The 144,179-nt window shown below is 32.7% G+C and overlaps 6 protein-coding genes, 2 long non-coding RNA genes and 3 pseudogenes across 15 annotated transcripts in view; 9 read left to right on the forward strand and 2 right to left on the reverse strand.

Annotated features, from left to right (window-relative positions):
- Positions 1-205, reverse strand: part of LOC117912418 (indole-3-pyruvate monooxygenase YUCCA6-like) — a 3,346-nt gene extending 3,141 nt beyond the window's left edge. Inside the window, exon 1 of the mRNA XM_034826989.1 lies at positions 1-205. This exon is cut by the window's left edge and continues 878 nt beyond it. The gene's annotated coding sequence lies outside the window, so the exon portion shown is untranslated.
- A 24,288-nt stretch (positions 206-24,493) lies between these two features.
- LOC117913200 (BURP domain protein RD22-like) lies at positions 24,494-26,183 on the forward strand. Its single transcript, XM_034828165.1, has 3 exons — positions 24,494-24,607; positions 24,717-24,822; positions 25,074-26,183. The coding sequence occupies exons 1-3, from the start codon at positions 24,569-24,571 to the stop codon at positions 26,018-26,020; spliced, it is 1,092 nt and encodes a 363-aa protein (XP_034684056.1). The 5' UTR covers positions 24,494-24,568; the 3' UTR covers positions 26,021-26,183.
- A 3,394-nt stretch (positions 26,184-29,577) lies between these two features.
- LOC117913695 lies at positions 29,578-30,747 on the forward strand. The gene is made up of 3 exons (XR_004651142.1): positions 29,578-29,662; positions 29,798-29,903; positions 30,345-30,747. It is a non-coding gene; the product is annotated as an uncharacterized LOC117913695 (long non-coding RNA).
- Positions 30,748-36,064: 5,317 nt separating this feature from the next.
- LOC117913692 (helicase and polymerase-containing protein TEBICHI) lies at positions 36,065-79,448 on the reverse strand. 8 transcript variants are annotated; one of them, XR_004651137.1, is made up of 32 exons: positions 79,312-79,447; positions 78,648-79,057; positions 78,221-78,461; positions 77,268-78,140; positions 75,711-75,775; positions 74,462-74,567; positions 74,158-74,358; positions 73,750-73,950; positions 73,356-73,517; positions 73,033-73,272; positions 72,577-72,789; positions 72,000-72,350; positions 71,630-71,782; positions 66,708-66,929; positions 61,075-61,293; positions 60,787-60,904; positions 58,665-59,851; positions 58,240-58,437; positions 57,246-57,505; positions 55,677-55,866; positions 55,470-55,580; positions 54,985-55,337; positions 50,389-50,497; positions 50,174-50,314; positions 48,055-48,151; positions 47,823-47,969; positions 47,336-47,710; positions 46,697-46,802; positions 46,213-46,312; positions 42,141-42,201; positions 36,853-36,935; positions 36,065-36,690 (listed from the first exon to the last, which is right to left on the reverse strand). XR_004651137.1 is itself a non-coding variant. In XM_034828747.1 (26 exons), exons 1-26 carry the CDS (start codon positions 79,345-79,347, stop codon positions 47,863-47,865), a joined length of 6,564 nt encoding a protein of 2,187 aa, XP_034684638.1. In that variant the 5' UTR covers positions 79,348-79,447; the 3' UTR covers positions 47,738-47,862. The 8 variants fall into 8 exon arrangements, 2 of the variants coding, with proteins under 2 accessions (XP_034684638.1, XP_034684639.1); XR_004651136.1 differs by lacking the exon at positions 42,141-42,201; XR_004651141.1 differs by lacking the exons at positions 42,141-42,201; positions 77,268-78,140.
- LOC117913694 (BURP domain protein RD22-like) lies at positions 36,351-38,252 on the forward strand. Its single transcript, XM_034828749.1, has 3 exons — positions 36,351-36,438; positions 36,537-36,639; positions 37,172-38,252. The coding sequence occupies exons 1-3, from the start codon at positions 36,400-36,402 to the stop codon at positions 38,041-38,043; spliced, it is 1,014 nt and encodes a 337-aa protein (XP_034684640.1). The 5' UTR covers positions 36,351-36,399; the 3' UTR covers positions 38,044-38,252.
- A 17,078-nt stretch (positions 79,449-96,526) lies between the features above and the next one.
- On the forward strand, positions 96,527-97,911 carry LOC117912104 (annotated as a pseudogene).
- Positions 97,912-104,362: 6,451 nt separating this feature from the next.
- On the forward strand, positions 104,363-105,023 carry LOC117912106. The gene is made up of 3 exons (XR_004650979.1): positions 104,363-104,412; positions 104,656-104,761; positions 104,950-105,023. It is a non-coding gene; the product is annotated as an uncharacterized LOC117912106 (long non-coding RNA).
- Positions 105,024-108,387: 3,364 nt separating this feature from the next.
- Positions 108,388-109,201, forward strand: LOC117912105 (BURP domain protein RD22-like). The gene has a single exon (XM_034826572.1). The coding sequence runs from the start codon at positions 108,445-108,447 to the stop codon at positions 109,036-109,038; it is 594 nt and encodes a 197-aa protein (XP_034682463.1). The 5' UTR covers positions 108,388-108,444; the 3' UTR covers positions 109,039-109,201.
- Positions 109,202-119,408: 10,207 nt separating this feature from the next.
- LOC117912707 lies at positions 119,409-120,082 on the forward strand (annotated as a pseudogene).
- Positions 120,083-122,694: 2,612 nt separating this feature from the next.
- On the forward strand, positions 122,695-124,201 carry LOC117912382 (annotated as a pseudogene).
- Positions 124,202-139,886: 15,685 nt separating this feature from the next.
- On the forward strand, positions 139,887-140,684 carry LOC117913378 (BURP domain protein RD22-like). The gene has a single exon (XM_034828338.1). The coding sequence runs from the start codon at positions 139,908-139,910 to the stop codon at positions 140,595-140,597; it is 690 nt and encodes a 229-aa protein (XP_034684229.1). The 5' UTR covers positions 139,887-139,907; the 3' UTR covers positions 140,598-140,684.
- Positions 140,685-144,179: the final 3,495 nt, after the last annotated feature.

Raw genomic sequence — 144,179 nt, forward strand, 5'->3', positions numbered from 1 at the left:
TCCTCTCTTATCTGAAGAGAGATTAGGCGCCAGGACAAAAAATACAAATAAACTTTCCTTAATTTGTGGAGTGGATTAAGAAGTTCTTATCCACTTGTAAGAGAGTGTTTTTTTGAATCTATGTGTGTAGTTCTCCATGGAGAAGAAAGCGGAGGAGCGAGAGCTACGGGGCAAAATCAGAGGGGAGAGGAGAGAGAGAGATGGTGATATGTCTATATATATTCCTTTTGCTCATACAGGAAGTAATTCAGTTGAATTCTTTATATATGAGGCTCAGTGGTAAAAGAGAAGTAATGGAAGTGGGGTCGCTAAATATATAGTTTAAACGACCATATATTATATATATGTTTATATAAGCTATTCATCTCAGTCATTGAACACTGAGTCATGGGGGGTTTGATTATTTTTGCTTAATTTATCTTTTTATCTTCAGTGCTTAATCTCAATTAGGAGAATGGATTTAAGTTGAGAAGCCATTAACTTAACTTGGATTTTAGCTGGTCTCATTCTCATTGGATGAAGGCTTTGGTTGTGGTCGCAGATGAATTGGATTCGGCCTCACCTCCACTTAATTTTTTTTGATAAATTAATTCATTTCTTTCTCAATGTTTGTTATATGAGGAGAATTAATTCATGGTCAATATTATTTCAAAATCATATACAAATGATACAAACTAATTTCAAAAATTAAATTAAGATATGGATGGCAAAATTTTTGATGGCTATTCAGATTTTAGTCAGAATTGAGAATTTCATGCAGGTACGTTATTGGAAGTTTAATTAAGGGATGAGAATTCTCCGAGGATGACCATTTGTCTCATTTCCCCCTTTAAAGAGGACTTGAAGGAATTTTGGTGGTATGAATAAAAATATTGGAAAAGTCAAATTGACTTAAAAGGTGGGTCACACAACACATATAAGGTTTTTATTTATTTATTGGTAAATTAATCTTATTTATTTTCTTTTATTTGCTAATAATAAAGACTTAATTTGTCAAATTAGAGTTTATATCATTAAAAATCATTATATAAATTTTTCATAATTTAGAAAAGAAGATTCAATCAAATTCTTAATTAATTAATTTAATACTTTAGACATTGATACTATATTTAGTTCCATTAAAGTATTAAGAAAAAAATAAAATTAAAGGAAATTATTTTAATTTTTAATTTATAAAAAATCAAAGAATAAAATTAAAATTAATTAGAAACTTTCTATATTTAAAATATTTATTTTTATATAAAAATAAATAAAATAATTTATTAATTTGATCTCTTTCATTTTTTTTTTCCTTTTCTCTATGTAGGCTAAAATTTTTGAATTGAAAACGTGGGAATGCGGGAAAGCACAATTTGTGTGTGACAATTATGGTATCGACCCATGATTGTGGGTACCGAAAATAGTGAATTTTTTTTATGATTCTTCTTTTTTTTTTTTTTTTCTTTCCTTCAAAATTAAGTGAAAAAGAAATTAAATAAATAAAAAAAATAAAACTCAGAAATTATTTAGGATCTGTTTGATAACTATTTTCGGAAACAATTTCGAAAAATAGTTTTTAAAAACAATTTTTTAAAACTGTTTTCTGATTTTTGTAAAATAAAAGTCTGTTTGAGAATATAAAATATTTTTAATATTTTTAAATATGTTTTAAAAATAATTTTTGTATCTTTATTTTTAATTATTCTATATGTTAGTATAATTATTTTTTAGAACAAACTTTAAAAAAATAAGTAAAAAATAACGTAAAAAAATTAAAAGATATTTTCTAAAAATATATTATTTCCTATTTTTAAAAATAGAAAAGAAAAAATGGTTATTAATTACTAAATCAACTTTTTAAGTTTTTTGTTCCGAAAAATAGAAAACTGTTTTTTTAAAAAAAAATTCTAAATATGCCTGTAAAACCTTAAAATAATTTAATATTTTGGATTTTACTAAAAGTTGAAGTCAGTCATTTTTAAAAAATAATTCTAATACTGTAAAAATTTATTAAACAAAAAAAAGAAACCTTTTTTCATAAGCTTAATAGATTTTATATAAGCAATAATATTTTTCTTGACTTTCATATTAATTCTTTTAAAGGATAAAATTTTCAAATAAAATTAATCAAACAAATATAAAAACTTTTATTAAATTATTTTTTATTAAGGTTTTAATTTCCTCACCTTTTATTTATTTCGTCAAAATTTTAAAATTACTAATTTCTGAATTGCTTTTTTTTTTTTTTTTTTTTAATTCTTACACAATTTTTTATTAGAACTCTTTATTTTGGGTTATATTTTCTTTTTTTCTTCAATGGATTATTTTTCTTTCTTAATAATATTTTAGTTTCGTTTTCTTGATATGGTAGAAAATATGTATATATAGAATTTTCTTTTTCATTGTGATAAAGAATATGCATGGATATAAAAGTTTCAAACAAAGATATAATGGAAAGAGTATTAAAAAACCCCTTCAATTTTATTTATTTATTTATTTATATATATCATGGTATGCCCATGGTTATGCAAATGTGTTTGGGGGGTTAGATGGAAAAGAGGCCACCGCGACAGATCGATGTGAGTGTAGGTGGTTATTAACTACCTCTGCACACAATTATTTCTTCACTCATTAGCGACATGACAACCTACCCCACCATATATTTATGGCTTCTTATAATCAATTTTATTTATTTTTACTTTTTTGCCCCCTTTTTTTCTTGTTTTTGCAAAAAATTAGGGCTATTATGAGAGAACCCTCTTTATGGTTGCTATTGATGCCTTCTTTAAATGGATGGTTGCTATGAATTCATGGAAAGATTTATTTTATTTTACTTTTTGCTCTCTATTTCCCCCAACAAACTAGTGTAGAGAAAGAGTTTTCTTGAATATGATTTTATTTTCTTTAGGAATTAGATTCTCTTTTTTATTGGTGAAAAATCTATCTTGTTAAAATGATAATCCATGTAATAAGTCATAAAAAAATATCTACTTTTAGTGGTTCAAGATATCTTATGAGAATTAAGTCTTTATTTGAGACCCATTTTAATGAACTGTGTTAGTACAATTGGTATATATATACTATTGGAATTTACCTAGGTGAATGAAAATTAGGATTTTTTTTCCTTGGAATACATGGTGTTTTTTAATAGACAATTTGTTTTAAATGATGTGTCTTGTATTTAAAAGACAGTGTCTTAAGACATAACCTTTTAAAGGATATGTTTAGTATTTTAAAGACATATTTATTCTAATAAGTCACCATCAAATCTATAAATAGGAGCCCGACATTTTTATTCATTTATTCATGCTTTCTACTATTTCTTTTTTTGTTGTCATTGAAGTCATTTTTTAACTTCAAGTCTAGTCATTTCTCTTTTTTATCAAATATTTGGTATACAAGAGAGTACAAATCACTAAGTAATTCATCCTTTTTTTGTGATTTGAAATGTTACTATTACAAGAAAGTGATTGTTGTATCATGAGAGACGATTGTCAATAAACAGTAAGCACCTAAGCGGGGCAAATTCGTCTTTAGGATATAAAGCCAAATTTTAGCTTTGATCAACCTTATTTGTAAGTTCTAATTTTCTATTTACTTTATTTTATTTGTGTATTTATTATACACACTTATTATTCATATATTTTTAGTGATTTAGATAACATATACCGTGCAACCAAAGATTCGTAAGTGGGAGATCTTATTTTCTAAATACAAGTTGTAAAAAAAAGTATTTATGGTAAGTTGGAATTCGAATGCAATTAAAGTCACAACATGCGTAACAACATATTTTTGAGGTAAAAGTAGGTAATTTAGATTTTATTAGTAAGAGTCAAACAATCAATTAGTGACATTTGATGAGAGATTTAACCTAACCATTATAAGTATGAGTGTGAGCAATAAAAAGCTTACTACCAATCCTAATTAATATAAAATAGTAAATAAATGTTTTGGATGTGAATTTACTAGTAGTATCAAGATGTTTGGTAATTAAGCTCGTAATAAGATTATTGGACTAGTGAGTCTACTAAATGCAACATTGTGAGCGTAATGTAGACAAATATGTGATCACTTAATTGAGACATCTATTAAAACCATGAAATATTGAAATGACATATAAGGTGTATGGATAGACTCATATATGTCCCCTTGAGTTTGCTCTAAAAGGGTTGGTGACTTAGAGACTACTTTGATAAAAGATGATTTAATATTCAATATATCAAGTAAATAGACAATATAATAGAAATAATTGGGTTAAAGTATCTTTTAGTTCTTTGAGAGATGCCTATGAGAATTGACTCTAATACAATGCATTGTGGAGGAGTCTAAATGACCGAGTCAAGTCCTAACATAAACATTTTTGGGTTAGAGAACTTCTAGGTTATGAATATATAGGTTTCAATACGTGCAATAATTGTATGATATAACAAAGAGGATGTAGAAAGAAGTATTTGTAAGATTGTTTTAAACTAAAAGTAGATTTCTAGATATTTTTAATGCTAAGTAGATTTCTTCTAGATATACTAGAATATAAAGTATCATGAATATAAAATTTCCATTCCATTAGTTACACGATAATTGTTTTTCGATATCTCTTAATTAGTTTTGTAGAGTATGATATTAAATTAATGTTTGTTTTAGCTAAGGTTAAGTTCAAAAAATATCTTTGATGTTGAAGAATTGTATATGTTGTTGAACAATTTATGAGATATTCATTAACTAGTTTCATCTTGCAAACTACCAATAGGTTAAAAAGATTCATATATTTTCATGTAAACAAGAAAAGGAAGTCATTTAAAAAAAATCAAGTATATAATACATATTAGAAATATTAATTTTTCAAAGATAATATAAAAAATGGAGAACATACTAAAAGCAATATCATAACTTTTAATCTAGATAAACATTTCTTGCACCAATCAAATGTCAATTTTTCTAGTAAGGTCTTCAAAGAAATCCTCAACAACTAGACGAATTCTATGTCTTAAGTTTATTTGCACCACTAAAATTCATCTTTATGTTAATTTCTTTTTATTTTTATTGAATCTTTGTAAAGTTCAACTTAATGTCTAATATACAATGGGCCTGACATACTCGTGGGCTTGACATACAACGAGTATGTGCTTAATATCCTTTCATTGCTACATCTATAATATTTATTATTATAAGCCTTGGAGGACTTATCTATTTTTTTTTCTTTTGTTGCCTTTCTATTATTCGACTTTTGATAGTGAACTTTTTTATTTTGAAACTTTGAGAAAGAATGATTATGACTACCATGATGCTATGAGCTATGTTTTCCATAACGCACGCATCTACTTCAACATCTGAGATCATAAAATAAGGTGACATTCACTTTAGGCAATAACACAAAACCAATTGGATTAAAGTAATTATTTTTTGAACAAAAGCTCTTTGTTTTGCTTATAAACAACAATTAAGATATGAGATAAATCCAAAGTATTATGCAAATCTATGTTTTTAGTAATACAAGAGCACATTTAGGTTCTAAAAAGTATTGTGTTTATTTTTGACAAGTCTTCTTTAGAAACTTTTTCTCTACATAATTTCAATTAAAAACTAATATTGAATAATGTGGAATTATGTTCACTAACAATTTTGAAATCTTCCAATCTCACATATATCCAAACATAAAAAGTCTTTGGAAAGATTACTGTCTTTTGGTGTTCATATTATTATTTTAAATTAGTGTAGAGAGTGAAAGGGTCTTTTAACAATAAAGTTTGCATGATTTGGCAAGAATTTTCTATTGTCTTCTTTATGTGTTGTCTTAAGATTCCTTACATCAAAATGAATTTCGACATCAAGTATTTATGACAGATAATTGTTTCCAAAAATGCCCAAAACAATAAACGCAAGTTTTGTAAGATTTGACATAGTTTGAGACCAATGTTAAATAAATAATTTAATTAGAAAACATATATGTTCAAACAAACTTACTGGGACAAAAATTACAAGTGAATATGATAATATTAATTTCTACTTAATTTTGCAAATTGAGAACATATAAAATAGTTTTACATAGATTCGCATTATAAAAAAATATGAATTTAATTATAAGGCTTCTGGCTTATAAAGTTTATAATTAAAAAAAATTTAAATATAAGATAAATGAAACATAATGTAATAATAATAATAATAATAATAATAATAATAATAATAATAATTGAATTTTATAATATATTTTCTAAAAGACAAATAATTATTCAAAAAAAGGAAAATTTTCATTTATTGGTCATGAGGTTCTCTTACTTACGTATTATAAAAGGAATGATAAATAATATATAATTTAATAAGTTACGTACAAAGAAAATATGACAAATAAGTAGAGAAATATAGAAAAGAGTATTCTCTAAATACATGGATAATGCTTTTATATATATATATATGCTTATAAAAATGAAGTTTAGACTTTAATTTATAGTGAAAGCAATAAGGTTGTATGAAAAATTTTCTTGGTTATTATGAAAGGAGCGGTTAAGATATGGTGACCATCCACCGTAGTATATCTATAACCATCAAGACCTTTCCTTTTACATATTTTTATGATATAAGTTGTATTATTAAAAAATAATGTTAAGTATTTTCATTCTTTAAAAAAAAAAAATACACAAACATCTTAAATTCAAAACATAATGTGATATTACTTAGGGTACATTAACCTTGTCTCATTTTGATTATCATACAAATCAATGTGAACTAGAAGGTTTAGAGAACCATTCATTTACGAAGTCTTATAAATTAATTACTAAATACAATCACTGATTCAAAGAAAACAATAAAGTTACATATCCCAATTACAAATACTCTAGCATGAATTAATATATCTACATGTATGGATGTAAATTTCAAAATATTGCATCAAAAGATTGACCAATATTTCGGTATTAGAAAGTAAAATTTGTAATGACCATTTGTTTTAATTGGGTGATACTATTAATTTTAGCCAATATTTCAACACCTTTCATGCGAGAATTTGCAAAAGACTAGTAAATGCGATGTGATAAGATCAAACTTGAGTCTCCAAAAAAAAAAAAGAAAACAATGCATGACCCCTTGGCCAAGTTCTTAATAATATATTAACTTTTATTATGTTATTCTTTCCCAAAGCTAATAAACAAACAAATAAATTTTAATTATTGTTATTCATATTCAAATTTTATCTAATTAGATATCGTAAATATAAAAATCACCACAATAATATTTGAAAAAATATCTCATTTATGTTTTAAATTCCAATAAAGTATAAATTTATAGACATAATTTCAAATATTTTTTAGAAACTACTAAGACAAAAAATAACAACATATTTAATTATCATTTTTAAAATTTTAAAATATATTTGAACATCATAGATAATCTTTTTGATATTAAATGTAATTTTGTGTTTGAAATTATTAAAATTTAATGAAATAATATTTTTATTTCCACATTAATAGTTAATATTCATTTTATTTGTTATCAACACAGATTCTATTATTGGTCAATTTCATTAATTTTATCATATATATATATATATATAAATTTTTAATAGTATGCAAATTTATACTAATATTTTATACATTTAATGAAATCAAATATTTATCCTACATTTATGTTAAGTGTTTAATTTCAAAATTCATATTTCTTATCATCTCAAATTATATTATTATAGAATATTACAAATTTTATCATAGATATATTGTTTTCTTCAATAAAACAATTTTAATATTTGCATTATTATTTTTTTATTATTTCTTTGATTTTTTCCAAACATTTCTATAAGTTTTGATCCCCATATTTTTGATAAAATTAATTTAACAATTGATGTTTCAATGTTTAATTGCAAAAAAAAAAAATTAATAAATGAATTTAAGACACTTGAAAGTTGAAACACAGTAAACCTATAGGCTTAAAAGGTACATTTCTTTAGACAAAGAAAACACATGAGTGAACATATGAAAAATTGAAATTTTTGAATAGTTTAGAATCACAAAAGGGTCAATGTTAATGATTAATCGGTCTTAAGTTGGAATGACCATTACTAAAATGGATTTTTTTTTTTTAAAAAAAACAAGTAACACTAAAAATACACAAATTAAAAGGTTATCCTTAAAAAAGCACTACAAAAATACTAGATATATATTATGACTAACACTATTATTGATTATGTTTTCTCATTTCAAGGGATCATTGACATTATTACCAATAATAAAGATTTAGGACCATAAAATGTGACAGATAAATGATTAGATAAAATAAAAAGAAGTTATCCAGATAGAGCTAAACTTAATAGTGAAACAAAAAGTATTAAGACCTTTAGTCCAAACATATGTAGATATAAAGCTTATCATATATAAATGGATATTTGTGGGAAAACGAAATGAGAAAAATGAGGTTACAAGATATAAAAGGTAACTTGTTGTGCAAAGTTTCTCATAGAGAATTGGTATTAACAATGAGAAAAAATATTTTACCGTGGTGGATACAATTACATTTTGGTGTCTAATAAGTTTAGTAGTCTTAGAAGGGCTAAATATGCATGCCATGGAATATGAAAATCCTTAGGGGTTTAAAATATTTGAAACATTTATCTAAAAATCTTGTATTAAAAGAAAGATATGAAAATAATTTGATTTGTCCATACATGTTCATTAAAAAATAAAAAAGTATACATGTTAATTTTATTGGTACTCTTAAAAAACTCATAAAAACAATAACTTATTTAAAAAAGAAATTTGAAATAAAATATTTTGGAAGGACAAAATTTTATCTTGGCCTAAAACTTGAGGACGTTTTAAATAGAATATTTGTCTATCAATCAACATATATAAAGAAAGTTCTAAAACCGGTTTGAGATGGAAAAAATACATGCATTAAACTTACCAATGGTTGTCAATTCACTCAAGAGCGATGAAGAAAAATTCATTTCATCCTCATGAAGATGGTGAAGATTTACTTAGTTATGAAGTTGTTGGGATTGAGCCTTAGAAAACATGACATGATGTAACAAATTGATATATATTTATAAATTTTATTTATTTTTGTTTCTTGGTTTCCTTTTATCCCATTTATATTAATTGGTTATTTGAGTATATACACTCACATTACTTATAATGTACATGACTTGAGTGTATTAAGAGTTACACAAAAGATCTAAGTCATGAGTGGTCCATAGTCGGTTCATGGATTTAGGCAATCCATTTGATACTATAGTGCACTCCCTCTTAATTGGAGGTATGACTTGTCTTGACTGTCAAGATGATTTTTTCATTGTGAGTGCATTAGTATAGATGATGCACATTGGATAGAACCTATGATGAATCATGATATAAGATTATCAATTTATTATGATTCACCAAACTACCATTTTGCATGAAATCTCAACTTTGAGAGGATATTGAGTCTGCGCTAAAGTCAACAAGAGACTTTAACCTATGAGTGAGACCTTAAGGTAGTCATATATCCACATATATTAGGTCACTATTAATGGATGTTGGTGGTAATATGTATTTTTAATATAGACATCATAATATCTCATGGATTGAGACTATGTGTTCCATTTGGTGATGTAAAGGATATGTGATCTAGAAGATTATGACCAAAACATTTCCTTTAATGGAAATTTGACATATGCTCATTGGAACTAAAGCATGTCAATTGATCACATAATAAGTGAAATTTGTAAATTTTGATAGGTGATACCACTATCTTGTCAAATTACAGACATCAATTCATGAAAATCTGCATGTAGTGGATAGTAAGTTATGGACCCGAGTTTCGTTTCGTTTTTATTTATATAGGGTATTGGAGTGTAGTTGATTTTGTTTAGTGAAATGTCAACTCAACTTTAGAATTGGATTTTGAGAAAGCTAGTAGTCTTATGAGTCCTAGTGGTCTCTACTCTAAGCTCATATACCATGATAACATAACTTATGAGGGTTGAATCAACTCTATGTTCACTTTTGTGTATAAGGGTATTTTGGTAATTACATATGGTTGAATGAGGATAGTGAACATGGTATTTAGATTGGACTAATTGATTAATTAAATAACTATGTGTGGTTAATTAATCAATTAAGATCTATTTTGAATTAGATTAAGCGACACAAAGTTTGTCGGGCTTTTGTTAATTAAGCCTAGTAGGGGAACCCTGTAAATACCCCTTAAGGGTTAATGCTTTTTAATAGTTGTCTTCCACCTTTATAGAGTGAGAGAAAGAGCTTAGGAATCCTTTTCTCTAAAGCCTACACTTTAGAGTATTAAGATCATAGTTTAAGTCATCAGACAGAAGATCTTTAAGTGTACGAGACCTCTATAGTGTTCTTCAAGCTTTTTTTTCACCATAGGAAACTAATCTAGGAACATTTAGATCCAGGTATGAATGTTTCTTCTTTAGTTTTATTAATCTAAATGGTTTTTAAAAATCATATTTTTGCTTAAATTAGTTTTTAAAGAAGCTTAGGGTAGATTTGCATGTACTAATACGATCCAAGGTATGGGATAGTGTGATCTAGGGTTCCCATAAGAAGTATCATATATTTTGTAAATTGTATATGACTAGACATTGCATTCTCTATCAATTTATTAGTAAAGTATAGTTTTGGTTTGACTAGAAGACGTTAGAATGATTTTAAACATATATTGTGTTATATTTACTAAATAATTGATACAAAATTGTTTTATTCAAGAAATTCAAAATCACAATTATTTAAATACGTTGATGCAAGTTGTTGTTTAGACCCTAATTTGACTCAATTTTAAACTAAATATGTATTTATGTGTAGTGATATTGTTGTATTGTGGTTTGTAAAATAAACAATAGTTGCCATTTTTAAAAATAATTTGAAGTTGCTTGCAATCCATGAAATAAGTCATGACGATATATGAATGAGATTAATGATCAACATATATAAGAATCATGTGGAGCATGTTTGATTAAGGATGATGCAACTACATTAAATGAAGTTAATATTATATGTCTCGCACATCTTATCAAATTTCTTTTATACATATGAGTTCACAAAAAGTAATAAAATTGATGTTTAGAAAGTGCATTCGAGTTATAATTTAGCAAGTTTATTCACAAACACGTTGTTAACTACAACATTCAATAAATTAATATATAAGATTAGAATACGTTAGTTCAAAGATCTTTTATGATGAATTAGTACAAAAATCATGCTCATATCATAATGAAGGGGAGCATATTCATAAAAGATGTTAGTGTATTGTATTATTTTCCTTTCATCTAGGTATTATCCTAATAAGTTTTACTGACAAGGTTTTTAGTCAAACATTCCTAGTAATTCGATATCATTCCAATATTTAGGAGAGTATTATATTCTTTTTTCTTTGTTAGATTTTTTTTTTTTTTGCACAAAGTGTTTTTGGACAATGTTTAAATGAAGCATATTTTCCAATATAGTGAAATCAAAGGCAAAATGTTATAAATGTTATATCAACCAATCGTGGATTGATACCATGTGTTAACTAGTTCATTTCACATTAATTATGCAATTACTTAATGCAACTTTACTATTTTCGTTATGAATTAATGTAAACTCCCCTTTCATAATCCTTTTCAAAGCATTTTCCACATATGAATAAAATCAACTCAAATAGTCTTTCTTTTACAACTTATTAAATGATAAATTATTTATCATTCATTTTATAACATCGACAAGCTACTTAAGTTTTTATATTTTATAAAGTAATCACAATATTTCAATTTAAATGAGTCAAACACTTGGGTAAACATGTATGACTTAGTTTTTGAAATAAACATATGATTATTGAGAGGATCAACTTGTTAGCAATTTTTTGTTGCATTGATACCACATGCATACGTTCGGATAATCCAAAAGGTCGAGAGTGCAAAACAACCACGTTCATGATATGTGTCTAACATTGAATGTTTACATTAACCGACCTTAAGATTGTCAATTATACTCATTTTAAGGTTTCGCATTTGATAGCATGGACAACCATCATTGACTATGTTGATATCGGTTATAATAATAGAGTGATCACATATAAAATAAAGTGATTGCTTTGGACCATTTTTAAAAATAAATTTTATGAAAATAATTTTTTTTTCTCAAGAAATAATAAACTAATATAATTAATTTTATAAAAAATTATAAATATTCCCCGGTAAGAACTTGTTGCTTAAACAATTGATATAGTAGGTTGCCATTCCAAAAACGGGTGGCATATGATTCGATCACATGAAGTGGTTAATCCAATTATACATTCCCCATTATCATAAATTATCTAATACACCGCAAGCATCTATACTTGGTTGGACCCCACCATCCAAATCAAGGAATTAACCCATTGAAGTCGATCACAACCGTCTGATCTGAAGACTTGTGGGGCCATCCAGTGATCATGGGGAGAGAATTAAATTAATACATAGAGTACAATGAGATACAAAAGAGTGCAGTGATTGTACTAGAATTAATAAATTTCAATAAATATTAGTAGGTGAGAGATGGAGTTGGAGCATCTATATAGGGTTTAGGGTTTGTTTGGCTGCCTTCAAGTATTAATCATGCACACAGTTGTTGCTGGAATTTAGGGCTTGTTTGGCTGCCTTCAAATTCATACCTGAAGGTGTTTGGCTGAGTCATTCAAGTTTGAAATTGAGAATAGAAACACATTCAAAATATTGATGAGTACTGTCAACATTTAAATCAGTGCTCATGATATTCCTGTGGTGTTCTGGCAATTTTGCAGGTGTTTGGCTGAGTTGCAACTTGTAATGGAAAGTTGTTGTGTAAGGAAGAACTTATTAAATATCTAAAAATATAAATTTTGATTTTTTTTTTGAAGTTCCTGGAAAAGCATTTAAATTTAAATTTTATTGAAAAAAGATGTTTATTTTTTATTTTTTATTTTGAAATACTCTAATGTGTCATTAAATGCTTTATAAAACTTTTTAATAATTAAAAATTCATTGTTGGAGAATTTTTTAACTGGTGAAATTATCATCCAAAGATATTTCGTGATATTGAAAATTTTGTAAAACACTATTCTAAATAGCGCTCTAATAAATAACTTAATATTATTATAAACTTTTCCCCGAAAGGTTTTCTATAAAATTACCTTTATGTTATGTTTGGTTTTCAAAAATTTTGAAAAAAAATATAAGGAAAAGAAAATATCAAGAAAAGTAAAAAAAAAGTAAAAATGAAAAATAATTTAAATCTAATAATTTTTTCTTAATGCTTATTCAAATTCATTTAACTTATATAACTTTTTGACGTAAAGATTAAATAATTTAAAAATAGGTAAGTTTTTAACTAATTTTAATTATATTTGATTTTTTTTTATATTTTTCATAACACAATCAAATATGAAAAAATGATTTTCCTTCATATTTCTTTTTGTTTTATTTTCTTAATACTTTTCAGAACCAAATGTAAACTTTGGAAGGGAGAAATGGACACTTTTTTTGAAGAATGAAATTAATTATAGCCTTGACTGATGTGAATAATATCTCTCCTTTGCCCATATGAGGAGATGAAAAAAAATTACATATTGTTCATGGAATTAGGATAAGGACTTCGGTGTCTACCGCCAAGAAATATGAATCCAATTCATCAAAAAATTTAAAAGTCATCCTTTTGGGTACAATGTCTTTATTACTATATGAATGTGGAAGGTTAGGTTAGGAACTAGAAAAGAAATATTCTTTCTATGTTAGGTTAGGAAAATTTACTTACTTGGAATCAATCTAATTTGATTTACTATTAATATGGCATTTTTTTACCAAAAAGAATAAGCGTTTAAATGCTCTCTTCAATCCCAAGTTATCTAAATTTTGGAGGTTGATTAGAGTAATGCTTTCATTTTAACAATGATTTATTTGAATCATAGTCATAAAGGGTTTTTTTTTAAGAATAGTTTTTTTGTTTTCCAAAACAAAAAAACATATTTGATAATCAAAAATTGTTTTTTATTCAAAAATTAAAGTGTTTTCAAAGAATATTTTTTAGTTGTTTTTTTTTTTTTGTAAGGACTATTTTAACAAATAATTATAGTAGAATGATTAAAAATAAAATATTAAATATAAAAATTATTTTAAATATATATCTAAAAATATTAAAAACATGTTAAAAATATTTTAGGTTTCTAAATAGTTTTTTGTTCTACAAAATTCAAAGAATAATTTTTAAAAATTGTTTTAAAAAATAGTTACCAAATAGGCCAAAAAAATTTTCATTTAGCCTTTATTTGGTTTTGCTTTTTTATTTTTTGTATAGAAATTGTAAGGGAAAAATCAAAGAATAAAAAAGAAAAGAAGAGATCTTTTATTTTTTAAGCTTACTACTACATTTTTTTTTCTCTTTTCATATTTCTTTCTTTCTTTCTTTCTTTCTTTCTTTCTTTCTTTCTTACACATTCCTTTACTATTTTCAAAATCTAATTAGGGTTTATCAAATTTATTTATTATTTTAAAATTTCATTAAAAATATAGAGACCATACATCAATAAAGTGCAGGAAGAGATCCCAAATATCAATTAAAATATTCCAAAAATTTAAACAAAACATTATGCAATGGTGGATTTGCATAAACATACACAATATTTTTAACAATTTTGAGTAATTTTAACAATTTTTAGTAAGTGAAAACTAGATTTTAGGTGATGTTTATTTTTTAATTGAATAAAAAAAATAAAATATTTTGGTTTTTTCTATTCAACTAAAAATAACAAAATGATATTAACTAATATAACTAAAATAAACTCGTTATCAATAAGTTCAATTTAATTATCTTGTTTGATATCAATAAATTACTTTTAGCTGTTCAATAAAAAAACAAACACCACCTTAATTAAATGATTAAAAAGTTATTTTATTTGGGATAACACATAATGCAAGTAATCATTTTCTTCAATCAAAAAATACAATACAGATAAATCTCATTTATTCGACATAATACGTAATGCAAACGTGATTTTTAGTAGTCAAAAGATGTGATACACACAAATCTTATTCATACGAAAGAGAAGATATCTCCTTCTGTCAAACTTAGCCAAATGAAAAATTTATATATAAATGTATGAACATAACGATAATTGATGAGGACTTTGCTTCCATTTATGATCAAGTAGTCGCTTCTACTCCAATCAATAATTAGATGATGTTTTGGTGAAGGAGCTACACCCTGAGAACATGTCCCAATCTTGAAAGATGTTTGTAAAATTTTCTAGACCACGTAGCAAATACAAAGGACACATGTGTGGAGGTCTAGCACTTGGAGATCATTGCAATATCCACCTAGTTTTTAAAACTGCCTAATTGTTTGGTGAGAGACAGCCATATATATATATCTTTTGAGAGGCTTCAAGATATGAACTTGTGCTCTCTGCAATTTGCATCACGCCTTTAATTTCCAAAGTTGATATCTTTATTCATTGAACTCTCCTTAATTTAGTACCTAAAATTAGATTAATTACTTCCTTCTGTTCTATGAAATGGAGATGTAAATAAAAAAAAATTTTGATTAATTTATTCAAAAGCTTCTTCCAATATGCTCTTTTTAATTTATGAAAATTAATAATATGGAGTATTTTCAAAGAGTAAATAAATGCATTTCAAGCCCTCGACATGTAAAATTTTTTAACACACAGTTCCATCTTTCCTTGTATCCTTGAAAAAGTACATTCCTTCAAAGACGTATATGTCAAATACAGATGGGTCAAAATCAATATCACATGGCTATGCCAAGATATAACCCGATATAGTAATTAAGCTATTGAAAATATTAAAGTATCAAATTGGTGCCTACCAAACTCCTCATTTAGACCATGGATATGTATAATGAAATCTAGATTTAAATCATTAAACGATGGTACAAATAAATAAGTTAAAAACATAAGGGTGTAAGCAAATGAGATCCGAAAGTTTACATATTGTCTAATTGGTGATGTCTTTTTAGTATTTATCAAAAAGTACCTTTTGAAACCTACCGAAATATATTATAATATAACCTTTAAGTTATTCTATTTTAATCAAAATTTACAATAAACTCATAGAAATATAATTTTTTATTATAAAATATTCATTACGTTATATAAGGGTAAAAATGAATCAAATCGGAAGGTATACATATGGTATCGGTTGATTTGTGATACATTTTTGATACATACTGAAAAAATATCTTTTAATAACTACTGAAAAAGTACCGTTTGATATTATAATAAGACCTTTCAATTATTTTATTTTAATAAGAATTTATAATAAACTCATAAATACATAAATATTCTTTTTAGAATACATAAAATAAAATATGTAAAAACAAGTAAAAAAATTAATGAAAAATTCAGAAAACCCAAGAGAAAGAAAAAGAAAAAGAAAAAGAAAAAGGAAACTAAAAGAGCAATAGATGGGGCCAATCCTCCCAAATATTTTCATCATATTACTATATTTAGCATCTCAAATTTTGTGTTCATTAATCATTATCCCTCGTCGATGGGAACTCTACCCGTTACCCACTGCCCTAATTCCTAAGAATGTGGGCCACGGTATTAAGTTGAGATGGGCCCCATAAAAAGGAGCCCCAAAGCCCAAACCAACCAATGGCTTCGCCGTCCACAACCATGAGGATCATGTAAATCTTAGGCCCATTTGTGGGGGCTACAATCAAATTCATGACATGCCAATGCCCACACAAACTTCAAGCGCGTGTCCTACACGCCCCAGAAAAAATAATGTTATATGACATATGCCATGACACACCTTCATTACTCCTTGAGCTTACTTTATACAACAACATTATATTAATATTATTGAAAAAAAAAATTACTTTTTCAGATGTTGTGATTTTGAAAAATCAAAATTTAAAATTTATTCTAGGGTTACAATCATAAGAAACATTCATGCATATGGTTTTTAATATCTCTTCATGTTATCAAAATATTTTTTTTATTTTTTTTTCTCTTTTAATATTTATGTAATCATAAACCCCACATAAACCTCACATGAGACCTAATAATGGCCATGCTACCCATGTATCATAATCATCTTAAAAAGTTTCACTAATTTGTCCCTAGTACCCAAACAGGGCCTTACCACTAGCCTTTCTAATATACTTTTTCACTTAATCAATTTTTTGATTTATTTAAAACTACAATCTACAAGATATTTTTTTTGATATAGATGATGCTAATGAGAGTAGTAGGGCCTTAAATTAAAGATGAGGGTCTCATTATGTGAATAATAGTAATAATGTTTCTTTGATTCATAATCTTTATTGAAACAACCAAAGAAGATTATCCCTAACCCCACAAAATTAACTTTCACAATGGGTCATCCAACTCTGCCACTAACACTATTCTAGGCCTTATTTATTATCTTCCATGTCCCCCAATCTTTCCTAACTTCACTTAAGTCATCAAATCCATGATATTTATCGATAAATATTTGGACCCCACATAAAATTATGTTAAGTGATCAAATTTAAGTAATTGGATTACCCATCATTCGAGTTCTAATAGTTTAAAATTAGAAAGTTTGTTACAATCATGATTTTAGTCTAAAAAAATTGAAATAAATTCATCAATCAGTTCTAAAGATTGGCTTATAAGAGAAAACGATATGCTTAAAATTGTTCATAGAAAATCATAACTCGCGTGCACATGAGAATACTTTAACCAAGTGAAGTACTCTTGCTGCTTGAGTTGACAAAGTGTCATGTTATATGCATATTAAATCGAAAGCATTATGAAACTCACATATAAGATTCTCTTATATGCCATATAGTTTTTAAATGTACTCTAAGATATAGTAATCAAATTATTCTAATCATGATGGAATTAAGTGGGTCGAATAAAACGAAAAAAAAAAGGGAAGGTAAAGCAATACTCTTTGGAAGTATTTAAAAAAGCTTATGCACTCAAAATGCATTAGTTTATCATAATGGAGAAAGAAAGAGATAAGTAACTCAATGAAAAGTCAAAAAATGAAACTATAACTTCATTGTGAAGTTTCCAACCACTAACAACGCTAGTGTGAATACCTACAAAAAAATTTTTAGGTAAGAGGATTGCATTATTAGAAAGTTTTTTAAACAAACTATTTTTTTACTTTTGCTTTCTCAAAGTGCTTTCACAAGGAATATTTAATATTTATATCGAGTAAGTTAAAAGAGGCAATCTAGGAAAGCATAATTTTATCACTTGTTGACTTGTAGATTGTAAAGAAATGGTTAATATATATACAACTTCCTGTCGGCTTTCCCTACTAACCTATTTTATTCCTTGCATGATGGTTGATTTTACTAAAGGGGCTTAATAAAAAACTACCTCCTCAAAGCCACACACTCAAATTTAAATTTAAATATGAAAAGAAAAGCTTCTTATTTCCATCAATATAAAAATTAATCTTTTATGCTAACTAGTTAGGGTCTTCTTTTGGGCAAACTAGAGGTTCAACTTAATTTATCATCTTATTGGAGGCATGGGAAAGTATTAGCAAAATAAATAAGGTCTCACTTTGTACTTTGTTTTATTCCATAGAATGGAGAGAATCATTTTTGATTTAGATGTTCCCTAATTTCATAGTTTATTTTTTTTATATAAACTTACATTTCCATGCAATAACTAATCAAATTATATTTTGATTGCTTATTACGTTATGCCAACTATATCAAAACCACCCTAAACTTATTACTATTGAATGGGAAAAAAGAAAAAATAAAAAAAATAAATAGAAGAAACTCTAGAAACTAACTAGGGTTTCTTAATTTTCATATATATTGAGCGTGATATGATATTAGGATTGTGAAAAATTAAAGGTTTATACTCTTCAGTATGGGCATGTAGTTGCACCCTCGTTTAAAAGTTTAAACTTTTAGATCAAATTAATAATTTAACATCAAATACAACTTATACGGATTCATTTCACCTATAACTCTAAATGATTCAATTTTTAATGAAGCACGATTGTTAATTTTCCTACTAAAAAAAATGATTATGGAAGTTCACAACAAGGTGTTGTAGCTCAAAAAGAATCTACTACAGTGTGCCATTATATATTCATATGCCTTTTGTTCATGTGGGAAGCTTTATCTACATGGAAAGCTTTGTGGGTTCTTCATTCTCACCCTGATGATTGCAAGTCTTGTATTAAATAAGTTCAAACAAGAGCTTTTTATAGCTTTTAATACAAAAACACTTTGTATTCCATCAAGAATCATTGTGCAAAAATGATGAATCTATTTGATAAAGACATTTTGATGTGGGAATAATGCAAAAAATTAAAAAAAGAAAAAGAAAAAAAAGAAAGTTGTATCTCAATACTAGCAGCCTCTTTTATGAGCTTTGATGCAGCATTCCATAAAGTCATGGTTAAATTATGTATAGTAAAGAAAATTCTAAGTTTATGAGAATCATTTCTTCCACTCCCTCCATCAAGCCATAGATGGATTAAATATTTATGAGACACAAAATCAGTGAGGGCATCATGTCTTCCACTCTTCTAAACTTTATTTTTTTCCTCATTGAGCTCTATATGATATTGGGTTAATTTGTTTTTTTTTAGTTAACTTAAGTTCAAAGTTTGATTAGACCTTCGTGGGGACGAAACTTTTTCGTGATTTAAAGTCGCATTCGTCCAAAATCCTTTTCATGATTCGACTACAACAAATGAAAATATATAATATTAATTAGTTTAATCACCGCTATTATTAAAATGTTATAAGTTGTAATTCTTCCTCACTATTCCTATTATTATATTTTTTGCCGACTATCTAAGATTGAACTAGAGTACTTGATCACCTCTTGAATATGAAGATTAAAAGATAGATCATATTTGAACTTTAGCTCCAAAAAATATTGATATTAAATAAACGGTTTTAAAACATTGTTTTTTTTGTCTAAAATTTGGATCAAAATTAATATAAAATTGCTATTTAGACTTTAGATTTTGGATATTAACCTTTTGTATTGAGAAAAGACATTTAAAATAAAATTTAACTTCAAAAAAAACATCTGAAAGACAAAGCCCAAGTTGTTGATTGATTTAGGGGCCAGTGTTCATTTCTCAGCATGCAAAACAACCGGACTGTTTTAGTTTTTTTCACATGGGTGTTCTTTCCAAATATGAAAAGACAATCCTACTAGCAAAAAGAGGCAAAGCATTAGCCTTTGTCCAAAGTGATTGAACCTTTGTATAGGAAAATGATTGGAAGTTTAATTTGACAGTACCTTGAAATATGTGGAAAACCTGTCATGAATTGATGTGGGTTTGCCACAAAAAAGCCTAAACAAAATCCCCATAATGCATCCACAAACAATAACAAGAGGGTGCCCATGAAAATGTACATATCACCCATCATTTCCATAGTCTCTTCTATCTACTTTCCATTAATTTTCATACCTAAGATCCCATCCAATTCTTATTTCCACAATTAGGAAAAATTGTTTTTCTAGTACTCCCTTGGAACTATTTTCGAGTAATATTTATTGAAATCCAAATTATATTGGAATTTACTATTACTAGTCACTAAAATTAAGAAGACTATACTAATTGATCGAGTCAATCTATAGAAAGAAAACCAAATTTTTTTTAGTGAGTGGATGATACAATCCCCACCAAATATTTGGAACACAACATCAATATCAATAGGAGGGTCTTAATAAAAGACTTGAAAAAGAGGCATTAGTGCACAAAAGGAGATTTTTAGATACACTTAGAAATGGCTCACATGTGAAGGGCCAAACTTAAAAAACTAAAGATAGTGGAGTACCTAGCCCACCAAAGGATAGGATTGGGGCTAGGTCGGTTCATAAAGCTATAAAGATGACCAAACTTTCCCTCCTAAATTTAAGTAGGGTGGCTCGCCAAACCATGGTTCATCACCCTATCTCATTTGAGGCTTCAAAAAAGAACAAGAATTGCTTCACTAAATAAAAAATAAAAAATAAAAAATAATGCTACAAGAGTTTAGAGTGGGCAAAATTTGGATGCTATATTCATTTAGGCTTCAATTAGGGTTGGTTGTTGATAGTTTCTTCTAATTTTCTTAAATATTAATTTTATAATTATAAAAAGGCTATTGCTAAATGACACCCTATTTTTAGGTATATCAAACTTGAAATCTTATCAACATTATTGTTAAGAAGGTTGAACAAACTTTTGATTCCATCTTTATTATTCATTCAATGAACTTTAAAAAATATCGGAGTTAAATGAAGAAAGTAGTAAAACAAAGTTTTCATTAAGTTAAAATGATTCAAATAATATGATTGATCAGAAAAATTGACCTCGAATACTAATATATGTACTTAGTTATTAGAATTAACAAAGAAAATTAATGACTTCTACACCGAGCCTTTTACAGAGAGGGGATTAGCAAGTCAAAACCATTCTCTCCAAAAGGCTCCGTTTAAAGTCATTTTCTTTGTTAATTATAGGTCATCATATTTTTTCTAATGATCTTGGCATGTGTTCCTTAATGAATGACGAATCTAAAGGCCTAGTGAGAAAAAACAAAAAAAAAAAATAGTGATGGGCTGAGGCCTGTAATCAATTTGTAACTTAGCTCGTTCAATATCTAAGAGTTTAGAAAAAAAAAAGCCCGGGCCCAGGCCTATAAACAACTATTTCATTTTTATTTTATTTTAAAGAAGATAAAAAGGACGGGGCTTGTTGGGTGTAATGGCGTTGAGGCCTATCTGAATCCAGGTTTGATCCTGTGTGTACGGACCTGTTAATAATGGGATGGGATAGGCCTTCTGACAAATGGCTGAGCCCAATCTTAACCAAACTGGAGAGGCAAATTCCTAGAATGGTGTTCTAAAGTTGGGCTTTATACAAAAGGTGTTTTTGGGGCAAAGATATTGGACTGAAAGCATAGCAGAAGCCCAGCCCAAAAAGGTATTTATGAATCGTTGAGGTTCATGGGAGAACAAATGTCAAAGAGGAAGAAATGTGTTACAGGTATATATTTTTTAAAAATTTAGTAACCATGTGCAAATAATTCAAATTTCATGCTCTTTTTTGGCTATGTTTGGTTCCCAAAAAATACAAAGAAAAGAAAAAAAATGCTAAGAAAAATGATTTTCTCATGTTTGATTGCCCTATGAAAAATATAAAAGAAAATCAAATATAATTAAAACTAATTAAAAACTTATGTTCTTTTAAATTATTTAATCTTTATATTGATGAGTTAAAATAAATAAAATGAGTTTGAAGTAACAAAAAAAATAATTTATTAATTTTTAATCTATTTTTTTATTTTCCTTCACTTTTTCTTTCCCTCGCATTTTTCTTCAAATTTTCCGGGAACCAAACATAGCCTTTTTTAGGTTCAAGGATGTAAACGGGTTGGGATGGAATGGAGGAAGGTTTCCCATTCCCATCTTTGCTTGTAAATTTATTCTCTATGAGATCAAATAGACACCGGATTGAACCCCCAAGGAAAAATGAAAATTGTTCACTTGAAGAGATCAGACCGACAACTTAATTGGCAAAAACCAAAGTCAAACAGATCATTAAATCGTTACAGTTACAGAAGCAAAACCTTGGCCAGAGACATTTAAGGGCAGTAGCAGTAGAGCTTCCTTCCTCCCACCCAAAATAGAGGAAAAAGGCAAAAATAAAAAATAAAAAAATGGTGATTTTTATTAAATATATGCTCCTATTAAATATTAATAACAAAAATTAAAAAGGGGGGATTTTTTCTGGCTCTAACAAGCCACATAGAATTAGATTTGACGTGTACCCATAAAGGGCCTCTTTAATACAATGTGTTAAGAGTCATTGTTATTATTTAATTCCCATATATCTTCTTATAAGCTCTTACGTACACAACCATCTTTCCTTAACTTCATTTGAAAAATTAAAAACCTTTTTAAAAAAGCTCTCTCTTCGATCCTTCAAAGCAAGATATGAGTGTAACTTAGGCATATTGATCCCACCCAATATGATGATTGAACGGATTTGAGTCATTTTGGGTTGGGCTTGACTAATATTTAAGTAATTCGAGTTTAATCTATACTCAATTCAATGTTTTTATGATATTTATGATATATATTATTCTATATAATAATATTTATTTATTTTTAAATATAAAATTATATTATATCATCTATTTTTTCATTATTTTAAAAAGATTTATAAATTTTTTTTTACTTTTTTATTATTATTTTAAAATTTTATCCCATTTATTATTTACATTTTTATAAATATACATTTTTTTTTATAAAAAAACATCATAGATGAATTTTAAATTTTACGGTTGAATCAACCTAATTGACTTTAGTATAATCCTATCAATCTAAGCTTAAAGAAATGGGATTGAGTTGTGTACTTTAGGTTAGAAGTTGGATTAGATTAGACTTGGATAGAATGTTTTTTAATTTCGATTAAATTTGGGTTAATTAACTACTATTGTTACATTGAATTTTCACTTAGGTACTTCTAGAACGTTTTTTAATTTTTATATTTCACTATATGTTTTCGTGTCATCTATTCATTGGTTAAAGTTGTAGTTGTTCCTATCAGAAGAATATTCTCTAAAACTATATTACTGTATTCATAATCATCTATTCATTGGTTAAAGTTGTAGTTGTTCCTATTAGAAGAATATTCTCTAAAACTATATTACTATATTCATAAGAGTACGATCATGTATCCATATTCTTATGAATACGATTTAACAGTCGTATTCTTAAGAACACAATTAGAAGTTCGTGTTCTTCATAACATGACCTATTAGTTGTGTTCAACATGGTTAGTATACGTTTACTCGTAGTGGTATTTCAAGACACAGCTTTTAGCTGGTTCATATTCACTGTAGTGCCCACTTCAACTTCAACTCCATCAATTTGCCAATTAATGTTCCATAGAGAGACCCTTCAGCGAGAAACCGCCTGACCTCACTCCTCATCAATTTCAAAGGACTGGGACTTCTCCAGTACTATCACAATGAATATTGTTCTGGAAGGTGTTTGCCCAATCCCATGCATCTCTTTTCAAGATATACATGTGCGATTAAAAAAACCCAAAAAGCCAAGGCCTAACGATGCTAAACGTGGGATGGCTTAATCAATAAAGAGACATGCCTCCTATCTTCTCAACTGCCCACTAAAAACTCCAATAAATTTGGGTGGTTGTTAGTTTAGATTGGTCCAAAAGTCTAAGCAATTATGATTTTATGAACCGCCCTTTCTGATCCCTTTTTCCTTCATTCAGTGAACAAACCCAAAGACAAAGCAGAAGGTGTAATCACTGACTCACATACCCTTTTGTTTCTTCATGGTACTTCCATTACAGAAATAACTTAGTATTATTATTAATTTGATGAAATCTCTCACCTTCTATCTTTCACACCATTTCTGCCATTTGGCCCAATTGCTTCCAGAGCATTCAATGGGTTTAAATGTGTGGTAGTTGGAAGCAATTAAACTGGTCTTGAATGTAGGTGGTGTGTTACTTTCTATTTTCCTTTTACACTCAGCAATTCTCTTATAAATGTTGCAATCCACTTGGCAGATTCCCATTCTAGCCTAGCTTGCTATCAGTCCTTGTATCCCTCCTAGTATTATAGTTTTCTGTCCTAGTTTCAGAGCTTTAATGGAGTTTCATCTCCTACCCATCCTTGCTCTTATCTCTGTAAGCTTTTCAAAATAAGCATTTTTTTTTTGTTTTTAGTTCATGTTTCTTTTAATCTACATATGTTTAAGCAGGTAATGAATTAATTTCTCTAACCTTTTTTATACAGCTAGTAGTGGCAGCAGGCCATGCTGCTCTACCTACTGAAGTCTACTGGAATTCAGTTCTGCCAAACACTGCCATGCCAAAAGCTATCAGGGATATTCTTCGGCCAGGTTCTCACAGAATCCGGCAATTCCTCTATCAGTTTTGACACTGTTTGTTAGTCAAGAATATATATATATATATATATGTATATGCATGGAAGCACTTCTAATCTTTTTAGTACTTAAAATTTTGATCAAAAGAGTTGTTTTCAAGTGCCAGAAAAGCTAGAAATGCTCAGTGGAAACGCTTTGTAGAGTCAGTAACCTGTAAGACAAAATTAAGCACTCACCATGTATTCTTGAATTCAATGGATTTGCAGATCTTATGGAAGAAAAAGGCACTTCCGTAAGTGTAGGGAAGGGCGGGGTAAATGTCCATGCAGGAAAAGGCAAATCCGGAGGCGGTACCACTGTCGGGGTGGGCAAAGGCACTGGGGTAAATGTTCACGCAGGAAAAGGAAAACCTGGAGGTGGCACCACTGTTGGCGTCGGCAAAGGAGGAGTATCTGTTAACGCAGGCCACAAGGGAAAGCATGTATATGTTGGTGTTGGTAAAGGGAAAAAATCACCCTTCGATTACAACTATGCTGCTACTGAGGATCAGCTCCATGATGATCCGAATGTAGCTCTTTTCTTCTTTGAGAAGAACATGCAACCTGGGACAAAGATGGAGTTGCACTTCATTAGGGATGCAAATCTAGCCACCTTCTTGCCTCGTCAAGTTGCCAACTCCATACCTTTTTCATCCAAAAAATTCCCAGAAATTCTGAACGAGTTCTCCATAAAACCAGAATCAGAAGAAGCTGAGACAATCAAGAACACAATCAGAGAGTGTGAGGAGCCTGGGATTAAAGGAGAGGAAAAGTATTGTGCAACTTCACTAGAATCCATGGTTGATTTCAGCACCTCAAAGCTTGGAAAAGGTGTTCAGGTGATTTCAACAGAGGTGGAGAATGAAACCCAGAAGCAGCAGTACACAATTACAACTGGGGTGAAGAAGCTGGCAGGTGACAAAGCTGTGGTGTGTCACAAGCAGAGCTATCCCTATGCAGTGTTTTACTGCCACAAGACTCAGACCACAAGGGCTTATATGGTTCCCTTGGTGGGTGCTGATGGGTCCAAAGTTAAAGCAGTAGCTGTGTGCCATACAGACACATCGGCATGGAACCCCAAGCATTTGGCTTTTCAAGTGCTCAAAGTTAAGCCAGGAACTGTTCCAATCTGCCATTTCCTTCCTGAGGATCACGTTGTCTGGGTTCCAAAATAGAAATCTGCAGAAAGGACTTGAGATTTGTTAGTTCCGCACATCATTCGGTGTATCGTACTAGTTTGAAATTCTGTATGTTTGGTATTTACGTCTGTAGTACTTCAAACCCCATTGCCATATGATTATATATAAATATATATGAGTCATATTATTCCCTAGTAGACATTCTCTGCTTGTTTGTTAGTGCTATTTTTAACTAGCCTTAATGGGAGTGAAAATTACCTAGTTGACTACATTCCGTTGATTACTATCACGTAACGAAAATTGCCTAGCTGAGTAAAAATTATGATTTTAAAACTTTTTGTAACGAGTATGAGATTGAACACTTATAAAATACTTATAAAAGAAAACTAAAACTTTGTAAGCAATGATCGAAACAGTGCTAAATAAAAACAATTTACTTAAATATTTTCAAGTTGAACAATTAATACGTGTTTTTTTAAATATATATAGAATTTTAATACAATCTATTTTAAAGAGAATATATACCCTATGAACTTGGAAAAATGAGAAACTATTAATTATTTTAAAGGTTTTGGATGCATTTGTTTTATTATCGATCTTAAAGAAAATTTGACAAAATTCCATTCAAAATATGTTGAAATTTATTATTATTATTATTATTATTATTTATCTTCAACAAGGCTTATATAATTTTCAGCAAATTAAAAGAACCTTTGTAGTGGAGGAGTCCATTCATGCTTTCGTTGATGAGTCTAACCCATCTCTTTTGGATGGTGCAAAAGTTGATGATCTGCTAGACTTTGATTAAGAGATCATGAAAAGATTAAAAATTGATGAATCTCAATTACAATAAGTAGATAAGATAGAAGTAAAGGAAGAACAATGACCTCTTGCACTATCATTATCACAAGGAGAAATAAGCCCAAGCTAAGATCTTATGGGAGTTGAAGTTTGTTACTCATCATCTATTAAGATTGAATAGTAGGTAATCTATTTAATAGGGTAAGAACCAGACGATTCCTTAGAAAAATTTGTAATAATATTTTTGTTTTGTCTCAAATTTGAACAAAATGAGTCTTTATAAATCAAATGTATAAAAATAACATCATTATTATAAGCAAAAGCTAGATTACTAGTATAAGATTTAACCAAGAAGAAGAAATTGATTATGAGGAAACATTTTCTCCAATTGCTAGATTAAAAGTTATTAGGATGTTATTGGATTTTGCATGCTATAAAAATTTTATCTTATACCCAATGGATGTAAAAAGTGATTTCTTAAATGATTATACTATGGAAGAAGTTTATGTATAACAACCTCATAGTTTTAAAAATATTGAATTTTTAACCCATGTTTTTAAATTTAAAAATACACTTCATGGTTCAAAACAAGCTCTTATAACATAATATTAAAGATTAAACAAGTTTTTACAAGAAAATGGTTTTAAAATGACAATATTGATAGTACTACAGTCTTCGTTAAAACCAAAGAAGATGATATACTCTTAGTTCAATTTTGTATAAATGATATTATATTTGGAATACTAAACACTATTCTTAGTAAAAAAAATTCTAAATGTATACATTGTGAGTTTGAAATAATCAACATGATGGAGCTTAACTTCCTTCTCGAACTTCAAATCAAATAATCAAAGGAGATGATTTTCATAAACTAATCAAAATATATATATAAAAGACCTCCAAGAGATGAAAAGATCATGGTTACTCCATTGAATTTATCCATCAAGCTTGATAAGGTTAAGTCATTGACCCTACATGTCATAGAGAAATGATTGATTCATTATTTTACCTTGTCGCTAGTAAATTAGATCGATGTTATGTTTAATGCTTGTTAGGGTGCTAGATTTCAATCATGTTATAAAGAATTACATCTTTTATTACTGTTAGAAGAATACTTACCTAAGTGAACTTTTTTTTTTTTTTTGTCTAATTAGCTATTTGGATGCAAATTTTATTGATTGTAAAATTGATAGAAAAACCATTAGTGATAGTTTTTTTACTTCTTAAGTCATTCACTTGTTGTCACTTATTTAGAAAGCTGAATTTACCGGTGTTAGTTTCTATTATGCTCAAATTTTATGGATAAAACAAACCTTGCATGAATGCTCATGTACCTATTAAATATGATAACATTGTGCTATAAGCATCTCTAAAATTTCTCAATACTCTAAAACAAAGCATGTTGAAATTAGGTGTCACTTCCTTAGAGATTATGCATAAAAAGGTGACATTATATATACTTGAATTGGTTGGACAAATGATGAATTAATAGATATCTTCACTAAACCATTAAATGAGGATATGTATATATATATATATATATATATATATATATATATATATATATATATATATATATATATTAACCATTAGAAGAGAATTAAGTTTCATTGAAGTTTAAAAAGTATTCATGTTTACTCAACCAAATACGTGTTTCATAAATTTTGAAAATTGAACATCTATATAATTGTTGATTACACCAATTTTGAAGGCATGATTGTTTGCATGCTGTATTTTGATTCAAACCTCAAATTTGAAAATTTCTTATTGGATTAAAACACTCATCTATGGTCAATTTAACCTCATAACAATATCCCCACAACATATTTTCAACATATTTAAGAAATGAACCATCATTCTCACTTGATTTTATGGAGCCATTATCACTTACGGGTTTATGATGGTTGGAGAAGACTATTGCATGCATGTTAATCGATATAAGGATAAGTTTCCCCATCTTATCTTTCTATAATGATGTTATTTTATTGGATGAAAATAACAAAACGACGAGTTTCACCAATTATCATTCACTTTTGAGAAGAAGTAGATGAGTGAAGAAAACTATGTCATAGAGTTAAGGTCTTAAGGAATTGTTCAAAAAGACTTCTTAGTTCGTCTCAACCAAACTTATATAAAGAAAATTTTGGAACAATTTTAGATGGAAATTTGCAAACCTATAGACTCACTTATTGAGAGAGGGGAGGGTCTTAATCCTGAATATGTGTCCTAAGATTGCCAATAAAAAGGAAAAAGATGGTCTAAATTTCCTATCCTGGTGCCATTGACAGCTTAATGTACATCCTATGATCAATGTATACCCATATTGACATTTGTTATTAAGTTAATAAATTTTAATTAGATCTTAGTACTCTTAGAAGACGATGAAGCATATGCTTCAACATTTAGAAGTACAAAAGACCGTATACTTTGTTATTAGGGATCAATTTTTGTGCTTGATTGGTTATAGTTACATTATTGGATAAGTGACCTGGATGACCGCAGATTGACACCTGGATGATATCATATCTTGGAGCAGCAGGAAATAATCCTGAATTACACCATCTCGGATGGAAACAATGTAATACATCCCTCAGATGTCATGAAATCATCACTAAATTATTTTGCTTCAACACGGCACTCTAAATACTCAATCTCTCACCACCCACCCCCCTCTCAGTCTCCATCCCATCAGTGCCATTTATCTAACAGCATTTAATTCATGTAAGCAAGGGTAGTTGAAGAAATTAAAGTAGTCATCGATACAGGTGATGTGTTGCATTACATCCCTTGTACTTCTCTTCATGAAAATTAAGCGTTCAGATTCTTGGCCCCTCTTGGTAGTATTGCTTTCTTCTGTAGTTGCAAAGAGCAGTAAATGTATGTGGGATTTAGTTTTTCTCTGGATATAGTTCTTAAGATAAGAAGATAGCTGGTTATAATTTTATGGTTGGTCTTTTATCCTCTACCTCCATATGAGAATCTGACAAGAATTTGTCTTATATTTTGATGCAGATAGCAGTGCAAGCAAGCCATGCAGCTCTACCTTCTGAAGTCTACTGGAGCTCAGTGCTGCCAAACACTCCAGTGCCAAAAGCTTTCCGGGATATTCACCAGCCAGGTTCTCACAGAATATGTTATGTTTGTTAGCCTAGAATAGATAGGAAAATGAAGAGCTAGAAAAGATAAACATGAAATATTCTTATGACAGAAAGGAGTTAAAGAGAAGAAAAGGAAATTTAACAAGAATCAAAGTTTGGAATGAATGTTTTATCAGCACCCATACAGAGCATTTGGGTGCATGGGAACACTAGTTACACCACCACCATCAGATTAATTTATACATAGCAGTGTAGTGTTGATGGACTTTAATTTCCAAAGAATGGCAATCATAATTTGTCATGTTCAGTGGTTTTGTTGAGTTGAAAAGAGAACAGATTTTATTCCAAACTCAGGAATGAAAAGGCCCTACCAAATTTTGAGCTAATTTGCAAGACAAATATATTTCTCCTTTGTTTGAGCAGGTCACTCACCTTGTATTATCCAATTCACTGATTTGCAGACTTCATGGAAGACAAAAGCACTTCTGCAAGTGGAGGCCGGGATGAGTTGGGTAAATGTTGATGCAGCGAAAGGAAAACCGGGGGGTGTTTCTGTGAGTAAAGCGCACAAGGGAAAGATCCATTGTGTTAACTCAACCACACATGAACAGAAATTAAAAAGGATGAGATTTTAACGTATTTTGGGGGGATGATCCTTAAGTCCGTTGAATGCACCAATGCTTAAAAATCCACTGGTCAAACGAAGACAAAAAATTATAATGGTTGTAGTCCACACAATTCTCTCTTAGACTAAACCTTCAAGCTCATCATTCAATAAAAAGAAGAAATTTACTCCTGTCATAAAATTTATTAGGCTTCATTATCCATCATATTGGAGTTAAGTAAGGGAATAAAACTTGAATATTTTTAAATTATTGAATCTTTTATAAAAATAATTTATTAATTTTTTTTTTCATTTTACTTTTCCAATTTATTTTCCTTATATTTTCTCTGGAATTTTCTGACATAACCTATATGTTTGATATTTATATGACCACCATATGATTACATATAAACAAGATGTGCATTGTATACTTTTGAGTAGGCTTTCTCTTCTTGTTCTTGGTGCTATGCATGTTTAACTTAACCCTGATGGCTGTGTGTAAATTCTTTAGGAGTTCCCTTTTCTTAGTAAGAATCTTACAAGGACTATATAAGCAATTCTAGAAAAATAATAGCTATCATTAACAGGATATACCAATACAAACAAACACCAAAGTTTCTTTTACATCAAATCATGTTCCTGAATATCATTAACCTTCTCTCAGCTGCAGGTTTCTAAGAACAAGACAGACCTCCCTTGATATAATATAACCACCATCCACTAACTTGTACAAAATTACTCATTCAAACAGTAGAATGATTTCAATCCTATCATTAAATTTCACGTTTTATATCTGGGTTGATCTCTCAAGCATTCATCCATCCTCCTAGAGCATTCTAGCACCAAAAGGCTGTAGGTTTACTCACTGGTTGTGCTCAGTCTGAACAAACATTGTCATGCATGGGCATGTAATTCCTACCATATTTTGTCATTCCAGCAGAAGCTTCAACATGTATAACCATATTAACGCAAGAACACGAAGATTAAACAATTTATTCAAGATACACAAGATTTTAACGTGGTTTAATCAATAAGAAGTACCACCATGGATGAGAGAGAAATGATAGAGAATATTATAAAAAACCAAAAACAAATATAACTATTAGTCCTGAAGAGCCTTCTTACTCCATTATGTCTCCCATTATTCTTCATATTTTTATCCATTCTCATTTAGTCTTCAGAACTTATCTCATGTTATCTCATTTCATGACTTTTTAATCCTTTTCAAAGTTCAGTACTGGAAAATCCTGCTTTCACAAGGGGAAAAAAAAAGAAGAAAAAAACCCCACCATACTTCTTTGTCTTCTGTAGGTTTAGGTTACTTGAGGGCTCATGCAAAATATGTTCCTAGCTGTCTCACATTCATTCATAGTTGGCATATATATCTTTCTCTTGAAAAAAATAAATTATTTAAGATTTCCTATGTTCATGTCCAATATTTCCTAATCCCTTGTGTTGTTATTATAAAATAAGAAAGGTTAGTAGAAATATCTTTATAGATATTTTATGTCATGAGGAGAAAAAGTCTTGAAATGAGATAAGACATTAAAAGGAACGGATGCCGAGTTCCTCCATTAGTGCAGCAGAGGAAGACGAAGTTATAGGCAGTAGGCAAAGGACTACCCTCATTATGTAACTTCTTCTCACCTTTCAGCATGAACATGAATTGGCAATAGTGAATTAAATTCTTTAGAGCCTCTAGTACAAGCTTGGATATCACAATTAATATGTCCTAGCTATTTATCCACAACTCTTAACAAAGTTTTAACCATAGAATAAACTTCTGCCATAACTCAATGAAATCTACTAAGATATGTCTTTTCTACATCAAAAAGAGAAATATATTACTTGGTAATTCTTTCCCAAAATTTAAACACTTCCTGCAGTACCCAATGACAAATGTTGGATGGTTTGTTGTGGTTGCACCCTTGGACAAGCTATTGGTTTTCTTCACATAAATGAGGACTTGCAAATTTGTAGGGAAAGAAATAAGAAAAACAGGGCAAAAACAGGGCACACTAGGGAAATGTGAACTGAAGCTTCCATATTTTCAGATTTTTCAGATGCAAATATAAGAAGCTTGCTCAACAAACTTCTTTCTTTCCATCCAAGCCCTCTTGCTGTCAGGATTACAACCATAGATCAAAAGATAACTTAACTATAGTCAAAATATTAAAGCAAAGTACAGTACATTAACTCATCGACAACAAAAGATCGACTGAAGCATTACTGAAATTAAAAAGAAAAAAAAAATTACTATTATGATAATCCACAGGCCATAATGGTTCCTTTTCGGTTTATGGTGGTCTTATGAGCAGAGAATCAATATCATCTACCCTATGCTATGTCATCTCTGATCAATATCAGCTACTATGATTTGAAGAAGGAAACCAGAATAGTTATGCCTCATTAAAATTGAAGACAAAAACTCTCAACCACCCACTAACCCTAATAAGTCAAGTAGTTGCAAGTCCAAGCAACTGAGAGCTACCCAGTTTTCATATTTTAACAACTTTCAATCATTCAAGAAGGCATTACCAAACTAATAAGAAAAATCATCCTGAAGGGATTGTTTTGGTTTAACATGGCACTGTAAATTAGTTCACGATCTCTGGCAATCTCTCACTCTCTACTCCATCTGTGCCATATATCTAACTGCATTAATTCATGCAAGCAAGGGCAGTTGGAGAAATAATTAAACTATTCATCAGTATAGGCGGTTGTGTAGGGTTAGTCCCATGCACTCTTCTTTCCATCAGAGCTAAGCTTTCAGTTCCTGTCACCTCTTAGTAGTGTAGCTTTCTCTGGGTATGTATATTTCTTAAAATTTGGATGCAGCTAGCAGTGCCAGCAAGCCATACTGCTCTACCTTCTAAAGTGTACTGGAATTCAGTACTGCTGCCAATGCCCAAGGATTCAGAAATATCCTTGTCCAGGTTCTCCTAGAATCCAAAAATTCCTCTATATGTTTTAACATTATGTTTGCTAAGGAGGCATAGAAAAGCAGGAACAAAAATAAATGATAAATTGGATTGGAATGACCAGTGATGAACCAATCTATGCGGTATGATTTTGTTATATATGTGCAGCAATGCATAGACTCGAATTTAAGGGAGAAATTGTTAGATATGCAACAATGCTATTTCATGAATATATGACAGTTAAAAAATGACCTAGACTAGGTGTATAAGGCTTCAAGATGACTACCTTGTGTGAGATAGGTCAAAGTCTATTATGAATGTGAATGAGTGTGATGTTGAACTCCATAACAAAGATGAGTTTGTTTGATGTCATTGATAATCAATTAATTTTTACGTAAAATAACTAGGTCCTTGATCCTAACAGATTCATCATTCACCAAATCACCTATAGTTTAATATATATATACTCATATAAAAAATAAAAATTTTAGATCTTTACCCTTCCACGCACCAATAAATGAACAAAAAAGGTTGAGGTCGGCATCCTTCACAAACATCATATTCATTTGCAACATCTTTGCGATGTTGCAAATATCACCTTCTTATAGTATTTCATCTTTCCCATATTATGAGTACGTGATAGAGTTCCTTTCGCTAATAAGAAGTAACAAAAGGAAATAGAACATAAAGGTTAACATATTTTAATGCATTATTATCCATAGATCAAAATGTTCCATGTTTTTTTTGTATACCTATACCTTGACCCAAACACCACTATGGTGTTCAAAATGTACAAAATGTGGGGTTAAATTGGCCCATTTTATAAACATAAAAAAGTTATAGGCATATTTTCTTCTTGTTGTAAGTACTCTTTTATTTAGTTTTTTAAGAAGGGTAAAATCCCAAGTCCCGACAAGTCCCAAGCCACAATGCCAAAATCAAGTTAAGGCCTAAGCTTTCCAAGATTCAACTCATACCAAGTTCTAAGCCCAAACTCAACCCAAATCAAGTTGAGATCGAAAACTCTAGTTAAAACTCAAACTATATTAGGACTCAAATCAAAATTTTTTCTAACTCTTGATCAATAACCCTAAAAAGGAGGAATTAAAGAATAACGCAATAATTGTATTCTCATTTTTATAAATTGATAAAATTCTTAACTTGCTCATATTTTTCTCATTTAAGAGAAATTCATGTGACGACCATTTTGAATAGCACTTAAAAGGATATTTTAGAGTTTACATCAGTCATATCTCCCTCCATACATTTTTATCGCCTACTTTATTTTCTTTTATGACAAGGAGAAATGGCTAATGTATTGACAACACTTAGAAAATAATGCAAATGAAATTTTAAGTATTTTCAAACATGTAAATAAAATTTTATCAAAATGTGAATTTTTATTTTATACTTTCTTTTTTAATCAAATGAGTATTTCAAAAACATAATTTTTCCTAGAGCTAACTTTAAAATTACGAAATCTCATATTTAATTTTTTTTTTAAAATTATTATTAAATGTCTTTACTTTTCATTCTAAAAGCAAGTAATTTTCGAGAGCATTGATTTGAGTCATATAAAAAAAAGATAGATTTGATTCTAATTTTTTTTTCCCATTTTAAAAAAAATCAATATAGAAGATGATACAAATCAAAGAGATTGATAATCTCTTATTCAAAGAATTTGGCAAGACATAAAGCACTTGAAATCTATCCACAGTCATGCAACATCCTATGTTGGTACATTGAATTTTTTGTGTGTAGTTCTAAGCCTTTATTCAATAAAGCAATCATCAACCACAAACAATAGCAATGGTGAGGCATCAATTACTTTATTAGTAGTCTTTGTAACTAGGTTCTGCCGGTAGATTAATTGAGGGTAGAAGATAGCTTATGTGGCCTTTCCTTTCACCACAAAAGGGATCATAGCCTCGGTCTTTCTGGCCCTACCATCTTATTTCTAACTACTTTTTTGCTAGTTTTGTTTTGACTTCTGATTTCCTTTAATATGGTGACCTAATTGGGAGGACTAGAGTTTAAAGCATTTAGGCAGCATTGAAGTTTGATTTCACAACCATCAGGGCACTCCCAACCACTGTCTTAACAATAATATTACACATACAAATGTTGGCCCCAAATTTCCATGCAACAAAGGCATGTTTGGCAAGTACCTTTTACAACACTTTTATGCTGTTTAAAACAGAAAATTGTTTTTTAGCTCAGTAGGTATGATCGACATACTTTTAATAAACTTTAAAAAACATTTATTTGTAATACAAATGCTAATGATTTCTCATGGATTTTTACAAGATTTTGAACAATAATTGAAAATTTACACTATAAATAACATTTATAGCACCTTTAAAAAATAAAAGTAAAACATTTTTCATATTGAGTTTTCAAACCAAATTTTATTTTTAAAAACTAAAAACAATTCTTAAAATTTGGTTTTTTCTTTTAATTGTTTTTTTGAAACTGTTCAAAAAAACACTCCCAAACAAACCCTACAAGTTGTAAAGAAATTTTAATGAGCCAAAGAGGTATGACTCAAGCTTTATATCTTAGTCACTATATCATATATTTTTCACTTCTTCCGTACTTCAACTATATCATTTGAACCTTTAAATCCTATGTATCCAAGTGAGATTGCATAAGGACATTCAATATAACACCCAACATTGCTTTCCCATGCCAAAAAGTAACCCATGAAGTGAACATCACACAAATAACAATACACTCCTTAATACCAAATCTTTTCTTTCACTCCATCTTCACCTGTGCCATTTGGGCCAGCTCCATTTAATATGTATAGGCAAAGGGTAGCTGAAGAATTAAACAAATCGCAGATATAGGTGGCATGTTGCATTCCAAGTTTCCTGCACTAAAATTAGGCTATAAAAGAACAATCCACACTGTTCTTTACACAAGCAAGCAAAGGTTCCAGTTCTTGTTCACTCCCACCATTATTGCTTCTCTTGCAGCTCCAGAGCTTCAATGGAGTTTCACCTACTACCCATTCTAGCTTTTCTCTGCGTATGACCCTTAGAGAAAAGATTATGCTTTAGTTGTTTTTTTTATTATCTACATTGATATGAGAAGCTGATGAGAACTTATCCTAACTTTCCATGCAGCTAGCACTGACAAGCCATGCTGTTTTACCTTCTGAAGTGTACTGGAATTCTATGCTGCCAAACACTCCAATGCCGAAATCTATCAGAGATGTTTTACGGCCAGGTGGGTTGTGCCCTGTGAGAGTTCAGTGGAGTGTTAAGATAATAGTTATACCTGAAAAGTAAATGGTTGGAATGTTAGTATATACTCCACAATCCAACCTTAAGGAGACAAAAAGTTTTTCTTTACCAAATGTTTTCTCAGGTATCAAAAATAGAAAGATAAAACCGCATGAAAATGACACAAAATCAAAAGTTTAGAGGGTCAGCTCCTGACTTCTCTGTGCAGCATCTTCTCCTTGCACTTTGAAAGGTGCAGGGGAACCATTCACCATTTGCTTTTTATCTTTCCTTGCTCAACTGCATTCATAAGCCATAACACATTAGCAAAATTCTCTGAAGTTCAATTGAAAACACATTTTAGGCCAAACCGAGAGACAAATCAGCCCTGCTGATGTTCAAACTACTTAGCAAGTATTAAAATATCTCTTTTTATTTATTTATTTATTTTGGTGGGGTGGGGAGGCGCGTGGTGTGGGGAGGTCAATGGCTCACCTTCTTAGCTCTTCTAATTCTTTGTGACACTGGATTTGCAGACCTGGTGGAAGACAAAAGCTCTTCTGTAGATGTGGGGAAGGGTGGTGTACATGTTGATGCAGGACAAGGAAAACCTGGAGGTGGCACCAATGTTGGTGTTGGCAAAGGAGGAGTATCTGTGAACACAGGCCACAAAGGAAAGCCTGTGTATGTTGGAGTAACACCAGGGCCAGCCCCTTTTCTTTATCATTATGCTGCTACTGAGGATCAACTTCATGCTGACCCAAGTGTGGCTCTATTCTTCATGGAAAAGGACATGCGTCCTGGCACAAAGATGAATTTGCACTTCATTAAGAATACAAAAGAAGCCACTTTCTTACCCCAATCTGAACACCCGATAATTTTCTCATCCGAGAAATTGCCAGAAATTTTGAAGCATTTTTCAGTGAAACCAGAATCTGTAGAAGCTCAGATAATTAAGAATACAATTAAAGAGTGTGAGGCGCCTGGAACTAAAGGTGAGGAAAAGTATTGTGCAACTTCATTAGAATCTATGATTGATTTCAGCATTTCAAAGCTGGGAAAACGGGTTCAGGCAATTTCAACAGAGGTGGTGAAGGAAACTCAGAAGCAGAAATACACAATTGCAGCTGGAGTAAAGAAGATGGCAGGTGATGAATCAGTGGTGTGTCACAAGCAGAACTATCCTTATGCTGTGTTTTACTGTCACAAGACCCAGACAACAAGGGCTTATATGGTTCCCTTGGTGGGTGCTGATGGGACCAGAGCTAAAGCAGTAGCTGTGTGCCATACAGACACATCGGAATGGAACCCCAAGCATTTGGCTTTTCAAGTGCTCAAAGTTAAGCCAGGAACCATTCCAGTCTGCCATTTCCTTCCTGAGGATCATATCGTCTGGGTTCCCAAATAGAAATCTGCAGTATAGACTTGTGGCATGTTAGCCCCATCCATCACTTGGTGTGTTTGAATAGTAGTAGTTTGATATTTATGTGTATTTCAACCTTCAGCACATTTGGTTATGTACAAATGTTGAAGCATGCTGAAAATGTGGACGATGCATATGTAATAATTATCCTCTTCTTGGTTTTATAGCATTTTTAACTAACTTTATTGTGTGAATGGAGATTTTAAGGGAGATCCCTCATTTAAGAAGAGTTATATAATAAAAAATATAAAAAGACAATAAGAGCCATCATCAACAGGAAATACTAATATAAAGGTGTTAGAAAATGTGGACTTTTAGGAATAGCAACCAGGGAATTTATTCCCTTCCATATTGTATATAGCAACTGTACGGATGTAGAATATTGTATTTGATAATTTTCGCAACTAGGTGCAAAATTATAGGAGTTAATTTCCTTTTTTTTTTTTTTCCTGATTGTATTCTCTAGTTTCCCTTTTTTAGTTTAGAAGGTAGTCTAAAATTGTACTCCTCTTCTCAAATAAAAAGAAATTTTGATTTTCAACTTTCATGGTATCAGAACCGGAATCTTTTCTGGTGTTTATCTTTCTTTCACAGCCTTAATTGTTGTTTTGTTTCTTGGGAATTCATTCTTCCCGGTTTTTCTTTAGGTTTATTGTTATTTTTTTCTTAGCCTTAATTTCCATTTACTCTATCAAACATATCTGAAGTTTTTGAGAAGTCCAATCCAACCCTTCAAATTACCACTGAAAAGTATGGAGAAAATTTCTTCTCATGGTTTCAATCAGCCAAACTATTCCTGAAGAGTCAAGAAAAGATGATGTCTTGGGGATTGTCAAAGAACCAAAGGAAACAGATCCGGAATTTGAAATCTAGGACGCTGAAAATTATATGGTGATTTCCTGGTTGTTGAACTCCATGAAACCTGAGATTGGTCGATCCTTTCTGTACCTTTCAACAGCTAAAAAGGTGTGGGATGCTGTGACAAAAACCTACTCCAAGAAAGGGAATGCTGCTCGGATCTTCAAATTAAAAACAACCATTCACAATACCAAGTAGCGAGATCAATCTGTAATTGTCTACTACAACAATCTGATGATGTTGCAGCAGGAATTAGATCTCCTCCAACATTTTGAGATGGTAGCAGCCAAAGATGCTGCAACTATAGCAAAGATGCTAGAATGGGACCAAGTATTTGACTTCTTAGCTGGCCTACGACCAGAATTTGATGAGGTATAGGGTAGAATCTTGGGAAAAGAACCCATTTCCTTGTCTCAATGATGTTTTTACTCATGTGACAACAGAAGAAGGGCATAGAAGTGTTATGATGGGAAATGGTTCTCAAGATATTTTGGCCCTTAAGATCGAATATGAAGGTGATCAAAAGAAGGTGTGGCAGTGGAAGAAAACGGATGAGAAGGATACTCAATGGTGTGATTATTGCAATAGGGTGAGACACACAAGGAAGACATGTTGGAAATTGAATGGAAAACCCTTCTCGGAGGTAAGAGCACTAAGGCCCCACACAATAAGGCATATCAAGGCATGGCCTCGGAGACAACTGAACCCAAACCAACAGTTGAACCTAACAATAATCTTTTCACCAAAGATCAAATGGAACTTCTTTACAAAATGTTTGGGAAAACTCTAAACTTGTCCAACACTTCCAATTATTCATCCTTTTGTCAAACAGGTAACACTATTGCAGCTTTGCAGCTCTTAATGTTTCTTGTTACCCTAAACCTTGGATCATCGATTCAAGGGCTTTAAATCACATGACATTAAATCACATGACAAGTGAGCAAACCTTTTTCCATTTGTATAAATTCAATTCTAACCCTGGAAAAGATATTGTTGCTGATGGGTTTTTCACACTTATTATTGGAAAAGGTTCAATTTCAGTGGCACCAAGACTTACTCTTAATTCTGTACTTCATGTTCCAGAATTATCTTGCAATCTTCTCTATATTAGCAAACTTACAAAGTCTCTAAATCATGTGATTTTTTATCCTAATTACATTTTTCAGAACCTAACTATGGGGAAGAGGATTGGCAGTGCTAAAGAGAAAGAGGGACTATATTATCTCGATTTCAAGACCAAGGAGAATGGTCCAGGATATGTCTCTTAAGGTGTCAAAAGAATATGAGGAGCAGATTTGGTTGCTACACTATAGATTGGGTCACCCAAGTTTCTTATCTCTTAAAACTTTGTATTCGGATTTCTTTGTCAATGTTGATGTCTCGAAGATTCAGTGTCAAGTCTGTGAGTTAGCTAAAAGTCATCGTGTGTCTTTCCCATTGAGCAATAAAAGCTCTGAAATTTCCTTTTCTACTATCCACAACACTTGTAATGGTTTCAAATGGTTTATTACTTACATTGATTATTTTAGCCGAACAACCTAGATATATATCTTAAATGATAAATCCGGAGCGAATTAATGTCAACATTGGCACAATCACTCGTCAAACTTCCATGGGTCTCTTTCTGAGTTACCCAAGATATGACCATAGCAAAATCTTCTTTCACTAAGAGATTAAAACTACCAAAAAGTTTAGCCTACAACAGATCTTCGCAAAAGGCTAGAATCTCTTTCTGATTGGTGAAACCATCTCCTACATGTTGATAAGAGGCTCTAACCAGTAGCCACTGTATAAAAATGGTCCTTGAGAAATCATTGAATCCATAGCCACCCAAAAACACCCATTGAAATTTAACTTAACAAAATCCATAAGGTGTACACCATACAGAAGCACTTCTGAGCAATCCTCCAGTCCATAGCTGCCTTAGGTTACCCACATCAAAGTTCATCTTAACAAAACTCATTGGAGCTGGTGATCATATATGAAAAGTGTCCTTAGCCAATCTGGTGGTCTTGCACACTACATTCCTATCTTGTAGTGTGAGGCTCAAGCACGTGCCTGCAAAGGCTTCACTAGGCCTAAAGAAAATAAGTAAAGCAAGTCCCAAACTACCTCCAAAGTCCACCTATTCTAAAAAAAATCTGCAATTCCTTTTTGCCAAATTGTTCAAATCAAAGTGAAGCTAAAAACATGCCACAAAGTCCTACCTCTTGAAAGTCCCCCAATACTTTTAAAGGAAATGATCAACATCTCCGTCACACTCCATGGTGGAACCCAATAAATCCCCAAAAATCTAAACAGCACACTTTATAAGGTTAAAAAAAAGTGATCAACTAAGCTTACACTCCCCTTGCACATGTCGGCGTAGGTAGCTGTGTCACGGACATAGAATCGAGTCCTTGTGAATGGGCAAAGCCAAGTGCTCTTATTTTACAACGGTAGGGAAAATCATTGGTAGTGACAATTTTATTTCTTACATGTCATGCAATGTTCTTATTCTTGATGGGTCTTTAGATTTCCAAATGAAGTTTGCAAGAATAAAAGCAATTAAGTTGATGGAAGTAGAAAGAGCATAAAAGTGAGAACTACCAAGAACAATACCAGAAAGATCAAAGACTAAACCCTCACACACACACACACACATATATAAAGTGGGTAATAAATACATATATTCTAAAGCAGATATAAGAAGAGTTAGTTTCTAAATTTTTTTATCTAAGAGATAACAACAAAAATTGAAATTCCACTAGAAAAAGGAGAGTAAATAACAAACATTAAAAAATTAGAAAGTTCCTTTTACAGGTTTTAGAATTGAAAATGAAATGGTTAATCATCGTCATCCTAAAAATAAAGAACAAATTAAATATAACTAATAATCAATTGGATGGTCACTAGGGACTGTTAAAAATGACAATAAACCACTTGCATGAGATGTTTGCCTCTAAGTGAAGACATAAGGTGCACATGACTAGATCAAGTGACTCCTTAGTCCTTGATACTAGATTATGTGTCCTTGTACTTACTAGCACTATACCTTCTCATGACTAGATCTTTTTTTCTTAAGATAAAAATTAGTTTATAAATGACCCACCATCACATGTTTTCTTATTACTCAAAGATGCATAAAGTTGCATTGCATTATTTTAAAATTAAGCTAAAAGAATGGCTAAGAGAATACTAAATTATGGTTGAATAAAAGGAAAGGAGCAAATAGTAGAACTTACTTCCTACTTCTTGGGAAAGAGACTTCATCCTATCTTGGAACCAAAGGTTTTAATGGTTTACCTATAAAAACAATTCAGCTCAACTTATTAGACCTTCAATCCTTGCAACAAGCCATTAACTTAGACAAGCTAAAATTGATAGCATTATTCATGTTGGACAACCCTAAGATGGTTGTCTAGTGTCTATAATCAAATAAATGGAATAAGACTTTATTCTTTTTAGGTTATGTTTGATTGGTGGGATAGTATAGGATAGGATATTTATATTCTAAGATATCATATCCTAGAAGTTTGACATACAAGAAAACCAATGGAGTCTCACCATTGATAATTGTAAAGTATGTAAAGAGAAACTTACTTAATCTTTGGGTTTTTTGCGATATAGACCTATCTACTATTTTCCTAGCATGGGGCTAGGAGCCTCTTGCTTCTCTTCATGGAAGGCTTACCCCCACCACGTACGAATGTTCTACGTTAACATCCATTCTGTTGTGAGTGAACTTATGTTTTGCGTTTTTATATATGGTCAAATCCTCATGGTCTCCACTCAATCCATTCATCGTGCCCTTGGTATGCCCCCTGTCTTTGAACAACTCCCTTCTTTCTAGAGGTCTAGGCTCTTACTCAATCTGAGCTCACCTCTGTTCCTGTTTCTCTTTGTAGTGAGCCTCATCCTTTGTCTATCTATGTCTCAGTCGCCTGGATTCTCTCATCCTATCTGTCTTACTCTTTCCATCTTACATTTAATTGGACTGAGATTAGGCGTCTTGTAGGTTGCTTTATTCATGCCATCCTCTCCGAGCAACGATTTGACATAGCCTAGGTGATTCTTGATATTATGACACTTTACAAGGACCCCACTGCACACACTAGTAACCTTTCATTCGCTTTGATCATTGCCCGGATCCTCATGGATGTTGGTTTTTGACTTGGATGCATCTCATGCTACACCTAGACCACAAGCTCTCATTGATGCGAGCTCTTGGTCCAAGCATTACAGTATCTTGATTTGATTACATTATTTATATATTTTCCTACAACAAATTGTTTTACCTTGGGTATTTGTGCTTTGGTGTGTGCAAGTTATAGGTATTGGGATATCCTACTGTATTTGGATGCATCATACTATTCTCTACATGTGATAAAATGATTAGGTTTAGATGAGTGTTATTGAGTGTTATGTAAACTCCGTTTGAGAGTTTCGAAGGATTTATGTAACCATGTTTTGTCACAAAATTGCCAAAGGAATAGATAGTTAGGGCATTAGCTTTTCATATTATTTGTTGGCAATATTGTTCTTTCTTATTTTAACACAAGATCCTTTTAGACAGTGACTTACTCTTCATTGAAGATTCGAAGTTGTTGATTATTCAACCAAAGCATCATAGGTAAGTTTAAGGTTTGGGTAACGACAAATTAGCTTTTTGAAAAGGTAGGATTAGATTGAAAGTTTTAAATTGAGCAAAATTATTTAAATTAATTTTTGAAAATTTACAAGAGCACTCAAACTTTGGCCAAAGTGCTCAAGGTGCTCAAGCGATGGTTAAGTCCAATTGAGCGCCTATTCTAAGATTTGCCAAATTCTAGCAGTTAATTTTGGAAGATCAAGATTTTTTTTTAATAAAATTTTGTTTCTTATCCTTCAAACATATATATACCCTACCTAAACTCGTTTTACGGTTGGATGCTCCCATTGAGAAAAACCCTAACTTGCCTCCAAAAGCTCTTCTCAATTCATTTAATCAAATTTTGGGCTGTTGGAGAGACTTGCATTCTCTCAAAGGCTAAAGTGAATTCACTAGAGCACTTGATGTGTTGCATCGCAAATGTAGATCGTGATATAGGTGTTAGAGAGTAAGCCTTAGGTAGCAACTGCCAAGTAAAACTATATATTATGATCTCGTATAGTGAATTTTAGATTTGAGGTCTTAGACCTTGTAGTTTTTTATTTCCACACATTGTGTGGGGGTTTTCCACATAAAATCCTTTGTGTTCATTGTGGTTGATTGATTATGTTTATTATTCTCTCAAAGGATTGATTATTTTGAAATATTCAACTCTTGTATTAAAATCTTTAAAATTCACTCATTCACCTCTCTCAGGGTGTTACCCTACTAGATAATTGGTTTTTCAACAACTTATTAACTTGTTTTCTAAAGTCCACATGCTTATCGTGACGCATAAGAATGCATAAGGTGGATAGGTAAAGCTAGAAAAGAAGAATCTGGAAGTATATCAAATGCATGTCATAGGTGTCGTGTAGGTTAACTCTCTTTAGTTCCATGGTAATCAGGTTATTAGAATCAACCAGCATCTATTGCACTTCTTTGAGCTTTCCTACAGGTACTGAGATCAGTTCCATCAAATCTCACATTTTAGATCTTTCATTGATGACTCCTTCCTCCTTGTTTGCAACTTCAAAATGTTTCTTAACAAGTATACTTGATGGTCCTAGTTCCAAGGATGTTGATTTTTCCACTAATTGCTTAGATGGTGGGATTTCTTTCATTAGATGAAGAATCTTCTTGTGCCCATTTCATACAAGTGTATAAGTGCTTTGATAGCCATCATGTTAAACTCTTTTATGAAAAAGTCACAATCTTCTTAGCACAATATGGATAACTTTTCTCGGCAAAACATGACACCATGTTGATAGCTCAAAATTATTACTAAAATTAAACATTAACTAAACAAACAAAAATAAATTTGTCATCTACCCATTCTATATGATAATGATTTGGATGCTTCTTTGTCACTAGATTAAGCTTCTCAACGAGCTCTTGTGAAGCTATGTTGGAACTACTACTCCCATTAATAATCATAGTGCAGAGTCTCCCTTGAGAAGCAACACGAGTTTTGAAGATGCTAGTACACCGTCATTCCTCCTTTTCATTTGCCCTTGGCATGTTCACTAATGGTTAAATAGAAAAATTATAGCCTTCCGGCATGGTTGCATCAGTTGTTCCACTCCTCATGTGGCATGCACCTTCAAGCAAAGAACTTTTTCTTTGATACCAAAATTGATATAGAACAACTCTAGGATGGTTGCGTATAATCAAATAGATGGGCTACGGTTTCAATCTTTTAGGTTTAAAGAGAGGGATGAGGAATAAAAAATGTGATAGAAAGGGAAACTAAAATAAAATATAAGAAAAAAATAATGAAAAAAAAAAAAGAAAGAATTTTAAAGTCTCACTAAGGCCTACTAGGAGTTTCGCCTAGAAAAAAATAATCAATGGAGTTCTCCCTATTAAGAATAGCAAAGTATGCAAAGAAAAATTTGATATATCATCAATCCTAAATCCATTTTACACTGATCAAACTTATTTATATGCTTTAGAAAACCATAAAAACTAGATAAAACTATGAAGAAATAAACTTAACCTATGTAATAACTAATTAGGACTTATATTCTTTTCCAAAAACTATTAAATTTTCTAGAAGGAATTAAAGAAAATAAAAAACTATTTTTTTAAGAATTAGAAACTTACTTTAGAGGAATTTCTTGCAATAAAGTTTCTAAGAAAGAAGACTGATACGTTCTAAGGACTCAAAACATAAACTTTAAAAAAAATATATTAATTCAGAAAACAGGAAGTTCAAAAACTTCTTTTAAGGAGAATTCTAAATAAATACTAACTAATTATGATACCTAGAGAACCTAAAAATTGCAAAATTACCTAAATACCTTTGAAAGTGCAACTTAGGAATTCTTTATTTCCTTTCATTCCTTTCTTGAGTAGATATTGGAGATTTATCATTTTAGTTGTGGTTTATTATTGCTATATTATGTTCAGGATATTATTATAATCGTCCCTTTTTTAGGCTTTATAATATAAATTGGTGGAAATATCTAGGAAAGTTAACAGGACAAAAACCTCTCTTCCATCTTTTCTTTCTTCTCGTTTTCTTCCTCCCAAATCCTAGAATCACAGGTTTGTAGTTTCACTTACAGTATCAACATTGACATTCCACAATGATATAATGATCTTGCCACATGGGTAAAATCCAGAGTTCAGATCTTAATTTTTCAAAGCCACCAATATTATAAATCAGAGCAAAAATGACATACCAATACAACAACCCAGTGGACTTAGATGGAGGCAACCAGCTTCTATAACAAAACCACCCAGTCTACCATCAATTCCAACCAGTTCCCATGTTTGATGATCCTGCACACGAACAAGAAGTTTTGGCTGAGACAATACAATCATAAGTAATAAGCTGATCAACTAAAAATGAAAAAATGAAAGAGGATGGAACCCAGTAGATTTTGAGTAAGTGGTAAGAGTATACTAGATATTTAAAGTAGTGGATTATCACCAACAAAGAATATGTTAGCAACAGGTAAAAACAAAAGCATTAAAAGTCATGATATGACAAGCACAGTAGTAAAGATTCAATCATGGCTTAAGAATCTAAGATTATAAATAAAGTTGGCACAGCTGAAGCAAAAGCAGGTTGAAACATCTGATGATGGATTATCGTCAAGAGAAGTCAAGCAATCAGATTACTAAGAACAGAAAGTGTTCAAAACTGGCTAAAGTGGTGCTCACCAGTAGAGTTGTATGTGGCATAAGCAGCGAGTGAAAGGGCAGTTTGAAGATGAATGACTAACCAATTTTATTTGTTGCCTATGAACTTAGTGTCGAGCTGATAGACCTAAACACATTTCAAAATTTAACAATGCAGTCCATTGAGATGAATAAGTTTTTCATTAGTATTGTTGCTAAATCAAGAAGGTTAAGCAAGAAACAAAAAAAAAAAAAAAAAAAAAAATCAAATCAAGTGCAATTTTATGATATGAGAGTTCCATAACGCCAAGATATGTATGCATATACATATATCAGAATAATGCCAAAATATTAGTAAAGAACGACTACAAATAAAAAGGCAAAAAGATAAAAAGGATCTTGAGACCATCAGAATGCTGAAGCCACCTCAACGGCAGCGGAATAGGATCAATAGCAATGAAATGATCTGTTATAGGTATCATATACACTTACAAGGGTAGGAAATTAAAACATATCAACAAATGAGGGCAAAAGCCCGAGTGTATATGCAGTGCACATGTAATCAAGACAAAACAAGCTAAATACAAATATAATTATATACAAATAATCTGATGTGTCTAACAGAAACAAGAGATGCACCAATCTTACATTTAGAAGATAATACATATAGCATTTGCATACCTTGTTTGTCTACTCCTTGCCAGGCCAGGCAAAGTGTTAAAAAGTGACAATTTCGACATGGAATTAGCTTTAGGGCAACCCAGAAATTGCAGGATCATTAACCACATTAGGAAAACCAATCCCTACCATCCATCACGGAAACTCAAGGCTTTTATATGATCTCCTCAGTTTCTCTTCAGACTTGTGGCAAGAGGTGACTAATGGATGATAGTCATTCCACTTAAGCAAATCAGCTAGACTACAATGAGCTAGAAGGTGTTTCAAATCTCTATGGTTTCTTCTTTCCAAATCTCGCTTTTAGATGATATTAGGTGAAACCCAAAATTCCAAATTGTGGTTCCTTATTGACACTCCTTTTCACATGTGGCTGATTACCTGCATATGAAGATATCTCAACTTAGATAGTCAAAAAGCAAAACCCACTGGATTCACTTGTGGAGATGTTATAAAACTTTTACTTCAATAACCACAATCTATATTATATTACATTGATCTAAACTGCCACTAAAATTTGTTCTCCATTGTGATCAAACATCTTTTTGCAGAACAAGCATTTCATCTCCAAGTGGTTCAGCATGGAAAGGCTCCAAAGAACCCCATGTTCTTCCAACCTTTAGCTTCACAAGCAAAGGGACTGAAAAACATAAAATAAATTAAAATCAAGTGAATATTTGTTCTCAGAAATAAATAAATATATGATGTGAATGCGAAAGACATACCCAGCAGTGAGGTAGAATTTTCCATGGTCATTTTTAACAACAATCCAGCTTCCTTCATAACAGAAGGATCAACTTCAAGTACTAGTTCATCATGAACCTGGACAGAAATTCCCAAGAATATCAATCACATTCCCTCTGATATATGTCAAAACTAGTTTAGTGGTTTAGGCATTTTTGTACTAGGAGGATTCCTACTTTCTCTCTAATATTTGTAATAGTTCTATGAATCCATATTTTCTCTATGTAAACTAATGCCAAGCAAGGATTCTTAGGTGCATGATGTGAAACTTTTTCTGTTCCAACATGGTATCAGAGCAGAAGTAAAATGGAGTGATCAGACTCTTTTCTGGAGGTGACTGCAGTTTGGTTGTGACTACAATTTTTTGAGGCTATAAATGGGAAGAGTGTTCAGCAAGCAGTGGATGATAGGGTGATTTGGAGAGAGACTAACTGTGGGAACTTTTCAGTTAAGTCTCTATACAAATCATTAGTATCAGGCCCTCCAGCCTCTTTCCCTTCGTCGGCCATTTGGAAAGTCTATGTGCAGCCTAGAGTGAGTTTTTTTGGGTGGGAAGCAACATGGGGGAAGGCCCTTACCTTGGATCAACTTCAAAAGAGAGGATGGACTTTTGTAAAAGGCACGAAGAATCAATAGATCACATTCTCCTCCACTGTGAAGAGGCAAGGACTCTTTGGGCGTTGCTTTACTCTATGTTCACGGTGCAGTGGGTGCTGCCAGCCACTGTTAAGGAGATGCTTTTGGGGTGGAACGGGTCTTTTGTGGGAAAAAAGAGGAAGGGTGTTTGGAGAGCAAGTCCTTTGTGTCTCTTTTGGACGGTTTGGAAGGCAAGGAACAAAGTTGCTTTTGAGGAAGAAGAGCTGTCAATTCAAAAGCTTAAGTTTTATTTTTGTATATTTTCTTTGGTCGGAGACGAAATTGTCTATAAAAGATGGTCCCTCGACCTTAGTTGATTTTGTTGGTTGGGTGGGAACCGTTAAGGGTGTGGGTAGGGCTGCTCCTCTGGCCTTGGCTTTCAGCTAGGGTGTGAGGGGTGTTTTCTTTCTTGCAATCTTTAAGCCACTGCTTTGGTGGTTTTTTAATACAATCCCTTTACTGATAAAAAAAAAAAAAAATTTTTTGAGGTTATGATTGTTTTGTTTCTGGTATGATCCATCTGGATTAAAAATTCTTTCTTTTTTTGTTTTTTCTTGGCAGTGTGTAGTCTTGATTTCAATGTGTGCAGCTCTGTGTGAGTTGTTGCCTCAGTGTTCTGGTTCCTTCCAATGTGTTTGGATTGTTCCATGTGCTTAGATCAGTGTCAACTAAGTGTTAAAATGGCTGCTTTTTTGCTTCAGTGTTAAAAGTTCAGCATTCGGTGTTCTTAATTATATAGTTGATGATTATGGGAATGATAAATGAAAACAAACTGGAAATTTAGTAGACAACATTGGTATTCAGATTACTTCTGAGTGGCCCTAATTATCTTGTGGTTAGTGTTGTACAAGTGATTGTTAGAGCAGAAGGAAATTTGATCATTTGTTAGAAGATCCTCTGCCACAAGAATTGAAGGAATCAAGTGCGTGGCAGCAAGATGATTTTTCAGCAATGACAAGGCTATGAATAGTATGAAAACATTCTTGAGTGTGAATTCATCAGCTGTTACTTTATTAGAGAAGTTGCAATGAGCAAAAAGGTGATAACTCCATATGTTAGGACTGAGTACCAAGTTGATGATGTGTTTACTAAAGCTCTTGATAGAATATCTTTTGTATTTTGTGTACCAAGCTGGGTCTTATAAATATATATCTCCCAGCTTGAAGGCAAGTACCAAAAATAGTTTAGTAGCTTAGGTATTTCTGTACTACGAGGATTCCTACTTCCTCTCCTAATACCTAGGATTCCATATATTTCTCTATTTATGCCATTAAGGTGCAAGTATCTTTAGTGAATAAAGTGGAAAATTTTCTGTTTCAACAATATATAAAGTAAGACTTTCTGCAAAAAGAACACTACAAGAATTAACAATAAGTAATTATTAGCCTTCCATTTTACACTTTTCCTGAATGGAGTCTCCATATTGTCGATTTTGAAAAAACTGACAGCATGTAAAAAAGTAACCTGTAGAATTATCCGGCAACGCCCCTTCAGCATGTGAAATTTTGCTGGAAGTTCTGTGCTAGAATTAGGCTCATCCACTCCTTCAGCAATCACAGAATGAATATTTATCATTGCAATCTTGATTATGTCGGCAGCGGATCCCTAAAAGAACAGCTATCAGTATAATGCAATTACTATTTTCTACTACCAGAAAAAATAAAAATAAATAAAAATACCTGACAAATGGAATTCACAGCTTGCCTCCGAGCTTTCAATTTTTCTTTACTAGTCCCAAATTTTATTTTTGACAAGAAGCGCTTTCTTCCCTTAAGTGTCTTCACATATCTATATCGCAATGATACATAGAAAATAAGTAGTTTATACTCTCATGATAAGATGTAAATAACCATCTTAAAACATAAAATTTTTTTGATAAACCAAGAGAAGAAATCATATTAGAACACGCCAAAACAGGGGGCGCTCCCTAAGTACAGCGGCAGTATACAAAGAAAGCCTCACCCAAGGCAACAAAGGAGAAACAAAAACCTAGAAATGCCAAAGATGACCAAGAAATCAACCACCCAACACATTCATAAAAGAGAGATAGTCCACGTCCATGAACTGTTGAGACCATTCAAGAAGAAACCGAAGGAAGAGATTCTTCAAGCTCGTATCTAACTTCTCTTCTTCTTGGAACACTCTTCTATTCCGCTCTCCCCAAATACACCAAAACAAACAAATAGGCGCCATTTTCCAAACTACACTCCTCTTCTTTTCTAAGCCCTTAATTTTCCATTCAAGAAGCAAATTTCTCACTGAGTTCGAGAACACCCACACCACCCCAAAAGAAGAGAGCACCACAGTCCAAAGCTTCCTTGTCTTACGGCAATGAATTAGAATATGATCCGTCGATTCCTCATTCTCTTTACAAATATTGCATCTATTAACCATAGACCAACCCCTCCTCATTAACATATCAACAGTAGAAATTTTACCCCAAACAGCTTCCCAAGCAAAAAAACGAGTTCTTAAAGGAGCACACGAACCCCATACCTCCTTTGCAGGAAATAAGGGGTTGTTTTCCACCTTTAAAGGCCGATAATAAGATTTAACACTGAACTTTCCTTTCCTCTCAATCTTCCAAATTAGAGAATCCTCCCCTTCTTGGACCTTTACTGCAAAGATGTGAATTAGAAAACGATTCACCTCCTCCAATTCCCAATCATGAAAGGGTCTTCTAAAGTGCACCTCCCATCCCCCGCCACTACCTCCTTGTCTCCCCCAAAGATCAGCCACTACAGCAGAATTATGGGTTGCAATTCTGAAGAACAAAGGAAAGAGCTCCTTCGGCTTAGAATCTCTAACCCAATAGTCCCACCAAAATCTGGTACATCACCATTTCCAATACGAATACTAGTTCTGAGGAAGAACTCCTCCCATCCCTTTCTAATGTCTTTCCAAAGGCTCATCCCATAGGACTCCCTTACCTCTCTAGTGGTCCAACCCCCTTCCCCCTCTCCAAATTTACCAACAATGACTTCCTCCAAAAACTCTCCATTTCTAAAGAAAATCTCCAAAGCTATTTTCCAAGCAAAGCATGATTGAATTCCTTCAAGTGCCTTAACCCCAAACCTCCATACCTCTTATCTTTGCAAATAGTCGTCCATCTTACCAAGTGGATCCTTCTTCTCCCCTCCACATCTCCCCACAAGAACTCCCTTTGAATTTTCTCCAATCTAATTCTCACTTTCCTTGGGATTACAAAAAGTGACATAAAATAGATGGGGAGATTTGAGAGGGTGCTCTTGATGAGGGTAAGACGACCTCCTTTAGAAAGATATTGTTTTTTCCATGTAGCCAATTTTCTCTTGAATCTTTCCTCTACCACATCCCAAACTCTACATGAATTATGAGGGGCTCTAAAAGGTAAGCCTAGATAAGTAATAGGGAAATTCCCTACTTTACACCCAAAAACCGTAGCGGCTCTGTCCACATCCTCTACTCCCCCAACTGGGATAATTTCACTTTTCTTCTGAAACCACTTTAAAACAAATAACAACCCATTTCCAAAAAACCAACTGGTTCCTATTATCCTCGCTAAAAAGAAGAGTGTTGTCGGCGAACAAGAGAAGGGAAACCGAAGCCCCTTATCCATTTCTCCCCATTACCCTGAATCCTCTAATGAAACCTTTCTCAACTTTTGAGATTAAGCTACTAAAAGCTTCCATGATTAGCACAAATAGATAAGGTGAGAGTGGGTCTCCTTGCCTTAGGCCTCTACATGTTGAAAAAAACTTTGTGGGAGTGCCATTCACCAAAACTGTCATTCTCACAGTTGATATGCAGAAAAATATCCAACTACGCCACTTGGCCCCAAACCCCATTTTCTCCAAGATTGAAAGAAGGAACCTCCAATTAACGTGATCATAAGCCTTTTCAATGTCCAATTTGCATACTAAACCTGCACTGGCGCTTCGCTTCCTTGAGTCTATCGCCTCATTAGCTACCAAAACCGCATCTAATATCTGCCTCCCTTCCACAAAAGCGTTCTGATTGTACGAAACTAGTTTTCCCATCACTCTTTTCAGCCTATTTGCTAGGACTTTGGCAATAATTTTATAAAGACTCCCCAATAGGCTGATGGGTCTAAATCCTGCACATCACTAGCTCACTCTTTCTTCGGGATAAGCACTAAAAAGGTTGCATTATGGCTACGAAAAACAGTATTTTGCACATGGAATTCCTCGAAGACCTGCATCACTTCCCCCCCAACGATAGACCAACAAAACTTCTAGAATGCCAACATAAAACCATCCGGCCCTGGAGCCTTATCTCCCCCCAACTCTGAGATAGCTTTGTAAACCTCCTCTTCCAAAAAATGCCCCTCCAAAGTCTCATTATCCAAAGCAGCAAGAGTTTTAAACAGACTTGACTCCACATCTGGTCTTCTCACCCGAGGTTCCTCAAACAAGGATTTAAAATAAGACCCAATCCCTTCTCTAAGCTCCTCCTCTTTACTCAGCCGAACACCCCTAATTGTCAAGCTACTAATAAAATTTCCCCTCCTCCTTGCATTGGCCATACGGTGAAAAAAAACTTAGTATTGCTATCTCCCTCTTTTAGCCAAAGAGCCCTTGACTTCTACCTCCAAGAAATTTTTTCAAGGATGGCATAGTGGCTGAATTCATCTCTAGCTATCTGCTGGCTATTCCTATCTTCCTTAGAAAGAGGACCAAACCTTTCTAAACTGTCCCAAAAGTTTAACTTCTCCAAGGCAGCATCCTTCCTAACTATCACATTGCCAAGGGCCTCTTTATTCCACCTCTTCAAATCATATTTCAAAGCCTGAAGCTTCTTTGCAAACACAAAGCTAGGTTTCCCCCTAAAACTATAGGACTGCCACCAATCTTTAAACTTGTCCATGAAACCTTCCACCCTTAGCCACATATTTTCAAACCTAAACAGGCTTTTACTTGTTCTCATCCCTCCACAGTCTAACAAGATCGGCCAGTGGTCAGAAACAGGTCTTGGAAGAAGAACTTGCATTGCCCCCGACACTCGTTCCTCCCAATCTCCTAAAAACAGAAAGCGGTCTAACCGAGCCTTTAGGGATCCTCCTTCCCCTCCACTCCAAGTGAAAGTTCCACCTCCCAGGTGGGGATCAACTAATTCAAACTCCTCTATAAAGCCTGAAAAATCCCTCATTGTGGTTGACATCTGTCTGCCATTACTCTTTTCAATTGGGAACCTCACTATATTGAAATCCCCTGCTATACACCACGGATCACCCCAAAGCCCCTTGACAGCGGCTAGCTCCTCCCACAACTCCCTCCCCTCCTTACCGGTACACGGTCCATATAAACTAGAGAAGACCCACACAAAACCCTCCTCGCAATTTTTAAAACGGCAAGAAATAGAAAAAGAGCCCACTTCAGCCTCCAACCCTTCTAAGACTCTCTTATCCCACATCACTAGCACCCCACCTGCCGAGCCCCTTGCATCTAAGGAAACCCAACCCAAATTTTTACCAATCCCCAAGCTTTTTACAATCCTATCAAACATTTCCTTCATTTTTGTCTCCTGAAAACACACCAAATCCGGTTTGTGTTTTCTCACCATCGACTTAATAACCATTCTTTTATCAGGGTCATGCAACCCTCTAACGTTCCAGGACATTATTTTAAGCTTCATAAGGAACCACAGTAATTTGCCTTCCCAACTCCCCTTCCTCTGCCTCTCTTCCAGCCAGCCCATCATAGTTAATAGTACTGACAAGCTTCTTCAGCTCCCTTTCCTTCCTTGAAGCCGACAATGTTCCTCTCTTGCTATCATTAGGCTTCCTGATAACACATCTTCTATTCTCAATCTCCTTAAGGATTCTCAAAATGTCCTCTTCAAAGCCTTCAATCGAGACCCCCACCGTCTTACAAAATCCCAGGAATTTCTTATTTACCCAAGGGGATTTGACCTTTTCCCCTTCTCCTGCTACAGTTATGTGAAGAGGTGGCGTCTGAAACTCATTACCCCAAGACTTAGGGGTTACCCCCTCTGGTAGGGTGATGAAACTAAGATACAAATATGATGAGAATACAAAAAAAAAAGGAAGAAAATTGACATAGAGAAAACTTAAGAGGGACAGCATCATGGAAAACAAGATTGGAAAATTGACCAAGAAGAGTATTTGGTAAATTAATTGATAAAAGTTTGGAAGTTTATTCTCAGATGAGAATCACTTCTTTTAAAATTTTAGCATTATCTTTATATTTATAGATACAGGAATGATGATTGAAGAATAGCAACTCAAAGAAAAGGAAATAATAACTGAGCCCCACCCTTTCTTACAGCAACATGCAACTGCTTCATGAAGCCAGGAAGCAACACCAGGAAAAGAACTTCTAAAACTTCGAATTTTTTCTTCTGCTTCACCTAAGCTACATTCTAGCTGTTTGGCAAGGGTATTAGCACCCATTCCATAAAGAATGCCATAGACCAACCTTTTGGTCTGTTCTCGCTCCTGGCAGCCAACAACAGATTCTGGCTTCCCAGTCCATTTTGCTGCAATCATGGTAAAGACATCACCATGGGGCTTGCTAAGGAGTTCAGTTAATGAAGAGTCCCTAGAAAAATGAGCCATTAGCCGCAGTTCAATCTGGGAATAATCCGCTGTTAACAGTAACCAGTTCTCCTGTAATGAAATACAAGTGACAAACTTAACTAAGATATTTAATAGAGCAACTTCTTTTCCATAGATAAAAATAAATAAATGGCATGCATATAAAAGAGCACCTTCCAGTCATAAGGCATATATAATCATTACCTGAGAAGGAACGAAGAAGTCACGAGCATTAATTTTGTAATGGTCAGCTTCAGAATTGCATACATCTTTGTTGCCTTTGATCATTTTGAACTCAACCACATGCTCAACACACTACATGGCTCACAAAAAAAAAAAAATTGTAAGCCAAATGAGGGTAATGATAAAGGAAGGACTAGAAAGACTAAGAATGTAGAAAAAAATCCCAACCTGAAGGTTAGGTTCTTCCATTGAAAGGCGTCCAGTCGCTGTTGATGTTTGGAGCCAATGGCCATGCAGGGTGTATCTTTGCGTCTGCAAAGAAAGCCTAGCCAGAGAACAAATTGAACCCAATGTACAGTTTAAGAGTTTTGCCAGTGTCCGGTGTTCTTTAATGACTGGAATAATAGGATGTTCATGCCTGAAACAAGACCAAATTGCTTTATCTGACCAGCCTTACAAGTAGAAGAGCATAGAAGTGGCAGAAAAAAAAAAAAAAAAAAACACCAGACACTGCAGCACATTGAGCAAGCTGATATTCATAAAACATTAAATATTCATGTCCATGGAGCAAAGCACTAGCTTATCAAAGTAGATGCATGTAGTAACAACACAGTGAAGGCATGGTTCTAAGCCCTAACAAATGAGAAGAAGACGAAGAAGAAGAAGACCAAATTGCTTTATCTGAACAGCCTTACAAGTAGAAGAGTGTAGAAGTGGGAGAGAAAAAAAAACACCAGACACTGCAGCACATTGAGCAAGCTGATATTCATAAATCATTAAATATTCATGTCCATGGAGCAAAGCACTAGCTTATCAAAGTAGATACATGTAGTAACAACACAGTGAAGGCATGAGAAGAAGAAGAAGAAGAAGAAGAAGAAAAGCGAAACAGCCATAACACCTTAATACCTAAAACCTTGCAGAGTTCACAGCCACCAATAAATTTTCATTTTTCTGCTAGTAAACACAAACTATGTATGAAAGGTGTGTATTTAAAATTATGGAGAGAAGGAAAAATATAGAGAAGTTCTATTTCACTACATCCTAGACTATTAAAATCCGTGAAATTAGATTCCATTTATCAAGGCTGCTCTTTTGACTAACTTCAGGAAAGCAAAAGTGCCAATTTGACCTTCATTTTCAGGGGGAATCCATACAAAACCATAGCATGGCTTTCCATTTAGGAACGTCAGCTTGTTAATCACGTATAAGGACAGTTTGGAGGGATCAAAGAGCATCCTCATTTGTAATTAAAAGAAATGCAGACAAAAGTAAATGCATGGAATAAGAGCCCTACTTTCAGGGGGCAAAGCACAGAAGCACAACCAAGGTAGGCAAACAATCTTAAATAATTTTGACTTTCAAGATCCAAGAAAAGAAGCAGATACATGCTTTTTAACAAATTCAATGAACCACTTCAAGAGCAATGTCCGAGCATATTTTGACATAAATGAGTCTCATGATGAACAAGAAGATTCCTTATTTAACTCCTGCAGCCATTTGAAGTAATTCTTGCTTCCAGAGACACTCTAAGTTACCAAAGAATGCACAGAAAAAATGATATAAAATGTAGAGTATGAAGCTGTCAGAACAATCAGTTGAAGATTTGAAGTATATTGATGTTATGTATGATAGAAATACTGTATGCATCAAATAAGAATACGCTCACAAGATATGACAAAAGAAAATATGGAGCACTGTCCATATCCATATCACCCATATGCAATAAACTACTTATACTTTAACATCAGCTAAGCCCAAGTGATATAACAGGAAGAAAAACAAGTCTCTTTATACCTTAACAAATCTAAGCAATGCTTATCAGTACTTGGATGTTGCTTCCCTTTCTTGTGCCCCTCTGGTATGGGCAACTTCAAGTGTCCATAGAGAACATTAGCAATATCTGCTGCTGTATACAATGAAAATGTCATGCCAGCCAACTCATAAGCTTCCTTTTCAAGATGCCTTAGCTTCTTTCCCAGCACATTTCGTGCCTGAATGCATCCCTCCATATCAACACCTATTCCCCAGACTTCCATGTCCGCAAGAATCGTAACCTTAGGCAAAAGTACAAGCATCAAACTAAAGTTAAAAATGTGTCTAACCATGTAAAGAGAGGAGTAATCAGTAATATGGTTTCATAGACTGATGCAGAAGGGAAATTGAGCGGGAATACTCCTTGGTGTCATGAGTAAAAGAGCATAGCCAATAAGCTAATTATCCTCATCGGCCAACAAGTAGTGGCAAGCTAATGATAGACCCATCTCCTGACAGGACGCCACTAATTGCACTTGAAGAATTTGACATCAATTAATAGAGAGATGGTTTTAAATTGAGGGCTGGTGGTAAATGATCTGAAAGCTATGGATCACACTTTATTCCCAAAGCCAGGTTCATATAGTTGAGAGAAGGCCAGACAGTTTGATGGTCTTAAACACCCAATGACAGGCATTTACTTCCAACCCCTCAGCATACATTCTCAAGTATCCAACTTGAAATGTTGCATCACACGTGATGCTGGACCCACTGTAAGATAGGTTTAGAGGTTCATCAATGCCATTTTCATCAAAGGGTGTGATTAAAAACACAAAACCCAAATATATTGTGAAAGAAAATGGCAGTATTTAATGGCCCAAAATAATCTAACCATCCTATCTATTTACAGTGTATAAACCTAAGGTTTGACCCTTCAGCTATTCACTTGTTTTTTATTCAAAAGCTTCAAGGAATAAACACCTGATCAGGTATCCCTCGCTTTAATGTTTTATGGCAGGAAGCATAGAACTTTTACCAATGGGATTTCAATTCTCAAAACCACTTCAACAAGTTCTTCAGAAACCAGCAATTTCCATAGAACGGAACATAGGGCACGTGTTTGTGCAACGCGACGGCAGCAACCATTATGGGCAGCTCTTCGAGTCTGATTTTTCCACCTTCCGCTCCGATTAGCAGCTGCTGCTGCCTCACTGGATAACCTTTTCCTAACTTCCTGCATTATCTTACAACATTAGAAACCAATGCAAATTGCTGAAGATCAAAGCAATGCTTAAATGACAAGGATTCCCCAGTTTCAACTCTTATTTTAGTCTTAAAGATTGCATGTATGAAAAATTGAAAATTACCCAACAACAAAGACATTATCACTTCCAATAACAATTCACATGTGCTAAATTCCATTCTCAAATATGTTGATATAATTAGAATTACAATTATTACCTTCTCCAGATTTGGATTGGAGCTTCTCTCTTCATCAGGCCAAAGGATCCATGTTACAATACACATGTCTAGTCCATCCACAATATAAACTGGGGACAACATAAGGTAGGAGTTGTCTATAAGTTCAAGTCCCATAGTTCTCATTGCAAGATTCAGACTACCAAATTTTTGAATGGAAACTGCAGGATTTTTTAGCACCTGAATCTGAACTTTCAAATTCCAAGTAAATTTCCTGACATCCTTTTTCCCCATTATCTTACCAACCTTGCTCCATCGCCATTTAGCTGCTTCCAACCTATGATTTGCATCTAAAATGTTTGGCTTGTCATCAGATACATTCATGGTTAAGTAATTATTTTTCCTTTCATCAGAGCAAAGTAGATCCTTAGGAAGATTGATATAATACACAGGAGAATTTTCCCAACAGATTGCTATGCCATGTATTTCATAGGGTGCAAGAGAATTTACTTCAGACCGTTTGTTGAAGTGAATATCAAAATAGAATTCTCTCACACTATCCCAGAGATCTAAGAAAGAATCAAACCCACCAGGAGTATTAGTTGCATGAATAGGACCCTTCTCATAGGCTTTGCCATTATTGTCAAGACATTCATTTTCTCCTCTTTGCTGCTCATGCTGACCATGATCCACATATGCATCCAATGTCCCATTTCCATTACCAGTATTCATTGACTTAATAGAAAGTGGCATCACTGCATTTTCATTACGATCCACAATGCTGTTAAGTTCATCATTGAGAATTGACAGTACTGCAGGATTTTCAGCACCAAATTTACACTGTATGGGGCCAGTTGATTTTACCTCCCCTGCAGTTCCCAAGATAACATCTGACATATTTTTTAACTTCTCCACTCCAATTTCTGAAGCAACTTTATTAGAATTCTCACTTCCTTCTACAGCTGGCTTACCTGATTTCATGCATTCTGTACCAACAAAGCTACTAGTAGCACCCTCCCCAGAAGAGGTACTTGCAGCTTCTTGGCTAGGATTGTCATTAGCAATTAACAACAAAGGACGTGAAAACTGTGGAACATTAAGCCCAAGTGATTTGAAAGCTGAGAAAGCAGCAATCCTTGCTTCTTCAGCTTTATCAAGCACAATTTTGCGTGCAGCATTCTTAATCTTCTTGGCTACTCCCAATTGTACATTTCGTTGCACTGAATTTCCTATATTGCATAGTCAAAAATCAGGATAAGAGAAAAAAATTAAAAAATAAAAATAAAAACATAGAAAAATACCGAAGCTATAATAGGGAAAGAAACAGAAAAAAATATTGTAAGAAGAACCAAAAGATATGAACATAAACTAGTTTTGGAAGCAAGAAAACAAAGAATATCTTGATGACTACCATGTGCACATTTTCAGGCATGATTACATGCCAGACAAAACATGAAATCAAACCACATAACAATAACAATCAATTTGCAATTGCTCATAGGAAGATATGAAGATCCATATCCAAGAAAAGGAATTAGAAGAAAATTGTGTTCCTAATCAGTGTAAAGATTAGAAATTCAAGTTCGAAGAAAAAAAAGTAAAAACATTCCATATAACTAACTTCTGAAAAGTGTTAACAAAAAAGGCAGCAGCCACTGGATACATAAAACACATTTTAAGTGTTTCTGCCATGTATTTACACATAAGTCAGTACATATCTTTCCTGTAGCAAAGTTTATCTTTTATCAAGTTCTTTAACCTAAAGGGTGTATAAATGTGGCAAAAGAGCAAGTTTAATCACAAAAGAGGGCCATGGTTACAATCCCCTTTACTTAGACTAGGTTGACTGGCTATGAGTTTCATATTGGGTGAAGTTGTTTCTATAAAGATGAATGAGGATAGCCCAAAAAGAAAAAGGAATATCTAGAAACCAAAATCCAAAACAGTAATATAAGAACCCTAGATTGCAGACCACATGATTTCCCTGGTTCAGAAGTTATTCCAGCTTATTATATAAGTCAATAGCTCATAACTGTCATGGAGCTTGGCTAAATTTGAAGAGAGAAGAAATGCATTAAGATTCCATGCACCAAAGTAGGTCCATAACCATGAAAAAAAGAAACCATGTATTGAAATCTCAAGAACCCATCCTAGAAAGCTTTACCTTCTGCAGCCCATGATGAAAATTCAAACAGAGCTTTCACTATCTCAGGTATTGATGCTTCTGCAATTGCTAGAGGTGTACGCAAGCCAGCTTTATAAAGTGCTCTTGCTCGAGAACCCTTCAATACAAAGATAACATACTTCTAACTTATAAGTAGTTAATAATTGATAATCTTGAACTATTTACTGAAGTGGCCAATGAAATTGTCCACTAGACTTAGTAAGGAACCCTTTAGTAAGGACTACATGTCAAAGGAACTTTACAGAAGGGCTAGAAGTGTATGCTTACCTTAACATATGGAATGGTAGTAAGCTCTACGATCTCTGCTCTCACTCCAAATGAAACACGATTTTGGAACTTAGCAACCAAGCCTTCCAAATCATTCCAGCCAAGCCTTTCACAAAACAAAGAAACCATAGACGCAAACCTTCCAGCATTCTCTTGCAAGCCTTGAACCATGCCTCTAGCCACTTTAAAAGCTTCGCAAACCTCAGTCACCGGTACTTCCTTCATCCCAGAGTTTAAAGAATATGTACTTATGAGGACAGAGAAGGAGAACAAAACCATATTTATATGCCATCAAACTAGCATACACAATAAGAATCAAACACAGCTGACGGAACCTATAGATAGAGACTTAGAAATGCAGCACGTAAAAACTTATGCCATTCTATGTTAAAAATATACTTTTGCCGTGAGACAAGCACAGAAAAAGCATGTGATCAGGAAGTCATACATATATAAACAAAGAATCCACTAAAATATAAATGTTGCTTCTGTCGAAATGTTAGGAGTTAGCTGAGCTGAAAGTTAGGAGTTTCTAATTTCTTTTTTCTATTGAATAAAATTCGAATTTTAAATTCGAATTGTTTAAGATAGGGAAATTTGTTTGTTTCCGTATTTTTAAGAGTTAGTTGTTTTGTTTTGTTAGCTAATGTAGTTGAGAAATTTGTGGCAAATCTCAACTCTTGCTAAGTCTATTTATTTGATGTAATTAGTTTTAAATTTTAATTTTCAAAAAAAAAGGAGAAAATCTCTCTTTCAAAATTTTCATGGTATCAGAGCTTTAGTGTAATCAAAGTTTTTGATGGTCAAAATTGCTATGGTCGGAGCTAGCAGAGGTTCGATGACTATAAGGGATGCAGTAGAGAGCATTCAAAACGACTCTGCTGCATTATCTAATAAAGCAGAACATTTATATGTTGTTTCATCGAATTCCCTTCAACTAATTGTGAACAAGTTGAATGGAAAAAACTACTTGGAATGGGCTCAAACGGTGAAGCTCGTAACTAACGGAAATGGGAAGCTTGGTCACTTGACTAGTGAGGTGAAAAAACCAGCAAACAATGATCCACACTTGAAGAGTTGGAGATCTTAAAACTCCATTGTAATAGCATGGTTCATCAACTCGATGGAGTCAAGTATTGGAAATCCATTTCTGTTCATTCCAACAACAAAAGAAGTGTGGGATGTTGTTCGCGACACTTATTTGGATTTGGAGAATTCATCTCAAATATTTGAATTGAAGACTAAGTTGTGGTAGTCCAGACAAGGAGATAGAGAAGTTACTATGTACTATAATGAGATGGTAACTTTGTGGCAGGAGTTGGATCAATGTTTTGAAGAGGAATGGAATTCTCCCACTGATAGTATGCAATATATGAAGATGAGGAAGATGACAGGGTGTATTTGTTCTTAGCAGGTCTTAACAGAGAATTAGATGAAGTGCGGGGTTGAATTTTGGGACAAAAACCTCTCCCAAGTCTTCGAGAAGTATTCTCAGAGATCAAGAAAGGAAAGAAGAGTCTCGCCGGAGTGTCATGCTACAAAGGCAGGAACCAAAGACCAACCCTGAAACTGAGAGTTCAGCTCTCATAACAAGAGGACCAAATGCAGATGTAGACAAGAGAAACTTCAAGCAAAGAGAAAAACCATGGTGTGATCATTGTAAGAAGCCATGGCATATGCATGAGACATGCGAAGCTACATGGGAAGCCTCAAAATTGGAAAAAGAAGAATGGGGGAGATAGTTGTGCATTCCAAGTCTCAAATGAAGATCAAGGGAACCAAGTTTTTTCAGATAAGCTTCCATTCACAAAGGAGCAAATAGATAGTCTGTGTAAATTGCTCCAGTCCTTGAGTCCCACTATAAATTTCTCTTCTTCATGTTCTTTAGTCCAAGAAAGGTAACTACCTTACCACTTCCCTCTATAGTGTCAAACCTAATTCTAATCGTCCATGGATTATAGACTCAGGAGCAACTGACCATATGACCGGATCTTCTAAATTATTTTCCTCGTATAATCCTTGTGCAAGGAACCAAAAAATTAAAATAACAGATGGATCTTTCTCAGCCATAGCTAGGAAAGGCTTAATTGTTAGTTCTCCTTCTATTACTCTGCATAATGTCCTTTATGTTCCTAACTTGTCATGTAATCTTTTGTCCGTTAGTAAAATAACTCATGATCTAAAATGTCAAGCTCATTTTTTCCATTCTTCTTGTGCATTTCAGGATTTGGACTCGAGGAAGACGATTGGAAATGCTAAGCAAAGTGGAGGACTTTGTTTCTTTGAAGATGGAACTGAATTGGAGGGACAAGCTCATAGTACTTGTTTCAAATCTCTTTTTGTTGCTGGTACGAAGAAGATTATGGCATTTTAGGTTAGGACATCCAAACTTTTAGTATCTAAAGTACTTGTTTCTAAATCTATTCCTAAATAAAAATCCATCTTCATTTCAATGTGAAATTTGTGAATTGGCAAAACACCACCGTTCTCCTTTTCCTCTACAATCATATAAACAATCCAAACCTTTTTCTATCATTCTTAGCAATGTTTGGGGCCCTTCTACAATTACTACTTTTTCAAGAAAAAAATGGTTCATTACATTCATTGATGATCACACAAGGATAACATGGGTGTATTTGTTAAGTGAAAAATCTGATGTTGAACAAGTTTTCAAAAAAAAATTCCATATGGTACAAACACAATTCCAAGAAAAAATTCAAGTGTTTAGAAGTGACAATGGAAAGGAATACTTTAATAAAATATTAGGGAAATTTTTTGAGGAAAAATGAATTGTTCATCAAAGTTCTTGCAATGACACTCCACAACAAAATGAAGTAACTGAAAGAAAAAATAGGCATCTTGAAATTGCTAGAGCCTTACTTTTTCAACTAAGACACTTAAATATTTATGGGGTGAAGTTGTTCTTATAGCTGCATTTTTTATTAATCGAATGCCAACAAGAGTTTTGCATTTTCAAAAACCTATGGATGTTTTCAAAAATTGTTTTCCCACATCATGTCTTGTCATTGATATTTCACTAAAAAAATTTGGATGCACTGCATTTGTCCATATTCATAACCACAATCATGGGAAACTTGATCCTAAAGCTAGGAAATGCGTCTTTGTTGGCTACTCACCAACACAAAAAGGATATAAATGTTTTGACCCCATTTCAAGAAAATTGTTTGTCTATGGACGTGACTTTCTTTGAGACAACCCCATATTTTGATAATAATCATCTTCAGGGGGAGAGTGAGAGAAAAGATTCTTGTGTTGGGGATGTTTTCCAAATAAAGCCAGAACCACCAGTTTTAGTTGAATTTACCCCTGAATTTTTACTGGACTTTACCCCTGATCACTCTATTCCTTCAGCTCTAGAAAATCAAGACATTACAACCACAGATTAACACCTCAATCAAGACACTGCAACCATAGATCAGCACTTGAACCAAGACACTGCAGCCACGGATCAGCACTTGAACCAAGGAAGAGACATCTTTAAAGAAAAGAAGATTCAACTTTACAACAACTCCATGAGTCCAACCCAGGTACAAATCAGAACTTTACTAGTTCCTCAAATGAGTTGTCAAGTAAACTTCCTTTGGTGTCATGCCCTTCTAAGTCCAATTTTGAGTCAATAAAAAATTTAGATGTTCCTATTGTTTGTCGTAAAGGTGTCAAAACTTGCATAAAGCATCCTATGTCTAACTTTATATGTTATGAAAAATTTTCACCCTCCTTTTATGCCTTTACCACTCAACTCTCTTGTGTAGAAATTCCAAAAAATGTACAGGATGCTCTAAGGGTTCCGGAATGGAAGGAAGCTATTCTTGAAGAAATGAGAGCTCTTGAAAAAAAAAAGACTTGGGAAGTAGTTGATCTGCCCAAAGGGAAGAAAACAGTTGGCTACAAATGGGTTTTGACAATCAAGTACAATGCAGATGGCACCTTGGAAAGATATAAAGCTCAACTAATGGAAAAAGGGTTTGCCCAAACCTATGACGTGGACTACTCTGAGACTTTTGCGCCGGTTGCCAAGTTGAATAAGGTACGAGTACTCCTATCAATTATAGTAAATATAGATTGGACACTCCAACAATTGGTTGTTAATAATGCATTCCTAAACGGAGATTTGCAAGAAGAGGCGTACATGGACTCTCCTTCAGGATTTGATGGAAACTACAGTTCAAAGGTGTGCAAACTAAGAAAGTCTTTATATAGCCTTAAACAATCACCAAAGGCTTAGTTTGATAAATTTCTCAATCAGTCAAGAAGCAAGGCTACACAAAAAAACAAACAGATCACACCTTATTTGTAAAGTTTTTATCAGGAGGTAAAATTGTTGTTTTAATTGTTTATGTGGATGATATCATTCTCATTGGAAATGATTTAACAGAGATGGTTGAAAAGGAGCTTAGCCACTGAGTTCGAAATTAAGGATTTAGGTTCCTTAAAGTACTTCTTAGGCATGGAGGTTACAAGATCAAAAAAAGGGATTGTGGTTTCACAAAGGAAGTATATCCTTGATTTCTTAAAAGAAGCTCGTATGAGTGGTTGCAAACCATTAGAGACACCTATGGAACCGAACCTAAGGCTTGGAGATAGTGACAAAAAGGTTCCAATTGATACAACAAGATACCATAGGTTAGATGGTAAGCTAATCTACTTGTCTCATACTCGGCCAGATATAGCTTTTGTAGTGAGTGTACTGAGTCAATTCATGCACTCTCCATATGAAGAGTACCTTGAAGTTGTCCACCAAATCTTGAGATACCTTAAGAGCACACCAAGAAATGGACTATTTTTCAGGAAGAACGAACGTGGTGTTGAAACCTATACTAACGTTGATTGGGCTGGTTCAGTTACTGATAGGAGGTCTACCTTAGGTTACAACACATTCGTTATTCATGGAGTAAGAAACAAAGCGTAGTGGTTAGAAGTAGTGTTGAGGCAGAATTCAGAGCTATGTCACATGGAATTTGTGATATGTTGTGGCTAAAGCATGTCCTAGAAGAGTTAAGGCAACCAATTGAAGGAGCAATGAAGCTATATTGAGATAATAAGGCTGCAATCAGCATTGCACATAACCCAGTTCAACATGACAGGACTAAACACGTGTAGATTGATAGACACTTTATCAAGGAGAAATTGGAAACTGGTGTTATATGCATACCATTTGTTCCAACAACTCAACAAATAGTTGATATCCTTACAAAAGGACTCATCAAGCCGAACTTTGAATTTCTAACAAGCAAATTGGGCATGACAAACATCTATACACCAACTTGAGGGGGAGTGTCAAAATGTTAGGAGTTAGTTGGAGTTGAAAGTTAGGAGTTTCTAGTTTATTTTTTCTATTTAATAAAATTCAAATTTTAAATTTGAATTGTTTAAGATAAGGAAATTTGTTTGTTTCCCTACTTTTAGAAGTTAGTTGTTTTGCTTTGTTAGCTAATGTAATTGAGAAATTTGTGGTAGATCTCAACTCTTGTTGAGTCTATTTATTTGATGTAATTAGTTTCAAATTTTAATTTTCAAAAAAAAATGAAAAATCTTTCCCTTTCAAAATTTTCAACTTCCTTCTCCATTAGGTAAAGAAATGTAATGAGAAAAAAAGAAAAAAAGAAAATCACCTGCACTAGTTTTGACAAGATGAGAGCAACATAAAATCGCTTACAAACACGAAGTGTTTGCTCATCTGAGAGCAAACTACATTTTGTGATCCCAAGTCGGTTGTCAAATTTGTCATGCAACCCTTTTCCATTATTTCTTGATTTGTTTGAAGCACGCATAGGTGCACCATGGGCCATGCGCATCAAAAATGGTTCCACCACTCCAACTCGATTGCCAACTGACTGGATTGTGAGAAATATGATGGAATATGTAAGTGATTAATAATAATATAAAATACAAAGAAACAAGCAAAATTCACCTAAATAGAAGTCCACAAGAGGCCAATTCACTAAGGAAGAGAGGAACAACCTTTTTCTTTTTCATAGTAATTGATATAGAATAACTCTAAGGGGATTGTCTACAATCAAATAAGGGTGGGTAAGGGCTCTACATTTTTAAGATTCAATGGGACTGAAGTTGATGGCAGCAAGAAACAATAAAAATGCGAAAAAGAAAGAGAAGATAGAGGAAAGAAATAAGGTAACTCACTAAGGCCTTTTAAGAGTCTAACCTAGAAGTGAACAATATGATCTCAACAATAAAAGATGCAATGGTATGAAAAGAGTAATCATATATGCGTCCACCTAATCACTCTTCACATCCACTTGGATTATGATTTTTTTGGATAAAAGTACCTCTTAATGAAAAGACCAAAATACCCTTAAAGTTTAGTACACATCCATCTTCCACCATTTCTTCTCTTCTAATCTCTCCAAAACTTGACAAATTTTTTTAAGAAAGTTGTGTTTTTGGAATAATGGATAAACAAATAATCATCTCTAATGATGGTAGAAGTGCATTTTTACCACTTTTTTTGCATTTTTTTCATTGTTACAGGGTTTAGAGAAGAAGGGATCAAGAATAGTTCTTGGAGTTACAAGGTTTTTTAAGCATTCAACACTATACCTCCTGACACCATTACCAACATCCAATATTGTATCTTCAATCACCCACTTGGTGTCCAGCCTTTCAAGTTCAAACACTTCTAAAAATTTTCTTCAATATTTGTCCACTTTTTTTTTTTAATATTTTCACTATTAAATTATATTTAAATGTTTTAAAATTATTTTTACACTAAATATTTGTTAAAAATTACATAAATAATAAACAATAAATTATATTCATGTGAAATAAACACAATTTTAGTGTATAGATTAAAAACGTGCATAAAAGAGATCGGAATTAGCTTTAAACCCAACTCAAATACTTTTTTGTTGATGAACAATTTTGGGAGAGAAGATTTTGCTTTAGGGTTTGTCAAGAATAAGGAAGAAGAAGATGTGGTGTCGAAGAGAAGAATGGGAAGGGTAATTTTAGGTATATTGATAATATTTGGTGGGTGTATTAATAGAATTTATGTTTTGAAGTGAATGTGTAAAGATATTAGACAGATGCTTTTATATTCTCTTATATGAAAATTATTATTCATCATTTATTGTTATTTTACAACAATTCGCTTTTAGCCTTATCTGTAGGCTCTAGAAAACCTAAGTTATATGGTAACTCGCTAGAACTCATAAATTTTTCCTAAAACTCTCAAACCATTCAAATGATTGAATTAAAAGAAAATATAAATGGGTCATGTTCATGTTTAATTGCTCTGCCTGTCTAACCCATTTAACATGTGCACTTAATCATATCAAAATGACTCGTTTATAAGCCAACCCATTTTATGACCCATGTTATCCATGCAAATTTATTAATTTATATATTTAAAAATGTTTAAAAAAATGAAATCATTTTTTATTATGATATCTTGTAGTTAAAAAAAATTAAATAAGTAAAATATTATATATTTCATTATAAAATTTTAAAATATTTTATAATTAAAACATTAAATAAAAGAATAAACATATAAAATTACAATTTTAATTTACTTCTTATATTATAAATATATTATAATTAAAATTAAATAAATTAAACTTGAGAGTTGAAGCAACTAAAAAATTTCAAAATAATATATTTATAAATTCAAAATAGGTTAAATGGATTATAATTATGTTAACAGGTTTAATGAGTTAGAATCATGTTAACATGTTTAATAGGTTAAACTCATGTTAATAGGTTATCTATGACAATTCATACACAATCTAACTTAACATATATGTTAAACAATTTGTGTCGTGTTATCCATGTAATAAAGGTTGTATTTGTGTCAAGTCATTCTGACACAATTATTAAATGGATCATATTTGAGTTGAACAAATTTTCACTATTTCGTACCTCAACACAACATAACCCATTATCATCCATAACAGATAGAAAGCAAAGGTTCCTTGTCAATAACTCTCCCTTTGGCTTCATCTTATTTTTGAGTTAAGGCCTATGATGAACTCAAAAACCCTCTTTTTCAAAGATCCTATTGCACTGAGTTCTATCGTTCACTCCCATTTAGCATCATAATATTGGTCTAGTTTCTAGTATAGACCCTTAACATACTATAATATTTAGCCACACTTTAGCTCTCCTATTTCAACTCACAAATTCAAATTCTAATCTCAAATATCTAAGTCGAATTTTCCGCAGATGAATAAGTCTCAACAATAGCATCTCACATCTTTTTTGCCATTGATAAGAAAATGTAGGTTTGGCTAATCTTGGGTTTCATTGAGTTGACTAGCCATGTCATAATTATTGAGTTTTTTGCTTTCCATGTGTGAAACACCATCTCATCGTCTTATTTAGGTGGCTTTGTGGAACTAGTGAGATATCCAAACTTTCCTTTCCAATGAATATATATATATATCTTCACAAATTGGGACCATCGTGAATAATTCTACCCATTCAAAATGTGAGTTGTGATCTAAAGTGATGGGGTTTTATTAACAAGTTGCCGAATCAACCGATGAGGCTCTTCATAATTGTTTCTAGAAGCTTCTTCTCTAGTAACTTTCAACATGATTACATAAAGAGTCTTAGAATCCTAATCTGAATAGGAAACTAATTTAAGATAGGAGATACTTATCCCTGATTTATAGGCCTACCAACTAGATTTATCACAACTAATTCTCCTTGTACATTTTTACAATAGATTATCTAAAACAATCAAATATAAATATAAGAATAAAAACTCCTTGCACCATAAGGTCAACCTAACACATTAATGAAATTTGCAAATAATAGTCTATATTCCCAACAGACCTCCATAGACAAATGATTCATAGAAATATTTTTTTTTAGTTGAACCTCTCTAACCTTTCCTAACCATAAAAGATTCTTGTTTTTTTCTTATAAGCAAATTAATTTACGCATTCACACACATGTGCATTAAAATAAGGTACATAACAAAACAAAAATGCAACTTGATTATATAGCAAGTGTACAAGGCACACCAAGGCTAAAGAGGAAAGAAAATAGAATTTGTGACATACTAACCCATCATGTAGTCAAATTATCAGCAAAATCCAATAAAGAAATATTGGACTTTGTTTGGAAGTTGTTCGTAAAAATGGTTTTTTGTTCTTTAGAATAGAAAAAAGTTTTCTAACTCATAAAACATGTTTGATACACTTCTAACAAAATAACTTTTCAAAATAGAGCAAATTTTAGGTGTTCTCAATTTCTTTTTCTAAAGTTTTCTAAGCAATAACTAAAAATATGGAGAATACTTTAAAAACTTTTGCATTGTACATAACTGCATAGTACATGCATAGAGAACAAGCCAAGAAAACTATTTTTCATATTTGAGTTTCCAAACAAAATTTTGTTCCTAAAAATAATTGAGAACTATTTTTCTTAAAAATTGTTATGAGAACCGTTTTCAAAAACAATCCTAAACAAGCCCTTGGCATCTCCCATCAAACACACTGACCACAAAAGTACATATTTAAGAAAGATATTTCACAACCACATCCAAATGCTCCAACTTTTTGAAGATTATTCCTCTTTTCCCTATGGTCCAAAACAAATAGAAATGAATTATTCTCTAAACAAGTTAGTATCTTTTATCCCCCAAAATTTGTCATACCAACCAAAAGCACATAATTGATTGCACAAAAAACAACTTAAAAAACACCAAACAAGGAGAACACCAAGAACCACAAGCTAAAGGCACACTAGCAATAGATTAAAATATGACCGATTGAACTATTATTTCCATATAAAGAAAACACCAATAAAATAAGGTCTAACTTTATCTCATCTATTGATCAACTAGAAGAATTTCCCCCATACCACCTCCCAAGCAAAAAAAATATTCAGCTTGAAAGGTCCCATAAGCACCAAAATAGACAATTCTTCTATTTTGTACCTTCTATAAGCACAACAAGGTCACATTCCATACTTTCCTCTTCCTTTTGCAAACAAACCCTTCTTGATAACTATCCAAGGAATCCTATAGACTTAAGAAATGCTCCAGAAATACCAAATGAGGAAAACAATGAAGACCATAAACTATGAGTCATCTGGTAACGTATAATCAAGTGACCAATCAATTGCTTATCATGCTTACACAAAAAACACTAATTGGTTATTATCCTACCCTTCACCTAAGCTGGTCCAAGATGAGAATCTTATCCTCTTTGAGCATTCTTAAATATGTTGATTTTATCTTTGACTCCCTGTTAGAGAGTCAAGGCCCTTGAAGCTAATCGTTCTTTCTCTTATGAGTCTTTTTCTTCTTAATAAAAGAGAGGAAAAGGCATTAGCTTCTAAGAGCATTGTGTATTTCCATCCTAATTGAGCAACATATAAGAATACCTTTGGAAAATGAGATCAATACCACAAGATAATAAGACTAGCTCTAGAAACCAGTAAATGCTTGAATGCATAGAGAAGAAATAAGTTTGAAGCAACATAGAACTTCAATTTTGTAAGATTATGATCTATTGACCTGGAATTAAAGGAGCCTAATGCTGCCTCAAAGGCACAGAAAACAATTTACCTGGTCAAGAGCAGACAATTGCATGAACCTTTCATAGAACAATTCCCAATCTGGCTCAACATCAACATTAATGGGTGTCACTAAGTAAACTAGATGCAAATCAGATGCAAGAACAAATCCTTCTCGTGCCCTTGAAAGATCATCCAGCACAACCTAGGAAAACAATGGCAAAAGCATAATTTAAATTTACTCAACATAGTTTACACCAACTGCATGGCTTAAGTTACATAAATATAGAGAAATAAAATTAGGCAAACTAATTGAGAATTGAAATTACTCAAAAAGGCACCAATAACAGAAAACTAGTTAGGAAGGTTGTAAAAGAGAAAGCACAGGCAAAGGGAAAAAATGAGAGCTGCAAAGATATTACAAGCGATTCTTCAGGACAGAGAGAACTGCCAAAAGCTGCCCGTCCAAGAGGAGTGGTGCTGTATAACTTAGTATCTTCATTCCATTCAAGAAATTTTCTGTGGCATAACCACCTAAGAGAATCCTGTGCTGATTTAACCACATCTTGAAATGGCTTGGTGGAATTAAGAAGAGTGCACCTAACATATCGATTAATATCATTAGCAGTTTGAACAATTCCGCTAGCCACAACTTCCAAGATTGCATGAGTCATTCCATTCTTATCTTCAGAGAGACAAGAATACAATGGTGGACAACTCTCATTGAGAAGTCCACAAATTCTTTTGACCTCCTCAGGTTTGCAAATCAGTACCTGGTTTGGGTAGGAAAAAATGAAGAACTTAATGAGTACATCTAAAGATTAAAAAAATCTGAAAGTGTGTTAACTGAAAGTCTGAAACACATAATAAAGCAGAAGTTACTCAAATTAGTATAAAACAGCTCCCAGATAAACATTAGATCAACACATTAAGCAATGAAATAACCCAGTAACACGTTCAGAGACAAAAATATAAACATGCAAAAACAATAGAACATACACTTTCCCCTTTTGTATCTATTCCAGTTCGTCCAGCCCGTCCAGCCATCTGTTTGTACCTAGTTCCATCAATAAAATCACGACCAATCCTTGGTTGTCGGAAAATGACCCTCCTAGCAGGGAGGTTAACACCAGCAGCTAAGGTAGATGTAGCAGTTAAGACACGTAGGAGCCCTTTGCGATAGCATGTCTCGACAATCTCTCTTTCCTCAACCTGTATTAAAAGAGCAGAACTGCTAGACACTCAGAAATTGGGAGGCTCGTATAATTTAAAATCAAGAAGAACACTTGAAATTTCAAAATTAAAATTGCCTTTACAATGCAAAAACCTCAAAAAGAAATAGATAGATGAATCAAAAGTTGAAAATTAAGAAGCATCCTTTGTACATTCACTGCAAGAAATTTTAATTACCACAACAGGAATACATGAAGTTAGACGTAACCAAAAGGACCATACCGTGAGGCCAGCATGGTGATAGGCAACACCAGAAGGGAGAGTTTCTTCCAGTATAGGATCCAGTCCCGCAGGAGATCTCCGTAAGGCATCAATAGCTGAACTAATATCAACAAACTCACCAGTATCGTTATGGGCATTGGTAGAGAATTTTTTGAGGAATTTTGAAACATGCCTTGCAGTAAATTCACATCCTTTTCTACTAGAGCAAAATAGTAGCACTGAATGACCCTCCTGAACAACCTGAATTTGTTTTGACCACTACATCATTCAACTCTAGTGCCCATATAAAGCTTCATTAGAAACAGAAAAGAAAGAGTCCCTACCTCATTGCACAATTCCACAATATGATCAGGATCTTTACCACCAAGATCAGCTGTTTTCGATATTGTCCTAATAATATCCATTTTCTTGTCATAAATGGTGTTACCAACTTTAATGTATTCCTCCAATGGAACTGGTCGGAAATCTGTTTGGTACAATGCTGCCTGCACCAACATGTTGAAAAACAAAGCAACGAATTTAGTAAATACACAAGAAGGTAGGAGCCATCCAGTTCGTATGAGGTATAAAATAAGCAATATTAGAAGCTCCAACAAAACCAATATTAATTCAAATGTTATCTTTGATAAGAAGACACTATGGTTATTTCTTCCCTTCAAGAATGAGACATGTATATAGAGGTGCAATGATCCTGAGGAAGAAAAATAACTCACTTACTTGAAGCCAATCAGCAACCGCTGCTACATTAGGCATGGTTGCACTCATCCCAACAATTTGCAGACCATGAGCAGGATCAGATTTGCCACTGCTCATATTTGAACTCTCACCACTAACTGATTCAACATGTCCTTCACCAGCAGCATAACGAAGCTTTGTCAACAGAAGTTCCAAAAGATAACCCCTATTCTGGTCGCCAACCTGTCAATGGATACAAGCAAAGTCAATGGCACCTCCATGATAGATTTATAATAAATTTCTTCTTTAGGTCTAATATATATATACATATATATATGGTGAAAAGAAAGCAATTGGGAGGAAAGCACAACGAAGACAAAAAAATATAACTGCAAAAGGATTTTTATAAAAACATAACTACAAAAAAGTATGGTAGACCAAAAGAAGTACCATGTGCAATTCATCTATTACAATAATTCCAATTTCTGACAGGCGACCCTCTTCCAGCAATCTGTTGATTAAAGAGTTTGCCTTCTCAATTGTGCAGACAGCTACAGAAGTGTCTTTAGGAAGTGTTCCACCACCTTGATTTCCATAGTAACTACTGACATGCTTACCAAGTGGTTCCAGGAGGACTTCCAGATGCTCTGCCTGCATCAGTCAGGACATAGATTCAAAAGAATATAATACAAAAGGCATAACAAAAGTTAAGTGTCAAAAAACTGCTAGGATCAGGAGGGAAAACAATAAGCACCTTTTCTGCACAAATTGAAACATATGGAAGTACAAGAAGTGCCATTTTTCCCGTTGATATTACTCGTCGCAACATTAAAATTTCAGCAACAAAACTTTTGCCAGCACTGTAGCAGAGGAAGTAAGATTAAGCAACAAATAGACACTTCACAAACAAATTAAACACCTAAAAGTGAATACTTTCTCAATTATCATTATGGGTTCTAAGCAAACGCAACTATATTGCTAAGACAACAGAGATTGCAAAAGACCCATAGATATCCAAAAGGTAGAAAGTCTATGTGAACCAGTGGAAAATACAAAAGAAAAAACTCTGTTAAACTAAGGAAACTAAATGCTATTGATTGTATGTTATTAGGCGCAATAACATAGTTAACTGCACATTAATAACCATAATCAATTGTTTGCTGCATTAAACAAACTAGTTGACATGGAAAATCTTTGAAATTCTTCTTCCGTGTAAGACTCTGCTAGATTTGAATTTGCATGATGTCTACAACACTCATTCAGGGAAAACAGATATCAAGAAGAACAATAACAACTGCTATTGCTACTGCTGCTACTACTTCAGGCACAGTTGATATAGCTTCCAGTTTCCTCTCTAAAAACAGAAAACAAGAAATCTTTTTCTGCTTTACCTATTCTGGAAATAGTAACAAGTTTATAGTTGTTGAAGTTATAAAAAATGTTTACATAAGCATATAGAATTCCAATGAAATGGTGGAGGTGTTCATTATGTCAGTGATGATGACCACCAAATATGTGAATGATGATAGAGATGATGGTAACATGTGTTGGTGCCACTTGGTGGGAGTGGTGCACCCTTTTACACTGATGGTGGAGGATAGTGGTGATGGTTGCCTAGTTGCTGCGACATCCTACATTAAGAATAGGTACTGTTATAGGGAGGTAACCCCAGCATGAGGCATTAAACTATAACAAAAACTTGACCCTAACTCTAGTCAAAAACCAAACAGCTGTGTCTAACATCATATTAAAAAACCTGACTAGTCTTCATGCAGCAAAGAAAACCATTTCCTTTGATAAAGACAGTCCTTGCATAGCTATTAAAACATGCATATATCACAATAAATAAATATACATCCACATTGCATTTAAAATTAAATTCAGAAGAATGCATTTCATCTATTACTTCAATACACTAATTGAGTGAGAGGAGAAACCCATAGCCAAGAAAGTTAAAGAAGAACCAAGAGGATGATGAGCATCAATTACATTAATATAAGTACCTTGTAGATGCACAATACACAAGGTTCCTTTTCTGCAAGACGCCATCCACCTTAAGGCAGTCAACCTGGAAAATGAAAAATGTTGTACAATGTGCTTTCAACAAAAAGAACAAGCAAAGCACAATTACACTTGCTCAATTGAGGTTTCTGATAATTCAGGAACCTCTCCTGTGATTCATAAAATAACTCTGCCCTCCCTCATAGTTCAATAATTTTAGCAAACATCACCATTCAGATAGACAGACAGTCCACTTTGGTGACACAAAATATGATAAGAATGTTGTTTACTTCTCATCTATTCATTTCTTATATGAATGAATAGGACAACACTATTCCCCCACCTTATTTACTAGCAAGCCCTTACGTGTCTCTCTAAAAGGAAAAACCTTCTCTATTTGAGACCTGACCCTCTTTTATTGAACCATTTCTAACTTTTGCATAGAACTTCACTCTTCTATGATAATTTAACTCTTCATAACTAAATGGATAATTAATTATTGATGACCATGATTTACAATATGTTTAAGTCATTAATGCCCTTTAAACTCTAGTTCAAAAATATTTTTTAAAATTGTGTCTTTATTGTGCTAGTGGAAGCCTTGATTATTGATGCAATAACATAAAGATAAAGCTATTTCCACAATAAGATAAACTAGGTTTTAACATAGTTCAGCGATGTGGTCACATCGACAAAGGAGAGAGAACAAATCCAATATATCATAAAGAAATTACAAAGGAAAGAAAATCTATATAGCTACGACCCTAAACCCCAAAACATCTTATGTGTCCTTAGTGCTAGTACTTATACCATGAACTACAAGCCCTCCACCAGATCTCTAGCACTCTTCCTCATATCTTTACCTACTCGGTATAGACTTCACATGTCTCATCTCCATCCCATAACCTATTTTTCCCTCATGACCTAAAAGGTTTACACAAGTATTCCTAACACCTTTCTTTATTCAATAAGGATATATACTTTCACAAGGAAATACCAATTTACAAATATTTTATACAATATCCTTTACTGAAAGGAACATACACTGGATAGGAATTTGAGACACTTTCCAACAGTGTAGGAGAATCTAATTGTTGAGTTATAAAGTTCTAGTTACTGGCAACATTCAAAAGTGCAAGAATAAAAGGCAATTTACCCCATCCAACCGAACTCACCCCAAATACAACTTTGGTTGAAGGACATCCTAAAAGTTGGCCTAGAACTGACCATATGCATCTCAAGTCTCGAACCCATACCAGTAGGTGTGAAGTGGACCAGCTTGCGCAAACAAATTAGAAGTGCATATAGGTTATGTTTATGTATGAAGACGTCTCTTCCAGAAAGTCTTTCAAAGATAGTCCTAACAAATGGAAGATATCCAAATCTCAAACTATCCCAAAATGAACACAAGGTTGAAAATCTTAAACCAAGTTAGATCAACTTCAAACCCATCCATTGAGGAACAGGGGTGAGTGCCTAATTAATCTACTTCATTTCATCCTATTCCCTTTCTGGGCAAAGACACTCAAAATTGTTTTCATCAAAAAGTTGAAAGATACCTGCCAAGAGTACAGTTTTGAAATTCCTTTCTTTCTATATATGTTGCATATCTCAGAAGGAAGCCATTTGCTAAGATCTAAACTATTCTTCAGGGGCTCAAAACTTGATGGAGTACTTGCTTCATCACATTCACGGGCAATAATGGATTTAGCGATTCCCAAATCTGGTGAATCAGCTTTGATGTTATCCTTTTCTTGACTCAATAAATCCACTTCCCTTTTGGCTTCTGCATCAATTGAATTCATATCTTTTACTTCACTCATTCCTCCATTTGTCTGAGCTTTGCAGTAATCAATTACAATACTAGTGGTTTTTAGAACCTTATGATTCACGGAACCACAAGCAGATTGTTCACCATCTATAACATCCAGCTTACCAGCAGAACAATGAGGTGGATTTGTTTCATCCAAGTTCTTTTCCTCAAACAAGAAGTCAAATCGTTTAACAGGCAGTGGGGATACTTGATCTGAATCTTTCACACGATATCCTAATGATCCAGAAGAAACACCTATTTCCATACCCTCAACTGTACGGTCACCGTCAACCAACATTTCCTTCAACTTAAACCCACAGCCAGCATTTCTCAAATTGCATGAGTTCTTAATCTCATATTCGCTCTTGGCAGCATTAATTTGCTCATCAGTTTTTGGAGCAAACAAACCATCAGCAACTTGAATTGCTTCATTCCAGAATGATTCTCCAGGTGAAAACATGGAGCTTCCACGCATTGAATTGGGGGTTTCATGAGCAAATGCATTAACAGTCAAAGGACCAGGTGTATAGCACTCGGTCATATTAACAGTTGATTTTAGTGTTTCATTGCTTTTTCTCAAGCTTCCTTGAACTTCAGTGGCATCATTTCCAACTGTTACCTACAAAAAAATTATATTTAACAAGAAGGAGAAAAATCATATCACAAATTTCAGGGCATAGTTGTTTTTAACATTTTTACCTCTCTAGAAGAATCAAAAATTGTTTCCACAGGTTTAACAATAAGACCAAGCTGCCCATCTTCATAATTCTTCTCGTTTAAACAAGAATCTTCACCTTCTAACCGGGAATGGTCTGCATTGGCAATGCAATGCCTCTTCTTGGAAATCTCATTCTTCACATCTTGCAGAGACGGACTGCCACATCTTTTATTCACATTCACTTTCAATCCAGATGGCAAACTTGCACTTGATGGAAATTCACTATAGAAGGCAAAACAAAAAAGGATGATACTATTGGTTCTTGAGTAACCAAATAACTGAAATAGTTTTGTGCAGTTAATATACACAAAATTAAGAAATTGTCGAAAACAGTAATTACCATTATTGCTAAAAACACGAGAATGAAATGAAATCATACAGAGCAATGAACCTAAAACCTAGCTTTACCTGCAATAAAGAGATAAAAAGTCAGCTGAAAATTGCTTAAGTTCCGAGTTCACGGGACCATGTGCAGAGACTGAGCAATCCTTCAATTGCTCTCCAGCTCCAACACCACCCATCTGAGATAAACCCCGGGAATTTTCTGTATGAGTTTCTCCAAATTGGCCTGATAAAAGGGCAATTTCATTTTCATCTTTAGAAGGCAAATTAATCTCCAATGTCAAAATTCTTTTAACTGGGCCTTTTCCTGCTGATGAACCACGAGCAGTGGAATTATCATCCGGAGAAGTTACCAAATAGTTGTCTAAGGTGCCCTTGCTACTGGGAGAACCATCGACTGCTCTTTTTGAATCTTTTTCGATTCTTCCAGTCTTCAAACCAGGAGATAGCGGTTTCCTTTTCTTTGAAGAAAAAAACTGCATACAGAAACCAATTACAGACCAAGAACGAATGCAAATTACTTCAAATTTGAACAAGAAAGGCGAAAATCTCTGTACTGAAGTCTGTAACCTACCACATGAAAATTTTCATAAAATTGCCTCATCAAAAATAGAAGATTCGTTGCATGTTTTACCAAGAACAATGCAACAAAGATCAAATTTTGAAGAGAAAATGAATGCCGAAAGAGATCTATGGTTTTGGGAGAGAGTATTGGTGAGAAAAAAATTACCTGATCGATGCGAATCCGAGGCGAATCAGAGGCCATGATAGAAGCGAAGTTTCAGGCGATCTACGGAACCCTAGTTTTTGGTCACGCACATACAAGCTCGCAAAAGGAAGTCACTCAAGAGGTTTGAATTTTCCGGAATGACCGCCAACAAGTGCCATGTGCACAGGAAAGGCAGATGACAATGGACCCAAACCCGGCCCATTAATCCCTGGGGCTCGGGCTGGCCCAAATCTTTAGACGGCTGTATTTTCCTTTACGATTGAAAAATACGACTAATTCAAGACGTAACAATTTAAAGGAAAACCTACATAAAAATCACCTTTGCAGGCAAAGAGCATTGGCCCAAAAGAATCTATTGCCGACCCAATACTTAGATTAGCAAGCTGAATTTCATGTGAGTTTAATTAACCTAATTGGAGTTGGTCTAATCTAATCCGCAATCTTACTTTGTTATGAATCAAAATATTATGGGCAAGCCAACTAGGTATATCATAGTTATCAATCTTAAGACTACGGTGGTGTTTGTTTTTTTACTTAATTTTAAATAGAACCTTAATGCTTAATAATGTTAAATATTAGGTTGTTTATTTTTGTAGTATTTTATTTTTATTAAGTATTAAAAAGTAAAAAAAACCAACATGTTATTTTTCTTTTTAGAAAAAGCTACATATTTTGGCTTTTTCTATTTAGTAAAAAGTTTATAATAAATCATGAAAAAGTAGAAAAACAAACAACCTAAATTCTAAAACTAAATTGCTTTTAGTAAAAAGCCAAAAAAACAAACACCACCGTATATTTAGGGTTTAGAGTTTATGATTCATAGTTTATGGTTCACAATAGACAATTCATGGTTAATAACTAATAGCATGATAATTTTCAGATTTATGGTGATATAGTTCTTGATGCGTAGTGTGTTTTCTAGATATCTGATAATGATCATGTTCCATTGTTGACAACCTTTCATTGTTAACAACACATAATATCTTTTTCATCAAACTTTTTTGTTGGTTTAGGAACTCTAGGGTCAAGTTGATTATGTACAAGCTTAGCAACTCCTTGTCCAATTGGTTGCGATCACACAAACCATATAGCTTTTTTTATATGAAGTCCTACTCACAAAGAGTAGTGCATCAAGATAAGATTCTCATTATAAGTGCACTAATGTGTGTGGTTACACATTAGACGAAATATACAGTGAATCATGATGTAAATTCACAGTAGTATGAGATAATCATGACTTCACCAAATTGTTATGATATATTATCTTTCAACCTTAAGAGAATATTAAGTTTTTGCATTCATAATGGCTTTGACCAACGATTAAGATCCTAAAGTGATCATATATTCCATATGAATTGGGTCATTATTGATGAAAGCCAACATCAACAAGTATTATTATCAATAGAGGTACCATGATATCTCATGGACTTTGAGATAGTGTGTCCCCTTAGGTAGTCTTAAGAAAGTGTATTTAGGTAAACTATAGTCATAGTAGTTTTTTAAGTAGAATTTGATATAAACTCTTAGTGAGCTAGGACATGTCAATTGATTACACAATAGGAAAATTTGTAACTCAAGGATGGTAGATGTGATTTTGAGAGGCTAATAGTTTTTACCTTACTAGATTATGAATACTAATTCATGAGAAAACTATATAGAGTGGAGCAGGTTACAGATCTGACTTAGTGTCTTGTTGTAATATACATAAGACATTGAAGTACAATTGACTCTTTATAGCGGGATGTTGAGTCATCTTTAAAATTTGATTATGAGGGAGTTAGTACTGTCCTATGAGTGCCATCAATCCTTATTTAAGCTCATATACTTTAATGGCCATCTTTATAATGATTGGATTGATTATTGGTTCACTTATATACATAAGGGTATTTTGGCAACTATGTGAGGTTACATAAGAATAAGTGAAAGACATTTCTAAATTGGGTCAATTGATTAATTAGAACCCTATTGAGTTATTATTCAATTAGGACCTTTTATAGGCTAAATTAAGTGACTCATGTCCAAGATAGACTGAAGTCACTTAAGCTTAGTAAAAACTCTATAAATACCCCTCATGAGATTATGGTTTCATTCTTTCACCATTTTCCCTTACATTCTAGAAAGAGAACTCTAACCTTCACCTTCCAGATCTCTACTATCTGAGTACCTGGCTTCAAGGACAAGTCTTCAGAAGGAATATCAAAGGTTTACAAGATTGCTTTCAACTGTTGCGCTATTAAATGGCGATATTCACCATAAGGATTTGATCTAGGAATATCCAAATCTTAAATAAGCACTCCAAACCCATCATCTACATCCTAGTAAAGTTTTTGAATGCTTTGTTTCTAATGTGCATAGGATCTGGTAACCATAAGAATAGTTTCATACACCTAACAAGATTTAGAGCCTAGAAACGAAGTAATCCAGAGTTCCCTACATGATCAACAATTAAGGACGAGGATGAGAGAGTCTTCCTTGACCCATTCACATCCCTAAGGATGGGCTTGTATCCATACATTTCATCTATTGACAACTTTTTTAGTCATAAAATTTTGTTTCAATGGTGTTGGATAACTATAAAAGAATGACCATTTTGGTCATACTAATGTCTTTGTATGCAAGATATTCCTTGTGAGCTCTTCTCCTCCCTGACCCTGAACAAGATCATTCGAGATTGCTTTCTTTTGTCCCTCACACATAAGGGTTAATATAGAAATAAATAGTCATTTTAAGTCAAACCTAGATTAAGGGGTCCATAATTACCCATAAGAGCACAAACCCATCGTTCTTACCCATAAATTCTTTTTGTGACAATGAAATGAGCATGATACATATTTTCATAAAATGTCATGGGTTGAATTTTGCTTAACCTGTTGGATAGCTCTACTAGAATGACAATTTTGGTCATACTCATGTGTTTGTATATGTTAGAAAAATTGGGTTAATTTAACCTAAGGTAATCACCCTAAAGGGGAGTGAATAGAGTGATGGTCTCTTTTTACAAATTTAATTTATATGAATACAAGAGACAATTATATGCAAATATATAATAAAACAAAATAAAAACAATTGCATATAAAATAAAAGAGTAAGGAAGAGAGAATGCAAACACAAGATTTTTATAGTGGTTTGGCATAACCCGACCTACATTCACTCTCATCTATCTTCAATCCCAAGTTTGAGGTTCCACTAATTCAAGGCTTTCCAAACTAAGCCTTCAAGTAATACAATTGGATTATGGTTCTAATCCACCTTCTTAGACTTTTAGCTCCAAGCACCCTTTACAATCCTCAATAGATATCTCACTCTTGAATATATCCTCAAGTGATACCCCACACTTGAAAATCCTTAAGTGATATCTCAAACTTAGATTTTTCCTCTCAAAGATTTACAAATAATTTCACAAAATCCTAGTACAAAACTTTAGACTCAAATGTATAGGAAAAACTAGGATTGAAAGGTGCACTAATGATAAGAAAGTTTTAGAACAATGGTGCACTAAAAAAAACACTCTCTCAAGGCTCAAATATATTCAAGAAATGTTTAGGAATGTTAAGTTCTTGAAACAATGAAGATTAGAGTCTTTTTATAGAGGAAAAAAACCAAACTGACCATTGGGAGTTCGTTCGGTCGGGCTCCGGTTCAATCGGTTCACTAGTTGTTAGCATTTAATGCATGACAGGTGATCGTTGGACCTCGATCGCCCCTTGACCATCCCTCGACCAGTTGAGGTTCAATTTTAACTAGTTGAACAAGTGTTCTGGAAGAGAGATAATTTTTTTGTACTCCTTAACCGATTGAGCTAAACAGGTCGACCGGTTCCTCATTCGATTCAACCAATTGAGTCATTTTTGGCTCAATAACCATACTTTTCAACTTAAAACCTTTTAGACAGATTCAGAAAGCATTTGAAATAAGGTTTTAGTTGAAAATATGAAATCATCCAATTTTAAGAGATTTAAAATAAAATAACTATTTGATGATTTTGGTGCATAAATAAAGAATATAATGCATGAAAAACCTTGTCATGCCCTAAAACCCACTCCAAGGTCATGACAGTCATTTCACATTTCAAGCCCAAAGACTGAGAGTGGAAACAATACAAATAATCATATTGTAACAAAAAATTTACCAATTACCAAATTCCTGTTTAGAGTAGTAGAACAAAAAATCTAAAATCTCCAAATAATAATTTTTGAAACTAACACATCAAACCAAGTGTTATTGTCCAAATAATTGATCTAAACTCAAATAATTCGAATGGAAAATAAATTTTAACATCTAACAATGCTCAAAATAAAGAGAGTTTTGACAAAAGTCCTAATAAGTCAATTTCTTCTCCTAACCGTCACTCCTCACCCGAATGCAATCCACAACACAAGGGTTTACACACTTCCATTTGTGGGAACCGAGGATGGAACCAAAGTTGAAGTTGTGGCTTCTTGCCTTCTCGATACATCGGCTTGGAACCCGAAGCATGCAACCTTTAAAGTTCTGAAAGTTAAACCAGGAATTGTCCCTGTTTGCGATTTCCTTTCCCATGATGATATCATCTGGATTCCTAAATAACTAGAAATTTGAAGAAAGCATCAAGCCCAGTTGCAAGCATATATATATATATATATATATATATATATATATATATATATATATATATATATATATATATATATATATATGGTTCCATGTTGTATTGTCTAGTATGCATATGTGGTGTGGTTTGAGCAAGTGCATGTTTGAGGAATGCTTGTATGTATATGTGTACTACTCACTATTTGCAATATAATTCAATCTGCATGATTGGTTAAGCATGTAAAATTATCTCAATTATTTCTATGAAATCCCATTTTAGTTCCTATTACTTGCTAGACACATTGCTGTTTCATTACTTATTGAGAATTAATTTTTTAGATTAAATTGGTAACTAATACTTGATGTTTTGAGTTTGAGTATCTAGATCCCTTGTTTCATCTATTTTCTTGTCCATAACATAAAGGTTAGGTTTGGTTTGCAGTGAATTTGAGGGAAAGAAAATAGAGAGAAAATTAGAAAACACAAAAAGTGAAGAAAAATTATTTTTTTCTTAACATTCTTCTTCTTTTCTCAACACTTTCTGGTAATCAAATATAGCCAAAAGTAATGAAAATGAAGACAAAAAATGCCTTATAATTAGTGTTAGGATGAATGACTTCGTCATCTTATTTGAAAATCAATTAGCTACAAGTGATGTCAAACTAATCCTATTCATGTGGTTTGACATCACACTTATCCTAAAATTTAATCATTTGGAAGTACACAATGAGGCTTAACCAATTGCACACAACATACCTATATCGAGCCTTGATTTATCCTAAGGCTTATAATAGGCCTAATCATCTTCAACCATCACATGCCCTTCACACGGTCATTGTTCACCCTTCATTTTCCTAGGGGAGCAACATTGTTGCATACTTAACAATCAACCACTTCAATTCCCTAACTTATAAGGTTCCTATGACTTGAACCTATATGACATGAGTTTGATACCATTTGTTTTTTCAAGCTTTATTGCATCTTGGTAGTCTCACCAAGTGATAAGTGTGGTTCTCATGTAAAGATTTCATCTTTTCTTGCATGACATTTGACCACTCTTTCTTCTTTTCATGTGACAATACTTCTGGTAAGATTTGGCTATCTCTTCTAGGTGATCATCACATACTCAGTAAGAGAATATCTTTTAGAATCTATCTAGTTGTCGGGTCTTCTTAAGTGAGGTTCTCATTAACTTCCCCATCTTCATCTATGAGCTCATCATCAACCAGAGGGGCACCATGCATTATGATCATTCTATGCATCTGTCTTATCATCAATACACAGTATTGATGGATGAACCATACTTGGATGTTGGTTCATCAATAATAGATTTTGGTTTTTCTAACTTTTCAAAATTTGCAATAATTTGATCCTCAAGAAATACAAAATTTTAGCTTTTGTTGATTTTGTTGTTGACTAGATGTTAGAATCTATACCCAAATTCTTCATGGTTTTACTCGACAAAAAATACATTGCTTTGACTTACAGTCAAATTTAGATTTCTCATCGGACATACACAAATACCTTGCAACAAAAAAATAAAAAATCATAAGAAACATCTTTCCTTGTCCAAAATCTTTCAAGCACATCGTCATTCAAAGGAATTAAGGGAAAAAGATTTATTAAGAGATGCCACTTATTGTACTTACCATTGTTACCTAAATCCTTCATTTAATTAGCTCAATTTTTAATTATTTTTCTTTTAAAATTTTAAATTATATTAAATTAAATATTATTTATAAAACAAAGGAATATTATAAATATTTATAATTTTTTTTATGAATTTTTTTATATATGTTAAAAAAGAAAAAACCAATAAATTAAAACAATGCATTATACATACACGGGATAAAATCATATTCGAATCCACCCCTTACCAACATTGGTTAAAAACATTTTCCCTAACCCATTCCGCGTCCGTTTAACCCGCCCTAGGAGTAGGGCGGTGTCGGCAGACTCGACCCAAAGAACCGCTCTATTGCCATCCCATACGTTCTTCATGCAAGAAAACCCCACAAAAACCTTCTCCTTTTTTTCCTTGTCGCTGGCACCACACGTGTTTCCTTTTGTTTTATTCTCTTATCTTTTTTCTATTTATTGAGCGGGTCCCAATGCCTCCAAGTGGTGGGATGGGACCCCACCCAACACTCAGCAATCCAATCTCCACTCTGCTTTCACACCAGCATGTTTAAAACGACAAATTCATCGATACTTGATTACTTTCGGCTCATGAAATGGAAATTAATATTAGCAATTTTAGTCTATTTTCCTTGAAATAAGAGTCTGTGGAAGCCAACATATAATAAAGGGAGACACACAAGACTGTGAGACCTCCCATGAAAGCAGAAACTAAGGACATCTGCGAAATTAATTTCATGGGTCACCAATTGATTTCAACCATAGAATCATATTTCGGCAGACAGGAAATGAATAACCTTTCCCTATATTTCATATCTGCTCATCAAAAAATCAATCTTATCTCATATCTACTCAGCAAATATTGGACCATTCTGATTGTGGGAATTGAATGCGAAGGTTGGGCCACATGAAACTTGATCATGCATGGATGCTTTTACTATCTTGTTTATATATGCCGACTTAGCCATTATATATATCCATCAATTGATTTCACTTCTTCATACCAACGTACAGCTTAGCCTGCGGTTCACAGCTTCTATGGAGCTTCATCTTCTTCCCATTCTAACTTGTCTCTCTGTGAGACTTCACTTTTACCTTTCTTTTGTTTTTATTTTTCTAACATAACCCATTACATGACAAGGGCAATGCTAGTTATATTATTTTGCAGAAAATGGTACTTACACTAAATTTTCTTTAAAAAATGAACATTTTCTAATCCAAATTTTAAGTCTTACTGTTTTAAATTGTCTTTGTTAGGTGGGTTTTCTGATTTCTCCTAATCTCCTTACTATATATTATGCATGAACTTGTGGCAGCTGCTGGTGGTTGTAAGCAATGCTTCTCTACCTTCTGAGGTCTACTGGAAGTTGGCTTTGCCGTATACTCCGATGCCCAAAGCCGTGCGAGATCTCTTGCACTAGCGTCGCACGGAAGGCGCACTAGCGCTGCACGGACGGGGCACCAGCGCTGCACGGACGCCTGAAACTCGCTTGGCAGACAGGAAATGAATAACCTTTCCCTATATTTCATATCTGCTCATCAAAAAATCGATCTTATCTCATATCTACTCAGCAAAAATTGGACCATTCTGATTGTTAAAATATATAATGTATACTTTTTGTATAAAAAGTTTTAATTTTTATGCAAAATTTGATTAATTAAAAAAAAACAAAAATAGGAAATATATTCTAGGACACTTATTTTGTTAATTTTTAAATAAAAATATAAACATGGAATTATCGTCTATAGATTTTGTTAATTTTAATTTTTTTTTTCAAAATAAATAGACTAGAAATGATTCATTGAACCCTACTATTGGTGCCCATCATTCCATCAATGCCAAAGTGGCCATGAAATAAAGTCTTGGTGCCGGACACAAACAATCCTGACACGTAATTTAATTTGTTAGGTTTTTGTCAATTTTCATGCCCATCATTCCATCAATGCCAGAGTGGCCTTGAAATAAAGTCTTTCATTTAATCTGTTAGGTTTTTGTCAATTTTCATGCCCATCATTCCATCAATGCCAGAGTGGCCAAAATAGTCCCACTAACCTCTATAAATAGCAAGAAGCTCGGTTCAGTTCTTTCCATCCAAGCATACCTTCTCATAGCTTAGCTTTCTGTTTAAGTTTCTCAGCTGTAATGGAGTTTCGTTCCCTTCCCTTTCTGGCTTTTCTTTCTGTGAGTCCAGATTAATTCTTCATTTTTTCACAAAAATGTTTTGGGAACAAGTCATATTTCTGTGAGTCAAGAATATGGTAATCAAAGTAATGATGAAAAGTTATAATAAAAGGTTCTTATTGTTTTTACGATTGATATTACATACATAATTTTTATTCTCTTTAACAAAACCCTAAATTATAAGAAGATAGAAATACACTAAGGATAAATTCGTCATTAATATTTTTTATTCAAAAGACATCCCGAACTATGGAAAGTGACCATCTCCTTCTTTGCATTTATTTTTATGTCCTACTTATTTTATCTACAAGCTTCTATGGAGCTTCATCTTCTTCCCATTCTAACTTGCCTCTCTGTGAGACTTCACTTTTACCTTTCTTTTGTTTTTATTTTTCTAACATAACCCATTACATGACAAGGGCAATGCTAGTTATATTATTTTGCAGAAAATGGTACTTACACTAAATTTTCTTTAAAAAATGAACATTTTCTAATCCAAATTTTAAGTCTTACTGTTTTAAATTGTCTTTGTTAGGTGGGTTTTCTGATTTCTCCTAATCTCCTTACTATATATTATGCATGAACTTGTGGCAGCTGCTGGTGGTTGTAAGCAATGCTTCTCTACCTTCTGAGGTCTACTGGAAGTTGGCTTTGCCGTATACTCCGATGCCCAAAGCCGTGCGAGATCTCTTGCACTAGCGCCGCACGGAAGGCGCACTAGCGCAGCACGGACGGGGCACCAGCGCTGCACGGACGCCTGAAACTCGCCTGGCAGACAGGAAATGAATAACCTTTCCCTATATTTCATATCTGCTCATCAAAAAATCGATCTTATCTCATATCTACTCAGCAAAAATTGGACCATTCTGATTTTTAAAATATATAATGTATACTTTTTGTATAAAAAGTTTTAATTTTTATGCAAAATTTGATTAATTAAAAAAAAAACAAAAATAGGAAATATATTCTAGGACACTTATTTTGTTAATTTTTAAATAAAAATATAAACATGGAATTATCGTCTATAGATTTTGTTAATTTTAATTTTTTTTTTCAAAGTAAATAGACTAGAAATGATTCATTGAACCCTACTATTGGTGCCCATCATTCCATCAATGCCAGAGTAGCCTTGAAATAAAGTCTTGGTGCCGGACACAAACAATCCTGACACGTAATTTAATTTGTTAGGTTTTTGTCAATTTTCATGCCCATCATTCCATCAATGCCAGAGTGGCCTTGAAATAAAGTCTTTCATTTAATTTGTTAGGTTTTTGTCAATTTTCATGCCCATCATTCCATCAATGCCAGAGTGGCCAAAATAGTCCCACTAACCTCTATAAATAGCAAGAAGCTCGGTTCAGTTCTTTCCATCCAAGCATACCTTCTCATAGCTTAGCTTTCTGTTTAAGTTTCTCAGTTGTAATGGAGTTTCGTTCCCTTCCCTTTCTGGCTTTTCTTTCTGTGAGTCCAGATTAATTCTTCATTTTTTCACAAAAATGTTTTGGGAACAAGTCATATTTCTGTGAGTCAAGAATATGGTAATCAAAGTAATGATGAAAAGTTATAATAAAAGGTTCTTATTGTTTTTACGATTGATATTCCATACATAATTTTTATTCTCTTTAACAAAACCCTAAATTATAAGAAGATAGAAATACACTAAGGATAAATTCGTCATTAATATTTTTTATTCAAAAGACATCCCGAACTATGGAAAGTGACCATCTCTTTCTTTGCATTTATTTTTATGTCCTACTTATTTTATCTACAAGCTTCTATGGAGCTTCATCTTCTTCCCATTCTAACTTGCCTCTCTGTGAGACTTCACTTTTACCTTTCTTTTGTTTTTATTTTTCTAACATAACCCATTACATGACAAGGGCAATGCTAGTTATATTATTTTGCAGAAAATGGTACTTACACTAAATTTTCTTTAAAAAATGAACATTTTCTAATCCAAATTTTAAGTCTTACTGTTCTAAATTGTCTTTGTTAGGTGGGTTTTCTGATTTCTCCTAATCTCCTTACTATATATTATGCATGAACTTGTGGCAGCTGCTGGTGGTTGTAAGCAATGCTTCTCTACCTTCTGAGGTTTACTGGAAGTTGGCTTTGCCGTATACTTCGATGCCCAAAGCCGTGCGAGATCTCTTGCACCAGCGCCGCACGGAAGGCGCACTAGCGCCGCACTGACGGGGCACCAGCGCTGCACGAACGCTTGAAACTTGCCTCTTATCTCATATCTACTCAGCAAAAATTGGACCATTCTGAATGTTAAGAATTTTGCCTTTTTTTTTTCCTAATTTAATTAAACTGATAAAAACATTTTAAAAATTATTTATTAAATTAAGAATTATTGAGTAAATTATATACATATGTGTGGAATATAAAAATATATTATTATCATTTTTAAACAAATAGACACTTTATAAAACATAAATTGATCGCTGTGTTGTTTTCATTCTTGAAAGTAAGACCACTCAAATCGTGGAGCTTTTAGGGGTCAACATGACAGGTGATAAAATTTTAGAATATGATATTTGAAATTATTTATAATATTTTTAAAATGATAATTTCAATTTAGAGAAAAAAAAGATAATTTTCATATTTAAATTAAAATTATTTATTTAAAAGATAATTTTCAATTAATATTATAAAAATTATATTTGAAAATAGTTTTAAAAGCATCATACCTTAATAATATTTTTAAAATTGCAGTAATTTTTTTTTTCTTTCAAAAAATCTCCATTTTACTTCAACAAAGATCTTATCATGATCGTTGTAGATAACTCTCACGTGGTGATAATTCATGGGCATGGGCATGCAGGCTGCGGCGACACTTGGTGATAATTTAAGGAAAGTGGCCCATATAAGGCAATGACTGAGCTGGCTTGTACACTCACACTACAAGGCATGACTTTCATTGCACAAGTGGCGCAAGTGGGAGTGCCAAAATAATAAAATAAGGCATTTATCACCACGCCAATTTTTTTTTTTAATACTTTTTTCTTCTTTATGGTATTAAATATGATCATAAGAAATAAATTATCAGTACCATTGTATCTTCTTTTATAACAGACAGGTTTCCAATTACCAACTTGCCATCAAAGCCATTGCATCTTCTTTTATTACAACAAAAATAAAAAAACGTGACATGTTTGTAGGATGAGTCATTATCAAGGGTTTCGTCTTGACAAGAAAACAAAAGAGACTAAAAAACAAAACAAAAAAGCTGATGATCATCTTTGTATTGCTGCTATGCCACTATTTCAGTATCGAAAAGTACCACCCCAATAAAAATGATAACATGATAATGTCGTCTCTGAATCAAGCATTCATCATCAGGCTTGATCACTCAAATTTTAAGTCTTACTGTTCTAAATTGTCTTTGTTAGGTGGGTTTTCTGATTTCTCCTAATCTCCTTACTATATATTATGCATGAACTTGTGGTAGCTGCTGGTGGTTGTAAGCAATGCTTCTTTACCTTCTGAGGTCTACTGGAAGTTGGCTTTGCCATATACTTCGATGCCCAAAGACGTGCGAGATCTCTTGCACCAGCGCTGCACGGAAGGCGCACTAGCGCCGCACGGACGGGGCACTAGCGCTGCACGGACGCCTGAAACTCACATGGCAGACAGGAAATGAATAACCTTTCCCTATATTTCATATATGCTCATCAAAAAATCGATCTTATCTCATATCTACTCAGCAAAAATTGGACCATTCTGATTGTTAAGAATTTTGTCTTTTTTTTTTTCCTAATTGAATTAAACTGTGAATAATAATAAAAACATTTTAAAAATTATTTATTAAATTAAGAATTATTCAGTAAATTATATACATATGTGTGGAATATAAAAATATATTATTATCATTTTTAAACAAATAGACACTTTATAAAACATAAATTGATCGCTGTGTTGTTTTCATTATTAAAAGTAAGACCACTCAAACAGTGGAGCTTTGAGGGGTCAACATGATAGGTGATAAAATTTTAGACTATGATATTTGAAATTATTTATAATATTTTTAAAATTACAGTAATTTTTTTTTCTTTCAAAAAATCTCCATTTTACTTCAACAAAGATCTTATCGTGATCGTTGTAGATAACTCTCACGTGGTGATAATTCATGGGCATGGGCATGCAGGCTGTGGCGACACTTGGTGATAATTTAAGGAAGGTGGCCCATATAAGGCAATGACTGAGCTGGCTTGTACACTCACCCTACAAGGCATGGCTTTCATTGCACAAGTGGCGCAAGTGGGAGTGCCAAAATAATAAAATAAGGCATTTATCACCACGCCAATTTTTTTTTTTTAATACTTTTTTCTTCTTTATGGTATTAAATATGATCATAAGAAATAAATTATCAGTACCATTGTATCTTCTTTTATAACAGACAGGTTTCCAATTACCAACTTGCCATCAAAGCCATTGCATCTTCTTTTATTACAACAAAAATAAAAAAATGTGACATGTTTGTAGGATGAGTCATTATCAAGGGTTTCGTCTTGACAAGAAAACAAAAGAGACTAAAAAACAAAACAAAAAAGCTGATGATCATCTTTGTATTGCTGTTATGCCACTATTTCAGTATCGAAAAGTACCACCCCAATAAAAATGATAACATGATAATGTCGTCTCTGAATCAAGCATTCATCATCAGGCTTGATCACTCAAATTTTAAGTCTTACTGTTCTAAATTGTCTTTGTTAGGTGGGTTTTCTGATTTCTCCTAATCTCCTTACTATATATTATGCATGAACTTGTGACAGCTGCTGGTGGTTGTAAGCAATGCTTCTCTACCTTCTGAGGTCTACTGGAAGTTGGCTTTGCTGTATACTTCGATGCCCAAAGCCGTGCGAGATCTCTTGCACCAGCGCCGCACGGAAGGCGCACTAGCGCCGCACGGACGGGGCACCAGCGCTGCACAGACGCCTGAAACTCGCCTGGCAGACACGAAATGAATAACCTTTCCCTATATTTCATATCTGCTCATCAAAAAATCGATCTTATCTCATATCTACTCAGCAAAAATTGGACCATTCTGATTGTTAAGAATTTTGACTTTTTTTTCCTAATTAAATTAAACTGTGAATAATAATAAAAACATTTTAAAAATTATTTATTAAATTAAGAATTATTGAGTAAATTATATACATGTGTGTGGAATATAAAAATATATTATTATCATTTTTAAACAAATAGACACTTTATAAAACATAAATTGATCGCTGTGTTGTTTTCATTCTTGAAAGTAAGACCACTCAAATCGTGGAGCTTTTAGGGGTCAACATGACAGGTGATAAAATTTTAGAATATGATATTTGAAATTATTTATAATATTTTTAAAATGATAATTTCAATTTAAAGAAAAAAAAAGATAATTTTCATATTTAAATTAAAATTATTTATTTAAAAGATAATTTTCGATTAATATTATAAAAATTATATTTGAAAATAGTTTTAAAAGCATCATACCTTAATAATATTTTTAAAATTGCAGTAATTTTTTTTTTCTTTCAAAAAATCTTCATTTTACTTCAACAAAGATCTTATCGTGATCGTTGTAGATAACTCTCACGTGGTGATAATTCATGGGCATGGGCATGCAGGTTGCGGCGGCACTTGGTGATAATTTAAGGAAGGTGGCCCATATAAGGCAATGACTGAGCTGGCTTGTACACTCACCCTACAAGGCATGGCTTTCATTGCACAAGTGGCGCAAGTGGGAGTGCCAAAATAATAAAATAAGGCATTTATCACCACGCCAAATTTTTTTTTTAATACTTTTTTCTTCTTTATGGTATTAAATATGATCATAAGAAATAAATTATCAGTACCATTGTATCTTCTTTTATAACAGACAGGTTGCCAATTACCAACTTGCCATCAAAGCCATTGCATCTTCTTTTATTACAACAAAAATAAAAAAACGTAACATGTTTGTAGGATGAGTCATTATCAAGGGTTTCGTCTTGACAAGAAAACAAAAGAGACTAAAAAACAAAACAAAAAAGCTGATGATCATCTTTGTATTGCTGCTATGCCACTATTTCAGTATCGAAAAGTACCACCCCAATAAAAATGATAACATGATAATGTCGTCTTTGAATCAAGCATTCATCATCAGGCTTGATCACTCAAATTTTAAGTCTTACTGTTCTAAATTGTCTTTGTTATGTGGGTTTTCTGATTTCTCCTAATCTCCTTACTATATATTATCCATGAACTTGTGGCAGCTGCTGGTGGTTGTAAGCAATGCTTCTCTATCTTCTGAGGTTTACTGGAAGTTGGCTTTGCCGTATACTTCGATGCCCAAAGCCGTGCGAGATCTCTTGCACCAGTGCCGCACGGAAGGTGCACTAGCACCGCACGGACGGGGCACCAGTGCTGCACGGACGCCTGAAACTCGCCTGGCTGACAGGAAATGAATAACCTTTCCCTATATTTCATATCTGCTCATCAAAAAATCGATCTTATCTCATATCTACTCAGCAAAAATTGGACCATTCTGATTGTTAAGAATTTTGTCTTTTTTTTTTTCCTAATTAAATTAAACTGTGAATAATAATAAAAACATTTTAAAAATTATTTATTAAATTAAGAATTATTTAGTAAATTATATACATATGTGTGGAATATAAAAATATATTATTATCATTTTTAAACAAATAGACACTTTATAAAACATAAATTGATCGCTGTGTTGTTTTCATTCTTGAAAGTAAGACCACTCAGTGGAGCTTTTAGGGGTCAACATGATAGGTGATAAAATTTTAGAATATGATATTTGAAATTATTTATAATATTTTTAAAATGATAATTTCAATTTAAAGAAAAAAAAAGATAATTTTCATATTTAAATTAAAATTATTTATTTAAAAGATAATTTTCAATTAATATTATAAAAATTATATTTGAAAATAGTTTTAAAAGCATCATACCTTAATAATATTTTTAAAATTACAGTAATTTTTTTTTCTTTCAAAAAATCTCCATTTTACTTCAACAAAGATCTTATCGTGATCGTTGTAGATAACTCTCACGTGGTGATAATTCATGGGCATGGGCATGCAGCTACGGCGGCACTTGGTGATAATTTAAGGAAGGTGGCCCATATAAGGCAATGACTAAGCTGGCTTGTACACTCACCCTACAAGGCATGGTTTTCATTGCACAAGTGGCGCAAGTGGGAGTGCCAAAATAATAAAATAAGGCATTTATCACCACGCCAATTTTTTTTTTTAATACTTTTTTCTTCTTTATGGTATTAAATATGATCATAAGAAATAAATTATCAGTACCATTGTATCTTCTTTTATAACAGACAGGTTGCCAATTACCAACTTGCCATCAAAGCCATTGCATCTTCTTTTATTACAACAAAAATAAAAAAACGTGACATGTTTGTAGGATGAGTCATTATCAAGGGTTTCGTTTTGACAAAAAAACAAAAGAGACTAAAAAACAAAACAAAAAAGCTGATGATCATCTTTGTATTGCTGCTATGCTACTATTTCAGTATCGAAAAGTACCACCCCAATAAAAATGATAACATGATAATGTCGTCTCTGAATCAAGCATTCATCATCAGGCTTGATCACTCAAATTATCTTCTATTGTGTACTCAGATGCTGAATATTGTAATCGTTAATGGGCTCAAGGAGATGATCGATGGCTCACAACCTTCTCCTCCAATTTTTCTTGAGAATTCTGAAAGTACAAACCCAGATTTTTAGATCTGGCAACGACATAGTCGTTTTGTCATGTGTTGGATTTATTCATCTCTCATTGAGAATGTAATGTCGCAAATCATTGATCTCACTTTCGCTTCTGAAATCTGGAGTGCTCTTGAAAAATTCTTCTTTTGCTGCATTAATTGTATTTAATATCTTATTTATTTTTTTATTTTTTAAATTTATTGTATTTAAATTTATTTTTTATTTTTTTTCATATTTAATTTTTTTATTTGTATTTTGTCTCATTTTTTAAATCAATTTATTTTTTAATTAATTAATTAATTAATTATTCTTGAAAATAAGTGATGGTGCCCTTCATGTTACCCATTATTGTGATTACAAGTTCTTGTGTCTTCAACCAATATTTTTTTAATCAAAATATTTGTAAAAATATTAGTAATGAATTACTTAAAAAAATTAAATATTATAATAATTATTTAACTATATTTATTTATTTTTTCTTTTTTTTATTTACTTTTCCTCTGTATTTGAAATAGTGTATAAAAAAAATGAAGTATTCGACTTCAATTTTTTTTTACTATATTAAGTATAAAAATTTTAAAATCAATTTAAAATATTTAAAATATATAATGTATACTTTTTGTATAAAAAGTTTTAATTTTTATGCAAAATTTGATTAATTTAAAAAAAAAACAAAAATAGGAAATATATTCTAGGACACTTATTTTGTTAATTTTTAAATAAAAATATAAACATGGAATTATCGTCTATAGATTTTGTTAATTTTAATTTTTTTTTTCAAAGTAAATAGACTTGAAATGATTCATTGAACCCTACTATTGGTGCCCATCATTCCATCAATGATAGAGTGGCCTTGAAATAAAGTCTTGGTGCCACCGGACACAAACAATCCTGGCGCGTAATTTAATTTGTTAGGTTTTTGTCAATTTTCATGCCCATCGTTCCATCAATGCCAGAGTGGCCTTGAAATAAAGTCTTTCCTGACACGTAATTTAATTTGTTAGGTTTTTGTCAATCAATGCCGGAGTGGCCAAAATAGTCCCACTAACCTCTATAAATAGCAAGAAGCTCGGTTAAGTTCTTTCCATCCAAGCATACCTTCTCATAGCTTAGCTTTCTGTTTAAGTTTCTCAGCTGTAATGGAGTTTCGTTCCCTTCCCTTTCTGGCTTTTCTTTCTGTGAGTCCAGATTAATTCTTCATTTTTTCACAAAAATGTTTTGGGAACAAGTCATAATTTTTCTGTTTAAAAAACAAAAACCTGTTCTTGAGAAGAGATCTTTAGGACACTCATGTGCTAGTTTAATTATCTTCTTGTAATGGAACTTGGTGGCATGCATGCAGGTGATGGTGGTAGTAATCCATGCTTCTCAACCTGATGAGGATTACTGGAAGTTGGCTTTGCCTCACACTCCCATGCCTGAAGCTATACGAGATCTGTTGCAGTCCAGTTAGTTTCATTAAATCTCTACCCTACTTTCTGCAACATCTTTTACTGATTCTTATGGTCTCCTATCATAGAATTAAACTGCAGGGAAACTGTCATATATATCATCAAGATTGTTCTTCATAACCATTAATTTGCTTTATTTCTTGAAAAATATTTGTCTAGATTAACATTTCTAACTTTTCTTTGTAATTGCTGAACTTGCAAATTCAACAGAAGGTCTAATTTCTGTCGATGCTTATGCTCCCTCTTGTGTTGGTGTTCACGTCCATTTCAATAAATTCTCTCAACCCGCCGGAGAAGAGGCTCAAGTAGATGACTCAAAAATAGGTAACTTCTTCTTGGAAACAGACCTGCATCCAGGTAAAAAAAATGAAGCTGAACTTGGCCACAACTACAAATGGAGCTGTTTTCTTGCCTCATCAAGTTGCTGAATCCATGCCCTTTTCATCCAACAAGCTACCCGAAATCTTGAACCGGTTTTCCCTGGAAGAAAAATCCGCAGAAGCCGAGATAATAAAGAAGGAGCTAGAGGCCTGTGAGGAGCCTGCCATGGAAGGAGAAGCCAGGTACTGTGCAACATCATTAGAGTCCCTAATCCATTTCAGCACTTCAAAGCTTGGAAGGAATGCGAATGTGCTGACGAATGAGGTCAAAACGGGGAGCCAGGAGTATGAGTTTGGAGTGGGGATGAAGAAGGTTGCAGACAAATCAGTAGTGTGCCATAAGATGAACTACCCATATGCTGTTTTCTACTGCCATACCTTCACTAAGACACGGACTTACATGATTCCATTGGTGGGTGTTGATGGAAGCAAATCTAAAGCCATGGCAGCTTGTCACAGTGATACATCAGCTTGGCACCCACAGCATGTGGCCTTCCAAGTGCTCAAAATTAAGCCAGGAACGGTCCCAGTCTGCCATTTCCTTCACAACAATGCCATGGTCTGGATTCCAAAGTAAGAATCAGCCTCAAGCCTCAAGCCTCAAGCCCAGTTGCATTATCAGTTCCATCTTAAAGCTGTTTGTAGTATGAATGGTTAGAATAAAAAATTAAATAAAAAAAAACTTTATTAAATAAATAAACTTTAGTTATCTTATTTTTAATTATATTAATTTATTAATTAAAATATAGACGCCCGGTTTCATCATATTAAAATATATTGGTATGATATTTTATTAATAAGGCCACTAATTTTATAAATTAAATATGATGAACAAAATTTTGAGAATCAAAGATGTGCCTCCATTTGGAAATTTCACACGAGATTTTGGGCATGTCACCTATTTTATTCCCAAAGGGTTGACTAAGAAAAACAGTAGAGCAGGTGGAATAATGGTACTCTACAATTATTTGAAAAGACAGACCAATGTGGAGGCTATATCGAACCATAGTGGTAGATGACTCTTATTCTATTACAAGGGATTTGAAGTGTTCACATGTCATTTTCAAAACTTTTTTCCTAACCAAAATTTCAATCACAATCCAAGATTCCTATGAATGATTTTCCATCTTATGCCTTCTTTTATAAGATGGTGATGTTACATTATTTAAGATGCCCAATAACTTTTCATCGTTTTAGTAGTCAATTTTTTTATTATTTTCATGGGTCATTATTCCATTCCAATTTGGTGCACCACTAAAAACTTATGGACCACCTCTCAAATGGATACCTTTTTTTTTTGTTATCCTTGTGTGATACAGGGGATGCGAATGACTTGATCACACAGCGCCATCCCAAACATCATATTCCTTAATCACAGGGAAGCATAACTTAAGATGATAGAAGTTGTTATAGACGCCCGGTTTGCATTTCATTAACGGCCAAAAAACCCATGCATCATATATGCCCTTTTGATGTTTCCTCCTAATGGAAAATTGGAGCACTGTGAGTGTGATGGGAGTTGTCCAACGGAATGAGAATGTTCTGATGATCGTTCCTCCACCAGAGCCATTCCCTACAGGATGCCAATGGGCGAAATGTATCCTTCCTGCCAGCCTCGAGGGCATTGTTTTGAGATGTGAGGACACATCAAAGATCGATGTTATTCCTGTATAGCTATAGCATTTTGAAACCCGAAAGTAGTGCGGGTTGTTGCTGTTTTGGGATTTAATTTGTTGGATGGTATTGACGAGGGGTGGTGGTGGTGGCGGCGGTGGCAGTGGTGGTGTTTTTTCCCTCTTCTTTTTTTAACATGGTGTATAGTTTTTATGTGATTTTTTTTCATCTTTTAGGGCGGGAAGCTTTTGTAATGGGGTTGGTGTGATTATTATAGTAGAGAGAGAGAGAGAGAGAGAGAGGAACTCAGTGTTTAATGGAGGGGATTAAGGATTGATTTATGTTTAGAAAATGTTTGAGATAATTTGAGTAATTTGGGTTTGCCTCAAACTCTGTTGTTTCTCAAAGATGGTGGTCCATCCCAATTGTGAATGTCTGCAGTTTCAGTCATGCTTAAAAGAAATGTCAATGTTGTATGCCCTTTTTTCTATCACCAGTCTCAATTCTACCATCAAACCCAGCAGCAAATTCTAATTCTGTGTGTCAATTCTTCGAAGCTCCAAGCATTTGTGTGATACTTAGACAACTCGGTCTACGCCTAATGTTATTAAGTTAAAGACTTTCTAACATAAAACTCACTGATGACGTCCATTTAATAACTTATTAACCTTAATTACAAGTTACAACCAAGTATTGTCCGGCCCTAGTTTCTCCTAGCTATGGGGCGGCACTTGAACACCCCAAGCCTAAAATCTGTGCTAGACATGTCTGGATGATGAGGAAGCTAAGAGGGTGCAAGAAGCCCTACTTTGGACCCTATCTATTTTACATTCTTAATAAGACCACCTCTGGTGGCCTTATTAATATGATGAAATAAATAAACTTTCATGTTACCCACTATTGTGATTAAGGAATATTATGGTATATATAAATATTGTGTACAATAGTATTCAGCAATGCATGACTATTTTGGTTGTGATCAATGTTACATACTACAGAGTTAGTCAATATATTTTTTTATTTTATTTTAATTTCAATCATATGAAATATTGGAAATAACCTTCACTGTTTCATTTATCTACGGAGAAAGAAATGAGTAAGATTGATGTTGTGCCCAAAAGGCAAAACCACATGTATAATTTGGGCCACAAGCCCACTCCCCACCCACCTTTCTTCTTTCTTTCTAATTAACGAATGGGCATCAATGAGGAAAAATAAATAAAAAAATAAATAAATTATAGAATATTCTCCGCACCCACTTACAGTCTTACACATGGACAAAAATATCGGGATTAAAAAAAGATGCACCAAAATGTATATAAAAGAATATTAAAGATTATTTTATTAAATAAATTAATTTTAATTATTTGATTTTTATATTTAATTTAATTTAATTTATTACCAAAAATATATAAACATAATTTTAATAAATAAATAAATAAATTTTAATTATTTGATTTTTATATTTAATTTAATTTATTACCAATATTTTATGTCAATATATTTATCGATATATTTCTAATTTATTCATAAAATTAAAATATCATGATTACTTATATTTATATCCTTACTTTATACACATCAAACCCTAACCTATGCCCTGCCTTGTGGCTTTCATTTGCATTCCTCCCAACTAAAGTTTGTAAAGGAAGAAAAGATGTGCAGTCATTACTAATTATTTAGACGTGACAAAAAATCTTAAAAAGAGTGCAAAGATGCTTTCTTAAAGCAGTGCTTATATATAAATAAAGAGTATTAAATATAGATGAGGTCGGTAGAAACAATGCTAAGACGCTTTCTCAATGTAGTGTTTCTTTTTTATTTTATTTTATTTATTATTATTATTAAAAGAATATTAATTATAGATGAGCGAGGTTGGGAGAAAAAGAGTGCAAAGATGCTTTCTCCAAGTGTTGGCTTGGTATGTTTTTTTCATTTTTATTTTTTTAAAAATAATATCAACCATTAAAAAAATACGGAAACTCTTATATAAAAGGTAGAATTTTATTTTATTTTTCTTTTAAATTTTTATCCTTTTAAATTTCTTATCAAACCTTCTATTTTCACTTATCAAATGCATCACATGAGTGTTTATTATTTTGATATATCTAGAAATGAAAAATCTATTCCCATCACATAAGAGCTTTTGTAGTGATAAGAACAAACAAAAACTACTTCATTGATTTTGAATAAGAACAAACAAAAATTACTTGATTGACTTTTTCTTTTGAGTAGAAAATATAAGAAATTGAATATAGAGCCAACCACATGAAGCGAACAGTAAAGTCTTGAATAGAAATTGATGTTACAAAGGGATTATGGGTTTTTGAGAGAGGACATGGGGTTGGGAAAACTACTTGATCCACATGGTAGTTTGAGGGAGTTTGAGGTAAACAATAGATTTAACTTGACTCCCTTATAAAATGTTCTTTATTTTATATAGTAGCTTGGATCGATTTATATGGTCAGCAGTAGGTCGGGTTATCATCTATAGAACCAATAATCTTTCTAATCATCAATCAATTAAAAACCAAAAGTGACTATGGAGCTCAATCAAATAAAGATATAGAAATTAAGATTTTAACTAAAACTAGTCAAATGAAAAGAAAATCTCTAGAAAAATTCTCAAATTAGTTTGAGGAACCACACAAACATGTTAGATTTTAATCTTAACTTTGTGGGTCAAAGTTAATCCAAGACTAAATCTAAGCCAAATGATAGATTTAGATTTGGAAATACTTGAATTTGGCATTTTAGGTTCAAATCTCAAAGTCAATTTATTAGATTATTCCATTTTTTTTTGTGTAGTTTCTCGATTCATTGATTATGCACCGGGGATTCATCTTCTAAGATTCATTTTAATCTTATATGCAACAAATCAAATGAGGTCTCCATTATTGATTAATAGATGATCAACTATCATTGGAACTAAATAAGCAATGTCTTTCCCTTAATTATCTACATAAAGAGTTCAATCCAAAAGAAATTACAAGTTAAAATAAGCTTTGTTTGGAAAGAAATATATCACTGCTCTATACAACCTCTAGTAATATCTTTTTCATCAATTGTTTCTCCAGGTGAAACTAATCAAACACTCATATTGAAGGAATATTTTTTTCTCGCATATCATATTTGGTTGGCAAGAAATAAGAGAAAGCAATAGAAAATAAGAATTTAAGACATAAATTAAAATAAGATATTTTTTTTTTCTCACATATCACATATAGCACTGGAAGAATAATTTCCTTTGTCTTTTTGTTGTGATGGGACCCTTGACAAACATCGTCATTATATCCCAACACTACAAGCACGTCATGTTTTTTTTTTGTTTGCAAGATTTTTCCACTCTCCTAGTATTAGTGGAACTTAATTATTTAGCCATGCATGTCTGATATAGTAACTCTTAATATCTTAATATACAAAGGAAATAATTAAGAGCTACTATACAAGATATGCATATCTAAATAATTAAGTTCCACCGACACTAGTGGAAAAATCTTACAAATAAAACAAAAGAAGAAAACATGACGTGCTTATAGTATTGGGAAATGATATGACAATGTTTGTCATGGGCTCCATCACAACAAAAAGACAAAGGAAATAATTCTTCCACTACTATATAAGATATGTATGTCTAACTAATTACATCCCACCATATTAGATGAGTGAAAAAATCTTGCAAACAAAACAAAAGAAGTAAATTAACATGACATGCTTGTAGCTACCAATGATGCCAAACTAATCCTATTTATGTGGTTCATACTTACCTTGAGATTTAACCTTTTGGAGGTACACAATGAAGCTTGACAAATTGCACACAACATACCTATCTTGAGCCTTGATTTATCCAAAGGCTTATACTAGGCCTAATCATCTTCGACCTTCACACGCTCATCACGTCGTCATTTTTCAACGATCATTTGATCACTTTTTTTTTTTTTTTTTCATATGATAATACCTTTTGGTAGGTTTTTGGCTTATCTTTCCTTAGTGATCATCACATACTCAATAAGGGAGTATCTTGTAGAATCTATCTAGCTATTGGATCTTCTTAACTATGATTCTCATCAACTTGCTCATCTTCATCTATGAGCTCATCAATCATTAAAGGGACATCATTATGATCGTCCTATACATCTCTCTTATCATCAATACACAATATTGATGGATGAACCATACTTGGGTCAACTAGTTCATCATCAATAGATTTTGGTTTTTCTAACTCATCAAATTTTGCAATGATTTGATCATCTAAAAATTCAAAATCTCTGCTTTTTGTGATTTTCTTGTGGACCAAATCTTAGTATCTATACCCAAATTCTTCATGATTATACTAGACAAAAATACATTGCTTTGACTTCCAACAAATACCTTGCAACAAAAAAAAAAATTTCAGATAATCATAAGAAACATATTTTCCTATCCAAAATCTTTCAAGCACATCACCATTCAAAGGAATTGAGCTAGAAAGATTTATTAAGAGATACCACCTATTGTACTTACCATTGTTACCCGAATCCTCCATTTAATTAACTAAAAAAAATCCATAAATATCTAAACTCTCCAATACCATTTATTGGGAAAACTGGTAATTTCAAAATAATTCAAATACAAAAACAAATCCAAGCAAAACAAATAAATGATTTTTCCCTTTCCATGTAATCAAATATGTAAATCTATCTATATCAAGTGAATAAAATGGGCAAGATAAATTAACACAATTCACAAAAATCAAGATATAAATTTTACAAGGAAAACCCTTCGATGTGAAGGGAAAAATCATGAGTTGTGATCAACTCAAAACTTTTACAAATAAAAAATTAATGAGCTACATCAAGTTCTTGTCTAGAAACAAAACGAAAGAGAATCACTCATCAATAACTCATCCAAAGGTAGATTTCAACAAATATCTTCAAACTCAAAGTTTGGATTTTACCAAAATAAAATCAATAAAAGAGAAGAAGCAATGATCCATATGAATAAAATTAACTATAGTTTAAATTGTCACCAACAATATGTTAAAATCTCAAGAAGATGAAAGCAAGATTTATCATGTTATATTTTTCTAGGGATTGTAACAAATCTCAAATTCCATGTTTGGTTTATTTTTATTTATTCTCATTCAATTCCTATTAAATTTTTTTGAATGAAGTAGGGTAGGATAGATGTAAGAAATTCTAATACACTTCCTACTCCAACCGTTTAATATATATATATATTTTTTCAAATTTCTAATTTTTTTTCAAATTTAAAAAATTGGATCATTCTGATTGTGAGGATTGAATGCAAAGGGTGGGTCATAAAAGCAAAACATTGAATGCGAAATTTGGGCCACATGCAACTTGATCGTGCAAGGATGCTTTTACTATCGTGTTCATATATACCGACTTAGCCATTATATATATCCATCAATTGATTTCACTTCTTCATACCAACGTACAGCTTAGCCTCACTTTTGTTTTCACTCCATTACTATATTTCTACTGTGGTTCACAGCTTCAATGGAGTTTCATCTTCTTCCCATTCTAACTTGCTTCTCTGTGAGACTTTACTTTTACCTTCCTTTTCTTTTTCTTTTTTGACATACCCCGTTACATAAGGGCAATGCTAGTTATATTATTTTGCAGAAAATGGTACTTACACTAAATTTTCGTTAAAAAATGAACATTTTCTAATTAATTTTTAAGTCTCACTGCTCTGAATTGTCGTTGTGATGTGGGTTTTCTGATTTCTCCTGAATCTTCTTACTATCGAAGTTACATATATGCATGAACTTGTGGCAGCTGCTGGTGGTTGTAAGCAATGCTTCTCTACCTCCTGAGGTTTACTGGAAGTTGGCTTTGCCGTATACTTCGATGCCGAAAGCCGTGCGAGGTCTCTTGCAGCCAAGTTAGTTTCAATGAACCCCTAAATCATATACACCATTTTTTTTTTTTCCGTTTAGTTTTGTGAAGAAAATCATTTACTATTAAATATTAGTTAGGCAGCTCATTCTAAATTAGCCCATTGGGCATAATTATAACCAATAAGTGGGGTATTATTCATATATGTTTCAATGAATTTGGACTCAATGGAAGGTGGAAGTTTAATCAATGTCAGCAAGGTTGTACTAAATGCCATCCCAGGACCTATCTATATCGGGTACGGAAAACTATCGGCTCCTGACACCGCCACTGAAGACCAACCTGTGGACCCTGCATTTCGGCTCATGCGTTTCCCACTCGATGGCGAGCTCGATTTTAATTTGAAAAATGATTTTTATTGATTAAGAAAAATGACTTGGAGTCGCCACTTATTTTTGTTTTATTTTTAAAAGGGTAAACAAAATAAGAAAGAAAAACCCTAAGTGTGACTCCTTATTTTGGAAAAGGCGGTCTGCGAGAAACCGGATCGGGTTCGGGGGTCAGGTTACTTATCGGGAAGGTACGGTGAGGCCCATAGCACCCCTCTAAGTCCCTAAAGTCGGGTCTCTACTAATAAAATGAAGCTGATGTGGCAATTGATGAGTAAATCAATGAATATCCTGAATGATCATGCACACATAAGAATCAAGACATGGATAGACAACGATTAGAGGAAAAAAGGGTACATACCTAGGCAACAAGCCACCATGCGCTATCAATAGAGAGGGTTAGTACATAATTAAGGAATAATTTCGAGCATGTCATAGAGCAAAATAAAATCGATCATGCATTACAATTAAATCAAACAAACAATCAATTAATCACAAGGAAATCACATATGTTGGGCCCCCACCAAAGCCCGATTTATATTGCATGAATTAATCTCACGAATCCCATTATTTCGGAATTATGAGAATTCATCATTCTTGCTTGTGTAAAAATTAAAAGAAATAGAACATTATTTAAAAATCGAAGTGGAATTAAAACTGTTCGAGAGAAAATTGGATTTTTGAGATTTATTTGGAAATTGAAGTCTCGAAAATTATTTGAAGACTAGAGTCTTGAGAATTGAATTTAAGAATGGGAATTTTGGATATTAAACTTGAAGGAAATTTGAATTTTGGGAATCGGAAATTAAGTTCAGGAATTGGAATTTTGAAAAAATGTTGAAAAATGAAAATTTAAAATAAATAAATAAATGGAACAACAATAATAAGGACGAAAATAATGATTAAATAAATGAATGAAAATATCGGAATTGTTTGAAGAAGGAATTTTTGAAATAGAATAATAATACTGACGAAAATGATGATTAAATAAATTGATGTGAGAATTAAAATTTCGGGAATTGGAATTTAATTTAGAAAATGGATTTTTGAAAGATTATTTAAATTTTGATTTTTTTTTTAAATGAACGAATGAATAAATAAATAAATTAATAATGATTAACTAAATTGCCGTGAGAATTAAAATTTCAAAAATTGGAATTAAAATTTATTGAGGAATTAATGTTTTTAAGAAGATAAATCATGCAAATTGAAAACAAAAGGGCTAACTTGAGGTGGGTCGTATGAGCTTGGAATGGGCATAGGCTAACTTAAGGTGGGTGAACAAATCAATTGAAGTGGGCATGGGCTTGGAATGGGCATGGGCCAACTTAAGGTGGGTGAACAAAACATGAGGCCCTCCATCAACACGTATGGGCCTGGGCTTCAACTCAAGCCCATATCCATTAGCATAATGACCCCAAACCTAAACGGGCCCAAAGGCCTCACAGCACACAACTTGCTTTAAAATAATCAACTCAAACCATGCCCATTTGCACCAAGGCCCAAGGGCTCAAAGCCAATGTGCAAGACCCACAAACATAAAAAAACGTCCACTGTAGAGATTAAAATGAGCAAACTCACCAAACCTTTTCCTCTAGGATAAAGGATAAGGAAGTGGGGTGGTGTAGAGAGAGAAAGGTGGTAAGAAAGGATGGGTAAGGTGGGCATAGAAGGGTGGTGGCATGCATGGTTCCATGCATGGCTTCATGCATGTGGATAGGAAGTGGGCATGAAGAAACGTGGTGTAGAGAGAGAAATGTGGTAAGAAAGGATGGGTAAGGTGGGCATAGAAGGGTGGTGGCATGCATGGTTCCACGCATGGCTTGATGTATGTGGATAGGAAGTGGGCATGAAGAACGTGGTGTAGAGAGAAAAAGGTGGTAAGAAAGGATGGGTAAGGTGGGCATAGAAGGGTGGTGGCATGCATGGTTCCATGCATGACTTCATGCATGTGGATAGGAAGTGGGCATGAAGAACGTGGTGTAGAGAGAGAAAGGTAATGATGGGTATGTGAAGGTTTGGAGAGAGGAAGAATGAAGATGGATATGGTGATGGAAGGGTTTGCATGGGCCTCTTGTACGTGGATGAGTGGATTGGAGAAGCTTTGGACGGCCATGCATGGTGCAAGTGACGTGATATAAATTGGTGGAATGAGTAAGGTGTTTTAAGCTAAGAAAGGAAATGAATTTAAAGGGCGTTGTGGGCATGAATGAACGGCTCGTGAGGGTATGGTAAGTGGGGGTGTGGGTGATGGGTATATGCATGGAGTGTATGGAAGACAGGATATGTATATGGAATGAGGGCCTGAGGAGCAGCCGCGGGTAGTGAGAGAAGGATAATGGTGGGTATGTGAGGGTAAAGGAAATGAGAATGAGAAGATGGACAGTGGGTATGATGGAGTATGGGAGATGGACCTAAGGGAAAGTAATGGGAGTAAGGTTCGTGGTGACATTCAGTGCTAACAAGTGGGGGTGCCATTTCGGCACATCTTGAAATACATGAGCCTACAAGTCCCACAGATGAGTACCAGAAATAGGGGAGTAGCCAAAACAGAGCACAAAGTGTACGAGTGGGGACGAATTCACAAGCTACATCTCATGCTTGAACCCGCGAGCTTAGGTGTTAGGGTAAGTTGAAAATGTATCTCAATCAAGTCCTAAAGAAGAACCAAAGCAAAAATACCAAGAACAGAGCCCAAAAACAACCGGTTAAAAACCAAGCTAAAAACCAAACATAGAATGGAGGCAAACGAGCTCAGATTCCACAAGAACATAATAAAAATCCTCAATGCTCATATTCAAACATCAGAATAAATAAACAAAAACTTATTAATCCCCATAAATCATAAACAAAACGATATGGAAGCAAAGAGATCCAGCTGACAGAAACCATACCTGTGCTATCTCCCCTTCAACACATTGCCTCTTCATGCCACTTTCCCTTTCTTTGTAGCAGCCTCTCTCTAAGTTCCAGAACACCTATCATAAACGTATCCTCCTGCGACCACCTCACTCCCAACGCGATTTTTTTTCTAGTTCCCCCCTTTTTCTCCAACCGGTTCCTACCTTCTCGGGCAAGCCATTACCTGCTTCCCTGTTTTAGCAGTCAGTAGCATGGCCTCCTTCATCAGCAGCATGGCGTCTCTACTCCTCTCCATCTGCACGTCTCATGCAGACGACATCCAATCTCTAGCTGGGGGTCCCCTACCCCTTCTAATAATATAATGAAAATTCAAAAAAACAAACCCCCGGGTCCTCACCACCAAAGGGGGTCTACACAACCTCAAGACACCTCCAGAAAAGGCTACTTCCTGGAAAAATATCTGCATTCCACCACAAAAATGAAGATGCACTTCAGAAAAACTACAAATGAAGCCACTTTCTTACACCGTCAAGTAGCCGACTCTATACCCTTTTCATCTGACAAGCTCCTAGAAATTCTAAATCTGTTTTCACTGAAAGAAGACTCCGAGGAAGCTGAAATGATGAAGGAAACGATACAGGACTGTGAACAACCAGCCCTGGAAGGAGATTCCAGGTTCTGTGCCACATCTTTGGAATCCCTAATTGATTTCAGCATTTCAAAGCTTGGAAAAAACATCAAACCAATCTCGAATGAGGTTGAAATGGGAAGCCAGGAATACGAACTGGGAGTGAGAGTGAAGGTAGTTGCAGACAAATCAGTGGTGTGCCATAAGCAGAAGTACCCATATGTTGTGTTCTATTGCCATGCAATCCACAAGACAAGGGTTTACATGCTTCCATTTTTGGGAACCGAGGATAGGACCAAAGCTGAAGTTGTGGCTTCTTGCCATATCGATACGTCGGCTTGGAACCTAAAGCATGTCGCCTTTCAAGTTTTGAAAGTTAAACCAGGAACTGTCCCTGTTTGCCATTTCCTTCCCCGTGAGGATCTCATCTGGATTCCTAAATAGATAGAAATCTGGAAAAAAAACCTAAGCCTCAAGCCCCAGTTGCATAATTCCATCTTGTATTTTCTAATATCCATATCTGATGTGCTTTGAATAAGCGTTGGTTCGAGGAATGTATCATGTTTATGGGTACCATTTGCAATATAATTCTGTTAGGTCATGATCATCTTCTTGGTTTTTATCATACCGCGTACTTCATCATTGATTAGAACATGTAAAATCATCTGAACTTGTGCCTTAAAAGCAAACAGGACTCCATGAGTTGTTCGGCCACATCTTTTGTCCCTGTGAATTGATTGGAGATTTTTTTTTATTCTTTTCTTAATTTCAATCGGTAGCTTTAACCATATTTATAGGATTTCAATGGTAATGAATACAATCCAAATGAAATTAAAAGTTAAAACAAGTGTTTTAGAAAGAAACATATCACTGCTCCATGCAACCTCTGGTGATATCTTTTTCATTGATTCTTTTTCCAGATAAAAATGATTATCCACTCATGGTGCAGGAATATTTCTCCTCACAAATCATATTTGGTCAGCGAGAAATAAGAGAAAGTGATAGAAAGTAAGAATTTAAGAGACAAAAACTCCAAAATGAAAAATTACATTAAAGAATGGCTAGACAAGTTGCTAAAGCTACTACTATGATGAGCTCTAAGGTGGTTTCCAAGTCTCCATTAGTCTTTAAGTCACCTCAAGTGTAAAAGTGTCCGAAGAAGGTAGTTCAAGAACAATCTCTTATAAAAGTTCAGGGAAAAGAGAAAGGTAACGAGAAGAAGAGGATAGAGAAGCTTGTTGAGAAGAAGACGTACGTGGAAATGAAAGATCAGGGTATTGAGTTCACACCAAGAAAGTTCATTGTAAATCACTTATGTTGTGAAGATATTTTAGCTTTCAAATTCTAGAGTGATACTCTTTTCAATGAGTTGATGAACAGAAAAAAGACGGAAGAAATAATTCTTGTGCTGTTATAGAAAATCTTACAAACAAAACAAAAGAAGAAAAGTAAAGATCACATGCTTGTAGCAGGATCTTTGACAAGGGTTTCATCATAGCAAAAAGACAAAGGAAACAATCCGCTAAAACTTTATACATATATAAAACTTTATATATATATATATATATATATATATATATAAAGTTAAAGCAGTGTAAGGATTAATTATTATATGTGTGGGGCATGAGTCATTATGAATGATCTAAGCAAACACTACAAGAAAAAGTGAAATAATGACGCTTTTTAAGCGTTAAGAAAGGTAAAAGATGACGCTTCCCTTAAGCGTCCTATCCGCCCCTGTCATTAAATGTTACAATTAACAACGACACTTCCAGGAAGCGTCATCTTTTATTAATGCTTTCAGTGCCGCTTTAAGAAGTGTTATCCTTGAATAATGTCAACAATGACACTTGTGGAAGTGTCATCTTTGAACTTTTTTTATTGAAATAATTTGTATATAATTACCATTCTTGACACTTATGGGAACGCCATCTTTGATTTAATTTTATCAATGACACTTTTAAAAATGTCTTCTTTGTTTAATGTTAACAATGACGCTTATAAAAGCGTCATCTTTGAATAATTTCTATTAAAAAATAATATTTTAATTCTGTTATTAAAATAATTGATTTCTTATATAATTAAATTAAAAAAACAATTACAACTGATAAAATAAAATCGAATTTTATTAATTAAAATATATCCAAATATTGATATACATGAACCTAGTTTAAACAATTAATGTAACCACCTATATATATATATATATATATATATATATATATATATATATATATTAATTACACATAAACTTATTAATTATATCAAAATATTTCAATAAGAATTTCTAATTCTAACATAAGAACAAACATTGGTACCAAGACTACTAAAATAAACCATAATCTTTAAAAGTATAGTTCAACCTCCTAATGAGTTTGTTGATGTAATCTTCATGGTTTTTTACTTCACCTTCTTTAACACAATGGTTTCTCTTCTTTTAGCAAACAAGTTTCCCTTGTAACCTGTAAATAAAAATAAGGAAGAGTATAAAATATCTAAATTATATATAAATACAATAAATAATAAGCATAAATGAAATTATAACTTTCACAAAATTAATTTAGGTTATCAAGTTTGCTTACATGAATCCCCTTAGCCTCTTACATACATGGATTGTGCTCCTTTTAATTCATTATAAGAAAAAAGAAATTATACAACTTGCATAATGAAAATAATTAAGAAACCCAATCAAAATACTAAATATTAACCAAATATATATTCAACCTAAAAGTTCAAGTAATTGAGTGTTTTTTCTGAAATAAATGATAGAGCAGTTATGCAATTTTAATAAATTTATGCTAGATCTAAGGAGAAATTAAAAAAATAAATATATTGTGATTTAGCCTTTGTGATTCAACCTTGAGGAATGATAAATTAGGAGCAGTAAAATTAGATCAACCAGAATAGAATAACCATAGACATTTCAAAAATAATAAAAATAGTAACGAGAGTTTAATTGTACTCATTTTTCATCACATACTTAGATGGTGGAGTAAAACACTCTATCCCTTGCTATCTTTCACTATTTATCTCTCTCTCTCTCTCTTCCAAGTTGGGAAGAGAAGAGTGATCTATAAATAGCATCTCAAGTTTTGAATTTAAAATTTGAAAGAAAAGCAATTAACTATGAACATTAAGTTGGGTTTAATCATACTTAATATTATAACTATGAAATTATTATACCTAAGGCAATAGAACTTACTTTTTATTTGGAGTTATATTATTCCAACCTTAATCTTTGGAATGAGAAAAAAAATGGTGTTAGAAATTAGAGGAGTTGAAACAAGGAGCAAATTATTCTCAATAACTCTTATAGAACCTCGTAGGAGTACAAGTTTGAAGAATAAAACCTTTAAGAAAGGATTTGGATTAGTACAATGTAAGGATCCGGACACATTTAAAGCTTTAAAGAAGATTGGCCAATTGAGTAAATGTGATTTATAGTTATTAGGTTAATGCAAATGAGCCAGTTGGGCACTTGGTTGGGAAAGTGATGAAAAGTATGACTCCTAGTTGGGTAATTACTTGGTTATTTAGGAGAAAAGTTAATTTAAAATAAAATAAATAAATAAATAGTTTTTGTGAGATTTTATATGAAACTTGAGAAATACTAAGAAAAAGAAAATAAATAATACAAAGGCAATTTAATTTTTTGTTTAGTTGGTTTCAAAGATATAAAGAAAAATGAAATAGAATAAAAATTTTGAGAATTTATACAAATTTAGAGTAAGAAAATTGGAGGACTGTGGTAGAAAAATAAGAATTTAATTTAAATTTTTATTATATTTTTCTTCCCTCCTTTATTTTCATTTCCATGTTTTTTTTTCCTCCTTATACTTGGTTCAAATTTTCTATGAACTAAATCTAAGCATAAAAGTTTTTTCTATATATATAGATAATAGTGAAGAAATTTAATATTTTAATCCTAACAAATTTAATATAAAGATGAGTTAGAAATTATTGTAAAAAACTGAGAGATGAAAAGAAAATATTTATTTACTTAACTAATAACATAAATTTATAATTTTGCTTTTAATAAGTTCAATTGCCTTCCTTTTTGGTGCAATTGTAAATAGAAAAAACAAGATAATTGTTTACACAATATGTAAAAGATAATTCATTATTAGTACAAATATATTTTATGAACAAGGAAATTAATTTGAAAATACAAGCAGCAATCCATCTATATCTGAATTTGAATTAAAAAAAAAAAATAGAACAAAGAAAGAGGAAAAAAAATAGACAAGCATGACGAATAAATGGAAACACAATACTGAATAATAAATAAATAAATTGAATAACAAAATCATTGAGATGAATTAGTAAGTATTATCTTTTTTTATTCTTATAAATAGGTGCTAAAAAAAATTTCACTACCACATACAGTAATTAGTCGTGGATGACATGAGGCCTTTTTGTTATTTATGCAACAACATTTCAAAACAAAACCAATATTGCACCTATAACTTAATTCAAATGTTGCTTAGTAACAATTGAATGGTAGAATTTGACTTTTTCAATGAGAAAACACTTTCTCAAATGGTAGGAAATAATTTTTAATTACTGAAACCTCAAACTAAAAAGGAAATAAAAATTCTACTAGCTAACAATTAATAACAAAGGAAAGGGGTGCGCACTTTCTTAATTATTTGTTTTCATTTGCAGACATGCTATTTGCTCCACTTGTGAAGCAAGTTATTTATTTATTTATTTATTTTATTTTTTATTTTTTAAATTTCTCTCTTCTTTTATTTTTTGTTTGAAAAATCCAGATTCATCTTCTTCAATATGGATCAAAGTCTGGCTTTTAGGCATAAAAAAGCACTACAAAAACATGCTAACCCACCTCAGTGATCAACAGACATGTTAAAATAAATCTATCACAAAATCCTAAAAAAATAACAAGGGATATGGAGAAAAGCATATATAAAAGTAATGTGGTTTCTAGACTCATATTTTCTAGGTTTAAGCATATGGAAAGATGGCTTATATCTCTAGGCAGCATGGATCATTATAGAGACTACACAAGAAAATATTCTTTTTGGGTCTGCCATGGATCCATACAGATATAGGGAAGTGATTGCACACTATTCCCTAGTGAAGGACATCTAGATGCTTCCATTCGGTGACCTCACTGGAATAAGAGAAAGAGATGTTAATTTGAGTGGTGGACAGAAGCAGCGGGTTCAACCGGCACGTGTATTATATCAAGATGCAAATGGATATCTCTTGGATGATCCATTCAGTGCAGTTGATGCATATTCTGCAACTAGTCTATTTAACGTAGGTGTAGTTTTCTTTCATAGTGATTATGCTACTAAATTTTATTATTTTTAAAGCGAAAAGCAAATGCCAGTTATGACCGGAAATATGTAATGGGAGCTCTATCAAGCAAGACAATTATGATAACACTTGGGAAAATGACACAAATGGAGGCAACACTTGAATCTATAATTCAAAGAATTCGTAGTAAGATACAAATTTAGATACTAAGGAAGGAGCTCTTACCAAAGATGTCACCCCTCAAGTATCTGTCATGAAATTGGTGCCCCTTAGAAATATATCAGCCAATGTTCCCTACAACAAATATTACAATTTCTCATTATTAGTTGCATTAAAGTAGAGATACTATTTAAGAACACAAAAAAGAAAGAAACCTAAAAGGGAAAGAGACCAAATGGTTGCCTAACAGAATATTATTAGACTAGAACATTGTTTTCTAACTCAACCAAAAATGGTAGAGCACTCCTTTTTAGATTTAAGAGATTCTAAAAATCTTTTTGGTTGATGAATGAATTAAGCAACAAGAAAAATTTGCCATGCCCTCATTTTGTAGTGTCTATAAAACAAACAAATAAAGTAAAAAAAGGAACTCCAACTCCAAACATAATAACTCCATTAATTCTCATAACAAAATAAAAAATAAAAAATCACCTACATGAGAATGCTTTTTAGGAGACACATGACTTTGGGAGATAATATATTATAATCTACACATAGAAACAACTTCAACATTTCATGCAGAAAAAATTAAAAAACACTTCTCTATGCCCAACTTGAATAGCAAATCAATGGAAAAGCTCTTCTCCCACTGTTTACATATTCAAGGCAATTTAAAAGCTTTAAATTCTAAAACCTTTCCCCTAAAGCTTTTTTCATACAAAAGAACTTTTAGACCCTAAAATACTTCTACTTTTAGAGTGCTTTAATTTTAAACAAAAAATCTTGAAAGCCTAAGGTTTTGCCAAACACTAGAATAAAAACCTTGCATTACATTTTTTTTATCACTTCCTCGATAATTTTATTGAGACTAAAAATTTTGATTTTCCTTCTTGTTGCTAGGAGAATTTTTTTGGTCATCCTTCTCATTGGAGGAAAAATGTTGGTTCATCTTTTGTTACTGGAAATTCTAATTTATCTCTCTTCTTGTTGGAAATCTTGGTTCATCCATTTTTCTTACAAAAAAAAAAAAAAAAAAAAACACACTATTATCCTACTTGCTACTAGGAAAATTTTGATTCTTTTTTCTTGCTAAAAAATTCTGGTTATCCTCCTTGCAAGTAGGAAAATCTTGGTTTTTCTTTCATACTAAAAAAATCTGATCGTCCTCACTTGTTACCATAAAATTTTTGCTTCCCATTTCTTTCTCCTCTTTGTAATCCCTATTTTCCCTTTAAAGAATTCTTGTTCCCCATTAAAGATATGTTCAAACTCAATAAGTATAATATAGAAACATGAAGATTTAATAGTTTTCTAGATACTAGTACATATAGGGTGAAATTATTTTTTGTTGATTAGCAATACATCAAGGTGATCTTACTCACTTGGTTTAATAAATTATGTTTGCAAAATAGACTTATTTTCCCGTATGTAATTTCTTCTAGTTTATTTTCCTATACGTCTCTAATGAACAAAATAGAATTATTAATTAAAGTGGTAATTGAAAACTTTTATGATATGTAATTGTTTACATTTGGTGTGTAAAGAAACTAAATGGATTTCATATATCATATATTATGTTAAAACGGAAGCAAACAAAAATAGAAATAAATGGATGGGCTAATATAGAAGCTAGCAACAACACAAATAAACCTTTCAAGAAGAAAAAAAGTGAATGAAAATTTGAGCCAGACATGTACCTCGAGGACTGATAATTAATGCTCAACACTATGATCATATGTCAATCCCAAACTATAATTACTTGAAGATCTTCAACTTAAATCGTCATATCTGTTTGACCAAATGGATGGGTCCCCACTAGGTCATGCATATATAATGGTTGAGGTAGCAACACCAACCAAACCCATATTAAAAAGGAAAAAAATTCATATGGTTAACACAGTAGTTAGAAAGGCTTTGTGAGTAGAGTATTGAATGATTGTAACCTCTTTACATGTTTATTGGCTCAGAAAAATTCATTATAACAACTCAGTAAATAACATCTATTGTAGTTTTGAAGGCAAACTAGCTAAAGGAATTCAAGAACCGCTACTTATTTACAACACAATACTGGAGTGCTGAAAAGGTTATGACGGTAATATTAAATGTAACAGAACATTTGTAATGATGCTAAAAAGAAAATCAACAAAAAAATTTCTGATCACAAAAAGGATTCTGAATAAGATATGATTCATTCAATTTTTTTTGATAGGCAAAGGAAAAGACACATAATAAAAAATGCTACAAAAAGAGGGCTCACAACCCAAGTGAAGCTTTATGAGTCCAAAAATGGTTTTGCATTAAATAAAAACAACCAGAATCTGGAACGATGATGGCACACAGAGTTCTTCAACATTTCATCATACGTTTACACGAGTTAACTAACTCATACAACTCAAAACCTAAAATATATTAAGGGAAAAAAAATATAAAATTGAGACTTTCAGGCCAAACCATTAGCTAAATATGGAATGAGAAGAAAACAAAATACCTTAATAATGCTGAAGAAGAAAATAAAGTAGAAACTACCAAGACCATCAGCTAAATAGTTAGTGAGCAGGCAAAAAATATGTCACGACTTGGATTTAAACCTTAATGCCAAAATAAAAATCATCCTCAACACTTCGAAATAAATAAATAAATTAGCTTTAACAAGTTGAACTCCACAATTCTTACCTTAACTCCACTTCAAATTCACCAAACACAAATATAAAATCAACAAATTAGACGAAGGAGAAAAAAATAAAAAGAATTAAATTTTGAGAAGTGTTTGCAGTCTTTGCAAACTTGGAATGAGATTCAGAGATCAGAAAACTCCAGAAAAGAGGATTAGAGGTTCCAGGTCAGTTTGAGACCCCGAGCAAGGAGATGGTAGGTGGGAGTAAGAGACGTTAAGAAATAAAAGTTAGAGCACAAGCTCCACAACAACTTGTTCAAATAATTAAGGATTTCCCAAGCCAATACTTAAAATCAAATAGAGTATTCTACATTCTTCAATCTCCAACAACAAAAGCAGTAGATAATTTTCATAGATCTGTGATTCTTAAATAGAGTTGAACAGAATACGAAGAAAAAAAATTAACTGACCTAACTCTGATGTCAAAAAACCAGGATTGACTAAGAACTTTCCTTACTTTTTGAGAGGACATAGGGCTAGACCAAGGTTAGATGAAAGGAAAAACAAATCAGGGTTTAAATTGGAATAAGAAGAAACCCATTGGAATCTTCTCGTCCCCCTGGTGATCCTCTGCTCTCGACTACATTCCCCCATACCGCAACAATTATTCAATCAGTGATACAAATGAACACCACACCAAATCTTCCCAACAAAACATAGATCTCGATTCTCTCCTGGCTATTTCACGAAAGAGGAGGCCAAACTACTCCTCAATCGTCTCCCGCCTCTCTTGATTTTAGGAACCACTGAAATTTGTGAAATTTCATTGCTTGTGGGTCTTGATGTTGTTGTTGATGATGATGTGAGCTCGTACAAGACCTAAACATCGGTTGAAAATGGATAAAGAGTACTGAAGGCTTAGGGTTTTTCACACTCATAACTGGTGTGGGTGTGGAAGTATATACTTTTGGCGGATGTGAAAATCATTTGGGGGGAATGAAAATTTAGGCATATATATATCATGAAAGAAAATGATGCTTTTCAAAAGTGTCGAGGATCCAAAAAATAGATTTAATGATGACGCTTAAAATTAAGCGCCAATGTTTCTAAATCCATGTCGTTCAATGACGCTTCTAAAAGCGCCATAGTAAACAAGCGCCAATGATTGTACACTTCAAACTAAATCACGTCACTTTTTTTAAAGTGTCAAGGAAGTGAGTGTCATCATTTTCATTTTTTGTAGTAGTGAAATAAATTATTTGGGAGATTAATATTTGAAAAATGGCCCATCTTATGTTAGATTCCCAATAGTTGTTTTTATTTGTATATAATTTTCTTTTGTTCTTAATTAACAAACACCTATTGCATTATTAAGTTTACGTTTATATAAAAAATTAAAAAAAAATTATTAAATAAATAAACTTTAGTGATCTTATTTTTAATTCTATTAATTTATTAATTAAAACATAAAAATTATCATAATAATCTTCTTGTTTATTTATATTTTTAAAATATTTTTGTATGATAATTATTAGAGAAGTATAAACTTAAAGACCGTACAAATGTAAAAACTACAAGTCAAGGATTACAAAGCATAAATCCATTATTGAAGGAAAAGTATATAATTTTATTTGACAAATATTATCCCTAAGATTTACTTTCCAGTACTTATATTGATATTCACATTTGTATTACCACTAATGGGAAAGATAGAAGAATGAATCCAATTTCTAAATCCAATGGCTTTTTCAATGATCCCATTTCCCTATTTGTTTTTTTTAAGAAATCGACTTTCATTGCCTTGAAGGAAAGAAAGACTTTATGAGCGACTCAACGCTGATTGCTTCCAAATAGATATGTCAAAGTGAGATTGACCAAATATAGGGAGTCAATTGTAGTTTTAAAATCCTGAAGAGTGGAGTGTCAAACAACAAGGTGATTTTAGGTGTACAAGGAAAATGAAGAGGTTTAGAAGATAAATGAAAAATTTTGAAATAAACCCTTGCACTCAATTGCTTTTAAAAAAAAAAAAAGGTTGATGAATTTTTTAAAAAATAGGGGAAAAACTAAGTGAACCTAAATTGAAATTCAACTTAATAAGATTTGCAAAAGTTCTAAAAATAGGGGGTTGAATAAAAAGTTATCATGTATTAAATCTTTAGAATAAAAAGTAAGGATCAGCAGAAAGCCTCAAGCCCAGTTGCATCTTAAAGCTGTTTGTAGTATGAATGGTTAGAATAAATGCAGGTTTGTAGTGTGCAATTGATGCTCTGTATTCATCAATGTTTCCAAGTTGATTAAGGAATATTATGGTATATATAAATATTGTGTACAATAGTATTCAGCAATGCATGACTATTTTGGTTGTGATCAATGTTACATACTACAGAGTTAGCCAATATATTTTTATTTTTATTTTAATTTCAATCATATGAAATATTGGAAATAACCTTCACTGTTTCATTTATCTACGGAGAAAGAATTGAATAAGATTAATGTTGTGCCCAAAAGGCAAAACCACATGTATAATTTGGGCCACAAGCGCACTGCCCACCCACTTTTCTTCGTTCTTTCTAATTAACGAATGGGCATCAATGAGGAAAAATAAAAAAATAAATAAATTATAGAATATTCTCCTCACCCACTTACAGTCTTACACATGGACAAAAAGTATCGGGATTTATTTCGCCGATGCTGAGGTGGATTTTTTTAACAGACCACGGGAGCAAATTGCTCCTGACAAAAAAGATGCACCAAAATGTATATAAAAGAATATGAAAGATTATTCTTCTTGCAAACAGATCTGCACCCAGGTACAAAAATGATGCTGCAGTTGCCACAAACTACAAATGAAGCTATGTTCTTGCCTCGTTAAGTTGCTGACTCCATACCCTTTTCCTCTAAGAAGCTACCCGAAATTTTGAACCGGCTTTCAGTGAAGGAAAAATTTGCAGAAGCTGAGCTGATGAAGAAGGAGATAGAAGAGTGTGAGGAGGCTGCCATGGACGGAGAATCTAGGTTCTGTGCAACATCATTAGAGTCCCTAATCGATTTCAGCACTTCAAAGCTCGGAAGAAATGTGAATGTGCTGACGAATGAGGTCAAAACGGGAAGCCAAGAGTATGAATTTGGAGTGCGAATGAAGAAGGTTGCAGACAAATCAGTGGTGTGCCATAAGATGAACTACCCATATGCTGTTTTCTACTACCACACCTTCACTAAGACACGGACTTACATGATTCCATTGGTGGGTGTTGATGGAAGCAAAGCTAAAGCCATGGCAGCTTGTCACAGTGATACATCAGCTTGGCACCCACAACATGTGGCCTTCCAAGTGCTCAAAATTAAGCCAGGAACGGTCCCTGTCTGTCATTTCCTTCACAACAATGCCATGGTCTGCATTCCAAAGTAAGGATCAGCTGAAAGCCTCAAGCCCAGTTGCATCTTAAAGCTGTTTGTAGTATGAATGGTTAGAATAAATGCAGGTTCGAGGATTAATGTGTGTAGCGTGCAATTGATGCTATGTATTCATCAATGTTTCTAGGTTGATTAATTAAGGAGTATTCCGGTATATATATATATATATATATATATATATATATATATATATATATATGTATATGTTGTGTGCAATAGTCTTCCGCAAAGCAATTAGCCAATATTTTTTTATATTAATTCCAATCATATGAAATATCGGAAATAACCTTCATTGTTTCATATATGGCCGGAGAAAGAATTGAATAAGATTAATGTTGTTGTGCAAACAATACATGTGTAATATGGGCTACAAATTTAAAAATACACAAATTTGTAATTAATTTTAATAATATATGATAAACCCATATTCTTTCGTTAATATTTTTTTATAATCAAACATAACTTAAATGATTATTACTACACCGACACAAGTGAGTGGAAAAATCTTGCAAACAAAACTAAATACAGAGAACAGTTTGGAGATAAGGTTGCCAATTGCCAACTTGCCATCAAAGCCATTGCATCTTCTTTTATTACAACAAAAATAAAAGAACGTGACATGTTTGTAGGATGAGTCATTATCAAGGGTTTTGTCTTGACAAGAAAACAAAAGAGACTAAAAAACAAAACAAAATAGTTGATGATCATCTTTGTATTGCTGCTATGCCACTATTTCAGTACCGAAAAGTACCACCCAAATAAAAATGATAACATGATAATGTCGTCTCTGAATCAAGCATTCATCATCAGGCTTGATCACTCAAATTATCTTCTATTGTGTACTCAGATGCTGAATATTATAATCGTTAATGGACTCAAGGAGATGATCGATGGCTCACAACCTTCTCCTCCAATTTTTTTTTTGAGAATTCTGAAAGTACAAACCCAAAATTTCAAATCTGGCAACGACATAGTCGTTTTGTCATGTGTTGGATTTATTCATCTCTCATTGAGAATGTAATGTTGCAAATCATCGATCTCACTTCCGCTTCTGAAATCTGGAGTGCTCTTGAAAAATTCTTCTTTTGCTGCATTAATTGTATTTAATATCTTATTTATTTTTTTATTTTTTAAATTTATTGTATTTAAATTTATTTTTTATTTTTTTTCATATTTTTTTCTTATTTAATTTTTTATTTGTATTTTGTCTCATTTTTTAAATCAATTTATTTTTTTTTATTTTTAATTAATTAATTAATTAATTAATTATTCTTGAAAATAAGTGATGGTGCCCTTCATGTTACCCATTATTGTGATTACAAGTTCTCTTGTGTCCTCAACCAATATTTTTTTAATCAAAATATTTGTAAAAATATTAGTAATGAATTACTTAAAAAAATTAAATATAATAATAATTATTTAACTATATTTATATATATATATATTTTATATATTTTTATATTTTTTCTTTTTTTTATTTACTTTTCCTCTGTATTTGAAATAGTGTGTAAAAAAATAAAGTATTCAACTTCAATTTTTTTTTACTATATTAAGTTTAAAAATTTTAAAATCAATTTAAAATATTTAAAAAATATAATGTATACTTTTTGTATAAAAAGTTTTAATTTTTATGCAAAATTTGATTAATTTAAAAAAAAACAAAAATAGGAAATATATTCTAGGACACTTATTTTGTTAATTTTTAAATAAAAATATAAGCATGAAATTATCGTCTACAGATTTTGTTAATTTTAATTTTTTTTTTCAAAGTAAATAGACTAGAAATGATTCATTGAACCCTACAATTGGTGCCCATCATTCCATCAATGCCAGAGTGGCCTTGAAATAAAGTCTTGTTGCCGCCGGACACAAACAATTGTGACACGTAATTTAATTTGTTAGGTTTTTGTCAATTTTCATGATCACTTTTGCTAGTTTTCATTTTGTCTTATTTTCTTAATTAAATTAAATTCTGAATAATAATTAAAATATTTTAAGAATTATTTATTAAATTTTATGTATATTTGATGATTAAGATAGAAATTTAACACAGGGAAAAATAAGCATTAAAGAATTATTTGAAAAATATTTTTTTCAATTTTTTTATTGAATAAAATGTTATCAAAACCACTGCAAAAAATGCTTTTCATTTTTATCAAATATTAATTAATTTTTTAATATGATAATATTATATGAAAATGTCATACTCTAATATTCTAATCAAGATTTTATCTTTTTTGGTCAAGCTTCACTTCTTTTCCAATACTCCAATACTCTTGAGCTAATCAGACGATTAGGGGAGAGGACGACCCTCTACATCCTTTGTGTAACATACATTATTTTTATAAATATTTGAAGATAATATTTAATAAATTATATACATATAAAAATATATTATTTTCATTCTTAAACGAAAACATAAATTGACTGCTTTGTTGTTTTTATTCGTGAAAGTAAGAACAGTCAAGCAGTGGTTGTTGAGGGGTCACATGATTGGCGATAAAATTGTTTATATCCACTTGTTAGGAAGAAAACATTCCTTCTCGTTGCCAAAATAGTCCCGCTAACCTCTATAAATAGCAAGAAGCTCGCTTCAGTTCTTTCCATCCAAGCATACCTTCTCATAGCTTATCTTTCTGTTTAAGTTTCTCAGCTGTAATGGAGTTTCGTTCCCTTCACTTTCTGGCTTTTCTTTCTGTGAGTCCAGATTAATTCTTCATTTTTTCACAAAAATGTTTTGGGAACAAGTCATAATTTTTCTGTTTAAAAAACAAAAACCTGTTCTTGAGAAGAGATCTTTAGGACACTCATGTGCTAGTTTAATTATCTTCTTGTAATGGAACTTGGTGGCATGCATGCAGGTGATGGTGGTAGTAATCCATGCTTCTCTACCTGATGAGGATTACTGGAAGTTGGCTTTGCCTCACACTCCCATGCCTAAAGCTATACGAGATCTGTTGCAGTCCAGTTAGTTTCATTAAATCTCTACCCTACTTTCTGCAACATCTTTTACTGATTCTTATGGTCTCCTATCATGGAATTAAACTGCAGGGAAACTGTCATATATATCATCAAGATTGTTCTTCATAACCATTAATTTGCTTTATTTCTTGAAAAATATTTGTCTAGATTAACATTTCTAACTTTTCTTTGTAATTGCTGAACTTGCAAATTCAACAGAAGGTCTAAGTTCTGTCGATGCTTCTACTGCCTCTTGTACTGTTCACATCCATTTCGATAAATTCTCTCAACCCGCCGGAGAAGAGGCTCAAGTAGATGACTCAAAAATAGGTAACTTCTTCTTGGAAACAGACCTGCATCCAGGTAAAAAAATGAAGCTGAACTTGGCCACAACTACAAATGGAGCTGTTTTCTTGCCTCATCAAGTTGCTGAATCCATGCCCTTTTCATCCAACAAGCTACCCGAAATCTTGAACCGGTTTTCCCTGAAAGAAAAATCCGCAGAAGCCGAGATAATAAAGAAGGAGCTAGAGGAATGTGAGGAGCCTGCCTGGAAGGAGAAGCCAGGTACTGTGCAACATCATTAGAGTCCCTAATCTATTTCAGCACTTCAAAGCTTGGAAGGAATGTGAATGTGCTGACGAATGAGGTCAAAACGGGGAGCCAGAAGTATGAGTTTGGAGTGGGAATGAAGAAGGTTGCAGACAAATCAGTAGTGTGCCATAAGATGAACTACCCATATGCTGTTTTCTACTGCCATACATTCACTAAGACACAGACTTACATGATTCCGTTGGTGGGTGCTGATGGAAGCAAAGCTAAAGCCATGGCAGCTTGTCATAGTGATACATCAGCTTGGCACCCAAAACATGTGGCCTTCAAAGTGCTCAATGTTAAGCCAGGAACAGTCCCTGTCTGCCATTTCGTTCACAACAATGCCATGGTCTGGATTCCAAAATAGTCTGATCATGAAATCAACGGAAATATTTAATCCTCAAGCCCAGTTGCATTGTTCCATGTAATAGTCGTTTCTAGTATCAATGGTGTGGTTTGAATAAATGCAGGTTAATTTGAGAAGAATGTAGTGTGGAATGCTATTCATCAATCTTTCCCGGTTGATTTAAGGAATATTGTATACATTGTTGTGTGGAATAATATTCAATAATTAATGAATGTGTATGAATTATCCTAGTGTATATATATTGTAGACTTATTTATATTTTAAAAAATTAATTTTAAAATTTGAATTAGTAATTTTTATTAAACCTTATTTTTAAAATAATTTCAACCGTTTTAACCAAATATTCCATTTTAAAAATTATTATTACTATTTTTTTCTTCATAAATCCCTATTTTACTTCAACAAAGATCTTATCGGGATTTTTTTAACTTCTACACCTAGTTTAAAAAAAAATTCTTAAAAAATGGTAGTTTGAAAAAAAAAATTCTTAAAATATAATAGTTAGAAAATTATTGATAAATCTATAACACTTTTTATCACTTTGAAAGGTGTTTCTTGAAAGGACATCTTCCATATTATTCATATCAACATGTTAAAAAAAATTTGAATTTACACTAAAGATGTCTTTTGAAAAGACACTTTCCATAATTTCATAAAATTGAATTTATATTAAAAGTGTCTCTTCAAAAGACACATTTTTATAATTTTTTTTATTAGTCATACATGTTAAAAAAAAAAAAAAATTATTATACTAAAAAAATATCATTTCTACAATGTCATAAAATCTAATTAATACTAGAGGTGTCTTTTAAAGAGACACCTTTCACAATTTTCATATTAGTCACATAGTGAAAAAAATTTCATAGAATTGCATTTATACTAAAAGTATATCTTCAAAAGACACTTTTCCATAATTCTATAAAATTGAATTTATTATGCTAAAACTGTCTTTTCAAAATATACCGTTTTATAATTTTTTTATTAGTCATACATGTTAAAAAAAAATTATGCTAAAAAAATATTCTTTCCACAATGTCATAAAATCAAATTTATAACAAAGGTGTCTTTTGATGAGACATCTTCCACAATTTTCATATTAGTCATACAATGAAAAAAATTTTGAATTTACATTGAAGACATCTCTATAATTTTACAAAATTGAATTTATACTAAATGTATCTTTTGAAGAAGCACCTTCTACAATTTTTATATTTGTCACCTGTCGAAAAAAACTAAATTTATACTAAAAATATCTCTTGAAGGGAAATTATTTAATATAAATTTAATTTTATAAAATTATAAAAAGTGTCTCTTAAAGAGACATTTTTAGTATAAATTCATTTTTTTTTTACTATGTAACTTATATGAAAATTATGAAAAATATCTTTTAAAGATATACTTTTATTATAAATTCGATTTTATAGAATTGTAAAATATGTCTTTTCAAGATATATTTTTAATATAAATTCAGTTTTTTTTTTTTTAATGTATGTCATTGATATAAAAATTATAAAAAGTGTATATAGAAGAAAAATCTTTAATGTAAATTTAATTTTTTGAAACATGTATAATTGATATCAAAATGATGAAAGATGTTTTTGAAGAGACCTTTTAAAATGGCAAATGTTGTAGATCTGAAAATATTTTTTAATTTATGGACAAACAGCCGGCGGCTGTGATAATTTAAAGAAAAGTTTAAAAAATTGTAAAGGTGGCCATGAAGTCACTTTAGGCAAAGGCGGTGACGGAGCTGGTGCTTGTACACACCCTACAAATAATACAAAACCTTTAATTTTAAATTCACTGTATAATTATAAAAAATCCGATCTTCTCGACAACTCCCACGTGGTGATAATTTATGGGCAGACAGCCGGCGGCGGCGCTTCTTCATAATTTAAAGAAAAGTTTAATTAATTGTAAAGGTGACTCATAAAGTCACTTTAGGTAAAGGCGGTGACGGAGCTGGTGCTTGTACACCCACCCTACAAATAATACAAAACCTAGAAGGCATGGCTTTGATTGCACAAGTGGGAGAACCAAATGACAAAACAAGGCATTCATCACCACGCCAGTACAGAATTTTTTTGGTACACCCACCCTACAAATAATACAAAAACCTAGAAGGCATGGCTTTGATTGCACAAGTGGGATAACCAAATGACAAAACAAGGCATTCATCACCACGCCAGTACAGAATTTTTTTGCCACAGCAAAAGAAAAGGTAAAGGTAAATAAAAAATTTTATTTTATTTTTGTATTTTTTTTTAAATTTATTTGACTTATTTTTACCTATGAAAATTAAATAATTTAAAAATAAATAATTTTTGAACTAATTTTAATTTTTTTTATAATAAAATCAAATACGAGAAAAATCAATTTTTCAATATTTGTTTAAGTAGGTCCCAAAATATCCAAGAAATCTATATACATAGAAACCAACATACCTGACTTCTTTCCATGCAACTTGCAAGCTTCTTGTCTCAGTTTATGAGCTTTTACCATTAATGGAGTTCCTTCGTCTTCTTCCTAATGCACATAAATAATCTAAACATGCTCATAGCAATCCTTAAATAGCAATTAGATTATAAGTGGAATTGAAAACAGATAAAAAAAATGTATCTCCCGCCATTGTCATTCTTACAGTTTAAAAAATGTGTCTTCAATTTTTTAGGTTTCAGGTGCTTTTAAACCTTTCTTAACTTCCACTTAGATGGTGTTTTTTTAAGACTAAAAGAGATTGAAGGCTTAGGGAACCCTACCCTTTAGTTCTCTACCATTTTTTAAAGACTTTCTCCATCATCGAGTCTGCTTCGAGCGTGCACAAAACATGGGGTAGTCATGATGCGAACGTGGTTCCGAACGTTAATCCTCATTCCTAAATTGATGGAATGAATGTGGAACACATTCCGAACCATGTCTTCGGTTTGTTATCGAAGATCTAAGAGAAACAAAATCCCAACATTCTCCCACTTGGTCCATATATTCCATCATTCACCATAACAAGAAACAAAACACATGAATCATAGTGATAGGTCCTCTAAAATCGAGTATTATCATCCATGTATCACAATGCATCATGTCTCTCAAACATTAGCCCATATAACTTAATGAATAAACCCTATGTTTATTCTAGGTCCAAACATTAATAATATTTCTCAATAAATGAATAAAAGTGTACACAAAGAAAATCAAATATGAGAAAACATCACAAATAGAGTTTTATTGAAAATAACATTTGTTCTTACAATGAAAATCACACGAATGAACCAAGTCCCAATCTATCTACATGATCCTTAAATTTCAATGGTGGCATGCCTTTAGTCAAAGGATCAGTAATCATCAATTCAGTGCTAACGTGTTCAATAACCACTATTTTCTCTTTAACACGTTCTCTTATGGCTAAATACTTGATGTCGATGTGCTTGTTTTGACTATTGTTTCTGTCATTCTTAGCCATAAAAACTGCAGTTGAATTGTCACAATATATCTTCAATGATGTAGAAATTGAATCCACAACTCTAAGCCTAAAAATGAAATTCTTTAACCATACACCATGTGAGGTAGCCTCAAAACAAGACACGAACTCAACCTCCATAGTGGAGGTTGCAATCAAAGTCTATTTTGCACTTCTCTAAGAAACAGCTCCATTGGCTAGCATAAAGACATATCCTAAAGTTGATTTTCGCGAATCAATGCAACCAACGTGATTCGAATCAGAGTAGCCAATCACTTCCAAATTATCAGTCCATTTATACCTAAACATGTAGTCTTTGGTCCCTTGAAGATACCTCATCACTTTCTTTGCAGCTTTCTAATGGTCTATACCTGGATTACTCTGATATCTTCCTAACATCCCAACAGCAAATGCAATGTCAAGTCTTGTGCAGACCTGAGCATAGATTAAGCTTCCAACAGTAGAAGCATAAGGAATGTTCTTCATTTGTTCCTACTCAAGATCATTCTTTGGGTACTGGTCCAAATTGAACTTATCGCCCTTCACAATGGGAGCTATACTAGGTGAAAAATCCTTCATCTGAAATCTCTATAAAACTTTGTTGATATAGGTCTTTTGAGACAAACACAAAAGGCCTTGAAATCTGTCTCTATGTATCTTAATGCCAATGACATAAGTCGTATCGCCCATATCCTTCATGTCTAAGTTTTCAAAGAGAAATTGTTTCAGCTCATGTAGCAAACCCTTATCATTGGTTGCAAGAAAAATGTCATATACATATAGAACAAGGAAACAAATCTTACTTTCACTTACTTTCTGATATATACATTGATCCATAATGTTCTCCACAAAACCAAATGAAGAAATAACATCATGAAACTTCAAATACCATTGACGGGATGCTTCTTTCAATCCATATATGGATTTCTTAAGCTTGCATACCAGATGCTCACCACCACTAGAGGAAAATCCTTCTGGTTGTTTCATGTAAACCTTTTCTTCTAGATTTCCATTGAGAAATGTCATTTTCACATCCATTTGTTGCAACTCTAAGACAAAATGTGCAACTAATGTCATAATGATATGAAGAGAATCTTTCTTAGATACAGGAGAAAAAGTCTCCTTGTAGTCAATTCCTTCCTTTTGAGTGAATCCTTTAGCAACAAGTCTTGCTTTATACCTTTCAATGTTGCCCAATGAATCATTCTTTGTTTGAAGACCCATTTATATCAAATGACTTTTGCACCATTAGGCAACTCAACAAGATTATGGACTCTGTTAGATGCCATATAATTCATCTCATCTTTCATAGCATCATACCATAAATTTGACTATTTGCAACTCATGGCTTGTGAAAACGTTTTAGGATCATTTTTAACTCCAATGTTGTAGTCCGATTTTTGCAGATACACAACATAATCACTAGGTATTGTTGTTTTTCTTACTCTGGTAGATATCCTTAATGTTGTATCAACATTTTCTTGAGATCACGTTGCTCAACTAGTTGTTCAACAATTTCTAGCGAATCTTGAACAATTTGATCTATTTCAGCAATTTCTGGAACTTCAATGATAGGTTGTTTGTTACTTGTTTAAAGTTGAGGGGTGTTGTGAATAACAATGAATCTATCACTTGAAGTGGATGGTTGAGCATCAATATGATTTTTTCCAGAAACAATGTCCTGAAATCGATCACTCCCACTAATCAAGTCATTCTTAAGAAACTTAACATTTCTTGGCTCCACAATCCTAGTGTTGTGAGATGGACAGTAGAATCTATACCATTTAGAATTTTCGACATATCCAATGAAATATGCACTAATGGTCCTTGGGTCTATTTATTCTCTTTTGGGTTGTAAACTCTTACTTTAAACGGGCATCCCCAAACACATATATATTGCAAACTCGGTTTCCAACATTTCTATAATTCAAATGGCGTCTTGGGCACAACCTTTGTTGGAACTTGATTCAATATATACACTGCCATTGTAAGAGCTTCAATCCACAAGGATTCAAGAAGCTTGGAGTTGCTACGCATACTCTTAACCATGTCCATTAATGTTTAGTTTCTTCTTTCAGCCACACCATTCTGGTTTGAGGAACCAGACATGGTGTATTGAGCAACTATCCTATGCTCTTGAAGAAACTTTGCAAAGGGACTAGGTGCTTGTCCATCATCGGTGTATCTACCATAATATTCTCCACCTCTATCCGTTCTCACAATCTTTATTTTCTTTCTGCATTGTTTCTCTACTTCAGCCTTAAAAATTTTAAAGGCACCCAATGCTTCATTCTTGTTATGAAGCAAGTAGATATACATGTATCATGAGTAATCATATATGAAGGAGATAAAATATTTCAGACCATACGCATCTATGCTTGGACAACAAATATCTGAATGTATGATATCTAATATTAGATTCATAACAAATAAATGAGAATGGTTTATTTTTCTTCTCAAGCCATTTTTGGAATTTGGTGCAACCTTTCTTCATATGCCCATATTTCTTGTAGAAGAGGCATCTATTGGCCTTCTTAATTCCACATTGGGGAAATATTTTACATTTTCCTTTCTTTTTAGTTTTATTATGATCATTTCCTTCCATTGCCATTAATGCACTCTCATCCAATTCCATTTTTCAGTCTTCCCATTCTCTTGAACACATAAGGTCAGAAGCTCATTAATTGACCACTTATTCTTGTGTGTGTTATAGGGGACTTTGAAATGTCCATATTATTGTGAAAGAGTGTTCAAAATATAGCGCACAAGGAAAGAGTCGGACATTTCAACCTCAAGTGTCTTCAATTGTGCCACATGTCCCTCATCTGCATTATGTGCTCTTACACACCACTCACATCGGTGAGCCTTAAGGATGAAAACTTCATTATCAAGGTGCTGGCAAGTGCCTTATCTGAAATCACAAATTGCTCATCAATAACCTTTGGTAATGCCTTGACATTGTCATGTTGATCGACAGAACCACAAATACCATTAGAGATTTTAGTCTTTATGAACATTAGACTAAGGCGATTTAATCACTCCCATTGTTCATAAAAAGCCTTTTTAGCTATAGTGTTGGTGTCAGTAATAGTTGGCTTGTCTTTCCTGATAGCATAATCAATGTCCATGTATCCCAAATGAAGGAGAATTCTCTCATTCCAAACCTTATAGTTATTAACTTTCAATTCGGGAATGTCACATTTTGTATTAGAGAAATTCGTAGGTTGCATGACTGCACAAAAATTAAACATATATGCTTATAATTCAAAATTGAGACTAATAACCATATATCATGTTTTACCAATGTAACTCATGTTCCAAAATTATGAATATAGTGACATAAAACTTGTCTGTAGGCTAAAGTTCTAATTCAATTAGATCCATATAAAACCATCAAATTATGTTTCATTTCCTAATTTCTATGGGTAATTAAGAAATATAATTTGATATTCCATCATAATTAATCATACAAATATAATTAAAAATTCCTATGGGATAAAATTTTATTATATCAAATATAATTAATTACCCGTAATGTCATTTTTCTATATGTGATTCTAAAACACTTAATATATAATTTTGCATAATAAAAGATGTTGTGACTACTCTTTAATTAATTACATTTATATGGATCACTTGACATTTAATTAATTCACAAGAAAAACTTATATAAATTGCATGAAACCATAAGCAATGTGTACACAAAAGTCAATATCAATGTACTAATATTATTCAACTCAATATTGCATGTAATAAAACAATAAATCATACACACAAAATCATGAAATAAATATTATAAGTACGTAAATATCTAAAATTAAATCCATAAAGAGCCTTGCATAATTAAAGAATCAATTTAATGTGCAAAATTATTTTAACTTAATGTTGTATGCATAATAAACCATAAAAGTATACATACAAATAACAAAAATAAATAATTTAGCATATAAAATATCCATAAATTAAAAGATCTTAAAACACTAAATTTTATGAATTTCCAATATATATATATATTTTAAATGTTGTTGAGAGGAGTCTAACCTGGGTAGTGATTGGGGAAAGGCAAGGCTAAGACCAATTGGGCTACTACCCATTTTCTTAATTTTATTTTACTTATTTCTTTCTTATTACCGTAAAAAAGATAAGCCCATGTAGTTGTCTTCTACCTTTAACCAGGTCTGTTTGACCTATTTACGACCTGAAATGAAACTCGACGATTTCCATGTATTCCGGACACTAGATTGACGATTTAAAACATTGAAATGTTAGAAATATAATCTCCTAATGATTTCTAACTATATTTTTCATCAAAAACTTCTAAAAACCATAAACTCCAAAATACCAAAACTCACTGTATTTTTTTATTTATTGAAAAACGCAGATTGTAAAACGAACAAGGTAGAAACATACATTGCTCTGATACCAACTGATAGACATAAATAATCTAAACATGCTCATGACAATCCTTAAATAGCAATTAGATCATAAGTGGAATTGAAAATAGATTGAAAACATACCTCCCGTCATTGCCATTCTTACAGGTTAAAAAATGTGTCTTTAAATTTTCAGGTTTTATGTGCTTCTAAACCTTTCTCAACCTCCACTTAGATGGTGTTTTTTAAGACTGAAAGAAATTGAAGGCTTAGGAAACCCTACTCTTTTAGTGCTCTGCCCCTTTTTAAAGATTTTCTCCATCATCGAGTCTGCTTCGAGCATGCACAAAACATGGGGTAGTAATGCGAACGTGGTTTCAAACGTTAATCCTTGTTCCTAAATTGATGGAATGAATGTGGACCACATTCCAAATCATGTCTTCGATTTGTTACCAAAAATCTAGGAGAAACAAAATCCCAACATTTTCCATTATGGCTTTTCTCAAGGACAAGTCTTCAGAAGGAAGATCAAAGGTTTACAAGATTGCTTTCAACTGTTGTGCTATTAAATGACGATATTCACCGTAAGGATTTGATCTAAGAATATCCAAATCTTAAATAAGCACTCCAAATCCATCATCTACATCCTAGTAAAGTTTTTGAATGTTTTGTTTCTAATGTGCATAGGATCTGGTAACCATAAGAATAGTTTCATACACCTAACAAGATTTAGAGCCTAGAAACGAAGTAATCCAGAGTTCCCTACATGATCAACAATTAAGGACGAGGATGAGAGAGCATTCCTTAACCCATTGACATCCCTAAGGATGGGCTTGTATCCATACATTTCATCTATTGACAACTTTTTTAGTCATATAAGTTTGTTTCAATGGTGTTAGATAACTATAAAAGAATGACCATTTTAGTCATACTCATGTCTTTGTATACAAGATATTCCTTGTGGGCTCTTCTTCCCCCTGACCCTGAACAAGATCATCCAAGATTGCTTTCTTTTGTCCCTCACACATAGGGATCAATATAGAAATAAATAGTCATTTCGAGTCAAACCTAGATTAGGGGGTCCATATTTACCCATAAGAGCACAAACCCATCGTTCTTACCCATAAATTCTTTTCGTGGCAATGAAATGAGCATAATACATCTTTTCATAAAATGTCATGGGTTGAATTTTGCTTAACCTGTTGGATAGCTATACTAGAATGACCATTTTGGTCATATTCATGTGTTTGTATATGTTAGAAAAATTGGGCTAATTTAACCTAAGGTAATCACCCTAAAGGGGAGTGAATAGGGTGATGGTCTCTTTTTACAAATTTAATTTATGTGAATACAAGACAATTATATGCAAATATATAATAAAACAATATAAAAACAATTGCATATAAAATAAAAGAATACGGAAGAGAGAATGCAAATACAAGATTTTTATAGTGGTTTGACGTAACCCGACTTATACTCACTCTCATCTATCTTCAATCCCAAGTTTGAGGTTCCACTAATTCAAGGCTTCCAAACCAAGCCTTCAAGTAATACAATTGGATTATGATTCCAATCCACCTTTTTGGACTTTTGGCTCCAAGCACCCTTTACAATCTTTAAGAGATATCTCACTCTTGAATAAATCCTTAAGTGATACCTCACATTTGAAAATTCCTAAGTGATATCTCAAACTTAGATTTTTCCTCTCAAAGATTTACAAACAATTTCACAAAATCTTAGTACAAAACTTTATACTCAAATGTATAGGAAAAACTAGGATTGAAAGGTGCACTAATGATATGAAAGTTTTAGAACAATGGTCCACTAAAAAAAACACTCTTTCAAGGCTCAAATATATTCAAGAAATGTTTAGGAATGTTAAGCTCTTGAAACAATGAAGATTCAAGTCTTTTTATAGAGGAAAAAAACCAAACTAGCGGTTGGGAGTTCGTTCGGTCGGGCTCTGGTTCGATTGGTTCACTAGTCGTTAGCATTTAATGCATGACAGGTGATCGTTGGACCTCGATTACCCCTTGACTGTCCCTCGACCAATTGAGGTTCAATTTTAACCAGTTGAACAAGTGTTCTGGAATAGAGAGAATGTTTTTGTACCCCTTGACAGAGTGAGCTAAACAGGTCGACTGGTTCCTCATCCGATTCAATTGATTGAGTCATTTTTTGCTCAACAACCATACTTTTTAACTTAAAACCTTTTAGACATATTCAGAAAGCATTTGAAACAAGGTTTTAGTTGAAAATATGAAATCATCTAATTTGAAAAGATTTAAAATAAAATAACTCTTGGATGATTTTGGTGCATAAATAAAGAATGTAATGCATGAAAAACCTTGTCACGCCCTAAAATCCACTCCAAGGTCATGACGGTCATTTCACACTTCAAGCCCAAAGGCTCAGAGTGGAAACAATACAAACAATCATATTGTAATCGAGAATTTACTAATTACCAAATTCCTATTTAGAGTAGTAGAACAAAAATTCTAAAATCTCCAAATAACAATTTTTGAAACTAACACATCAAATCAAGTGTTATTGTCCAAATAACTGATCCAAACTTAAATAATTCCAATGGAAAATAAATTTTAACATCTAACAATGCTCAAAATAAAGAGAGTTTTGACAAAAGTCCTAATAAGCCAATTTCTTCTCCTAATCGTCACTCCTCACTCGAACTAAGGGTACCTGAAAATTATTAATAAAGAGGAATGAACTCAAAGCCCAATAAGGAATATTAATACAGTTTCATGGATCAAATATTTTCAATTATACTTACAACTAGGAGATATAACATATACTCTATTTATGAAACTTTTTAATTAAGCATGCTAATACATTTAAACAGTTCAACAAACCTTTTCATAGATATAAAAATCATTTCATATCCATTTCAAATCAAAGACATTTCAATTGTTTTTTTTTTGTTATCAAATAACAAATAGTGTCCATTTAAGTGGGACATTACAAATAGGTGACTAGCCTCAAATGTTCCTTTTAAGGTGGATGGAACCAGACATTATTAATACTAGTAACATCTAACCAAACCCCTAGAGGCTGGGGTTTAAATCAATTACATTTCCCACTATGAAAATGTAAAGGTCAACTATTATATTTTGTTGACAAGGGCCCAAAAGTCAACTATTATATCCCGTTGACAAGTGCCAAATAAACCAGAGTCAAATTCTTTATTTTATTTATTCCAACTTACAAAAGTAGAAAATCCCCAAGTATTTTGATATAAACAAAATAAATGTTATAAGACATTTTCCATACAAAAATATATTTGATCCATGCTTAAAAGAAAAATTAACAATCACACATTTCAAACAACATATATATATAATTTTTTATTTTTTTTGAAAAATCTGTATTAATTTCCCTTACCTCAAAAGAAGTCCTCAAAAACTTAAGAGAAAAATAATTATGGAAAATCTACTCTTCATCTAACAAAGTATAAGAGAAATTACCATTACAATTTATCTAAAATTATAGGTTTGACAATCCTAAAATTTTAGGTATTCAAATTAGTGTTTTTAATTATGAAAGATAATTTAATCTATTCCTATTTTAGAAAAATTAATAAAATTCTAATTCATATAAAATTAATTTTATTTTCAATTTTTTTTTTGGACACAACATAATTTAATTAAACTACAATTTATTTCACTAATTAAATTTTATGCTATTTATTAACTTAATATTTATCATTAATCTAATTATAATACTATAAATTTAACTAATTTGTACTTCACCTCGTTTATTATACATAGTTATTTCTATCACTTTCATATTTTTCCAAACACAACTACCATAACACTCACACACTCCATGTACTGTGCATGCCTCCTTATTATTATTATCATTTTCATCATTCTTCTATCTTTCGGTTCCCACACGCATACAACTGTTTTTTTTTCATCAGTCTTCTATTTTTTAGTTTCCATACGCATGCAACATATATATATATATATATATATATATATATATATATATATATTGCCATTGTGACACAATTTGAAAACCTATTTATTATTATTACACACTATTAGAAATCACCCATTACATTGAAATCTTATATTTTTTTTTCCACTCCCACATATAATCATATATTTATTTACTCATTTAATTTTTGAGATTTCATTGCTTAGATCTATTCATCTAAGAAATTTTGAATTTCCCTATTTTCATCAATAGAATAACCTATATTCATAATTTCAATATTTTGACCTAAAAGTTTTAAATAAATTAATCTTAGCCTAAATCGAAATCTTCCAAAGATTTTTTTTTTCATCTAAAAACTTAAGATTTCCCAATTTCCAAAAATAAATCAAAATCTTAAATTTTCAATATTTTGATATTTAAACGATTTTTAAAAAATAAACTAACCCTAATCTAATTTTTTTTTCAAAGAATAACTAACGTATTTAGAATTAACTAACAAATATAATATATTAATTTAGGGTTAGAATCTTACTTGGAAAAAAAATATGAACTTTAAACTCTGAACCTCTAACCCTTAAACTCTACGATCTCCAATTCTCTAATTCTGGTTGATAAAGTTTTTTAAATGAAGAAGACAATTTATACCAAGGATTTTTAATTGTAAAAAGACTCTTTCACCCTTAATGAATTTAATTAATTACTTAATTATTTTATAAATTACCCCTAGATTAAATTTTGGGGTGTTACAAACATAGTACACCAACAACCTTACAAAGAGATCCTATGAAACTTAGGCCTTAAAAAACACTTATTTTTTAGGCATTCTTCTTCTTATTGATTTTTCTTTGGTTTTGACTTGATTTTATCTCTGTGATTACTACTTTGGGAATCTTTTTGCCTAGTCACACTTGAAATATAATCATTAGTTTCAAACCTTATTTTGTTGTCATCAAAATCGAGATTAACCAAACATTGGTTTCATAGTATGCAAGATATTCTTTGTGGGCTCTTCTTTCCTTTGACCCTGAACAAAATCATTCAAGATTGCTTTCTTTTGTCCCTCACACGTAGGGGTCAATACAAAAATGAGTAGTCATTTCAAGTCAAGCCTAGATTAGAGGGTCCATATATGCCCATAAGAGCACAAACCCATCGTTCTTGCACTTGGAGCATTTTGCAGAAGTGTACAAATTTCTTTTTATGACAATGAAATGAGCATGAGACATCTTTTCATAAAATGTCATGGGTTGAATTTTTCTTAACCTTCAATTCCATATTTTTTTTATTAAAATTTTTGGTAAAAAATAATGTTGAGGTTTTTATAAAATTATCTAAGATTAAATCCTTTGGACTCTCCTTGATTATACCCTTATGTCCTTTTGGCCCATTAACTAATTTTTATGTCACTCACCCCTTTTATGAAAATGTATAACTTGCAATTATCATCATAGCATGTCCTAAATTAATATCTTAAATTGATTTTGACCTTTTTGAGGCTAATTTAAAATATGGAAGGAAGGCTATGATGGAAGGAAGTGACACAAAAGGTTATGATGGCTAAAGCCATAACGGTTTGTCACATGGATACATCAGCTTGACACCCAAATCATTTGGTCTTCAGAGTGCTCAAAGTTAAGCTAGGAACTCCCGTTTGCCACTTCCTTTCAAATAATGACATAGTCTGGATTCCTAAATAGTTAGAAATTAATTTAATATGTAGAGAAGCCTCATGCCAATATACTAAGTCATGCATATATACTTCCATTTTATAGATAATTAATAGAATAAATCCAGGTTTGATCATGAATGTATACGTATACACATGTATATTGTGCCAATGTATTACTATGTATTCAACAATATATGCAGATTTGAGGAATGTAATGTCAAGGTCTAAATTACACTAAGGTCCAAATCAAGTCAAAGCTATCCAATGATATCAAGACCCAACTCAAGTTAAGAGGCTATCTCTTCTAGGTGATCATCACATACTCAGTAAGAGAATATCTTTTAGAGTCTATCTAGTTGTCGGATCTTCTTAAGTGAGGTTCTCATTAACTTGCTCATCTTCATCTATGAGCTCATCATCAACCAAAGGGGCACCATGCATTATGATCATCCTATGCATCTCTCTTATCATCAATACACATTATTGATGGATGAAATACAACAATAATAGATTTTGGTTTTTCTAACTTTTCAAAATCTACAATAATTTGATCCTCAAGAAATACAAAATTTTAGCTTTTGTTGATTTTGTTGTTGACTAGATCTTAAAATCTATACCCAAATTCTTCATGGTTTTACTCAACAAAAAATACATTGCTTTGACTTACAGTCAAATTTAGATTTCTCATCGGACATGCACAAATATCTTGCAACAAAAAAAAAAAAAAAAAAATCAAAAAAATCATAAGAAACATATTTCCCTATTCAAAATCTTTCAAGCACATAGCCATTCAAAGGAATTGAGGGAGAAAGATTTATTAAGAGATGCCACTTATTGTACTTACCATTGTTACTTGAATCCTCCATTTAATTAGCTCAATTTTTAATTATTTTACTTTTAAAAATTTAAATTATATTAAAATAAATATTATTTATAAAACAAAGGAATATTATAAATATTTATAATTTATTTTTATGAAAAAAACATTATTATATATGTTAAAAAAAGTTAAAAAAAAAAGAAAAAAACAATAAATTAAAACAATGCATTATACATACACGGGATAAAATCATATTCGAATCCACCCCTTACCTATATTGGTTAAAAACATTTTCCCTAACCCATTCCACATCCGTTTAACCCGCCTTAGGAGTAGGGCGGTGTCGGCAGACTCGACCCAAAGAACCGCTCCATTGCCATCCGTACGTTCTTCATGCAAGAAAACCCCACAAAAACCTTCTCCTTTCTTTCCCTTTCTCTGGCACCACACGTGTTTCCTTTTGTTTTATTCTCTTATCTTTTTTCTATTTATTGAGCGGGTCCCAGTGCCTCCAAGTGGTGGGATGGGACCCCACCCAACACTCAACAATCCAATCTCCACTCTGCTTTCACATCGGCATGTTTAAAACAACAAATTCAGCGATACTTGATTACTTTCGGCTCATGAAATGGAAATTAATATTAGCAATTTTAGTATGTTTTCCTTGAAAGAAGAGTATGTGGAAGCCAACATATAATAAAGGGAGACACACAAGATTGTGAGACCTGCCATGAAAGCAGAAACTAAGGACGTTTGCGAAATTAATTTCATGGGTCACCAATTGATTTCAGCCATAAAATCATATTTCAGCACACAGGAAATGAATAACCTTTCCCTATATTTCATATCTGCTCATCAAAAAATTGATCTTATCTCATATCTACTCAGCAAAAATTAGACCATTCTGATTATGGGAATTGAATGCGAAGGTTGGGCCACATGCAACTTGATCATGCATGGATGCTTTTACTATCTTGTTTATATATGCCGACTTAGCCATTATATATATCCATCAATTGATTTCACTTCTTCATACCAACGTACAGCTTAGCTTGCGGTTCACAGCTTCAATGGAGCTTCATCTTCTTCCCATTCTAACTTGTCTCTCTGTGAGACTTCACTTTTACTTTTCTTTTGTTTTTATTTTTCTAACATAACCCATTACATGACAAGGGCAATGCTAGTTATATTATTTTGTAGAAAATGGTACTTACACTAAATTTTCTTTAAAAAATGAACATTTTCTAATCCAAATTTTAAGTCTTACTATTCTAAATTGTCTTTGTTAGGTGGGTTTTCTGATTTCTCCTAATCTCCTTACTATATATTATGCATGAACTTGTGGCAGCTGCTGGTGGTTGTAAGCAATGCTTCTCTACCTTCTGAGGTCTACTGGAAGTTGGCTTTGTCGTATACTCCGATGCCCAAAGCTGTGCGAGATCTCTTGTAGTTGAGTTAGTTTCAACGAATCCTTAACTCATATGCAATTTTTTTTTTTTTTGTTCTTTTTTGAAATTTGGTGAAGAAAATAATTTACTGTTGAATATTAGTTAGGCAACTGATTCTTAATTAGCCACCTTGGCATAACTGTAATAGCTAGTAAGAGGATATTATTCATATACGTTTCAATGAGTTTGCAGACTCAATGGAAGGTGGAAGTTCGATCAATGTGAGCAAGGTTGTACTAAATGCTATCCTAGAGAGTGACTATGTCAAATACCAAAACCCATCGGCTGTTGACACCCCCACTGAAGACCAACCTCAAGACACCTCCAGAAAAGGTTACTTCTTGGAAAAAGACCTGCATTCCACCACAAAAATGAAGATGCACTTCAGAAAAACTACAAATGAAGCCACTTTCTTACCTCGTCAAGTGGCCGACTCCATTCCCTTTTCATCTGACAAGTTCCCAGAAATTCTAAACCGGTTTTCACTGAAACAAGATTCCGAGGAAGCTGAAATAATGAAGAAAACGATAAAAGACTATGAACAACCAGCCTTGGAAGGAGATTCCAGGTTCTGTGCCACATCCTTGGAATCCCTAATTGATTTTAGCATTTCAAAGCTCGGAAAAAACATCAAACTAATCTCAAATGGAGTTGAAATGGGAAGCCAGGAATACGAACTCGGAGTGGGAGTGAAGGTGGTTGTAGACAAATCAGTGGTATGCCATAAGCAGAAGTATCCATACGCTGTGTTTTACTGCCATGCAATCCATAAGACGAGGGTTTACACACTTCCATTTGTGGGAACCGAGGATGGAACCAAAGCTGAGATTGTGGCTTCTTGCCATATAGATACGTCGGCTTGGAACCCGAAGCATGCGGCCTTTTAAGTGCTGAAAGTTAAACTAGGAACTGTCCCTGTTTGCCACTTCCTTCCTCGTGATGATCTCATCTGGGTTCCTAAATAGCTAGAAATCTGAAAGAAAGAAAAAAAACCTCAATCCCAATCGCATAAGTCGATCTTGTATTTTCTAATATCCATATCTGATGTGCTTTGAATACGTGCTGGTTAGAGGAATGTATGTATGTCTATGGGTACTATTTGCAATGTAATTCGGGTTATGCCATGACCATCTTCTTGGTTTTTATCCATGTTTTCAGAACCGGACCGGTTATTGAACCAACAAAGTTACCGGTTCATGATTCACCGGTTGGATTAGTTGTCGAACCGTGGTTGAACCGGTGACGTAATAAATATGTAATTTATATATTATTAAAATTAAAAATAATTATAAAAAATCTAAAATATATATGGATAAATTAAAAATCAATAATATTATTTTATATATTTGATATTATCAAATTAAATTATATTAATATTTTAATTTTATTAAATGAAATATGTAAAATATTTAAATGTGAATATATTAAAAATGAAAATTTAAACTAATTTTATAATTTTTAAAAATATTATATTATTTTTATTTAATATTATAAAAAAATTTAAAATCCAATATATATTGTTTTGTTTGGCATATTAGATAATAAATTGCGTGTAGTCAAATGGTGTCCTAGGTTACTTACAAAACCTGGGGTCTAGCTTCAAATCCTTTTGGGTGCATTTGTTAATTTTCTTTCATTGATATTAGTTAGCAATCCCACATCAGATTCTTAGAAAAATAAGGGTGCAAAGGATGCCTATAAAAGCTATCCTTATTGAAAGCTAAGGCATTATCCCATCTTGTGGGCTCAAGACTCAGCCACTTAATGGTTGGGGTGGGTATGGACTTTGTCATAATAAGACATGGCCCAACATGGTTTTTTGTCAAAAGTTTTTATACAACCGTTTAGTTCGTTTAGGTTTAATAGGGTAAACCGGTTGAACTGGTTGGACCGACCGATCTAATCTGGTTATCCAAACATTGGTTTTTATCATATAAGATACAACATCATTGGTTAAAACATGTAAAACTATCTAAAATTGTGCCTTAAAAGCCAATGGTACTTCATGGGTAGTTTGACCATATCTTTTGCCCTTTGTGAATTAATTTAATGAAGAAGAATTTTTGGTTAAAAGGGTTAAAGTAAGTTTGAAATCCAAAAAAATGACCCATTTGAAACATTTTTTGTCAAAGGACAGCTTTGTTGTCCACACTTCCTTCCTTATTTTAGCCCACACTTGCTGTCCACACTTCTTTCCTTAATTTAGCCCACCCTTCTTTCCTTATTTTAGCCCACAATTGTTTCCTTATTTCTCCATTTATTATTCTGTACAGTTAGCATATATTATTTGACAGATTATAGTTTACATGTATAGGGCTAGAATCATGCTGGAATTTATTTGCTTTTATTTGCTTTCCATGTAAAGCATCCTTGTAAAGTCTATATATAATATACAAAACTCAAGGCCAAAGTATTCGGTCATTCACACAATATTTTGACATGGTATCAGAGCAAGGTTGCTAATTTTTCTTCCCTCAAATTCTTTTCTGTCTTTTCGGTTTCGGAGGTGCCTCTCGTGTCTTTCAGTCAAGTCTGTGTTGATCCGTGCTGCACCCAACCACAACCATTTTTCTCAGTATTTCTGTGGCTGTCGTGGGTCAGTTTTCTTCTGGGATTTTTTTTTGGTCCATCATTTTGTCTCGGGTTCTATTTATTTTCTATGGATTCCGCACCTCTGTGTGTTAAGTTTACAGGAACAAATTATTCTACCTGGGCATTTCAGTTTGAACTTTTTCTCAAGGGAAAAGATCTTTGGGGTCATATTAATGGCACGGATGTTGAAAAACCATTCACTTTTGACAAATCTCAGGATGTTGGGTCTTCTCCTTCATGGGCTGTGCTTGATGCACGCATCATGTCTTGGCTTCTTGGTTCAGTGGAGCCTCATATTGTCACCCACTTGCGGCCCCATTGCTCCGCTCAATCTATGTGGGCTTATTTGAAGAAAGTTTATCATCAGGATAACGATGCTCGTCGGTTTCAATTAGAACATGCGATTGCCATGTTTCAACATGGTAGTCTTTCCATCCAGGACTACTACTCGACATTTCTGACTCTTTGGCATGAATATGCTCATTTGGTTACAGCGGATGTTCCCATTGCCGTCTCTCAACTATTCAGACTATTCACGCGACTACCCGGCGTGATCAGTTTCTTATGAAACTACGTCCAGAATATGAATCTATCTGCTCTTCTTTACTGAATAGATCTCCTGTTCTCTCTCTTGATATTTGTTTTGGTGAGTTACTTCGCGAAGAGCAACGCCTTAGTACTCAAGCTATTTTGGAGCAATCTCATGGCAGTTCCAAGACGACAACTGTAGTTTATGCTGCCCAAGGATGCGGACCACCTATGCATTCTAAAAACTTGCAGTGTTTTTGCTACAAGGAATATGGGCATATTGCTGCCACTTGCCCTAAGAAGTTTTGTTCTTATTGCAAGAAGAAGGGTCACATTATCAAAGAATGTTGTATTCGCCCCTAGAATCGTCAGGCCCAAGCATTTCAGATTTCGGTTATTGTCCCTCTTGTAGCAATACACGACTCTCTTTCAGCTGTGTGCTCTGTTCCTGCACCTCCTGCACCAGATTACTGCACCCCAGAAATGGTGCAACGGATGTTAATTTCATCATTATCAACAATGGGGTTTCAAGGTAACAATTCTACTAAACTCTGATACGTGGACTCGGGGGCCTCTAATCACATGACTAATAATCCCACCGTTTTGTGTCATGTTCGGCCCTACGCTGGTCAATCTTCCATTCAGACTGCCAATGGCAGATCTTTGCCCATAGCTGCTATCTGCGATGCCTCTTCTAAGTTCACTGATGTGTTTCTTGCTCCTCAGCTTTCCACGAATCTTATTTCTGTTAGCCAATTAGTTGATAACAATTGTGCTGTTAATTTTTCTGGTAATGGTTGTGTTGTGCAGGACCAGGTAACGGGGAAGCCGATCGCTAAGGGACCTAAAGTGGGGCGCTTGTTTCCACTATTTTTACCTGTTCTAGATTTTTCTCCACTTTCTTCTATTAAGTCTTTTGCTTGTAATAATGTTTCAGATCTTAGTATGGTGTGGCATCGTCGTTTAGGCCATCCCAATACTCAGATCTTATCTCATGTATTGAACTCTGATTTACCTGGTAATAAGGATCGTTATTCTTTATCTCTTGAGTGTGATTCTTGCAAACTTGGTAAAAGTAAAACTCTTCCCTTCCCTTTGCATGCAAGTAGAGCATCTCACTGCTTTGATCTTATCCATAGTGATGTTTGGGGACCTTCCCCGGTTAGTTCACATGAGAAATTTAAATATTATGTGACTTTCATTGATGATCATAGCAGATTTACTTGGGTCTACTTTCTTCGCTCTAAATCTGAGGTCTTTCGTACTTTCACTGAGTTTTTAGCGTATGTTGACAATCAATTTTCTACTTCTATTAAGACATTACGCACAGATTCCGGTGGTGAGTATTT

The sequence above is a fragment of the Vitis riparia genome, chromosome 4 (assembly GCF_004353265.1).
Source record: "Vitis riparia cultivar Riparia Gloire de Montpellier isolate 1030 chromosome 4, EGFV_Vit.rip_1.0, whole genome shotgun sequence".
NCBI lineage: Eukaryota > Viridiplantae > Streptophyta > Magnoliopsida > Vitales > Vitaceae > Vitis > Vitis riparia.

Excerpts from the sequence above, each read along its gene's own strand:
- LOC117913200 (XM_034828165.1), top strand. The coding sequence starts at position 24,569 with ATGGAGTTTCATCTCCTACCCATCCTTGCTCTTATCTCT. Across the intron at positions 24,608-24,716 it reads CCATCCTTGCTCTTATCTCT|CTAGTAGTGGCAGCAGGCCA; the intron begins GTAAGCTTTTCA and ends TTTTTTATACAG. Across the intron at positions 24,823-25,073 it reads CAGGGATATTCTTCGGCCAG|ATCTTATGGAAGAAAAAGGC; the intron begins GTTCTCACAGAA and ends ATGGATTTGCAG.
- LOC117913694 (XM_034828749.1), top strand. The coding sequence starts at position 36,400 with ATGGAGTTTCACCTACTACCCATTCTAGCTTTTCTCTGC. Across the intron at positions 36,439-36,536 it reads CCATTCTAGCTTTTCTCTGC|CTAGCACTGACAAGCCATGC; the intron begins GTATGACCCTTA and ends CTTTCCATGCAG. Across the intron at positions 36,640-37,171 it reads CAGAGATGTTTTACGGCCAG|ACCTGGTGGAAGACAAAAGC; the intron begins GTGGGTTGTGCC and ends CTGGATTTGCAG.
- LOC117913692 (XM_034828747.1), bottom strand. The coding sequence starts at position 79,347 with ATGGCCTCTGATTCGCCTCGGATTCGCATCGATCAG. Across the intron at positions 75,776-77,267 it reads CAAAACTGTACTCTTGGCAG|GTTGACTGCCTTAAGGTGGA; the intron begins GTATCTTTCAAC and ends TTCATTTTCCAG. Across the intron at positions 73,518-73,749 it reads CGGTTGCTGATTGGCTTCAA|GCAGCATTGTACCAAACAGA; the intron begins GTAAGTGAGTTA and ends ATGTTGGTGCAG.
- LOC117912105 (XM_034826572.1), top strand. The coding sequence starts at position 108,445 with ATGAAGATGCACTTCAGAAAAACTACAAATGAAGCCACTTTCTTACAC.
- LOC117913378 (XM_034828338.1), top strand. The coding sequence starts at position 139,908 with ATGGAAGGTGGAAGTTCGATCAATGTGAGCAAGGTTGTACTAAATGCT.